Below are 105,760 nucleotides of genomic sequence, written 5' to 3'. Positions count from 1 at the left end.
CAGACTGGGATGAAAATATGATTTGAATATTTTATTCCATGTCCAAAATGGTTCACACCGATAACCCAATATTCTACCATAAAGTCTTAATATGTACTGCATACACCCCTCTTTACATGTTCATGCTTGTAAAATATATTTGAAGAGTGAAATTATACGACTCCTACTCAATCAACAAACATTTCAATGTTTTCAGAGGATATCTGATTCTGTGGGAAATGGCCAACATGGGAAATTCCATTTCAGGGCAGCAACTGACCCATACATGCAACCAAAAGTGAAAGTTCCCACAAGGTAAACGAATGAACTATTTTGTAACAATATCAGTGTGAGAACTTTACCTGTACCATGTTATCAACTTACTGCTATTCGCAGGGATATTTGTATGTTATTATATTTGTGCAGTGTTTTTCTGTTCATTCATTGCGTAACCTGGAGAGAATAGGAGGACTTATCAACCAAAACATTAGACACTTAATTCACACTCACCATCTGAGGTGGGGAGGTGACACCCTCTCAAGTTCTCTCTCTCTTTTATGTTCCTTTTTTCCACCTTCCCTCTTGCAGGGGAGTTCTTCGTTCCTTCATTTACTCCTGTTCTTCCTTCCTTCCTTTACTCAATGCACATTAATAAAATAAACTTGCCTACAGACAGGCTTTTTGTTTCTACCATCTTGTTGCTATAGCGATAGCTTCCTGGCATATATATGTTGTCTCTTTATGAGCCTGGTTACTGTTTAACATCTCCACCCACATTTTTCTCAGATTAGAAAAATCAATAAGATAACAGCTGGAAGTACCTACCTAATGCTGGGGCCTTACCTTGCACCAACACCACCTTCCTCATTATAACGCAGCCAGTGGCTAGCTTCCATATTTTAAACCCTAGAACTTTGGGAATACAGAAGAAAATGAAAACACATAAGAAAGAAACAGGGAGAGAGATGGTTAATAATGTAAACTCACAAGTCAGTACAAGCATGGAGTTTCCATTCGCTGGTGGTGAGTACACAGTTTCTGTCTTTTATCATCTCACGGTTTCGGTGCATTATGGTGGAGCTCACACCAACTGTTGACTTTGTTTAAACTGTAGTATGCAATACACACTGCAGAGGGTTTCTCTTATGGCAGGCCCATTCAATGTAGAAAATATCATCGGCATTTTTTTTGACACGACTGCAATCTAGGAGGTGTGGCGACGATATGAAGGTTGTTAAAAAGGGCCCCATAATAAGCTGAGACTGACGGATGAGACTGATGTCAGCCTGGCATGGCAAAGCTTCGGACTGTAGCATAACATGATGAATGAAGGACCGCTAAAGGCTGAATGTAATCATAACAACACATTTCAGGAGGAGTCCTGTTAGAGGGTCAAGCACTGTAAAACACTTTGTCAGAGTGAATCTGGGTGGAATTGTGGCCAGGATAGTGGAAAGGTGTGGAGAGAAGCCTCAGACTCTGTCAGAGGACAACACTGGACTTTCACCTGAAAAACAGATGGGAACCACCTGGGAAAAACTAGGAAAACACCTGACAGCATCTGTAAACTGAGTGTGACTCAGTTACACTGCAAAGTGTCAGAACATGCCTTTTCAGAAGTGTACTGTGGCCTATGCATGAATGGCTTGGGGATTTATTGTCATGTTTGTCATTTATTATCATGTCTTGTCCCTGTGCTCCCCATGCTATTCGTTTCCCTCTGCTGGTCTTATTTGGTTCTTTCCCTCCTTCTATCCCTCTCTCTCCCCCTCCCTCTCTCACTCTCTCGCTCTCTCTTCTCTCTATCGTTCCGTTCCTGCTCCCAGCTGTTCCTATTCCCCTAATCATCATTTAGTCTTCCCACACCTGTTCCCGATCCTTTCCCCTGATTAGAGTCCCTATTTATTCCTTTGTGATCCGTTCCTGTCCCGTCGGTTCCTTGTTTTGTATTCACCATGCTGTGATTGTGTTTCGCCCTGTCCTGTCGTGTTTTTTGCCTTCATCAGATGCTGCGTGTGAGCAGGTGGCTCTATCAACTACGGCCTGCGCCTACCCGAAGCGACCTGCAGTCTGTGGCCGCTTCTCTAGTTATTCCCCTCTACAGACTAGAGGATTTTTGTTATTCCCTGTTTGGATTTAAATAAACTCTGTTTCTGTTAAGTCGCTTTTGGGTCCTCTTTCACCTGCATGACAGAAGGAACCGACCAAGGAATGGACCCAGCGACTTCAGACGCTCGTTACACTGCCGTCGAGATCCAAGGAGCCATGCTCGGCAGACACGAGCAGGAATTGTCTGCTGCTCGCCATGCCGTGGAGAACCTGGCCGCTCAGGTTTCCGACCTCTCTGGACAGTTCCAGAGTCTACGTCTCGTGCCACCTGTTACTTCCTGGCCTGCCGAGCCTCCAGAACCTAGGGTTAATAACCCACCTTGCTACTCCGGGCAGCCCACTGAGTGCCGCTCCTTTCTCACGCAGTGTGAGATTGTGTTCTCTCTCCAACCCAACACATACTCTAGAGAGAGAGCTCGGGTTGCTTACGTCATTTCACTCCTTACTGGCCGGGCTCGAGAATGGGGCACAGCTATCTGGGAGGCAAGGGCTGATTGCTCTAACAAATTCCAGAACTTTAAAGAGGAGATGATTCGGGTTTTTGACCGTTCAGTTTTTGGTGGGGAGGCTTCTAGGGCCCTGGCTTCCTTATGCCAAGGTGAACGGTCCATAACGGATTATTCCATTGAGTTTCGCACTCTTGCTGCCTCTAGTGAGTGGAACGAGCCGGCGCTGCTCGCTCGTTTTCTGGAGGGACTCCACGCAGTGGTTAAGGATGAGATTCTCTCCCGGGAGGTTCCTTCAGATGTGGACTCTTTGATTGCTCTCGCCATCCGCATAGAACGACGGGTAGATCTTCGTCACCGGGCTCGTGGAAGAGAGCTCGCATCAACGGTGTTTCCCTGCTCCGCATCGCAACCATCTCCCTCCTCTGGCTTTGAGACTGAGCCCATGCAGCTGGGAGGGATTCGCATCTCGAATAAGGAGAGGGAACGGAGGATCACCAACCGCCTGTGCCTCTATTGCGGAGTTGCTGGACATTTTGTTAATTCATGTCCAGTAAAAGCCAGAGCTCATCTGTAAGCGGAGGGCTACAGGTGAGCGCAACTACTCAAGTCTCTCCATCAAGGTCCTGTACTACTTTGTCGGTCCACCTACGCTGGACCGGTTCGGGTGCTACATGTAGTGCCTTGATAGACTCTGGGGCTGAGGGTTGTTTCATGGACGAAGCATGGGTTCGGAAACATGACATTCCTTTCAGAGAGTTAGATAAGCCTACGCCCATGTTCGCCTTAGATGGTAGTCATCTTCCCAGTATCAGATTTGAGACACTACCTTTAACCCTCACAGTATCTGGTAACCACAGTGAGACTATTTCTTTTTTGATTTTCCGTTCACCGTTTACACCTGTTGTTTTGGGTCATCCCTGGCTAGTATGTCATAATCCTTCTATTAATTGGTCTAGTAATTCTATCCTATCCTGGAACGTTTCTTGTCATGTGAAGTGTTTAATGTCTGCCATCCCTCCCGTTTCTTCTGTCCCTACTTCTCAGGAGGAACCTGGCGATTTGACAGGAGTGCCGGAGGAATATCATGATCTGCGCACGGTCTTCAGTCGGTCCCGAGCCAACTCCCTTCCTCCTCACCGGTCGTATGATTGTAGTATTGATCTCCTTCCGGGGACCACTCCTCCTCGAGGTAGACTATACTCTCTGTCGGCTCCCGAACGTAAGGCTCTCGAGGATTATTTGTCTGTGTCTCTTGACGCCGGTACCATAGTGCCTTCTTCTTCTCCGGCCGGGGCGGGGTTCTTTTTGTTAAGAAGAAGGACGGTACTCTGCGCCCCTGCGTGGATTATCGAGGGCTGAATGACATAACGGTTAAGAATCGTTATCCGCTTCCCCTTATGTCATCAGCCTTCGAGATTCTGCAGGGAGCCAGGTGCTTTACTAAGTTGGACCTTCGTAACGCTTACCATCTCGTGCGCATCAGAGAGGGGGACGAGTGGAAAACGGCGTTTAACACTCCGTTAGGGCATTTTGAGTACCGGGTTCTGCCGTTCGGTCTCGCCAATGCGCCAGCTGTTTTTCAGGCATTAGTTAATGATGTTCTGAGAGACATGCTGAACATTTTTGTTTTTGTCTATCTTGACGATATCCTGATTTTTTCTCCGTCACTCGAGATTCATGTTCAGCACGTTCGACGTGTTCTACAGCGCCTTTTAGAGAATTGTCTCTACGTAAAGGCTGAGAAGTGCTCTTTTCATGTCTCCTCCGTTACTTTTCTCGGTTCCGTTATTTCCGCTGAAGGCATTCAGATGGATTCCGCTAAGGTCCAAGCTGTCAGTGATTGGCCCGTTCCAAGGTCACGTGTCGAGTTGCAGCGCTTTTTAGGTTTCGCTAATTTCTATCGGCGTTTCATTCGTAATTTCGGTCAAGTTGCTGCCCCTCTCACAGCTCTTACTTCTGTCAAGACGTGTTTTAAGTGGTCCGGTTCCGCCCAGGGAGCTTTTGATCTTCTAAAAGAACGTTTTACGTCCGCTCCTATCCTCGTTACTCCTGACGTCACTAGACAATTCATTGTCGAGGTTGACGCTCAGAGGTAGGCGTGGGAGCCATTCTATCCCAGCGCTTCCAGTCTGACGATAAGGTTCATCCTTGCGCTTATTTTTCTCATCGCCTGTCGCCATCTGAGCGCAACTATGATGTGGGTAACCGTGAACTGCTCGCCATCCGCTTAGCCCTAGGCGAATGGCGACAGTGGTTGGAGGGGGCGACCGTTCCTTTTGTCGTTTGGACAGACCATAAGAACCTTGAGTACATCCGTTCTGCCAAACGACTTAATGCCCGTCAAGCTCGTTGGGCGTTGTTTTTCGCTCGTTTCGAGTTTGTGATTTCTTACCGTCCGGGTAGCAAGAACACCAAGCCTGATGCCTTATCCCGTCTGTTTAGTTCTTCTGTGGCTTCTACTGATCCCGAGGGGATTCTTCCTTATGGGCGTGTTGTCGGGTTAACAGTCTGGGGAATTGAAAGACAGGTTAAGCAAGCACTCACGCACACTGCGCCGCGCGCGCTTGTCCTAGTAACCTCCTTTTCGTTCCTGTTTCCACTCGTCTGGCTGTTCTTCAGTGGGCTCACTCTGCCAAGTTAGCTGGTCATCCCGGTGTTCGAGGCACTCTTGCGTCTATTCGCCAGCGCTTTTGGTGGCCGACTCAGGAGCGTGACACGCGCCGTTTCGTGGCTGCTTGTTCGGACTGCGCGCAGACTAAGTCGGGTAACTCTCCTCCTGCCGGTCGTCTCAGACCGCTCCCCATTCCTTCTCGACCATGGTCTCACATTGCCTTAGACTTCATTACCGGTCTGCCTTTGTCTGCGGGGAAGACTGTGATTCTGACGGTTGTCGATAGGTTCTCTAAGGCGGCACATTTCATTCCCTCGCTAAACTTCCTTCCGCTAAGGAGACGGCACAAATCATTATTGAGAATGTATTCAGAATTCATGGCCTCCCGTTAGACGCCGTTTCAGACAGAGGCCCGCAATTCACGTCACAGTTTTGGAGGGAGTTCTGTCGTTTGATTGGTGCGTCCGTCAGTCTCTCTTCCGGGTTTCATCCCCAGTCTAACGGTCAAGCAGAGAGGGCCAATCAGACGATTGGTCGCATACTACGCAGCCTTTCTTTCAGAAACCCTGCGTCTTGGGCAGAACAGCTCCCCTGGGCAGAATACGCTCACAATTCGCTTCCTTCGTCTGCTACCGGGTTATCTCCGTTTCAGAGTAGTCTGGGTTACCAGCCTCCTCTGTTCTCATCCCAGCTTGCCGAGTCCAGCGTTCCCTCCGCTCAAGCGTTTGTCCAACGTTGTGAGCGCACCTGGAGGAGGGTGAGGTCTGCACTTTGCCGTTACAGGGCACAGACGGTGAGAGCCGCCAATAAACGCAGGATTAAGAGTCCAAGGTATTGTTGCGGCCAGAGAGTGTGGCTTTCCACTCGCAACCTTCCTCTTACGACAGCTTCTCGTAAGTTGACTCCGCGGTTCATTGGTCCGTTCCGTGTCTCCCAGGTCGTCAATCCTGTCGCTGTGCGACTGCTTCTTCCGCGACATCTTCGTCGCGTCCATCCTGTCTTCCATGTCTCCTGTGTTAAGCCCTTTCTTCGCACCCCCGTTCGTCTTCCCTCCCCCCTCCCGTCCTTGTCGAGAGCGCACCTATTTACAAGGTACATAAGATCATGGACATGCGTTCTCGGGGACGGGGTCACCAATACCTAGTGGATTGGGAGGGTTACGGTCCTGAGGAGAGGAGTTGGGTTCCGTCTCGGGACGTGCTGGACCGTTCACTCATCGATGATTTCCTCCGTTGCCGCCAGGATTCCTCCTCGAGTGCGCCAGGAGGCGCTCGGTGAGTGGGGGGTACTGTCATGTTTGTCATTTATTATCATGTCTTGTCCCTGTGCTCCCCATGCTATTCGTTTCCCTCTGCTGGTCTTATTTGGTTCTTTCCCTCCTTCTATCCCTCTCTCTCCCCCTCCCTCTCTCACTCTCTCGCTCTCTCTTCTCTCTATCGTTCCGTTCCTGCTCCCAGCTGTTCCTATTCCCCTAATCATCATTTAGTCTTCCCACACCTGTTCCCGATCCTTTCCCCTGATTAGAGTCCCTATTTATTCCTTTGTGATCCGTTCCTGTCCCGTCGGTTCCTTGTTTTGTATTCACCATGCTGTGATTGTGTTTCGCCCTGTCCTGTCGTGTTTTTTGCCTTCATCAGATGCTGCGTGTGAGCAGGTGGCTCTATCAACTACGGCCTGCGCCTACCCGAAGCGACCTGCAGTCTGTGGCCGCTTCTCTAGTTATTCCCCTCTACAGACTAGAGGATTTTTGTTATTCCCTGTTTGGATTTAAATAAACTCTGTTTCTGTTAAGTCGCTTTTGGGTCCTCTTTCACCTGCATGACATTTATTGTCATTATGTCATTGATCACACATGGTATAATTTACATATAAGTCAAGGAGATGCAAAACACTTTTGACCAACCAAACTGATGATATTAGTTGCCCCTTCCTGGTTTTATTGTACTGTACCATCTTTCCTTTATCATACAGTCAAATGTTCAAAGCACTTTCTCAGGTTTCAGTGAATAAAACCTAGCGGTCAAGCAGGGAACTGGTTTTTCCACCATTCATTTTTCACATAGGAGATTTTAGAAACACTTCAAATAAGGGCTGTGATTCTTGTAGACTTACCCTGGCGTGACATTTTGATAACTGTGTATATCTCTTTAGGGCAAGGTGACTTTTATCATAAAGACCTACAAATGCCATGATGATCTGGACGAGACTGCCGAATCAAAGCAAAGGTGCGAATCTCTGAATGAACTATCTAATGCTAGCTAAATATGGTAATGAATAAATTGGCTACATTTATTTAAATGGGCAATTCTGTCTTGTGCAAGTTTTAAATGGACACAGTACCTGTCAGGAAAGGTGTCAGCTAGAGCTTGTAGGGATATGTAGTTTTGCATGATATATACTTTGATGCTAAATAGCATTTTCGAATCTGAGAGTAAATAGAGCCGAATATATTGATAAAATCCACCTTGTACGAGAGAGATTTACATGGTTATCAAAACGACATGCCAGTGTAAGACTACACCAAACACAGCACTTATTTGAAGTGGTTCTATAATCTTATATGGGAAAAATGGATGGTGGAACAACTATTGGAACCATTTCCCTGTTTGACCACTAGGTTTTATGGGTATTATGACACCTCCACTGTGGTGCTCTATATGGTGGAACACACCAGCTGTTGCTTTACTTTGTGCTGGCTCATACTGTGGAGAGCCGACTAGTCGTAAGAAGTGTATAACTGCCTCCCGAGTGGCACAGTGGTCTAAGGCACTGCATCGGGTGGCACACAATTGTCCCAGCGTCATTCGGGTTAGGGGAGGGTTTGGCCGGCAGGGATGTCCTTCTTCCATCGCGCACTAGCGACTCCTGTGGCGTAGTGTACGGCTCTCGACCTTCGCCTCTCCCGAGTCCGTACGGGAGTTGCAGCGATGAGACAAGAATGTAACTACCAATTGGATACCACGAAATTGGGGAGAAAAGGGGATAAATACAAAATATATAAATAAATAACACTGAGTACAATACCTGCATTTTTTCTCAAGGAATGTGTTACCTCTGAGTGCTTAAAAGAGCTTCACAAACCAGGAAATTTACTGTATGTTGCAAATACATTTCCTTGGCAACTACCCTGTTTAAGCTTATTTCTGGCCTAGATCTTGGGTTATATGTTTCTTTGTGCAGACACAAGAATGCTGCAAATCACTGTTGATAAGGTCTCTTCTAATTCATAATAGTGCTTACACAATGTCTCTCATGCATCAGGAGACTTACAAATACTGACGTTAATGTTTCACAGGCATGACCTGCAGTTATGAGTTCTTGTCCCTGGTGGACATGACCTGGGCTGCGTCTGAAATGGTATACAGTAGTTATGAGTTCTTGTCCCTAGTGGAAATTACCTGCAGTTCTGGTCCCTGGTGGACATTACCTGCAGTTCTGGTCCCTGGTGGACATTACCTGCAGTTCTGGTCCCTGGTGGACATTACCTGCAGTTCTGGTCCCTGGTGGACATTACCTGCAGTTCTGGTCCCTGTTGGACATTACCTGCAGTTCTGGTCCCTGGTGGACATTACCTGCAGTTCTGGTCCCTGGTGGACATTACCTGCAGTTCTTGTCCCTGGTGGACATTACCTGCAGTTCTGGTCCCCGGTGGACATTACCTGCAGTTCTGGTCCCCGGTGGACATTACCTGCAGTTCTTGTCCCTGGTGGACATTACCTGCAGTTCTGGTCCCTGGTGGACATTACCTGCAGTTCTGGTCCCCGGTGGACATTACCTGCAGTTCTGGTCCCTGGTGGACATTACCTGCAGTTCTGGTCCCTGGTGTACATTACCTGCAGTTCTGGTCCCTGGTGGACATTACCTGCAGTTCTGGTCCCTGGTGGACATTACCTGCAGTTCTGGTCCCTGGTATATATTACCTGCAGTTCTGGTCCCTGGTGGACATTACCTGCAGTTCTGGTCCCTGGTATATATTACCTGCAGTTCTGGTCCCTGGTGGACATTACCTGCAGTTCTGGTCCCTGGTGGACATTACCTGCAGTTCTAGTCCCTGGTGGACATTACCTGCAGTTCTGGTCCCTGGTATATATTACCTGCAGTTCTGGTCCCTGGTGGACATTACCTGCAGTTCTGGTCCCTGGTATATATTACCTGCAGTTCTGGTCCCTGGTGGACATTACCTGCAGTTCTGGTCCCTGGTGGACATTACCTGCAGTTCTGGTCCCTGGTGGACATTACCTGGGCTGCGTCTGAAATGGCACTCTATTGCCTGCAGTATATAGAGCACTACTTGACCAGAGTTAGTGCACTATATAGGGAACAGGGTGGGCATTCAGAAGCATTTGACGTCTGACCTCTGGCATTAACTCATAACATTTTCCTGGACTGGGATTGGACAGGAGTGATCTGCCATTTGAGATGAAGATTAAGTGTGAATTTAGGAGATGCCGTATATGACTCATATATAGTGACAGTGTTGGCATAAAGGGCATTGGAAAGCATTTGCCTTTTCAAATAACATGATAAATACCTTACTAATGTGGAGAAAGTGTTCTGATCTGGTGCAGTAGACTTATGCTTTAGAGCACAGACAGACACATCCTGTATCTCTCCATTCATAATCTCTAAACCATCTCATGTGTCATTCTTTGGCTATTCATTCTTTGGCGATAACTGCTCTCTATGCTTGGATAGGCTACATGCTGAAACTTTTTCTCCTCATATTTTTAAACTATAAAAGTCATATTGAGTTTGGGATTTCTTTTTCAATGAAGAGCTGGACTCAACTGCTATAATGAGTTAACACGGTCTAGATGTGTTTTAGTATTAAACCCAGCAGAGATCCCCATTAGCAGTGTGCGTGGATGGGGGCATTACACACTCGGTACACTTGACACTATGAAGCCCAGTGTTCAAGACTCCAATCAAATCTCATTGTGACAGGCATTATAGGATTATCCCTGCTGCCACTTCATGGTCACGTGGCTGCAGCCTCTGGCTCGCACACACACACATACACACACGCATTTTACCTCAGGCCTCTGTGAATGGCTTATGGCCCTACATCCCCACCGGCTACAGCCCCCTTGTTCTCCCTCCCTCAGACACACACTCCTTCACCCTCACTCTGCTCAGGCCGGGCCTGGGTGAGTACTGCAGCGTGCTCCCAGTGAGAGGGGAGAGAGAGGCTGATGGGCATACAGTCTGGTCCCTGGGCCTGGTCACTGTCCGGGGTTAGCTATCCACAGTCAGGAGGATGTATGGAGGGGAACATGGAACACTGCATGGTCATCTCACCACTCCAGGTACAGATGTAGGATTTTCATTTAAGCCAGTTTGCTGCATCAGGAAAATAATCCTGCAGCAACAGGAAATGTGAATTATTATGTGGATTAATAGACATTTTTGTAGGGGTTGATAGATCGTTAATAAGGGAAAACCAAGTTTATAATTGGAAGACTGAAAGTGGAAATTACTAACTTCAGAATTGTTTTTAAACTTTGAATACATTACAATTAAAAACATTCCTGCATTGCAGTACAGTTCTCTTGCAAGAGGATGGTCAAATTAAGATCATACATATGTACAGTCAGTCAGAAACACATGTCACGGGGGAAGTATTCTGTAATTCTATGACTGTTGTACTATAACTGTAGTACTATAACTCTCAGAATACAACCGTACAATAGATTTTGACCACTACCCTGTTACACATACTTTTACACAGCTGGTGGAAAGAGAGAGGGATTTCATGCAGTAGATTATTCCACCAAACAACAAGCTACCCTGTTGTCTGTTTACTTTTTAAACCATCCCACTGGACCCCCCCCCCCCCCCCCCCAATTAATGTGGAAAACTGATTTGCAAAAAGTAATGAGCATAAAGGTGACATTTTTTGTTGATTTCATGTTGAATTCACATTAGTTGACAACGCAGCCAAATGTAAATCAAAACTAGACGTTGAACTGACGTTAGTGCACAGTGGGATGGGACTGTATAAAGCTGCAGACGGACTGCTCACAGAACAAAGCTTTATGTTGTTTGTTAGTTAAATGAATGCTTTCTGACTTAAAAATATGATACATTTAGCTGTGTCTGAAAATAGACACACTATTATAGATACATATTGATGTGGTAGCCCACATGAAAAAAATACTACAGTTTACAATAGATTACAACAGTACTTACTATAGAATTCTGTAGTTAACTGTAGAATACTATACTACACACTGTAGTATCCATCGATCATGTGTATTACTTACTATATAATGTTGTAGTATACTGTAGAATACTATAGTAAATACTACAGTATTATTGGGAGAGAGAAAAAACAATGTAGTAAATACTAGAGTAAAGTCTACAGAAACACTAAACTTTTTTAAAAGTATAGTTAATACTGCAGTATTTTATTTGCATATACCCTGCCCATTCCCTGCCCCATATCCCAATTTGTGCCACCCATAAGTATATTGTGTACAGGTTAAAGAAAAGAGCAGAATCTCTGAATTAGCCATTCAGACCCCAGTCCTACATACATACCTATCGACAGGTTATGGACAATTAGCTCTTTTAGTATTTCCACAGTAGGTTTCCTCAAGGAGAAAGCCTCCACAAAAACACTACAGTAAATACTATAGTGTATAAATATAGTAATGCTACAGTATTTAAACCATAGTATAATATAGTATTTTTTTTTATATGAAGACCATATTGGTAATGTAAAAGGCCAAATGAAACCATGTATTAACGTTAATGTGTATCAATTTATATTTTATCTTGAGTGTATTCATACAAAATTGGGAAAACTGCAGATTGATTAATTTGCTCTAAGTTTACTTTGTCACAGACCAGTCTTCTTTTTGAGGAACTCTATTACAAGCAAAAACCATAGGATACTGCCTCCATTGTCCACAAGGTGGTGTTGCTACCAAGTGATTCCAATCCCCCTTATACAGGTCAGCCTGTGAAATCTACCTCCTCATTAATCTTAATGCTTAATACTTAGATCACTATCTGAACACCCTCTTTCAACTCTCCATTGGGTTGAACTGTTCAAACAGAGTGATGACTGTAGCAGAGAGGTTGCCAGTCATTAAGCTCAGTCAGTAGACTGTAGAAGGGTGATGAACCCTCATAATGGGGCCACTGAGTTTAAAAAAAAATGTTGAAACTGTCCTCTAAGAAGGTTCTATACACATGTAGGATATTAATTTGAGCCAGTTTAACACATTGGGAAAATAATCCTGCAGAAGCAGGACATTTTAATTATTAGGTGGATTATAATTGATGGACATTTTTGTAAGAGTTGGTCCATTTTTCATAAGGGAAAATCAAGTCTGAAATTTCTAAGTGGAAATGACTATTTTCGGAAGCTTTTTTAAACCTCAAATACACTACAAGTTTTAAATGTCCTGCATTGCATGAAAGTTATCCTGCAACAGGGTGAGGAAATTAAGATCCTACATCTGCAGAAGGCAAATAGCAGAGTTAATGAAAGAGGCAACAATGTCAGTTGCCGTCCAGCTTCTGCTGCTACTTAGCTATTACATTTTATTTTACTGTGATGATTTAGGATGAGGTTGAATTCCTTGGCTTATAGTGTCTTGTGATTCCTTCTTGATATTGATTGGTTGATCATGGGAGAGCCTATAGCAGCAGAGAGAGTGATAACCAGACATGCGGTCTGCTGAGAGATAGGATTTGTGCTAGCAGGCCAAATTAATTCTCAGCAAAAACAGCAGTTAATGATTAAAGTGCTTTATCAAGACACTGTGATTGATTTACGAGGAGCATTGGGTTAAATGTTTATTGATGCAATTGTTGACTTATTTAGTGTACAGACATGGGGCTACTTGAGTTTTCCTCCTGCATGGTGGAAAAAACAACTAGGGGTGGATGTGTAAGAAAATGTCCCAATGGTAGTCTAAGTTTTAGTTTAGGAAGTTTTGCATGTAGATGGTAGTCTAAGTTTTAGTTTAGGAAGTTTTGCATGTAGATGGTAGTCTAAGTTTTAGTTTAGGAAGTTTTGCATGTAGATGGTAGTCTAAGTTTTAGTTTAGGAAGTTTTGCATGTAGATGGTAGTCTAAGTTTTAGTTTAGGAAGTTTTGCATGTAGATGGTAGTCTAAGTTTTAGTTTAGGAAGTTTTGCATGTAGATGGTAGTCTAAGTTTTAGTTTAGGAAGTTTTGCATGTAGATGGTAGTCTACGTTTTAGTTTAGGAAGTTTTGCATGTAGATGGTAGTCTAAGTTTTAGTTTAGGAATGTCATGCAGGTGAAAGAGGACCCAAAAGCGACTTGGCGAAAACAGAGTCTTTAATCCAGTAAAGTGAATACAAACAAAAAAACACAACTTTCACTCGAAATGACGAGGACAAACTGGAGACTCGATCTTGAACAGCAGGTGAACAGCAGGTTGCCTCGGGAAGACACTCGAACCAGACAGACTCAGACACCTGCTCACCACGCAGCATCTGAGGAAAACACGACACGACAGGGCGATACACAATCACAGCACGGTGAATTCTAAACAAGGAACCGACAGGACAGGAACGGAACACAAAGGAAGAAATAGGGACTCTAATCAGGGGAAAGGATCGGGAACAGGTGTGGGAAGACTAAATGATTGATTAGGGGAATAGGAACAGCTGGGAGCAGGAACGGAACGATAGAGAGAAGAGAGAGCGAGAGAGTGAGAGAGGGAGGGGGAGAGAGAGGGATAGAAAGAGGGAAAGAACCTAATAAGACCAGCAGAGGGAAACGAATAGAATGGGGAGCACAGGGACAAGACATGATAATAAATGACAAACATGACAGTACCCCCCACTCACCGAGCGCCTCCTGGCGCACTCGAGGAGGAATCCTGGCGGCAACGGAGGAAATCATCAATGAGTGAACGGTCCAGCACGTCCCGAGACGGAACCCAACTCCTCTCCTCAGGACCGTAACCCTCCCAATCCACTAAGTATTGGTGACCCCGTCCCCGAGAACGCATGTCCATGATCTTATGTACCTTGTAAATAGGTGCGCTCTCGACAAGGACGGGAGGGGGGAGGGAAGACGAACGGGGTGCGAAGAAAGGGCTTAACACAGGAGACATGGAAGACAGGATGGACGCGACGAAGATGTCGCGGAAGAAGCAGTCGCACAGCGACAGGATTGACGACCTGGGAAACACGGAACGGACCAATGAACCGCGGAGTCAACTTACGAGAAGCTGTCGTAAGAGGAAGGTTGCGAGTGGAAAGCCACACTCTCTGGCCGCAACAATACCTTGGACTCTTAATCCTGCGTTTATTGGCGGCTCTCACAGTCTGTGCCCTGTAACGGCAAAGTGCAGACCTCACCCTCCTCCAGGTGCGCTCACAACGTTGGACAAACGCTTGAGCGGAGGGAACGCTGGACTCGGCAAGCTGGGATGAGAACAGAGGAGGCTGGTAACCCAGACTACTCTGAAACGGAGATAACCCGGTAGCAGACGAAGGAAGCGAATTGTGAGCGTATTCTGCCCAGGGAGCTGTTCTGCCCAAGACGCAGGGTTTCTGAAAGAAAGGCTGCGTAGTATGCGACCAATCGTCTGATTGGCCCTCTCTGCTTGACCGTTAGACTGGGGATGAAACCCGGAAGAGAGACTGACGGACGCACCAATCAAACGACAGAACTCCCTCCAAAACTGTGACGTGAATTGCGGGCCTCTGTCTGAAACGGCGTCTAACGGGAGGCCATGAATTCTGAATACATTCTCGATAATGATTTGTGCCGTCTCCTTAGCGGAAGGAAGTTTAGCGAGGGGAATGAAATGTGCCGCCTTAGAGAACCTATCGACAACCGTAAGAATCACAGTCTTCCCCGCAGACAAAGGCAGACCGGTAATGAAGTCTAGGGCGATGTGAGACCATGGTCGAGAAGGAATGGGGAGCGGTCTGAGACGACCGGCAGGAGGAGAGTTACCCGACTTAGTCTGCGCGCAGTCCGAACAAGCAGCCACGAAACGGCGCGTGTCACGCTCCTGAGTCGGCCACCAAAAGCGCTGGCGAATAGACGCAAGAGTGCCTCGAACACCGGGATGACCAGCTAACTTGGCAGAGTGAGCCCACTGAAGAACAGCCAGACGAGTGGAAACAGGAACGAAAAGGAGGTTACTAGGACAAGCGCGCGGCGACGCAGTGTGCGTGAGTGCTTGCTTAACCTGTCTCTCAATTCCCCAGACTGTTAACCCGACAACACGCCCATAAGGAAGAATCCCCTCGGGATCAGTAGAAGCCACAGAAGAACTAAACAGACGGGATAAGGCATCAGGCTTGGTGTTCTTGCTACCCGGACGGTAAGAAATCACAAACTCGAAACGAGCTAAAAACAACGCCCAACGAGCTTGACGGGCATTAAGTCGTTTGGCAGAACGGATGTACTCAAGGTTCTTATGGTCTGTCCAAACGACAAAAGGAACGGTCGCCCCCTCCAACCACTGTCGCCATTCGCCTAGGGCTAAGCGGATGGCGAGCAGTTCACGGTTACCCACATCATAGTTGCGCTCAGATGGCGACAGGCGATGAGAAAAATAAGCGCAAGGATGAACCTTATCGTCAGACTGGAAGCGCTGGGATAGAATGGCTCCCACGCCTACCTCTGAAGCGTCAACCTCGACAATGAATTGTCTAGTGACGTCAGGAGTAACGAGGATAGGAGCGGACGTAAAACGTTCTTTTAGAAGATCAAAAGCTCCCTGGGCGGAACCGGACCACTTAAAACACGTCTTGACAGAAGTAAGAACTGTGAGAGGGGCAGCAACTTGACCGAAATTACGAATGAAACGCCGATAGAAATTAGCGAAACCTAAAAAGCGCTGCAACTCGACACGTGACCTTGGAACGGGCCAATCACTGACAGCTTGGACCTTAGCGGAATCCATCTGAATGCCTTCAGCGGAAATAACGGAACCGAGAAAAGTAACGGAGGAGACATGAAAAGAGCACTTCTCAGCCTTTACGTAGAGACAATTCTCTAAAAGGCGCTGTAGAACACGTCGAACGTGCTGAACATGAATCTCGAGTAACGGAGAAAAAATCAGGATATCGTCAAGATAGACAAAAACAAAGATGTTCAGCATGTCTCTCAGAACATCATTAACTAATGCCTGAAAAACAGCTGGCGCATTGGCGAGACCGAACGGCAGAACCCGGTACTCAAAATGCCCTAACGGAGTGTTAAACGCCGTTTTCCACTCGTCCCCCTCTCTGATGCGCACGAGATGGTAAGCGTTACGAAGGTCCAACTTAGTAAAGCACCTGGCTCCCTGCAGAATCTCGAAGGCTGATGACATAAGGGGAAGCGGATAACGATTCTTAACCGTTATGTCATTCAGCCCTCGATAATCCACGCAGGGGCGCAGAGTACCGTCCTTCTTCTTAACAAAAAAGAACCCCGCCCCGGCCGGAGAAGAAGAAGGCACTATGGTACCGGCGTCAAGAGACACAGACAAATAATCCTCGAGAGCCTTACGTTCGGGAGCCGACAGAGAGTATAGTCTACCCCGAGAAGGAGTGGTCCCCGGAAGGAGATCAATACTACAATCATACGACCGGTGAGGAGGAAGGGAGTTGGCTCGGGACCGACTGAAGACCGTGCGCAGATCATGATATTCCTCCGGCACTCCTGTCAAATCGCCAGGTTCCTCCTGAGAAGTAGGGACAGAAGAAACGGGAGGGATGGCAGACATTAAACACTTCACATGACAAGAAACGTTCCAGGATAGGATAGAATTACTAGACCAATTAATAGAAGGATTATGACATACTAGCCAGGGATGACCCAAAACAACAGGTGTAAACGGTGAACGGAAAATCAAAAAAGAAATAGTCTCACTGTGGTTACCAGATACTGTGAGGGTTAAAGGTAGTGTCTCAAATCTGATACTGGGAAGATGACTACCATCTAAGGCGAACATGGGCGTAGGCTTCTCTAACTCTCTGAAAGGAATGTCATGTTTCGAACCCATGCTTCGTCCATGAAACAACCCTCAGCCCCAGAGTCTATCAAGGCACTACATGTAGCACCCGAACCGGTCCAGCGTAGATGGACCGACAAAGTAGTACAGGATTTTGATGGAGAGACTTGAGTAGTTGCGCTCACCTGTAGCCCTCCGCTTACAGATGAGCTCTGGCTTTTACTGGACATGAATTAACAAAATGTCCAGCAACTCCGCAATAGAGGCACAGGCGGTTGGTGATCCTCCGTTCCCTCTCCTTAGTCGAGATGCGAATCCCTCCCAGCTGCATGGGCTCAGTCTCTGAGCCAGAGGAGGGAGATGGTTGCGATGCGGAGCAGGGAAACACCGTTGATGCGAGCTCTCTTCCACGAGCCCGGTGACGAAGATCTACCCGTCGTTCTATGCGGATGGCGAGAGCAATCAAAGAGTCCACATCTGAAGGAACCTCCCGGGAGAGAATCTCATCCTTAACCATTGCGTGGAGTCCCTCCAGAAAACGAGCGAGCAGCGCCGGCTCGTTCCACTCACTAGAGGCAGCAAGAGTGCGAAACTCAATAGAATAATCCGTTATGGACCGTTCACCTTGGCATAAGGAAGCCAGGGCCCTAGAAGCCTCCCTACCAAAAACTGAACGGTCAAAAACCCGAATCATCTCCTCTTTAAAGTTCTGGAACTTGTTAGAGCAATCAGCCCTTGCCTCCCAGATAGCTGTGCCCCATTCTCGAGCCCGGCCAGTAAGGAGTGAAATGACGTAAGCAACCCGAGCTCTCTCTCTAGAGTATGTGTTGGGTTGGAGAGAGAACACAATCTCACACTGCGTGAGAAAGGAGCGGCACTCAGTGGGCTGCCCGGAGTAGCAAGGTGGGTTATTAACCCTAGGTTCTGGAGGCTCGGCAGGCCAGGAAGTAACAGGTGGCACGAGACGTAGACTCTGGAACTGTCCAGAGAGGTCGGAAACCTGAGCGGCCAGGTTCTCCACGGCATGGCGAGCAGCAGACAATTCCTGCTCGTGTCTGCCGAGCATGGCTCCTTGGATCTCGACGGCAGTGTAACGAGCGTCTGAAGTCGCTGGGTCCATTCCTTGGTCGGTTCCTTCTGTCATGCAGGTGAAAGAGGACCCAAAAGCGACTTGGCGAAAACAGAGTCTTTAATCCAGTAAAGTGAATACAAACAAAAAAACACAACTTTCACTCGAAATGACGAGGACAAACTGGAGACTCGATCTTGAACAGCAGGTGAACAGCAGGTTGCCTCGGGAAGACACTCGAACCAGACAGACTCAGACACCTGCTCACCACGCAGCATCTGAGGAAAACACGACACGACAGGGCGATACACAATCACAGCACGGTGAATTCTAAACAAGGAACCGACAGGACAGGAACGGAACACAAAGGAAGAAATAGGGACTCTAATCAGGGGAAAGGATCGGGAACAGGTGTGGGAAGACTAAATGATTGATTAGGGGAATAGGAACAGCTGGGAGCAGGAACGGAACGATAGAGAGAAGAGAGAGCGAGAGAGTGAGAGAGGGAGGGGGAGAGAGAGGGATAGAAAGAGGGAAAGAACCTAATAAGACCAGCAGAGGGAAACGAATAGAATGGGGAGCACAGGGACAAGACATGATAATAAATGACAAACATGACAAGGAAGTTTTGCATGTAGATGGTAGTCTAAGTTTTAGTTTAGGAAGTTTTGCATGTAGATGGTAGTCTAAGTTTTAGTTTAGGAAGTTTTGCATGTAGATGGTAGTCTAAGTTTTAGTTTAGGAAGTTTTGCATGTAGATGGTAGTCTAAGTTTTAGTTTAGGAAGTTTTGCATGTAGATGGTAGTCTTAGTTTTAAATGTCAAATCCTTGATTGTTGAAAGTTATCTACAAACAAAGTATAGCATATTCCCTCACAACTTTTCAACGGAAACTTAAAATATCTTTATCTTCTTTATTGCCCAATAATTTTGGAGTTATGGAGGGTGAGCAAATTTAGGCCCTAGAAGTTTATCATTGCTCTTAGACCAAACAGCCATGGGTCAGGACTATGAGAATATTTCAGTTGTTTCAGAGAACTATTTTAACAATCCGAGATGTTTTTCATATGAAGATTTTTGCTCATTCCTTCTGTAAATCCACAAGGAGGAGTTGAGTCCTGGATTTGTGAATAGTTAAAACTGGTAAAACTGCATGTTTTTGTATGGCACCCTAAACCTTCATTTGCTGAGAAATTGAGAGTAATTGAAAGGTCAATCCCATGGACAGTAGTACACAGCAGTCTTTTGCTTTTGGTTTCCTCCTCTATACTTGAATCAAAGATTTTATTTTATTTCACCAAGTTAGTGCCATTGAGAGAGACCTATTTTTCAAAAGCCCTGAATGCTGATTGGCTGAAAGCTCTGGTAAATGATACCCTATACCACGGTTATGACAAAACATTTATTTTTACTGTTCTTATTATGTTTGTAACCAGTATTATAATAGCAATATGGCACCTCAGGGGTTTGTGGTATATGGCCAATATACCACCACTAAGGACTGTATCTAGGCCCTCCTCGTTAAGTCGTGCATAAGAACAGACCTTAGTTGTGGTATATTGGCCATATACCACACCCCCGCAGGCATTATTGCTCAATTAGAATCTGATATTTTTCCTGCAGCCAAAAAGCACATGGAATCGGATATTTCATATCAAATTTCAAACCACCTTCCTAGGTGGTTTAAAATCAGATACAAATCTGATTCCTGGCCATGTGACTTGTGTCTGAACGGTCAAATCGGATTTATTGGACCTCAAGTGTTTTTAGACTTTTGTTAGGCATGTCTTGTCGATTGTTAGTTACTCTGTTGACAATTTGGGGTTCAAATCCCCGAGCGGACAAGTTACAAATCTGTCGTTCTGACCCTGAACAGGCAGTTAACCCACTGTTCCTAGGCCGTCCTAGGCCGTCATTGAAAATAAGAATTTGTTCTTAACTGACTTGCCTAGTTAAATAAAGGTAAAATAAAAAATTATAGCTTGTTAATTGTTTACATACAAATGAGTGAATGTGCTAGAAAACTAAACAGCTAACTAGTTGACTGCTGTGTCTAGCCAAAAATGACTCATTCTGAATGTTGGATCATCTTCCACTTTGAGGCTATAAAAGTGTTCTTACACTATGATTTCCAACATTCTAAGCAACTAGGAAACTTCCATGGCAGGCATTATTGCCACCTTAGCTTTCTGCACAACATCTTCTGAGTGAGATGAAATAAGAGCACCATCACCAATCAGCCAACACCACCACACACACACACTATGACAACTAGCGTAGCCATCAGCAAATGTCTGAACCACACACAAATCTGATTTGTTCACTTGTAACTTGCTGTTTGGACAGTCAGTATTCCAAAACGGATTTGAAAAACAAAGCATTAGGGCCTACAGTCTGAACAAGGCTTGAGAGTCTACTACTACTACAAGTTTAAGATTCAATGTTGTTCCAGACATTTGCACAAAATGGTTGTGAGTCAAAGCATTGATTTCACCTCAGCTTATTTTTTTACTGACAGCTGTTTTACCAAACAATCTACAAGAGGTGTCGGTCAATGCTAGCTAAAACAGGGGGAAAGGGTATCAAGTCAACATAATTACCTTCACTAGTAAACATAATGTTTCAATTGCATTACCAAAACCAAAGCAACGACAAAAACAGCAAATAAGAATAGTTTCAACAAATGTCAACATTAATATATTAAGTCAACAATTTGGAACGGCACAGACACATATTACCACTGGTCAGCCAAAGGGCTTGGAGTTGCACAAGCTGTGTGATTTGTAGATAGTTATCATCTGTTGACAAGGTCTTCGCCTGCCATGACACTACTGCTACTCACATGGTATCTCCTACATCTAACACACACAGACAGACAGAGCAGTGCAGGCTCAGCACTGGCCTCAAGTATGCTACAACAAACACATTGTTAATGTCTCCGTCCTTCTTTCATTCATTCCTATCAACATCTACAACAGTGTAGAATACACACATCATAAACACTCACATTTGCCCTGTGCTGGAGCTCTCCTTTTCCCATACAGTATATTCCAAATATTATTGACTCTTGGTTTTTCTCCAGTTGTTGTCTCCACTTATTCTCTTTTAGCTTCAGACGATCAGACGTGTGGAATGAAAAAGAGTCATTCAGTGGAAGGTACAAATAGGCAGTGGTTAACAAATGGAGTTTGGTCAGTGGTCGGACTATTCAGATTCCTATTCAGAAGACAGACAGGACTTTGTTCACAAACTGGAGTTTGAAGTTAGTTTCAAAGGGGAGCATTACACTGGTTACATCAGGTCTCATCAGAAGTCAGTCTTTTGACTTTTAACCCCGGGCTGCTTGTGTGACTCATTATAATACTGACAGGACAGAACTTACATAAAGACGTCATACACACATCAACATGGCTGCTTCAGGTGTGTATGACGAGGATTGACTGTGTCAAACGGGAGCATGAGGGAACATGTTATGTCACGTTAACCCTTCATAAAAAAAATAGGAATCATCTTGTTGAGTACACAGAAATAAACTCTTTGTCTAGAAGACGTTTCACTTTTGGAGTTTTATGGACTGCATGTTACTGCTATGGTCTAGTCTTCTGGTGGCTGTGTTAGGGTCTAGCCTAGTGTTAAAAAAGACTAAAGTGAACTAGTTAAATCAGGAGGCTTCTCTGGTTACTCTATGATAAGATACTCTGGAAGCTGGTGGAAATGTGTGTGCTATGTGAGTGTGCCTATCAAACAGGGAATAATGTTAATTATAAACAGGGTGGTTTGAGCCCTGAATGCTGATCGGCTGACAGCCGTGGTATATCAGACCGTATAATACAAAACATTTATTTTTACTGCTCTAATTATGTTGGTAACCAGTTTATACTAGCAGTGAGGCATTAGGGGGTTTGTGGTATATGACCAATATACCACGGCTAAGGGCTGTGTCCAGGCAATCCGCGTTGCATTGTGCATAAAAACAGCCCTTAGTTGTGGTACATTGGCTATATACCACACCTCCTCGTGCCTTATTGCTTAAACATACAACCTGATATGATAGAACTCTCCATATTTGCAAAAGCATGACAGATGAAATAGTTACTAAGATTATATATTATAATTCAAGATTACATTTTGAGTACTATGACATGGAATGCTGTTATCATTATGTAAATGACATGTAAATCGTGAAAAAAAATCAATATCAGTTACTAAAACGTAGACAAGTTATGTGAGTTTAAGGTGATGATCCAAAATGTTGCTATCAGTATCTTTCTAAACCTGAACAGTCTGTCACTGCCTGAGTGTGATTAAGAAAGTCTTAACCTTGCAGATTACACTTTATGGAGCAGTATATGATTGCCCTTGGAGGAGTTCACAGAAAATGAAGACGTGAGCTGGCGATAATAAAGACGTTTAATGGCTAAGGAGATAAGATTTGTTCTAAGTGACTGGTTGTCTTTATTCCGTCACACAGATTTCCCTCTAGCTTCACCATCATTACTGCCGTGGTGAATGAGCAAATATGGGCCCTTGAAGTGCACTCCAACAGAGTCTATGTTTGTGTCCCAAATGTCACCATATTCCCTAGTGCACTACTTTTGACCAGGGCCCATAAGGCACTATATAGGGAATAGAGTGATCATTACTGCCTTGGTGCTCAAGCAAACATGAGCAAATGTGGGCACTTGAGAGGCGTTACTCTAGAGTCTATGTCTACCTAAGATGTGGAGAAGTAAGCAATGTAATGACCTCTGTTCAGACTTATGACACACGGACACCCAGAAGCTCAGGCGAGGCCCTAGATTAGTTGCATGTTCTATTTGACCACCTCTTGTCATCCATTGATAAAAAACGTTATTGGTTACAAATATTCCTCTCTAAAGTTTAAAGAAGACAAGGTTCTTTGGTGCCGTTTTGTTTGTTATGCTAAACTTGTTTTCATCCATCTAACTGGTTATCCTGGACAATGTCAATTTACCAAACATGAATCAAGATGGTGTCTCCCATATTGGCTTCTGATATGATTTGGATCCATTTTAGTCAATATTTGCTCTTCTCTACACTCTCAGGCGGATCACAGTGACCGACTTAACCACAGGAATGCTACGATGGTAAACTCGGAAGAAGAGATTTTATTTTATGAATCCTATATGCTTTGGGTGGGTGGTTCTTGAGTTCACCAGTCTGCGTTTAACTGCTTTGAGGTCTCGGTGAACCCTAGATCATTGACCTGTGGCTTGTAGTGTACTGGCATGTTCCCTTCTTCAATTACAACACTACTGTTTACCATGGCACATTTACTCATGCTGTGGGGCCACCTTATTTGCGTATTCTGCAACATTTATTCTTCTAAAATCAGTTGCTTTACAGGTTGGGGGAAACAAATGTTTACTGTATTCGAGTTAATACTCAACTGTATTCAATGTTTAATGTCATTTTAAGACCATATAATTGTAAACTTTAGAGTATTATAATACTTTTCTGACAGCGCATTCTGTTCTCAAATTCTTGGTAAGCCACTTTACATTGTTAATCCTGCTGGAAGCTTTCTAATACGTTACTTGAACGTATCCCAATGCAGTCCTACAAACATAGACTCCTACCATCACAAACCAATGACATTTGTGACCAAAAAGTGCTCTAAAAGCCTTGAATTTGACGCTAAGGAGCAAGTTTCTGGAGAGTTGGGTCACACTGCTTTGGTATGTAACGTGTGTACAGCATTTTGTGAAACAGTGAACTCCTTTACAAAAAGGCAACAAGTTATTTTCAGCAATAGTTATTTACCTCGTTTATTACGAAATAATTAACTGAGATTTACCAGAGACATATTACATTTGGAAGTACAGTACCATTCAAAAGTTTAGACACAACAAGGGTTTATCTTTATTTTTCTTTTACAATTTCTACCATTGTAGAATAATATCAAAACTATGAAATAACACATATGGATCCATGTAGTAACCAAACAATTGTTAAACAAGGCAAAGGCCACCCTTTGCCTTTGACTCTCAACCAGCTTCACCTGGAATGCTTTTCCAACAGTCTTGAAGGAGTTCCCACATATGCTGAGCACTTGTAGGCTGCTTTTCCTTCACTCTGCGGTCCAACTCATCCCAAACCGTCTCGTCTCAATTGGGTTGAGGTCGGATGATTGTGGAGGCCAGGTCATCTGATGCAGCACTCCATCACTCTCCTTCTTGGTCAAATAGCTCTTACACAGCCTGGAGGTGTGTTGGGTCATTGTCCTGTTGAAAAACAAATGACAGTCCAACTAAGAGCAAACCAGATCTGATGGCATTTCACTGCAGAATGCTGTGGTAGCCATGCTGGTTAGGTGCGCCTAGAATTCTAAATAAATTACTGACAGTGTCACCAGCAAAGCACCCCCACACCATCACACCACCATCCAAGCTTCACGGTGGGAACCACACATGCAGAGATCACCCGTTCACCTACTCTGCGTCTCACAAAGACACTGCGTTTGGAACCAAAAATCTCAAATTTGGACGATTTCCAACGATTAATGTCCATTGCTCGTGTTTCTTGGCCCAAGCAAGTCTCTTCTTATTATTGGTGTCCTTTAGTAGGGGTTTCTTTGCAGCAATTTGACCATGAAGGCCGGATTCACGCAGTCTCTTCTGAACAGTTGATGTTGAGATGTGTCTGTTTACTTGAACTCTGTGAAGCATTTATTTGGGCTGCAATTGCTGGCTTGTAACTCTAATATGGCTCCAGCTCATCTACAAGTCCATGCTAGGTAAAGCTCTGCCTTATCTCAGTTCATTGGTCACGATGGCAACACCCACCCGTACCACGCGCTCCAGCAGGTGTATCTCACTGATCATCCCTAAAGCCAACACCTCGTTTGGCCGCCTTTCCTTCCAGTTCACTGCTGCCTGTGACTGGAACGAATTGCAAAAATAGTTGAAGTTGGAGACTTTTATCTCCCTCACCAACTTTAAACATCTGCTATCTGAGCAGCTAACTGATCACTGCAGCTGTACATAGTCCATTGGTAAATAGCCCACCCAATTTACCTACCTCATCCCCATACTGTTTTTAGGTACTTTTCTGCTCTTTTGCACACCAGTATCTCTACCTATCTGATCATTTATCACTCCAGTGTTAATCTGCTAAATTGTAATTATTCGCCTACCTCCTCATGCCTTTTGCACACAATGTATATAGACTTAAAAAAAGAAAAATTATACTGTGTTATTGACTTGTTTATTGTTTACTCCATGTGTAACCCTGTGTTGTTGTCTGTTCACACTGCTATAATTTATATTGGCCAGGTCGCAGTTGTAAATGAGAACTTGTTCTCAACTAGCCTACCTGGTTAAGTAAAGGTTAAATAGAAAAATAAAATAAAAATATATACTTATCCTCTGCACCAGAGGTAATTATGGGTCTTCCTTTCCTGTGGCAGTCCTCATGAGAGACAGTTTCATCATAGCGCTTGATGATTTTTGCGACTGCACTTGAAGAAACGTTCAAAGTTCTTGAAATTTTCCATATTGACTGACCTTCATGTCTTAAAGTAATGATGGACTGTTGTTTCCCCTTGCTTATTTGAGCTGTTCTTGCCATAATATGGACTTCTGCATACCACCCCTACCTTGTCACAGCACAACTGATTGGCTCAAGCGCATTACGAAGAAAATAAATTCCATGTTCATTGAAATGCATTCCAGGTGACTACCTCATGAAGCTGGTTGAGAGAATGCCAAGAGTGTTCAAAGCTGTCATCAAGGCAAATGGTGGCTACTTTGAAGAATATCAACTATAAAATATATTTTGATTTGTTTAACACTTTTTTGGTTACTATATGATTCCATATGTGTTATTTTATAGTTTTGATGTCTTCACAATTATTCTACAGTGTAAAAAATAGCAAAAATAAATAAAAACCCTTGAATGAGTAGGTGTGTCCAAACTTTCGACTGGTACTGTAGATCTGAATCCAGACTGTTGGCAGGCCCCCTCATTATGCATTACTGCCTGTTGAGCTGCACCTCTCTTCACGTTGAGTATACATTTGATTAAGACATTTAGCTAAAAGGCTAAAATAATCGGTGTGATATCAGATTGCAATAAGAATCCATATGATAAGATGCTTCTTTTGGTGCTGAAGGCGTGGGGTAAGAGTGTCTTGGCATTCTTTGAAAGGCCTACAGGGGGAGCTTCCAATTTTTGGTCAAAGACATTCAGTTATCTGATGGACAACTGGTTTAAACTGGCAGGAAACAACAAGAGGTAATGTCAAGCAAGTAAAGCACAACGATTTGGCTCAGATTCAACATTTTATGTCTCTCATAGTATAATCGTTGATCTATTACTGACAGCACGGTGGACAGAGAAAGAAGGAAGAGAGAGAGAGAGAGAGAGAGAGAGAGAAGGGAAAAGATTGAAAGTTCCAAGTTATGTTATCTTTGAGAGAAAAACAACTGTGATACACCAATAGAGGAATATAGTTAAATATCAACTTGACATTCACCCCAGCCCTCCTCTGTTTAGCAGCCTAACTGGGAGGAGGCTCCTCCTGTCAGTCACAACCAGGCTCCTCATGGCCTCCTCCTCCGGAGCTCTGGAGGAGAGACTGTCCCCATCGAATACTCAGAGGTATCTCTATCTACTTTTATGAGGAGGAGCTTGGCCAAATATGGGAGAAGGGGGAGGAGGGGTGCAGGGGGGGGGCACTTAGCCTCTTGGACAAATCTTTTTCCCCACTGTCAGGTAGCTGAGAGGGAATTTGTTTGTCCAAAGAACTAGTAGACATGGATATGGCAGACTATAGCGATGCCCTGGACCCAGCCTATACCACCCTGGAGTTTGAAAACATGCAAGTTCTCTCCATGGGCTCAGGTGAGTCAGAGTTACACATTACCTGGTTGAACTTTGAGACTTTTAGCTATTAAACTGGTCTTCTGTAGCTCAGTTGGTAGAGGATGGCGTTCAACACCAGGATAGTGGGTTTGATTCCCAGGACCACCCATAAGTTAAACTTTTGGACAGGTCAGTTGTGGACGGAGGGTTTTAGTTGCTGTTATCAAGAGCAGCTCTCCGTTGTCCATCTTGTATTGGATGCTAATGGATGATAATGTGCTTCTTTCATGATAATATTATCCCCTCTTCTTGCAGTTGTAAAACATTCAGGGGTTTTGCACAATACATACAATGCATCTGGATAATTTGGTGGTGAAACAACCATTTGGTAGAGAATTACCTTCTCCTGTTGTAACATGTAGATTGTTATGGTATAGTGGTCATATTTCACTTTAGATATAATTACAACGAATAGATATTCATACTATGCGATAGTGATTTAAGAGACATGGACATATCTCTCGTGACCTACATCTATGTTCGGCATTTTGAGGTCCATAAAATGTTGTGTGACAGCATGATATATGCTTTTTGAAGGTGAGAAAGTGTCCTTTCTACTCTCCCATGACATTTGGCTGTGAACCTGATTCTAAAATGAAACAACTTCCTTGCAGGATGAAAAAGCAATGACCCTTGAAAAACACTTACATTGCATGGCCAATATCTTTGATATGCCTTAATTATTGTACTGTTTAAGGCTCACAAAATTCAATTGTTTTATGATACATAAACAGCATACAGTACTGTGTGTCGTTTATTTCTACTTTAGATGTTACTAGTTTAATTACAGCTTTACTGCACAGGTATTAATAAGAGTAACTTAATGTGACGTATAAGCAGTATAAGAGTAACCAGCTATGCCACTGACTTTAATGTAATCACCTGATGCAGTCAACCAATTAATGTCGCTCTCACCTTTTGAAATGAATCAAAATATCTGTTTTCTTTGAAAGTATGTTGGTTAGTTAGTTAGGTCATTCACTATTGTCCCTCTAAGTTATATTCAGTCAATATATTGATTATATTAGTCAATAAATGAGGACTGAGAGACCTAAGAGTTAAAAAAGATTACATTTTTCACATTTTGTAGTAACAAATGATTTAAATGAATGACCTTTCCTCTAGTTCTCTCAAACTGTTGACCACTAGTTATTCCATAACATCCATCCCTACACTCACTCAGGTTATCTTCCACCAACATAGCAGTTCATTATTTAATTACTTTATATAGCCCTCATAAATATCTTTTAGTTTTCATTTTGGATCACATAACTGCACATATCCTCTATCTCATCTCCAACATTGATGGCCCAAAGAGCCCCTGACTTGATAAGGAATATCTCTCTCTATCTCTCACTCCATACTCTTAAGCATAGCGTGATACACACATCTAAAATATACTGTATAAAATATGTCTTTGTCCATTGTTGCTTCAGACTCCTCGCCGGCTGAGAGTGCCAACATGAATGCAGCCAACCACCTCGGAGCGGGCACCCTGTGTGCCATCTGTGGGGACAGGGCCACGGGCAAACACTATGGGGCCTCCAGCTGTGACGGCTGCAAAGGCTTCTTCCGTCGGAGCGTTCGCAAAAACCACATGTATTCATGCAGGTGAGGTTTTGGCCAATATTACACACAAGAGCAAAGACAGTGACCATCGTATCCTTGGGCATTTACAATAAAATACTATTACATTTGACAAGTACATAGATGGGGGTGTTCATTGACAGTTGCAATATCAAACTGATGTAGCTGAGCCTTGAGAGAAACCAATAGACTTCAACATTCTAAAGTAGGTTGCAATAGCACTGGCATATTCAACAAGAGTCTTCTAACTGCAATCTACTCAATAGGCCCTTAATAATCAAGCCCTCTTCAAACTCACTTCCCAGGTTCAGCAGACAGTGCATTGTGGACAAAGACAAGAGGAATCAATGCAGATACTGTCGATTGAAGAAATGCTTTCGAGCTGGCATGAAAAAAGAAGGTATACAATTCATTCAACTTCATTCAAATGGTAATTAGAATGAAAGAATGACAACATTGAGAGTGGCCTATCTAGCCATATTGTGTTATTACGTATTATACTCAGTCTCTACACAATGTGATGACACTAGCAGTTATGATTGAATCATCTCTGGTAAGGTATATCCTAGAACTAGAACGTTCCATTTGATTCAGCCAGTCCCTGTCGTAGAATTGTAGAGAGGAGCAGAGCCATTGGGACTGCTCATGGCTCAGAGTAGGGTATGTTGCAAGAGCCACGAGAGCAGCACTTTGTTAATGTTCACTCCATGATTCACTGAATTCTATGACCAGCTTAAGCTTAGGAACTATGAATGTCTGTCAGATAATCTATGCACTGTTTATTACATGTGTTTTTTTTACTGCACATGGAATGGAATATTTGAGTTGAATGACTTTGTAGGTTTGTGTCTGAGAAAATGGGGAGTGCTTTGACTAAACCATTTCTAGTGAACAATAGAGTATTTATTCTATTCTGATAGCCGCGGTTTATGTTTCTATTGTTTCTCAGCTGTACAAAACGAGAGGGACAGAATCAGCACTAGGAGATCTAGCTATGAAGACAGCAGTTTACCATCTATCAATGCACTTATCCAGGCAGATGTACTCTCAAGACAGGTAAGGCCCATGGATATGGCTTTTTCGATCGAAATCATGTAAGCGTTTAAAACTCATTTTTATTTGCCCCAGTTGTACTGAATAGAATGGAATGGAGTTTAATTATTTTTAAAAAAATTAATTCTGTTCATAATTTGGCTACGAATACATAGGAGACTCATTCATTTTGAATTCTGTATGTGTAGATATCCTCACCTGGACCTGTACTGAATGGTGACATCAGAACAAAAAAGGTAGCGACCATCACAGATGTGTGTGAATCAATGAAACAGCAGCTGCTGGTGTTGGTGGAATGGGCCAAGTACATCCCTGCCTTCTGTGACCTGCCCCTGGATGACCAGGTAAGGTTGCATTCGATTTAACAGTGACAGACTAGGTTAGACTAAACCATACTACTCTCATTCAGGGGTACTGCATTTTAAGTGGCTGTTTTGTCCTGGACTAAAAAGCATGCAATATAAGGCCAGAAACCGGTCTGATAATGACATTATTGTGATTCTTAAAAATAACAACTTGAAGCTGTGTCCAGGGAATATAAAGCTCTTCGATCAGCATTTTGAGTATGGTCTTTTAAGACCTCCGAATCCAGTTAGAATATGATGAGCTAGTTTGATAGTTGTATCTCTGATCAGAACGATTCCAGAATCATTAACACCGTGACAACCAGGGCTTTGGTAACTGATTTGCTGATGTTGAATTAGTGAGGGATCCATCAGGTGTATCTTCACACATTGACTTGACTCTCTTTCTGTGAGAATCTCTGGTTAGCTCTTCAGTGACCTTAAGGGTGGTATGAAAGGTTACTTGTTTAATGGTTAGGTATGATTGGTAGAAGTGATGTAATATTTTTCATGTCTTATCAAATTGGGGCTGCCAAGTGGCGCAGCGGTCTAAGGCACTGCATCTCAGTGCTTGAGGTGTCACTACAGACACCCTGGTTTGAATCAAGGCTGTATAACAACCAGCCGTGATTGGGAGTCCCGTAGGGTGGCGCACAATTGTCCCAGCGTCGTCCAGATTGGGCCGGTGTTTGCCATCATCGTAAATAAGAATTTGTTTTTAACTGACTTGCCTAATTAAATAAAGTTTAAAAAAAAAAGGTTAATAAAAAATAAAATGCATTGTTTCATAGAGAAGTTCAGAGGTGGTGTTTTTTAAAGTTTTTTTTTTACCCCGTTTTCTCTTCATGGTATCCAATTGTTTAGTAGCTACTATCTTGTCTCATCGCTACAACTCCCATATGGGCTCGGGAGAGACAAAGGTTGAAAGTCATGTGTCCTCCGATACACAACCCAACCAAGCCGCACAGCTTCTTAACACAGCGCACATCCAACCCAGAAGCCAGCCGCACCAATGTGTCGGGGGAAACACCGTTCACCTGGCAACCTTGGTTGATTCAACCAGTTTTTGCCCAGTGATTAATAATGAAAGGCTTTCCTTTATTTCAGGTGGCATTGCTGCGAGCCCATGCAGGAGAGAATCTTCTGATTGGAGCTGCAAAGAGGTCTATGTTGTACAAGGACCTCCTGTTACTAGGTAAACTCAAGATAAGATATTAGCTACTGTACACCATCTAATTGCTCCAGGGTCATCATTAATAATGGTAGACCCTGGCAGTGACCCCATTCTCCGAGGGAGTCTCAGGTGGATTTAGTATATGCAAAAATCAAATTTCCAATTAACGCATGCATATGATAACTGATACACGCTTGTAAAAATATAAGCACACACCAAAGTAATATTATTATTATAATTACACCATGTCAAATAATAGTTATGTAATATAATAGACTACTTATATAAGAGGTATGCTAGCAATATGATATTTGTTTGGGAGGGGGCTGAAATCATTAAAAAATCACAGAGTGATTCGGTATACATGGCATTTATTGGTTTCTGTTCCTTATAGGAAATGACCACATTATTCCCCGGAACTGCCCGGAGATGGAAGTGTGCCGGGTAGCAGTGAGGATTCTGGACGAGCTAGTGCTGTCCTTCCAGGAACTCCAGATAGACGACAATGAATATGCTTGTTTGAAAGCAATTGTTTTCTTCGATCCAGGTATTACATGGAACACAACGTCACTTTTAAAATGAACAGCCTATCATCTGATTCAAACAGTGAGACATCATATGAAGCATTCTAGGGCAGTAACATTTATGTTGCAAAACAAAAAACAATGTAACCAGTGAGCAACTAAACTAGTGACTAAGAATGCCTGTTATATGAGCAACGTGTCTGTGCAGCGAGTGACCAAGATGTTAACCAAATGCCTACTCTCTCCTGCTCCAGATGCCAAAGGTCTGAGTGACCCAGGTAAGATCAAGCGGATGCGTTACCAGATTCAGGTCAGCCTAGAAGACTACATCAACGACCGGCAGTATGACTCCCGGGGACGCTTCGGAGAGCTGCTCCTGCTGCTGCCCACACTACAGAGCATCACCTGGCAGATGATCGAACAGATACAGTTTGTCAAACTCTTTGGCATGGCCAAGATTGACAACCTGCTCCAAGAGATGCTCTTAGGAGGTTAGACATCTTGATATTGTTACAAAGAAAGTAAAAGGGCTCAATCTAATGGCAAAATAATTTAATACAAACAACTTTCCGTGAGTTCTATTGGTTTGAGAAGTTTACACTCATCAATATGATAGAATGCTAGTTGAATATCATACTCTATTACCGAAGGACAGTGAAGGAGAAAATTAACTGTTTGGGGGGTTGGTGTATGTTGTGTTGTTTTCCTCAGGTTCTGCTACTGAGGCACCTCACACACCTCACTCTCTGCATCCACATCTGGTTCAGGAACACCTCAGCAACAATGCCATCGTTTCAAGCAACATGGCTACTTCCATCCACAATGGCCAAATCTGTGAGTATCAATAACTACATGCCAGACCCCAAATGTCCAACTCCAAGTGTTGGTTCCCCAGAGACAGATTAAGCCTAGTCCTGGATTAAAAAGCACTGAAAGCTGTGTCCCGGAAACTGACCCCAAAATTAGACAAAAAATCCTTGAGATTCACAACCAACAGTGAGCTCAGTGGCATCAATCCACTGCCATGTGTAACAGAGTCAGGTAGTTGGAAGGACACACAAGCTTGGCAGAATAATCCACTAAGAAGTTATTCAGAGAGACTTATCAGGTTTGCTTTGTCAAAGTAAATGTATGTTATTTTTTATTAACATTTTTAATAACCTCAGAAAATTTCACAAATGTACTTATTCCTTGTCTGAATATATTAATATTTTTTCAAGTAATGTCATGCCACAAGGTATATATGTTGATTTGTTTGTTAACCCGACTTTTGTTGATTCCTCCACTAATTGATCATTTCTGGTTTGTTGCAGCCACTCCTGGAACCCCAATCCCCTCTCCTCCCACAGTCTCCAGTTCAGAACACTATAAAATGGCTCAAGGGGTTATAGCCACTGTACCCAAGCATCCTATCTCCATCCCTCAGCTCACCATCACCAAGCAAGAAGCCATCTAACACAGAACTGGACCCCACAAACCCATCCAACAAAGCATTTACAATTTTACCATCTTTGCTAGCATATGTTTCTCTGTAAACATGCTCAGTAGAAAGGTGCAACAACAATTCTCATTAGTGAGAAATACATCTTTTCCAAAAATCTCAGGGAGTGTACTGTACAGTTGGGATACATTAGTAAACTAATCCCCAGCTGAGGTACAGTACCTACGGTAGGCCTACTCATGTTATTGCATGTAGTATCAAGCTGAAATTGCAAACGGCTAGAACAACCTCATTCATGGGAAATTTGATACAGTATGCTCTTTGACATACAGCACCAGTCAAAGGTTTGGACACACCTACTCATACAAGGGTTTTTCTTTTATTTATACTATTTTCTACATTGTAGAATATTAGTGAAGATATCAAAACTATGACATAACACATATGGAATCATGTAGTAACCAAAATAGTTGATGACAGCTTTGCACACTATTGGCATTTGCTCAACCAGCTTCACCTGGAATGCTTTTCCAACCATCTTGAAGGAGTTCCCACATATGCTGAGCACTTGTTGGCTGCTTTTTCTTCACTCTGTGGTTCAACTCATCCCATACCATCTCAATTGGGTTGAGGTCGGGTGATTGTGGAGGCCAGGTCATCGGATGCAGGACTCCGTCACTCTCCTTCTTGGTCAAATAGCCCTTACACAGCCTGGAGGTGTATTTTGTGTCCTGTTGAAAAACAAATGACAGTACCACTAAGCGCCGAACAGATCTGATGGCGTATCACTGCTGTCCTTTAGTAGTGGTTTCTTTGCAGCAATTTGACGATGAAGGCCTGATTCGCGCAGTCTCCTCTGAACAGCTGATGTTGAGATGTGTGTTTCTTGAACTCTGTGAAGCATTTATTTGGGCTGCAATCTGAGGTGCAGTTATTCTAATTAATTTATCTTCTGCAGCAGAGGTAACTCTGGGTCTTCCTTTCCTGTGGCGGTCCTCATGAGAGCCAGTTTAATCATAGTGCTTGATGGTTTTTGCGACTGCACTTGAAATGTTCTGTATTGCCTGACCTTCATGTCTTAAAGTAGTGATGTATTGTCGTTTCTCTTTGCTTATTTGAGCTGTTCTTGACATAATATGGACTTGGTTTTTCACCAAATAGGGCTATCTTCTGTATACCCACCCTACCTGGTCACAACACAACTGATTGGCTCAAAGGCATTAAGAAGGAAAGAAATTCCACAAATTAACTTTTAACAAGGCACACCTGTTAATTGAAATGCATTCCAGGTGACTACCTCATGAAGCTGGTTGAGAGAATGCCAAGAGTGTGCAAAGCTGTCATCAAGGAAAAGGGTGGCTACTTTGAAGAATCCCAAATATAAAATATATTTTAATTTGTTTAACACTTTTTTGGTTACTACATGATTCCACATGTATTATTTAATAGTTTTGATGTCTTCACTATTGTCCTACAATGTAGAAAATTGTAAAATTAAAGAAAAACCCTTGAATGAGTAGATGTGTCCAAACTTTTGACTGGTACTGTAGCTGTCTGTACAGGTTATCTATGTCTTTATACACAGAGTTCAAATTATGAATTGGTAAATAAAATATGACTGTATACATGTTAGATAGGTTTTCTTAATCACATTTCAATTGTATAAATGTTACAAACAGGCCTCATATCTGTGATGAGGCAGATCATGATGTTGTTGTTACACAGTATTTTAAAGATGGTTGTCAATGGTAATACAAGTTTTGTTGACTGATATAGTCACTTACAACTTGTACCCAGAAAAAAGAATACAATGATATTATCATGTTTTTAAATAATGTAATTATGTGACAGATGGAGATATACAGGTATGATAGGCAGTCAATTGGTTCTGAAAGGACATATTTAGCTTTTTAAAGTTATCGTGTACTTGCCGTATGACAGTTGTGGTGCATTGAAATCCAGGTTTAAGATATCCCTGTCTATATGCACTGGAATTCACTAGTTGTGTAGTAAAAAGCTTAAATGTTTGAATTAAAACAGCTCAGTTAATTTAATACCAGAGTTGGGGAGTAACGGATTACATGTAAGGGATTACAAAAAACTATAACCCGTTACGTTACAAGCAAAAATATTGCAATCAGATGAGATACTTTTGGAAAAACTAGATGATTACTTCAAACAGGATGATTGCGAAAAAAATATTTGACACTTCTCTGTTTTCTCAATGACATTCACATCATCATTGAAAAAAAGGCGCACATTTAAATTTGTTCCACCTGAGCGAGTCTGACCACAAATCAGAGTCCACTATGATGACACACCAAACGTGTTTGATGGATCTCAGGAAAAGAGCAGGAATGGGCTTTTGTAGGCTACAGTCCAAGCTATGTCTTCCAATGGTGCAACTGCTGTCGGTATCCATAAATGATTACATTTGAATAAACGCTTGGAGGTAAGGATGACAGCCGTGGTGTAGTCTATGGCGATACGGATATAATTTACTATTGATATCTGCATAGCGCATTGATGTGAATCACACTGCTGCTTTGTCATTTAGCTATTTGCGCCTTACGGATTGTGGTTGTTGTTGGATGGCTGTTCACAAATTTAATGTATATTTGAACACAATAGTGGTTGAATTCAACAAGTTTAAGCTGCCTATCAATCATTGCTTTTGAAACCAGTGGATCGCCAGTGAAAAATGCGCTCTTGCAACAGCTGCATAGTGCTGATCCCAGCATATGGAATAAAAGTGGGGCTTTTATTAATCAAATTCATGCTGATAAAAAAAATACATCCATAGTCCTAATGGACACATGCTCGAACTGGCACACTTTTGATAGACTTAAATGGGGCAATCTGTAGTTAATACATCCATTTTGGGATTTATATACTAGATCTATTAATGTAAAGATATAATTTAATCATATTATTATATGTTGTACAAAGCAATGGGTTAGAAGAAGCCTTCAGAACCAACCCATAAAGTAAAATGTTAAATCCATGTATGGCCAGTTATGTAGACTTTAACATGGATTTATCCTGCAACAGGCATTCACAGGTTGATGAATTCATAATGTTTTACCCATTCCATTTTTATCTTCAGTTCAACTGTAAAGACCTTGTAGTGTTTTTTATTATTTTTTACCATAGAATGTTATTTTGTGACGGTATTATAACTATATGACAAAATACATGATGCCTTTTCATCTGTACCGCCTTGTACTGCAAAGATGGCTAATGTGTTTCACCTTACAATGTGAAGATGAATAAAATGTCAAGGTTTCTTTTTTACATTGCATTGTACTGTGCTTTATTTCAATAAGAGCAGACGTTAACGTACAAAAGGACATGCAACCTTAAACTGTAGGAGATTAACTGTAAATGTGGCAGGATGGCTTCTGGTAAACCCTTATGTCAGGAGGAAAAATATAACATTTTGTTAACATTATTTCAGAGGTCTTCCCCTGTCACACTCTGACACTTTGCTGGCTAAGTCAATATTGTACAAGTTAAGTGAATGAGCAAACGAGATGGTTTGTTATCTTCATTTTACTGTCCTGAGTTATAACTAAGCTGTGATTATGAAGATGAAGCCTACAATCAAGATGAGTATTTCTCAATAATTATGCTATTGTAACATGGATGATAACCAATGGCCATAATGGTATCCAATGTTTCTTTATCAAGGACAGGTTAACCCTGGCTAAAGATTTGGAGTGACATCTCAAAACCAGTTTAAACTGCTTGTTGGCTGTTTTTTAGTGTCTGACCACTGGGCATAGACGTCAATTCAATGTCTATTCCAGGTTGATTAAACTTAATTTTATTGAAAGGATGTGGAAATGTTTTTGGTTCAACCAGTGTGTGGCCAGTGGGTGACGAATGATACAAGCTGTTGCCTACGTGGCAGTGCATCGTCAGGATAATTAGTAGGTGTGTTTCTTCAGGCTGATAAAAGGTCATAAAGTAATTGCAGATAGAGGTGAAAGGAAGCAGGCGCCTCACTTCAAAGCTTTTCCAATATTTCCTCTTGAGTAAAGAAGAAATGTCAGTGATATCTTCCCCACTATTAATGCCTTTTATGATGGGTTACGGACTAGGCATTTCATCATAGGTGGACTCAAACAACTCTTTTTTCCAGCATGTTGTACGTAGCCTATCGCTGCCCCTTCCTCATTTCCCTCCATTTCTCACAATAGGCCTACTATGAGTTTGTTATTGTGGTCCAATATTTGGAGTAGTGTTATCTTACAGGCATGTTCAGGAGCATGGAACAGCGACAATTCAATATAGGCTATGGTCTATAGTTGAAGTCGGAAGTTTACATACCTTCAAACTCTTTGCTTGACATCATGGGAAAATGTAAAGAAATCAGCCAAGAACTCAGAAAAACAATTGTAGACCTCCACAAGTTTGGTTCATCCTTGGGAGCATTTTTCAAACACCTGAAGGTACTACGTTCATCTGTACAAACAATAGTACGCAAGTATAAACACCATGGGACCGCGCAGCCGTCATACCGCTCAGGAAGGAGAAGCGGTCTGTCTCCTAGAGATGAACGTACTTTGGTGCCAAGTGCAAATCAATCCCAGAACAACAGCAAAGGACCTTGTGAAGATGCTGGAAGAAACAGGTACAAAAGTATCTATATCCACAGTCAAATTAGTCCTATATCAACAACCTGAAAGGCCGCTCAGCAAGGAAGAAGACACTGCTCCAAAACTGCCATTAAAAAAGCCAGACTACGGTTTGCAACTGCACATGGGAACAAAGATCGTACTTTTGGGAAAATGTCCTCTGGTCTGATGAAACAAAAATAAAATTCTTTGGCCATAATGACCATCGTTATGTTTGGAGGAAGAAGTGGGAGGCTTGCAAGCCAAAGAACAACATCCCAACCGTGAAGCACAGGGGTGGCAGCATCATGTCGTGGGGGTGCTTTGCTGCAGGAGGGACTGGTGCACTTCACAAAATAGATGGCGTCATGAGAAAGAAACATTAATCTTGGTCGCAAATGGGTCTTCCAAGTGAACAATGACCCCAAGCATACTTCCAAAGTTGTGGCAAAATGGCTTAAGGACAACAAAGTCAAGGTATTGGAGTGACCATCACAAGGTCCTGGCCTCAATCCTATAGAATATTTGTTGGCAGAACTGAAAAAGTGTGTGCGAGCAAGGAGGCCTACATCCTGACTCAGTTACACCAGCTCTGTCAGAAGGAATGAGTCAAAATTCACCCAACTTATTGTGGGAAGCTTGTAGAAGGGTTCCCAAAACGTTTGACCCAAGTTAAACAATTTAAAGACAATGCTACCAAATACTATTTGAGTGTATGTAAACTTCTGTCCGACTGGTAATGTGATGAAAGAAATAAAAACTAAAATAAATCATTCTCTCTACTATTATTCTGACATTTCACATTCTTAATGATAAAGTGGTGATCCTAACTGACCTTAGACAGGAAATTCTTACTAGGATTAAATGTCAGGAATAGTTAAAAACTGAGTTTAAATGTATTTGGCTAAGGTGTATGTAAACCTCTGACTTCAACTGTATCTATTTATCATTTTTCTGACAAGTCCCTTGAAGCCTTAAGAAGATCACTTGTAAAGCAAGCGTTCAATTCAATGGGCTCAATCTGTGTAGTGTAGGAGTCAGCAAGGCGGCCCGCAGGCCAAAACCGGCTTGCGAGTTATTTTATTTGGGCCCCAAAATATTTGAGTAAAAAAAATGTTTTACTGAGTTAGAGTTCATAGAATGAAATCAGTCAAATCAGGCCAATGCATACATTTCACATGACTGGGCAGGGGTGCAGCCAAAAGCCTGGGAGGCTTTAGGCTCACCCACTTGGGAGTTAGGCCAACTCACTGGGGAGCCAGGACCAGCCAATCAGAATGAGTTTTTCCCCATAAAAGGGCTTTATTACAGACAGAAATACTCCTCAGGATCATCATCTGTTCGGGTGGCGCAGGTAAAGAAGCCGGATGTGAAGGTCCTGGGTTGACGTGGTTACACGTGGTCTGCGGGTGTGATGCCGGTTGGCATACTGACAAATTCTCTAAAACGACATTGGAGGTGGCTTATGGTAGAGCAATTAACATTCAATTCTCTGGCAACAGCTCTGTTCAACATTCCTGCAGTTAGCATGCCAATTGTACGCACCCTCAAAACTTGAGACATCTGTGGCATCGTGTTTTGTGACAAAACTGCACATTTTAGAGTGGCCTTTTATTGTCACAGAACAAGGTGCACCTGTGTAATGATCATTCTGTTTAATCAGCTTCTTGATATGCCACACCTGTCAGGTGGATGTATTATCTTGCCAAAAGAGAAATGCTCACTAATAGGGATGTAAACAAATTTGTGCAGATAATTGAAGAGAAATAAGCATTTTGTGTTTATGGATAATGTCTAGGATCTTTTTATTTCAGCTCATGAAACATGGAACATTCCACTAGATGTTGGAACATTTCTGCATTGATTAGCTTCCATTCAGCCACAAGAGCAATAGTGAGGTCAGACACTGATGTTGGGTGATTAGGCCTGGCTAGCAGTCGGCGTTCCAATTCATCCCAAAGGTGTTTGATGGGGTTGAGGTGAGGGCTCTGTGCAAGCCAGTCAAGTTCTTCCACACCAATCTTGACAATTACTTCTGTATGGACCTCGCTTTGTGCACGGTGGTATTGTCATGCTGAAACAGTTCAGCACTTTCCCCAAACTGTTGTCACAAAGTTGAAAGTACAGAATTGTCTACAATGTCATTGTACACTGTAGTGTTAAGATTTCCCTTTACTGGAACTATTGGGCCTAGCCCGAACCATGAACAACAGCCCCAGACCCTTATTCCTCCTCCACCAAACTTTACAGTTGGCACTATGTATCATGGCAGGTAGCGTTCTCCTGGCATCCGCCAAACTCAGATTCATCAGTCGGATTGCCAGATGGAGAAGCATGCTTCATCACTCATGAGAACAGGTTTCTGCTGCTCCAGAGTCCAATGGCAGTGAGATTTACACCACTCCAGCCAACGTATGGCATTGCGCATGGTGATCTTAGGATTGTGTGCGACTGCTCTGTAATGGAAACCTATTTCATGAAGCTCCAGACGAACAGTTATTGTTCTAACATTGCTTCCACAGAGAGTTTGGAACTCAGTAGTAAGTGTTGCAACCGAGGACAGACGATTTTTACACGCTACGCGCTTTAGCACTCGGTGATCCTGTTCTGTTAGCTTATGTGGCCTACCACTTCGCGGCTGAGCCGTTGTTGCTCTTAGCCATTTCCACTTCACAATAACATCCCTTACAGTTGACCGTGACAGACCTAGCAGGGCAGAAATTTGACAAACTAACTTGTTAGAAAGGTTGCATCCTGTGATGGTGCTACATTGAAAGTCACTAAGCTCTTCAGTATGGGCCATTCAACTGCCAATGTTTGTCTATGGAGATTGCATGGCTGTGTGCTCAATTGTATACATCTGTCAGCAACGGGGACCAATCCACTCCGATGAAAAGTGAATGATAGGCCTAAAACCTACACTAGGGGTGTAGGCCAAGTTGCCTATCCCTGGTGTCGGGTGTAAACCTATCATCTGAAGTCTGTGGTGCAATTGCACCATCTATTGGATAAAATGTGCGTATAAAACCTGGATTTAACGTTACATTATAGTAGGCCGAGGTTAACAGTTTTAGGCTGACAGGCTGACAGGCTGACAAGGATGAAATATCAAGTGTATCATAAATTATATTTTTTATTTAATACACATAAATGCATGAATGCTAATTGAAAATAAATCAAACTAAACCCAACACAATTCCTAATAGCATATTTAGCTGTGGGTATATCACACAAAAGACAAACCAAGAGATTCATTACAGTAGTAGGCTACCAAAATCACCATCTAAATACAATGAAGTGAGTTTTGATGATGATTTGTTGTTACAATGTAGCAAGTCCTGCAGCCTAGTCTCCCCTTCAGCCCGTGTAAGGATCAGATGTGTTCATTTATTTTAACATTACGTTGTTTGATTTGGTTAAATAAAAATGTGGTCATTTGGTCGTTATTAAAAAATATTTGGGGGAGTCCGTTTTAGGGGGAGTCTTGTTTCCATTCTGAACAGTAGAATGCGGGATGCACATTCAATTCTGCAATCGCCAATATACTTCTCCAACGAGAGAAGAAATGTCGCACCACCCGGAACTGTCCGCGAATTGCTCCAGGCAGGTTGGTTTGTTGTTTACAGGTTCTGTTATTATTTAGCAAGCATTTGTCTTGATAAAACGTTCAGAAAATCGACATGGAATTAGGATATATTACCAAAAAAAATCGACCCTGGAAATACTAATTCCATTGGCTGTGATTCTGAAGCCGCAGTGGCGTGCAGCTAGCCTCAGCTTCACGAGTGCAGCGCTGTCAAAATCAGCAATTATGAGAAATGTATACATGTTTACAAGGCAATGTTTTCAAGATATGTATTTTGTTTAGGTCACTGCTGTTGCTGTCTGCTAGACTAGAGAATACAGTCAATTGTGTGGCTACAGTGTATGACTAATTGCCGATGACCTCAGCGATGTCTAGTGGTAATTGTGGTATTTCGCACGTCCTTCTACGGTCTTGTGATGCTCTCCAATCCATTTTTTTTGGACCACGAATATTTCTGCTGTGTTGTTTAATCCCGACATTTATGTGGTATTCATACAAATTTTAGTGGCCAAAATGATGTCTGAAGAAAGTGAGCCCATGAGGCACATTGCTCTTGGGTCTCCTTCTCTGGAACAACCAGCGGCTGGTCACTGGTTCCCTGGCCCTCCCCCGCCCGTCTACTCCTGCACTCTGACTCCTGAGCTGGTGGCCAAGGCCCGGGAGGAGCTACAGGAGAAGCCAGAGTGGAGGCTGAGAGACGCACAGGCCCTGAGGGACATGGTGCTGAAGGAGCAGCCTAACCTCCGGACCAGGCTGGACGATGCCTTTCTCCTGCGCTTCCTACGGGCCAGGTAAAGCATGATGCACTACAGTAACTACCCATAATGCTCTCTGTACAATGATCCAGGAAACTGGCCTTAAGCGTCTCACAGTAGGTCGGATCTAGGATCAGGTCCCCCTGTCCATAAAATCATATTATTGTGATTTGAATGGCAACGCTGAACCTATATCAGCACTTATACTCTAAGGCACTTTATGAATAAGGGCCCTGGTGTCATCTTATTGAAGATGTTCTATCTTGAAGCTTACATAATGATGACCTGTCCCGTCTCCTTGTCCATCCAACAGGAAGTTTGACTATGACCGTGCCATGCAGCTGCTCCTCAACTACCACACCAGCCGGCGGGCCTGGCCCGAGGTCTTCCAGGACCTGAAGCCCTCCACGGTCAAACATGTGTTAGACCTGGGCTTCCTGACTGTTCTGCCCCATCCGGACCTTAATGGATGCTACATCCTCTGTCTTAGACCTGGTCAGTGTGTTAGCTCACACTATCTACTGTTATTTTATGTCCTAGAAGGGTTTTATGTCCTAGAAGGGTTTTATGTCCTAGAAGCACTCTAACTCATTTTTTTATCTTTATTTGGAAATACTTTATATGAACACTGTCTTCATAGAAGAATAGAATAATACTTTATATGAACACCCTCTTCATATAATACTTTATTAATCCATACAAGACGGAAATTGGTTGTCTGCTTTACCTAAACCGGCATTATAAGTGCATTTACTTACTATCCCTTATGACCTATGTATAATGCACTATAATGCATGACATAGGCACTAATAGCTGCCCATAAACATCTATAATTTTTTAAATCTTGAAAACATGTCCGATAATAGCCTTGCTAAAATGGATTCAGATTGTCCTATGCTTGGCCTTTTTCAGAGTTACTAAATATACGTTATTTTACAACAGGAAAATGGAAAGCAAATGACTATCCATTTGAGGACAACATCCGGGCCGTTTACCTGACTCTGGAGAAGCTGATTCAGCCAGAGGAGACTCAGGTGAATGGGATCGTCATCTTAGCAGACTACACTGGGGTGGGCTTGTCCCAGGCATCCAATCCGGGCCCGTTCCTGGCCAAGAAGGTTGTCAGCATCCTTCAGGTAAGCCATCAAAGACCCTGTTATTGTTCTGTTATTTAAATTTTGAGATCGTCACCCATGACAGCATGATCAAAATACACTGAGGTCTATTTAGAATATGTATCTTATCAAATATGTTTTGTTGAAAACATAACACCCTCGAGATATGGCTTGTGTCTTCTGTCAATAACAGACATTTTAATGTTGGATTTCAGGATAGCTTCCCAATAAGAATCAAGGCTGTTAACATCATAAATGAGCCCCGGATTTTCAAAGGGATCTTTGCAATAATTAAGCCTTTCCTGAAGGAGAAGATGGCAGAGAGGGTGAGTTTAATTTCTTTGTCTTTTACATAATATGGAGTCTTTCTACATATCCTCCTTTTTCTGTACATGGTAACCTGTTAATTTGATCACTGCATTCAGATTACATTTATCTCGTATAACAGTTGTGATATGATTTCAGTGATTTTCAAAGTGTTTTAAAGCCATTATGAATAAACCTAATCAAATGAACATGGGGCAGAAGCCCTCTTGAAGTACCGTAGGATCCTTTGTGATTGTGTGACATCAGCCTAACATAATTCCCTTATTTTTTCATACAGTATGTTCTCCACGGGTCAGACCTGCGCTCTCTGCACTGCAAAATTCCTCAATCCGTCCTGCCAGAGGAGTATGGTGGAGTGGCCAGACACCTTGACATGTCAGCCTGGTCAAAGACATTACTGGACTCTGAGGAGGAGTTTATAGTGGAGTTCTGCCAGCCAGATCCTCTAGAGGGCGTAGTCCTCCCAGATTCCATGCTGTTTGAAGGGGAGCAGCCTGGTGGTGGTGCCAGGGATGACGACACCTTCAGGGGGCTACGCTCTCAGCTCTACTACTGTTACTGATAATGACCACCACCACCTCTCGCTACTATGAGGACACTAGCCTGGTCCCAGATGTGTTTGTGCTGTCTTGCCAACTCCTATGGTCATTGATGTGACATTGACCATAGTTGGTAAAACAGAACTAGATCTGGGACCAGACTGAGGACACCACTGTTTATTTTTCCCACTAATTGTTATTTTGACCAATCACATCAGATATATTTTTAGATCTGATTGTTTTTCACTAATTGGTCTTTTGACCAATCAGAATAAGGCTGCCTGTATAAACGCAGCAAAAGTTATTTAGTAGAAATCACTACAGGAAGAGCTAAAGAGATGTCTGGGCCCATATTCAAAAAGCGTCTCAAGAGTAGGTGTGCTGATATAGGATCTGTTTTTACCTTTGAGATCAAAATGAATATGGGGCCTACTACACTCCACATTGGCCAAGCATAAGGCAACTTTAGGTTCTGGTAAGGAAGCTTTACAGGAGCTGCTAATGCATGTATACTTATTTAGTAGTTTGTGCCTCTGTTTTAAAATGGCTCTGATTTCCATTGTAAGATTTATTTCCCATAGAGGAAGACGTTTGACTGTGCCCATTTGAAATGCCACTCACTTCCACTTTCTCCTTAATTTCTCAGAATACATGTACTGAGTCTCATCATTGGCATGGTGATATTCAAACACCATGTAGTTACAGAATACAAGTACCGAGGCTCTTCATCTGCATGGTGATATTCAAGCACCATGTAGTTACAGAATACAAGTACCGTGGCTCTTCATCTGCATGGTGATATTCAAGCACCATGTAGTTACAGAATAGAAGTACTGAGGCTCTTCATCGGCATGGTGATATTCAAGCACCATGTAGTTACAGAATAGAAGTACCGAGGCTCTTCATCGGCATGGTGATATTCAAACACCATGTAGTTACAGGACACATACTTTGCCTTAATCTATTTTTGATAATTATAGATATGCAAGGGGTTATGATTGGGGTTTAATTTGTATGTAATCATACAAGTATGCCACTTTTATCCAAAGCAACGTACAGTGCAGTGAGTGGATAGCGTACAATTGTAGCATGTGTATGTAATTCCAGCAGGAATTGAAACCCATGAACTTGCCTTTGCTGGCGCCATGCTCTTCCTGAACCACTCAAGACCTGTAATGTCTGAGTTACTGAGCGCCAAAGCCTACAGTGTACCTTCATGGCAGTGTACCTACATTATCATTCAAAAGTTTGAGGTCACTTTGAAATGTCCTTGTTTTTGAAAGAAAAACACTTTGTCCATTAAAATAATATCAAATTGATCAGAAATACAGTGTAGACGTTAGTGTTGTAAATTACTATTGTAGCTGGAAACGGTTGATTTAAAAAAAAGAGGGGAGAAAAAAAAGGAATATCTACATAGGCGTACAGATGCCCATTATCAGCAACCATCCTTCCTGTGCATGTTGTGTTAGCTTATCCAAGTGTATAATTTTAAAAGGCTAATTGATCTTTAGAAACCCTTTTGCAATTATGTTAGCACAGCTGAAATCTGTTCTGATTAAGGAAGCAATAAAACTGGCCTTTAGACTGGTTGAGTATCTGGAGCATCAGCATTTGTGGGTTCAATTACAGGCTCAAAATGGCCAGTAACAAAGACTTTATTCTGAAACTTGTCAGTCTATTCTTGTTCTGAGAAATGAAGGCTATTCCATGCGAGAAATTGTCAAGAAACTGAAGATCTCGTACAACGCGGTATACTACTCACAGCACAGCGCAAACTGACTCTAACCAGAATAGAAAGAGTGGGAGGCCCCGGTGCACAACTGAGCAAGAGGACAAGTACATTAGTGTCTTAGTGTAAAAAAAATGTGCTTTTAAAAAACGAGGACATTTCTAAGTGACCCCAAACTTCTGAATGGTAGTGTACCTACATGACAGTGTGACACCAAAGCAATATTGATGCACATTTGTTCATATTAATACTAATTTAACTAGTCCTGATCAGTTGTCACTCATGCTGATTTGATTTCCACCACTAGCATTGTAAATTGTGGATAGTTGTATGATATAAAAGTACTAACTACAGTATTACATTAAAGTTAACATAGCTCAAATTAACATGAACATGTTTTACATTTAATAGCTAGTATGTAGATGAAATTGCCATGTTTATGCATTGTTCTAGACAAGTTTGAATCCACAGACTATTTTGATATGTAACGTTACAGATAGATACAGCTACTTTGTGTTTTCTTTGCATTAACAACACTTAGGGCAGGTTTCCTGGACACAGATTAACCCTAGTCCTAGACTAAAAAGCATGTTCAATGGAAATTCGCCATTGAAATGACCTATGCTGTGATCTGGAAACTGGTCCATAATGTTTTGTTTTACCAGTTACAATCTCAACCCAGGGTACAGAAGCCAGCTATGGGGATACCCACCCAGCAACACTGGAGCTATGTAATTGTGCCAAATATTTGATTATTACCATGGACCATTTTGAGGTTAGGTTATATTGTGCAGATGAACTCACTCAATAGACAAAGAGTATACCAAACATTAGGAACACCTTCCTAATATTGAGTTCCTTCTTTAACCTGTCTCCTTCCCTTCATCTACACTGATTGAAGTGGATTTAACAAGTGACATCAATAAGGGATCATAGCTTTCACCTGGTCATTCAAAGTCATGGAAACAGGTGTTCATAATGTGTTGTATACTCATGAGTTTATATTGTATTCATTATTTTATGAAAGGCCAAATTGTCTAAAAAATATATATCTTGTCGTTAAGTTACATTCCACAATATTATATTGTAATTAGCTAATCCATTTATTCTTCTAATATGTCTAAGCATGTCTGCAGTCTCTTCATATTTTTGAGTAGGCCTCCATTGATCAATAGATGAATAAACTCATTTCAAATTCAAATGTGTGATTTGCAAAACCCTAGGCCTACATGTCCAGTACAGAGGATGGTTTCATTGGGTAGAATAGAACACAACACTATCTATTTAAGTCAATTCCCAGATTGCCCAGTAGGCTGCCGTTTAGGCTTTATGCGACTTGAGAATTAGGCCTAGTCGAAAGCTTAATTTTGTCACATTCTATTCGTTTTCATATTTGAAGTTATGAAGAGTTTCACGTTTCAGCGTGAGTGAAATGTGAGCCTGGATCACAAGACGATGTCTGATTGGCTGTGGAATGGCTAACTCCATTTTGGAAACAGCTGTTTGAAGACCTAACCTTCCCTCATTGTTTCGGGAGGTTGCCAGAGAAACATTCCCCGCTTTATGAGACTTCATCGCTGTAAGATTTACATTACGTGTGGCAGAAGGGCCCGGAAACTGAATTGGTGTTTGTTCCGATTGTAATTAAGTGGATAATTAAGGCTACCGAATCAAGGTTAGTCATTTGTCTTTTTGTTACACTATAACAATGTTTATGTGAAAATGACTGTTGCCGCGCAACCTCGGCGGATGCACATTTGGTTACGAGGGATTTGTTCTGATTTTGATGCAGGTCGTGTGTTCGTCAAACTTGCCAACATTAGGCACTTGAGTGACGTTGTATTCTGTTATTTACTCAGTGGAATGCCTATCTATACTTGAACAATGTAGGTGGTCTCGTCTGGTGGAATATAGGCTACTGCCTATCTATTCTGGGCGATTTGAATGTGACATTGGGACAAATTGGACTACTCCAATATTTTAACACCATCTTCCACGTTTTATTCAACCTTTTCAGTTTTGCGTATCAACAGATAGCCCTAGACAAGTTCAGCTAATTATCTCACTTATCAGAACAAATAAACTGATCTTACCAAATACTCAAATTTGGAAAAAAAAGATCACATTTTCTTATGCCTTTTACAATGGTCTTGACAGAGGGATTTCAACAAATACCCTTTAACTTAATCGTTGAAGGTCAGTAAGGATAGCTGTAGTCTGTAGGATAGGTGTAGGCTAGGGGTGTAGGCTATAGGCTAGGTGTAGGCTATAGCAGTTGTTCCCCAACTTTTTATAGTCCTGTACCCCCTTCAAACATTCAACCTTCAGCTGCGTACCAACTCACCAGGGTCACCGCACTCTCAAATGTTGTTTATTGCCATCATTTTAAGCCTGCCACACACACACACACTATACATTTATTAAACATAGGAATGAGTGTGAGTTTGTGTCACAACCCGGCTCATGGGAAGTGACAAAGAGATCTTAGAGGACCAGGGCACAAATAATAATAATCCATTTTGCTCTTTATTTTACCATCTTACATGTAAAACCTGATTTGTTAATTGAAAATTGTGAATAACTCACCAGAGGTTAATGAGAATGGTGTGCTTGAAAGGATGCACATAACTCAGCAATGTTGGGCTGTATTGGAGAGAGTATTGACACGTTTTTGGGCATATCCACACATTCTGTGCCTGTATTTAGTTTTCATGCTAGTAAGGGCCGAGAAGCCACTCTCACACTGGTACGTGGTTGCAAAAGGCATCAGTGTCTTAACAGTGCAATTTGCCAATGCAGGATACTCTGAGCGCAGGCCAATCCAGAAATCTGGCAGTGGCTTCTGATTAAATACAATTTTCACAGAACCGCTTGTTGCAATTTAGATGAGGCTCTCTTGTTCAGATATCAGTGAGTGGACTGGAGGCGGGGCATGAAAGGGATAACGAATCCAGTTGTTTGTTCCGTCCGTTTTGGAAAAGTACCTGCGTAATTGTACACCCATCTCACTCCGGTGCTTCGCTCTATCACATTTGACATTGTCTGTAAGTTTGAGTTCATTTGCACACACAAAATCATAGAATGATGGAAAGACCTGTGTGTTGTCCTTGTTAATGCAAGGACATGGTTCGCGCCCGGGTATGGGCGAGGGGAAGGTTTAAAGTTATACTGTTACATTGATGCTGTTGAGCCGGATCACTGGTTGCTGCGTAAAAGGAGGAGGTCAAAAGAGGGGTGAGTGTAACCAATGTGAAACGGCTAGCTTAGTTAGCGGTGATGCGAGCTAAATAGCGTTTCAATCGGTGACGTCACTTGCTCTGAGACCTTGAAGTAGTAGTTCCCCTTGCTCTGCAAGGGCCGCGGCTTTTGTGGAGCGATGGGTAACGATGCTTCGTGGGTGACTGTTGATGTGTGCAGAGGGTCCCTGGTTTGAGCCCGGGTATGGGCGAGGGGACGGTTTAAAGTTATACTGTTACACATGCAAGTGGTCAGACAAGTGAAAATGATGGTCAGTAAAGAACTTTAGGCTCGTCTCTCAATTAAAAAAAAACATGTCAATACTTTTCCCCTTGATAAACAGCGTCACAGCGTTACATGGTCGCTGCCCATGTCATTGCATAATGCAGAAGTTACATGAGAGTTTAGGGGCCTTGCTTTAACAAAGTTAACCATTTTCCCTGTAATATCCAAAACATCTTTCAAGCTGTCAGGCATTCGCTTGGCAGCAAGAGCCTCTCAGTAGATGCTGCAGTGTACCCAAATGGCATCAGGAGCAACTGCTTGCAGGTGTATTATCACTCCACTATGTCTCCCTGCCATGGCTTTTGCGCCATCAGTTCAGATACCAACACATCTTAACCACCAAAGTCCTTTTGACATCACAAAGCTGTCCGTCCAGTACTTTATCCTCTCCTGTTGTCTTGGATTCCAGTGGTTTGCAGAAGAGGATGTCTTCCTCAATTGACCCCCCATAAACGTAACAGACATATGCCAGGCCCGCCACGTCTGTTGACTCATCCAGCTGTAATGCATAGACTTCACTGGCTTGTATGCGAAGCAGTAATTGTTTCAAAACATCTCCTGCCATGTCACTGATGCGTCGTGGGACAGTGTTGTTTGAGGAAGGCATTGTTTGTATAGTTTTTTGGGCCGTTTCCCCCAGCATGGTCCCAGCCATATCTGCTGCAGCAGGAAGAATTAAGTCCTCCACAATAGTATGGGGCTTGCCTGTCTAGCCACCGGGTAGCTCACCATATACGACACTTCTAGCCCCTTCTTATTAATGGTATCTGTTGCTTTTGAGAATAAAGTCGTCTTTATTCTCGTTCATAAAACTCCCGTGGCTTATCTTTCAAATTGTCATGTTTCGTTTCTAAATGTCTGTGCAAGAGTGAAGGTTTCCCGTGGAGAGTAATGGTTAATGTGATTGGATGTTACTTATTTGACTAGGCTACCTGTATTTGACGTTATTTCGCTGAACACTAGATTGCTTAATTACATTTTTGCCAGTGAAACGAGGCTACTCAGGGAGGGAAAAAAAACAACCAAATGTATAGCCCCATTGGAAAATATATATTTTTAAATATGAATCAAATTTTTATTTGGCGTACCCCCAACGACATTGCGCTTACCCTACTTGTACCTCAGTTTGGGAATACCTGCTTTAGTGCAAACTGTAACTTAACAGTAATTTGAGTTCAGGTAGTCCTCATCGGTTTGGTTTCTAGTGTATACACCCCTCAACATGTTTCTGATGGTCCTGTAGGGATACTATGTGTATTTTCAGGGTTTTGTTCAAGACCGGCAGCACAAACACCTGACAAACAATACCATTAGCTGAATCAGTTGATATGAGCTTGCACATAAGCCTGCACACACCTGTAGGACCAGGGTCGAAAAACACTTAATATTTTTTTTATCATACAGATAGTTATTTAAAGGTGCACTATGCAGAAATCACTCTGCCATTTCCTGGCTGCTAAAATTCTAATAGTGCACCTAATTTCAGTTTGACAAAACAAGCAAGTAAAGTAGAGAATCATTGTACCATCTAAACCGCTGTGAATTGTATTTTCAATAACCAAAAATATTGTATTTTCATCTGTTTGAAGCTGGTGTACAACACTGAAACTAAAAGATGGGGGGAAAAAATACCAAACAAGTTACATATTGCAGCTTCAAGGCTTCATGGATCAACAATAATGAGGTCATGTACTGTATATCTGCAGTGCAGCAGTGGCACTACCAGCATCACTCTCCTCTTCCTCCAACTTTCCCTTTAGCTAATGGATGTCTGCTGTTGTGTTGATAGTGGCCAATAACATTATTAGCAATGGAAAAATTAAGATTGAATACAGTACTCTGGACGAGTGTGAAATGTATGTTTTGTTGGGGATAAGGGTCAGTTGTGTATGGTTGTTTTATCATCTTGTAGTTATTACTTTCTTCCCTTAGGATGTACATTTTTTTTGTGTCTGGTCCCAGATCTGGTTGGGCTATCTTGCCAACTCCTACTGGTGTGTTGTGCCACTGACTCTACAGTTGTCATACTATTACATTTGTCTTTTAGTAGATGCGCTTATCCAGAGCAACTTACAGGAGCAGTTAGGGTTAAGTGCCTTGCTCAAGGGCACATCAACAGATTTCTTACCTAGTCTGCATGGGGATTCAAACCAGTGACCATTGGCCAGCTACCTGCCACCAATTAAGAGTATTCAGTAGGGATGCATGATATATCGGTGAGCATATCAGAGTCGGCCGATATTAGCTAAAAATGCCAACATCGGCATCGGCCTGATATCTAGCTTAACGCCGATATGCAAAACCCATGTCAAAGCTGACGTGCATACCTATATAACGTAGGTAGATGACGTAATGACGCCACGAAAACACAGCGCTACACAGAACAAAAACAGAAAAATACTAAGCGCACACTTCCAACAACTAGTTAAAGTCGAGCAGTCATTTGAAAGTAAGAACATTTCAGCGATACAACTCAAAGGCAAAACCCGTTAATGCCAAGATAATGGAATTTATTGCCCTTGACAATCAACTTAGATGATTGTCCTCTGTTGTGTATGACGTTGGCTTTCGCCGACTGGTCGAGCCCCAGTACACATTTTTCAGATGTTGCCCTACTGGAGTTACAGTATTGTTGAAACGTACATATATGAGCGTCACTGCTATTAGCTTCACTACTGACATTTGCGATGTCAGCCCCATGAGCATGCTGAGTCTGACCGCACAGTGGGTATATTTTTATTTGATTTATTTCAACTTTATTTAACCAGGTTGGCAAGTTGAGAACAAGTTTTCATTTACAATTGTGACCTGGCAATTGGGTTGATGAGGATTTCACATGGAGGAAAGCTGTATTGCATGCTCAAGAATGTGCTGGTTCTCATACCACTGCTGCACGTTTGAAACTTGGCAACATGAAAACACTCTTAGCGCCATTCAAATAACTTGCGAAATAAGCGTATCAACTGCGTCTGCAGCAGGCGTGATACCCTCTGTCATGGCATTGAAACGGCTGCTCAACAAAACTGCCAATACAGACTGTGGGGTTAAATTGACAAAAGTACTTGAGGCTGTGAACAAGCGATTTGTGGCATTCTCTCTGAGTCTCTTTACAGTGTCGCCACCATGCTCGGTGCAAGGACTGCTACTTTTACGCAGACAAGAAACAGGGTTTACATGAAATGTTACATACACAGCTGGACACGGCAGGGTAGCCTAGTGGTTAGAGCGTTGGACTAGTAACCGGAAGGCTGCAAGTTCAAAACCCGAGCTGACAAGGTACAAATCTGTCATTCTGCCCCTGAACAGGCAGTTAACCCACTGTTCCTAGGCCGTCCTAGGCCGTCATTGAAAATAAGAATTTGTTCTTAACTGACTTGCCTAATTAAAGGTCAAATAAAAACAATACACAGCTGGACAAGATGGAAACGGACACAGTGACAGTGCGCACCGAGGAAGAGAGGCCATGGACAGAGAGCTGAAACTTCACTGCTTGACATGTATAAGGACATCCTGGTTGAGAATTAAATGACTGAACAAATTAACAATGTAACGGCACAGCAATTAAGTGAAAAAGATTTTGATTATGTTTTACTGGTAATGGGGTCATGTAAATGCCATCAAAATAACGTGTGTGTGTGTGTGTGTGACTTATCTAGGCAAGTAATTTAAGAACAACTTCTTATTTACAATGACTGCCAGACCCAGACGGCGCTGGACCAATTGTGCACTGCCCTATGGGACTCCCAATCACGGCCGGATGTGAGAGAGCCTGGATTCAAACCAGGGACTGTAGTGACGCCTCTTTCACTGAGATGCAGTGCCTTAGACCGCTGTTTGTTAACTATTTAACTGTACTAGAATGCTTAAAAGGCCGCTAAAATTTTGAATATTGGATATCGGTATCGGCCAAAAATGTCATGTCAGTGCATCCCTAGTATTCAGGACTATCTTTCTTACACAATACAAAATATGTTACTGGACGGAGAGAAGTGATCTAGAACTATAAGCATAGTGCCCACAGACTTCAGTCTAAAATGTGTAAAGCATTTGGTTGCTCTATATCAAATCCAAATCAAATGTATTTATATAGCCCTTTGTACATCAGCTGATATATCAAAGTGCTGTACAGAAACCCAGCCTAAAACCCCAAACAGCAAGCAATGCAGGTGTAGAAGCACGGTGGCTAGGAAAAACTCCCTAGAAAAGCCAAAACCTAGGAAGAAGCCTGGTTCCTCTCTAGGTTATGTGGGGTGGCCAGTCCTCTTCTGGCTGTGCCGGGTGGAGATTATAACAGAACATGGCCAAGATGTTCAAATGTTCATAAATGACCAGCATGGCCAAATAATAATAATCATAGGCAGAACAGTTGAAACTGGAGCAGCAGCACGGCCAGGTGGACTGGGGACAGAAAGGAGTCATCATGTCAGATAGTCCTGAGGCATGGTCCTAGGGCTCAGGTCCTCCGAGAGAGCGAGAGTGAATTAGAGAGAGCATTCTTAAATTCACACAGGACACCGGATAGGACAGGAGAAGTACTCCAGATATAACAAACTGACCCTAGCCCCCCGACAAACTGCTGCAGCATAAATACTGGAGGCTGGAGGCAATCTCCAATCTATAGAAATATCCAGCATGTGTGTACATTCATAACTATTAATGGGCATTATATTTTAGTCTTCTACTCCCTCTCTAATTATGGGAGATGTGTTTACACATTTGCAGGCTGTGTTTTTGTCAGTAGTCACCTACTCAGTACTCCACTGACCTCTAACCATGTTCCATGCTCTGTAGTTAGATTAGGCTATAGGACATTTGATGTTTAGCTCCATCACTGGCTGGGAAAGAGGTAAGTACCACAACCACTCTTTCTTTCCTGTGACCAAGTGACTGTCAGGAAGAGAAGTAGTACTTATGCACGATTATATTATAGACACGCAGGCATACACACTCATCTATAGACCACAGATTTTTTTATTCTTTTTGATCCAAATTAACTCCTTGTCTTTCATTTGTCGTGCGCCATATGATTTTCATATTACCCTTCACTTTGGCTTTTTAGTAAGTCGAGATGTTTATTGGTTTAGCAAAATAACTGTGTGGGCTTAGTCATTAAGGACATGTAAAAGAATGAGGGATAAGTCGGTATGATTGAGTCCCTCTTAGAATAACGTTAATGATCAACGTTAATATCGCAATAACATGTGTGGGTAACCAACTAGCAACGCAGATTTAATTGCTCCATTTTAATTTACTACATTCAGGGTTGGGGAGTAACTGTCACGGTCGTTTGTAGAATTAACGGACCAAGGCGCAGCTGCGTACGTTGAGTTCCACACAATTTATTAAAGAAGTGAAACTTTAGCAAAGACAAAACAATAAACCAACAATGAACGAACCGTGACTACACCACTAACTCAAAACATAAACACTATCCCATAACCCACAGATGGAAAAATGCTACTTAAGTATGATCCCCAATTAGAGACAACGATAGCCAGCTGCCTCCTAATTGGGAATCATACCGAAACCAACATAGAAAAAACAACCTAGAACCCCGCATAGAAAATAGAAACTAGACTAACTTCCCCAGTCACGCCCTGACCTATTCCACCATAGAAAATAAAGGCTCTCTATGGTCAGGACGTGACAGTAACAAGTGCATGTAATCAGTTACATAAAATCCGATTACAAAAAACAAACTAATCAGTTACTTTTAGGTTTGGAAACCATCTGTTCAATTTCCGTACATTTTCCATGGGAAGTTAAGACCAGGTATTTTGGGAATATTGCTTAAATTCTTCAAAAAAGTTAGCGGTGCACCTTTGTGGGATACACAAGGCAATTCTAGGTCTTGTGGCATATTTTGGTTAAACTATCCCCAATTCAATGGAATTGTAACCCTCTGCATGCATAGTGCATTCTTCCATCACATGTACAGCTGATTCTCAAGATCTTGCACACTAATGAGATGCTGTTGATCCTACACAACTACACGGTCTGAGCCAAGGACTACATGCTTTCTGGTAAGTTTTGATGATAATACCGGGTGGCGTGAATACATTTTATATGGCATACATACAATTTATTTTTATAACTAGTAAATAGTAGCCTACAGAAAAGTGTTTTACATAATTTCTAACTTAACAATTTCTGCTAGTTAGTTTTTGCTACCATGAGGGTTTTAGCTTGCTTGTGCCTGCTAACTGAGTGTTAATTTACCTGTTTCCTAACATTCATTTTTAAAACATTTATTTTACAAAGGAGTTGTTTAATCTAAGTTCTTAACTATTTATCTGTACATGAAATTGTATTAGTTTTTTGAAATTCATTTTTTTCTAAACTTTACAGGAAAATGCCACGGGCACTATCTGATGTGTGGAGACATTTCATTGCAGCTAATGTAGAAAGAAAAGCTGTGTGCATTTGCAAATACTGTGTCAAAAAAAAGACGAATGATGAATTGGACACCTTATAGATAGCAACAGCTCATGGTCCTCCTGGAATCAGAAGTGTTTTTGACTCAATGAAGGAACGTAGTCCGAGAGATGCTGATGAATGTCTTGCTCGAGCTGTGTCTGCAACTGGTTCACCTCTCATGCTCACAGGCAATGTGTATTGGAAGACATTTCTAAATGTTCTTCGCCCAGCATACACCCCTCCAACCAGACATGCTTTATCTACTCATTTGCTGGATGCAGAGTTCAACAGAGTTCAAGTGAAGGTCAAGCAAATCATAGAGAAAGCAGACAGTATTGCAATAATCTCTGATGGGTGGTTGAATGTTTGTGGGAATGGAATAATTAACTAAATCTCCACCCCTCAACCATTATTCTACAAGAGCACAGACACAAAGGACAACAGACACACTGTTCTCTACATGGCAGATAAGCTGAAGGTGGCCGTTAAGGACCTTGGACCACAGAAGGTATTTGCACTGATGACAGACAATGCTGTGAACATGAAGGCTGCTTGGTCTAAAGTGGAGGAGTCCTACCCTCACATCACACCCATTGGCTGTGCTGCTCGTGCATTGAATCTGCTCCTCAAGGACATCATGGCACTGAAAACAATGGATACTCTACAAGAGAGCCAAGGAAATGGTTAGTTATGTTAGGTAAGGGTCATCAAGTTATAGCAGCAATCTACCTCACTGAGCAAAGTGAGAAGAATAAGATCACCACATTGAAGCTGCCCAGCAACACCCGTTGGGGTGGTGATGTCATCATGTTTGACAGTCTCCAAGAAATGGCCATATCACAGTCTGCTGATATGGACAGCCCCATCAAGAGTATCCTCCTGGGTGATGTATATTGGGAGAGAATGGTAAGCAGCCTGAAACTCCTGAAAGCTATAGCATTAGCCATTGCTCGGATTGAGGGAGACAATGCCATCCTGTCTGATGTTCAGACTCTGCTTGCAGATGTAAGAAATCTGTACTGCCCTGGCCTCTTCACTGTTGCTCCAAGCGGAGGAAACTGCCATTCTGAAATACATCAAAAAGCGTGAAGATTTCTGCCTGAAGCCCGTCCACGCTGCAGTGTACATGTTGGACCCCAAGTATGCTGGTAAGAGCATCCTGTCTGGTGCAGAGATCAACAAGTCCTATGGTGGCATCACTACTGTGTCTCGCCGCCTTGGCCTGGATGAGGGCAAGGTTCTTGGCAATCTGGTGAAGTACACTTCCAAGTAAGGGCTTTGGGATGGAGATGAAATATGGCAGTCATGGATATGAGGTTCTTTCCCTGTTGCCTCATCATCCTCCAAATCCCACCAACATCAGCCGCCTCGGAACGCAACTGGTCCGGGAACACACAACAAAGCACGCAATAGGCTGACCAATACAAGGGTTGAAAAATTGGTGGCCATCCGAGCAAATTTGAGTCTTTTTGAGCCTGACAATGAGCCATCCTCAAGGTTGGAAAGTGACAGTGAAGATGAGGCCTCAGTCTGATGTTCAAGAGGTGGACATTGAGAAGGTCCAGGGAGAAGAAATGGAAGCCTGAGAGAAAGCCAACCAAAGCTTTAGTTTCTAGACTTTAGTTTCTATCATTTTGCAAATGTATGTTGAAAATGTTTTTAGGAGATGCGATGGATATATTCCCTTTTTGTTGTTCAGTGAAATCATTCCATGTGACGAGTCGACTCATTTAATTAAAGTTCAATATGTAACTAAATTGTTTTTATTTCTATTGGAAGGATTTAATCATTTGTAATTGTCTACTTATGATAAGGTAAAAGGTTTATGTCTCTGTCTCCATTTAATATGGTAAATATATCCAATGCAAAAACATAAATGGTATTAATTGCATATATTCCCGTTAATTCCCACGGAAAGTTTCCACCTGAATATTCCCCAAAATGTGAAAACCTAGTTACCATAACAAATATTGTCAGATGCTTTTGAAAAACTAAACTATTTCTTAGATTACTTTTAAATTCAGAGAAGGTATTTGTGAAAAAATAGACACTTTTTGGTTTTCTCAATGACTTTTAAATTGGTTCCACCTGAGTGAGTCTGACCACAAGTCGTTGATGACACACCAAATGTGTTTGATGGATCCTTTTTTGTCTTCTTCTGGGTTATAATTTTCTTATTGTTGTTAAGACTCTCTTGTGAGGATCCAGAAGATCAGGTTATAGTGGATCAGCTCTACAGAGCTCTCTCTCCTGAAGAGGGATGGATGTGGGATGGATGTTATGACATCGCATGTCGATCATAAACCATAGGTAGCAGACGATTCCATTAGGGGCCTAGTTTGGGTGACTGGAATGTCTTTGTGTCTTGTGAAGTTTTCCGCCTTAAACTACATCATAAAACCATGGACACTGGGACAATATATTTCAACATTTGAATATTGGGAATGATGAGAGATGGAATGTGGAAAATATGTCTATTTTGTGATGTCATTAAAAGGTGCATGAAGATGTTATGAGAATTTTGCTTGAGTTTTCATACGGTGTATATCATGTTTATATACTTTACGTTGTGTGGAAAATATCCAGGATAAAGATAATGTTTTTGTGATGATACGATTGTGTTTTAGTTCACTAATGAGATCATAGTAAATTGATACCTTACTTCGTAACTAGCCACTCACCAGGTAACCCAGAGAGCTTGTCAGCCTGATGTAAACGCCCACTTTTTACCCAAGGGTATAAAGCATTTGAGTTGAGAATTAACATATCAGACTAAAATGGGCTGCAGCGTGGGCTAAGATAGATGTGACCCCCAAAACACAACACGAGGTTGAAGACAAGAACCTCTTAACAATCAATGCTACGGTTGAGTAGCAGTATCTAAGAAGGTGAATTTAAGTAGGACCATCCAGTTATTCTCCTCGAATCATCGTGTCCTACACTGCTTTCATCACCTCTCTGGGATCATCGACATGGCTGATTAGCTGTCCTCTGGAGACTCCTCTTCCAGAACGAGTGCCAGTACACAGACAACTAAGGACATTGTGCCCTCTTGTGGACAATCAGAGACTTACACCTGAGAATGAAAGACGAGGCCATCAGAGGGCCCAAAAGAGATACATCATTACATTACTTCTTACCCAAAGGAACGGCAGTTCGGGGCAAGGTATTAGTGCTAAACTAAGCGTAGTTTTTCTCTCTTGCTCTCTTTAAATCTCCATCTTGTGTAACATAAGGTGAATGCGGATGTCATAAGGTGAATGCACCAATTTGTAAGTCGCTCTGGATAAGAGCGTCTGCTAAATGTAAATGTAACAAGTGTCATTGTGTTTGTCCGCTAGGGATTTGTTGTTATTAAGTTAATTCTGGAGACGGTAACTCGTTAAATAAACCTTTCCCGTGGTGCCCTAAATTCCTAATAAGTTAATTGTTACATGACTAATTTAATAGCGTAATAATTAAACAGGTAATTATTCAATTAATAACAGTCATCACAATGATAGTCACGTCACGACTCTGTGATTGTTTTAAATTAAAATGGTCAAAAATAAACAGCTTCTTAGCAAAGCGCAATTTCTCAAACAAGAATTTTGCTATGGCTGTCTGGGATTGGTTTGAGTAAAACAATATAAAAAAGTGGCTGTTATTGGCAGAGGTTTGGAAATTCTTATTGGTCTATTAACCAATTCACCCGGCAGGCCAAGCTCCATTCCACCAAAACAGGCTGAAATTTCAGGCAGTGTTTTCCAACGGCTCTTATCGCATATCATCATTTTCACAATTTCACCATAGTATTCCTTCCTCAGTGTGTAAATATATACTTTATAAAACACAGGAAAAAAACATGTTTTGGACTGCACTGGGCCTTTAAGGGGAAGATAATCCAAAAGTTACGTTACTGATTATAATTTTGAACAGTAATCGTAACTGATTTAATTTAGTAAGTAATTTACCCAACCCTGAATTAGTGCAGAGCTGGTTTCATTATTTATACCATATTTGGAAACCACATGTTTGACTCGGTTCCATTAATTCCGTTCCAGCTATTTCAATTAGCCTGTTTTCCTATAGCTCCTCTCAAATCAAAACAAATGTATTTATATAGCCCTTCGTACATCAGCTGATATCTCAAAGTGCTGTACAGAAACCCAGCCTAAAACCCCAAACAGCAAGCAATGCAGGTGTAGAAGCACGGTGGCTAGGAAAAACTCCCTAGAAAGGCCGAAACCTAGAGAGGAACCAGGTTATGTGGGGTGGCCAGTCCTCTTCTGGCTGTGCCGAGTGGAGATTATAACAGAACATGGCCAAGATGTTCAAATGTTCATAAATGACCAGCATGGTCCAATAATAATAAGGCAGAACAGTTGAAACTGGAGCAGCAGCACAGCCAGGTGGACTGGGGGCAGCAAGGAGTCATCATGTCAGGTAGTCCTGGGGCATGGTCCTAGGGCTCAGGTCCTCCGAGAGAGAGAGAAAGAAGGAGAGAATTAGAGAACGCACACTTAGATTCACACAGGACACCGAATAGGACAGGAGAAGTACTCCAGATATAACAAACTGACCCCAGCCCCCTGACACAAACTACTGCAGCATAAATACTGGAGGCTGAGACAGGAGGGGTCAGGAGACACTGTGGCCCCATCCGAGGATACCCCCGGACAGGGCCAAACAGGAAGGATATAACCCCACCCACTTTGCCAAAGCACAGCCCCCACACCACTAGAGGGATATCTTCAACCACCAACTTACCATCCTGAGACAAGGCTGAGTATAGCCCACGAAGATCTCTGCCATGGCACAACCCAAGGGGGGGGGATGACCACATCAGTGAATCAACCCACTCAGGTGACGCACCCCCTCCAGGGACGGCATGAGAGAGCCCCAGTAAGCCAGTGACTCAGCCCCTGTAATAGGGTTAGAGGCAGAGAATCCCAGTGGAAAGAGGGGAACCGGCCAGGCAGAGACAGCAAGGGCGGTTCGTTGCTCCAGAGCCTTTCCGTTCACCTTCCCACTCCTGGGCTAGACTACACTCAATCATATGACCCACTGAAGAGATGAGTCTTCAGTAAAGACTTAAAGGTTGAGACTGAGTTTGCGTCTCTGACATGGGTAGGCAGACCATTCCATAAAAATGGAGCTCTATAGGAGAAAGCCCTACCTCCAGCTGTTTGCTTAGAAATTCTAGGGACAATTAGGAGGCCTGCATCTTGTGACCGTAGCGTACGTGTAGGTATGTAAGGCAGGACCAAATCAGAGAGATAGGTAGTAGCAAGCCCATGTAATGCTTTGTAGGTTAGCAGTAAAACCTTGAAATCAGCCCTTGCTTTGACAGGAGGCCAGTGTAGAGGCTAGCACTGGAGTAATATGATCAAATTGTTTAGTCAGGATTCTAGCAGCCGTATTTAGCACTTACTGAAGTTTATTTAGTGCTTTATCCGGGTAGCTGGAAAGTAGAGCATTGCAGTAGTCTAACCTAGAAGTGACAAAAGCATGGATTAATTTTTCTGCATCATTTTTGGACAGAAAGTTTCTGATTTTTGCAATGTTACGTAGATGGAAAAAAGCTGTCCTTGAAATGGTCTTGATATGTTCTTCAAAAGAGAGATCAGGGTCCAGAGTAACGCTGAGGTCCTTCAGTTTTATTTGAGACGACTGTACAACCATTACGATTAATTGTCAGATTCAACAGAAGATCTCTTTCTTTCTTGGTACCTAGAACAAGCATCTCTGTTTTGTCCGAGTTTAAAAGTAGAAAGTTTGCAGCCATCTACTTCCTTATGTCGTAAACACATGCTTCTAGCAAGGGCAATTTTGGGGCTTCACCATGTTTCATTGAAATGTACAGCTGTGTGTCATCCGCATAGCAGGGAAAGTTAACATTATATTTTCGAATAACATCCCCAAGAGGTAAAATATATAGTGAAAACAATAGTGGTCCTAAAATGGAACCTTGAGGAACACCGAAATTTACAGTTGATTTGTCAGATGACAAACCATTCACAGAGACAAACTGATATCTTTCCGACAGATAAGATCTAAACCAGGCCATAACTTGTCCGTGTAGACCAATTTGGGTTTCCAATCTCTCCAAGAGAATGTGGTGATCGATGGTATCAAAAGCAGCACTAAGGTCTAGGAGCACGAGGACAGATGCAGAGCCTCGGTCCGATGCCATTAAAATGTCATTTACCACCTTCAAGTGCCGTCTCAGTGCTATGATGGGGTCTAAAACCAGACTGAAGCATTTCGTATACGTTGTTTTGTCTTCAGGATGGCAGTGAGTTGCTGCGCAACAGCCTTCTCTAAAATTTTCGAGAGGAATGGAAGATTCGAGCCGATAGTTTTGTATATTTTCTGGGTCAAGGTTTGGCTTTTTCAAGAGAAGCTTTATTACTGCCACTTTTAGTGAGTTTGGTACACATCCGGTGGATAGAGAGCCGTTTATTGTGTTCAACATACAAGGGCCAAGCACAGGAAGCAGCTCTTTCAGTAGTTTAGTTGGAATAGGGTCCAGTATGCAGCTTGAAGGTTTAGAGGCCATGATTATTTTCATCATTGTGTCAAGAGATATAGTACTAAAACACTTGAGCGTTTCTCTTGATCCTAGGTCCTGGCAGAGTTGTGCAGACTCTGAGCTTTGAAGGAATACGCAGATTTAAAGAAGAGTCCGTAATTTGCTTTCTAATAATCATAATCTTTTCGTCAAAGAAGTTCATGAATTTATCACTGCTAAAGTGAAAGTCATCCTCTCTTGGGGAATGCTGCTTTTTAGTTAGCTTTTCGACAGTATCAAAAAGGAATTTCGGATTGTTCTTATTTTCCTCAATTAAGTTAGAAAAATAGGATGATTGAGCAGCAGTAAGAGCTCTTCGATACTGTCTTTCCAAGCTAGTCGGAAGACTTCCAGTTTGGTGTGGCGCCATTTCCGTTCCAATTTTCTGGAAGCTTGCTTCAGAGCTCGGGTATTTTCTGTGTACCAGGGAGCTAGTTTCTTATGAGAAATGTTTTTAGTTTTTAGGGGTGCAACTGCATCTAGGGTATTGCGCAAGGTTAAATTGAGTTCCTCAGTTAGGTGGTTAACTGATTTTTGTCCTCTGACGTCCTTGGGTAGACAGAGGAAGTCTGGAAGGACATCAAGGAATCTTTGTGTTGTCTGTGAATTTATAGCACGACTTTTGATGTTCCTTGGTTGGGGTCTGAGCAGATTATTTGTTGCAATTGCAAACGTAATAAAATGGTTGTCCAATAGTCCAGGATTAAGAGGAAAAACATTAAGATCCACAACATTTATTCCATGGGACAAAACTAGGTCCAGCGTATGACTGTGACAGTGAGTGGGTCCAGAGACATGTTGGACAAAACCCACTGAGTCGATGATGGCTCCGAAAGCCTTTTGGAGTGGGTCTGTGGACTTTTCCATGTGAATATTAAAGTCACCAAAGATTAGAATATTATCTGCTATGACTACAAGGTCCGATAGGAATTCAGGGAACTCAGTGAGAAACGCTGTATATGGCCCAGGAGGCCTGTAAACAGTAGCTATAAAAAGTGATTGAGTAGGCTGCATAGATTTCATGACTAGAAGCTCAAAACGTCTTTTTTTTTTGTAAATTGAAATTTGCTATCGTAAATGTTAGCAACACCTCCGCCTTTGCGGGATGCACGGGGGATATGGTCACTAGTTTAGCCTGGAGGTGAGGCCTCATTTAACACAGTAAATTGATCAGGCTTAAGCCATGTTTCAGTCAGGCCAATCACATCAAGATTATGATCAGTGATTTAGTTCATTGACTATAATTGCCTTTGAAATAAGGGATCTAACATTAAGTATCCCTATTTTGAGATGTGAGGTATCATGATCTCTTTCAATAATGACAGGAATGGAGGTGGTCTTTATCCTAGTGAGATTGCTAAGGCGAACACCGCCATGTTTAGTTTTGCCCAACCTAGGTCGAGGCACAGACACGGTCTCAATGGTGATAGCTGAGCTGACTACACTGACTGTGCTAGGGGCAGACTCCACTATGCTGGCAGGCTGGCTAACAGCCTGCTGCCTGACCTGCACCCTATTTCATTGTGGAGCTAGAGGAGTTAGAGCCCTGTCTATGTTGGTAGATAAGATGAGAGCACCCCTCCAGCTAGGATGGAGTACGTCACTCCTCAGCAGGTCAGGCTTGGAAAGAGGGCCAATTATCTACAAATTCTATCTTTTGGGAGGGGCAGAAAACAGTTTTCAACCAGCGATTGAGTTGTGAGACTCTGCTGTAGAGCTCATCACTCCCCCTAACTGGGAGGGGGCCTAACTGGGAGGGGTCCATATATAGCCTAGATATGGACCCCTAACTGGGAGGGGTCCATATATAGCCTAGATATCGATCTATGAAGATCAAGGAAAAAAATAGCGTTTTATAACGTAACGTCATTTTTTTTTATTTAAAAAGTCGATGATAAACTTTCACAAAACACTTCAAAATACTTTTGTAATGCAACTTTAGGTATTAGTAAACGTTAAGCGATCAAATTGATCACGAGGCGATGTATATTCTATAGCTGTACGTCTGGAAATAATGTCCGGGTAAATCTCAACCAAAATATACGGTCAGAGACCGGAAGAACTGCGCTGCCTCGTGTCTGTTTGACCAAGAAACGAATCGTAGGCAAATGACAAGACTGTTGACATCATGTGGAAGCTGTAGGTATTGCAACCTCGGCCCCATTTAATGTGGTTCACGTTTAACAATGGGTTGAAGTGGCGCATGGATATATTTTCCCATTTTCAGTGATCAGATTTTCCTGCGCTTTTCGATGAAACGCACGTTCTGTTATAGTCACAGCCGTGATTTAACCAGTTTTATAAACGTCTGAGTGTTTTCTCTCCACACATACTAATCATATGCATATACTATATTCCTGGCATGAGTAGCAGGGCGCTGAAATGTTGCGTGATTTTTAACAGAATGTTCGAAAAAGTAGGGGGCAGGAGTAACAGGTTAAGGACAACAAAGTCAAGGTATTGGAGTGGCCATCACAAAACCTTGACCTCAATCCTATAGAATATTTGTCGGCGGAACTGAAAAAGCGTATGCGAGCAAACCTGACTCAGTTACACCAGCTCTGTCAGGAGGAATGGGCCAAAATTCACCCAACTTATTGTGGGAAGCTTGTGGAAGGCTACACAAAACGTTTGACCCAAGTTAAACAATTTAAAGGCAATGCTACCAAATAGTAATTGAGTGTAATGTAAACTTCTGACCCACTGGGAATGTAATGAAAGAAATAAAAGCTGAAATAAATCTTTCACTCTACTATTATTCTGACAGTTTACATTCTTAAAGTAAAGTGATGATCCTAACTGACCTAAAACAGGGAATTTTTACTAGGATTAAATGTCATGAATTGTGAAACTGAGTTTAAATGTATTTGACTAAGGTGTATGTCAACTTCTGACTTCAACTGTACATAGCAGGGTGTTTTTAGTCATCTAAAGATGTAAAGGAAAAAACAAGACCCTGTTCCTGATTGCCTTATTTAGCCACAGTTAGGGCTTTTACGGTAACCGTATTACTGCCACACTGAATGTTTAGTCTCGGTAATTAGGCATCTCCAAGCTCTGATGCTGCTGATGGTCATTAGTATCCTACCAAACTTTCTAACTGTGGTACTCAGGACTGTGTTGTCCCTCTAGTCACTCTGACATCAATGTGTCAAATCTAATCAAACACTTAATGGGAGCACATGAGCTCATGTTGTGCAACATTTCTATAGGCTATGCAAAAGCATGAGAACAGAGTGATTGCCTCTTAAAAACGTTCTATAGGCTAGGCCTACTACATTTATTTCTCAACTTTCCTAATATAATGCACATTGCTTCTCTTTACAACAGGAGTATAGCCTACCTGGCTGTCATGAAAATGAACCATGGGAAAAGCGTATTCCATTCGCTATGTAAGTGCTTAGATGACATGTACAGTGGGGCAAAAAGTATTTAGTCTGCCACCAATTGTGCAAGTTCTCCCACTTAAAAATATGAGGCCTGTAATTTTCATCATAGGTACACTTCAACTATGACAGACCAAATGAGGCTCCTCTGTCCTCCACTCGTTACCTGTATTAATGGCACCTGTTTGAACTTGTTATCAGTATAAAAGACACCTGTCCACAACCTCAAACAGTCACTAGAAACAAAATTGTAGACCTGCACCAGGCTGGGAAGACTGAATCTGCAATAGGTAAGCAGCTTGGTTTGAAGAAATCAACTGTGGGAGCAATTATTAGGAAATGGAAGACATACAAGACCACTGATAATCTCCCTCGATCTGGGGCTCCACGCAAGATCTCACCCCGTGGGGTCAAAATGATCACAAGAATGGTGATCAAAAATCCCAGAACCACACGGGGGGAACTAGTGAATGACCTGCAGAGAGCTTGGACCAAAGTAACAAAGCCTACCATCAGTAACACACTACGCCGCCAGGGACTCAAATCCTGCAGTGCCAGACGTGTCCCCCTGCTTAAGCCAGTACATGTCCAGGCCTGTCTGAAGCTTGCTAGAGAGCATTTGAATGATCCAGAAGAAGATTGGGAGAAAAATAAAAAAATCAACTTGTTGTGTTTGGAGGACAAAGAATGCTGAGTTGCATCCAAACATCATGCTGGAAACATCATGCTTTGGGGCTGTTTTTCTGCAAAGGGACCAGGACGACTGATCCATGTAAAGGAAAGAATGAATGGGGCCATGTATTGTGAGATTTTGAGTGAAAACCTCCTTCCATCAGCAAGGACTGACATTGAAATGTAAAAAAATATGATAATTAGGAGTAAGAGCTGTTTGAGAATACCACCTGAAATTTCAGGCTGTTCTGGTGGGAGGGAATGTTGGCATGCCTGGTGACATCCCCGGCTGGTAAATATGTTAATAGGCCATTAAGAAAGAGTTCCAAACCTTTTTGACTTTTTATTTTATTAGTAAGGTACTTAATAGTTACCCAGAAATAATTTGATCTTGAGATAAAAAAAACGGCTTCATTGGACCTTTTTATAATAAAAAAAAATAGAGGAGCAGAAATAGACTTGATATTGACGAGGTCCTGTCACCATAACCACCATGACCCTTGTCTCCCTCTCTCCCCACGGTAGTGAACAGATATGAAGAGACCAGCATGGACCCTGCTCAGACAAAGCATTATCTCTATGATAAACCCATATTCATCTGCTTGACATATACCTATAACTTAGCCTTTTACTTTAAGTATACAAAAGAGGATATTAGTAAATGTTTTGAGTATTACATGTCATACTGAACATTAATCTTGAACATTTTCAACATGGTTAGGTAGGCCTTATAACATTCCATTGTGCTGATCAGTGTTTGTTTAGACGGCTAAGAAAGATGCATCACATCTTAAATAAATAAATAAAAACGGCACATTGTACCTTTCCCACAGTCTCTGGAAAATAACATACCATTTTTATCCTGATTGAACTTTGTCACAATAGTAAAACAATTATGATTTAGCAGCATGGGAAAAGGGCAAAATCCAAAATGTGTGTGTTTTATGAAGATGAGTGCTTTGGACTGTTTACAGCAGCAGTTGTCTTCTAAAGCTGTTAACACCCACTGCTGATGCCACCTCAGCTGTGATGTGTGCAGTCCTACACACACACTGGGGAATCTCCTTACTGTTGAGGCTGGGTTGGGCATGTTTCTACAGTACATTCATTGTCATGTGTCTGGCTGACAGGGTGGGGTCATCTACACACATCTCTAATGCATTCTGGACAAGAGAGTAGAAGGAATGATTCATTTTAGTTTATTTACAGCGCTACTTCCACCCATGGACTCCATCTGCTGCTTTGCCCTCAAGTGTGTGTGTGTGTGTGTGTGAGTGAGAGAGAGAGATGCTTTGCCTTAGTGTGAAGCCACTATACTCTATTGTGGCCATGTGGTGTGGTTCCATTGAAGTCACCGTGGACCATACATTGTCATTTAAACCTGGTCCACAGGGAGTTGATATTGACCCAGCTTTAGGCAGTCTGTAAGACACTGAACTATGCCAAGAAGAGAACAGACCGCCTACTGTACAGGATGTATTCTACCTGTATTGTGACATGATTTATTCTTGTTTATGATAACTTTGCCATCTGGTTTTGGGCGTCAAGTAGGGTTCTGCTTTGCCTTGACGAACCTGTGAAGCAAGATAAATATTGAACTGTCTGTTATTTCCACATTACGTTTCAGGTAAAAAAGAAAATGAACGTTGTGCTCCTTTAAATAAATAAAAAGATCCTTGGCCTATTTTAAAACAACATGAGTGGATGTGATGTCAGGGCTGAACTTGAAGTGTTACAGTAGCCTAGATTATGTAGGTTTTTATTCAGTGGGCCTGGGAGCAGCAAGTTATTCAGTGAAGCAGTGAGTTATTCAGGGAGCAGTAAGTTACTTGAATAGGCACCTTGAGAACACGTGGAAGTTATGAAGGACTTTCTGAGATGTGGTGAGTTGTCATGTGAGGGACGATGGGTGAAGCCTCTGATGTCATCCTCCAACCGAAGGTCCTAAAGCAGAAGGGTTGTGTTCAGTAGGATCATTTCCAACGGAACTTGTCAATGATGGGTGCAAAATGTTCTTGCTACAGCGTGCGCTACTAAACACTTTCACTGATACTCCATTACTGCTCTGCTCACGCCACCACTCACTTCCAACACACAATGATTCAGATTATCGTTCAAGAAATGCAAATTGAATATCGAGTTGTTTTTGACAGTTGTGAAGTGTTGGCTCTTCTTCCTGTCAAGATTATCCTGCATCTAAGGCTTGTTTTGATTTAACAGTAACCTTTTAAAGTAGCTTTACACATCAAGCTAGCTCGATTATCTATTGTTTTATTCATCAGTTCATTGTCACTTTTACGCTAATAGTTGCTTTTGTTATATGCAGGCTTTGGTCATACCTTTACCTATCCTTGAGCTGTTAGAAAGATACAACAACTGGATGGGATTAGTGATGGGGAACAAAACTCAGACACGCTTTCTTTTCTATTTATCTGCCTTTCAACATGTTTCAACAGCATCAAGAGGGGGAAAACGGATTGTATCAAATAGTGTATTATCCCTTACTGATGGTCTGTACTCTGTAGCTATGGGAACAATTTGGCTGAGATTTACATAGTGAGCAATGAGGGCAGCTGCAGTTGTAAAGTGCTGAAAAGCCCTAGTGACATGTTTAAATAAAACTTGGCAAAGATGTCAGAGCCTCAGCCTCCCTCAGTCAGTCAGGGGAATTCCTTACTTGACAAACGCAAACTGCTGGAAGTTCTCTCTCCAGGCTAGCTTTCTGTCTCATACCAGGCTAGCTTTCTGTCTCACAACTTGTACTACTCACTATCAGGGGAAATGAAGTCTTCACACCTAGGTCCAGCGGCCTCGTATGAATATTAAAGTCCATCAAATTTTATTTGCCACGTGCCGAATACAACTGGTGTCGACCTTACAGTGAAATGCTTACTTACAAGCCCTTAATCAACATTGCAGTTTTTTTTTTTTTATATTCTGTTTAGTGTTCATTCTATTACCGATTTGGTAACAGAATGAAGCGTTTTAATCACTTAAATCAAATTGTTATCAGTAAAAACACTAATTGATTGGTCTGCCTTGTTACTTCTGTGAACTTTGATTATCCTTTGTCTTTAGGAGATTATTTTAGAATATGTGGGTTTTTGGTAACCGAATGACAAGACACTAGGCAATATTTCTTAAACTCTTTAAAAAAATTCCAAGACCCCTTTTCCATCTGTTTGACCAGAAATCAAAGCCTTTGCTTATTCCACATTTTTGGGATGGAAAATGGTTGAAAAATGTATGTGCCTTAATTTCTCAAAAATATACTCTAGACTTAGCATCCATGAACTTGCTCATGGGGAGTTTTACATGGAAAGGCCCATATACTGAGCTGGGGCACATACTCACCACCAGTATTCAATAGACAAGGTTTTATTTATGTATGAAATAAACGGAAGAACCGTGTAGGACAACACTACTAATCTGGCTGTCTGGAGGAAATACAACTCCCCAGTGTTGTGGAGTGGGCTGGTAGTCAATGCAGGCAGCAGCTGCTGAAGGCATGAGAACGGACAGCACCCAGACACTCCCAGTGATTCATTGACACTCGGTTAGAAGAGGGAAGGAGTGGAGGGAGGCACTGTGCCATGGCTGAGACACACTTGGCTTTCTTTCCCAGAGAGAGCCTCAATGGACGGCTGCCTGCTTTACACAGTCTTCTGGGTTCTGTAAAACTGGAGTTTGTGTAGCTACACTCTTCACTGCTGATTTATTTTGGTAAGCTGGAGAACTACCATATTTCTTTCTGAATATTCTGACTTGAATGTGCCATATGGTTTGATTATACATATATTTTTAGAAAGGCTGTTTGGCTGGACAGGAATGTTAGGACAGTTGAGTGTCCCATTTCTACTCCGCTGGTTGCTCATGGTTTCCTGTTTTATTTTGCATCCCTATTTCAGAAAATACATTTTATTCTGCTATTAATATTATCCTTCCAAAATGGGCTGCTGTTTTGATCATTCTTATTGTCTCACTAACATGGTTAGCCTATAATAATGACATCTTAATGCCTTTTACTATAGCTTAAATATATCGAACAGATCCCCAAAGCAACCAGGCAGGAGATAATCTTGCGTGACTATTCTTGTTACTATGAGAGACAGTTGGATTCAGTCATGTGTAGCCTAGCTTTCCCCTCTGTCAATAAATGCAGTGAAATTAGTTGACAGTTTCCAAATTGGCCAGGATACAGCCTTAATGGGTTTAGAAGACAGTGAGGCGGGGTTTCTTTGTGCAGGTTATGCCAGATAATGTGAGGTTATTACAGAGTGATTTAAAAGACTGGTGGAATTGGACCAGCCTCTCTCCCTAATGGATCAGTGAAAGCATTGCTGAGTCATATTCATTCTATTCACGGGCTGATCACAGGCTTTTGTTGATGATGATGTTGGTGTGTGTGTTGCGGTCCTATTACATTATTTTCTATAAACTCAGCAAAAAAAGACAGGACCTCTCACTGTCAACTGCTTTTATTTTCAGCAAACTTGTGTAGATATTTGTATGAACATAACAAGATTCAACGACTGAGACATAAACTGAACAAGTTCCACAGACATGTGACTAACAGAAATGGAAGAATGTGTCCCTGAACAAAGGGGGGGTCAAAATCAAAAGTAACTGGTGTGGCCACCAGCTGCATTAAGTACTGCAGTGCATCTCCTCCTCATGAACTGCACCAGATTTGCCAGTTCTTGCTGTGAGATGTTACTCCACTCTTCCACCAAGGCACCTGCAAGTTTCCGGACATTTCTGGGGGGAATGGCCCTCGCCCTCCGATCCAACAGGTCCCAGACGTGCTCAATGGGAATGAGATCTGGGCTCTTCACTGGCCATGGCAGAACACTGACATTCCTGTCTTGCAGGAAATCACGCACAGAACGAGCAGTATGGCTGGTGGCCTTGTCATGCTGGAGGGTCATGTCACGATGAGCCTGCAGGAAGGGTACCACATGAGGGAGGAGAATGTCTTCCCAATAATTGCTTGCAATGACAACAAGCTCAGTCTGATGATGCTGTGACACACCGCCCCAGAACATGACGGACCCTCCACCTTCAAATCAATCCTGCTCCAGAGTACAGGCCTCGGTGTAACGCTCATTCCTTTGACGATAAACGCAAATCTGACCTTCACCCCTGGTGAGACAAAACCGTGACTCGTCAGTGAAGAGCACCTTTTGCCAGCCCTGTCTGGTCCAGCGACGCTGGGTTTGTGCCCATAGGCGACGTTGATGTCGGTGATGTCTGGTGAGGATCTGCCTTACAACAGGCTTACAAGCCCTAAGTCCAACCTCTCTCAGCCTATTGCTGGCAGTCTGAACACTGATGGAAGGATTGTGCGTTCCTGGTGTAACTCTGGCAGTTGTTTTTGCCTTCCTGTACCTGTCCCGCAGGTGTGATGTTCGGATGTACCGATCTTGTGCAGTTGTTGTTACACGTGGTCTGCCACTGCGAGGACGATCAGCTGTCCGTCCTGTCTCCCTGTAGCGCCGTCTCAGGCGTCTTACAGTTCTGACATTGCAATTTATTGCCCTGGCCACATCTGCAGTCCTCATGCCTCCTTGCAGCATGTCTAAGGCAAGTTCACGCAGATGAGCAGGGACCCTGGGTGTTTTTCAGTCAGTAGAAAGGCCTCCTTTTAGTGTTAAGTTTTCATAACTGTGACCTTAATTGCCGACAGTCTGTAAGCTGTTAGTGTCTTAACGACCGTTCCACAGGTGCATGCTCATTAATTGTTTATGGTTCATTGAACAAACATGGGAAACAGTGTTTAAACCCTTTACAATGAAGATCTGTGAAGTTAATTTGTAAAAATCCAAATATCTTTGAAAGACAGGGTCCTGAAAAAGGGCTATTTTCTTTTTTTGCTGAGTTGAGATGTTTTGTCACATACACCTTATAAGTGCAGTGAAATGTGTGGTTTTACAGGGTCAGCCATAGTAGTATGATAGGTGTTGTTTTACAGGGTCAGCCATAGTAGTATGATAGGTGTTGTTTTACAGGGTCAGCCATAGTAGTATGATAGGTGTTGTTTTACAGGGTCAGCCATAGTAGTATGATAGGTGTTGTTTTACAGGGTCAGCCATAGTAGTATGATAGGTGTTGTTTTACAGGGTCAGCCATAGTAGTATGATAGGTGTTGTTTTACAGGGTCAGCCATAGTAGTATGATAGGTGTTGTTTTACAGGGTCAGCCATAGTAGTATGATAGGTGTTGTTTTACAGGGTCAGCCATAGTAGTATGATAGGTGTTGTTTTACAGGGTCAGCCATAGTAGTATGATAGGTGTTGTTTTACAGGGTCAGCCATAGTTGTACAGCACCCCTGGAGCAAATTAGGGTTAAGTGCCTTGCTCATGGGGCACATAGGGGGGAAAAATGACCTTGTCGGTTCGGCTGTTCGAAACTGCAGCCGTTCAGTTACTGGCCCAACGCTCTAACCGCTAGGCTACCGATGTTCATATACTGTAAACAAATCCCTTTATCCAATCTGTGAGCCCCCCCACACTATCACACTTTACAATAGTGATATATTCTTTATGGAGCCAATGAAAGCCCACCCTCTTTCTGAGAATCACCGCTTGTTCAGAGATTCATAGGACATTGTAAATGCACATTAGTGTCACTTATTGTAGTGTAGCGATTTCCTGTAGAGGATTAAGGAGGAGTTTGTCTGGGCTGAAAGAATACCTGTGACATTACTTTGGTAGTGTTTAGAAGCTGCAGCTGAGTCCAGTTTCCTCTCCTGCTCTGCCCTTTTCAGGACCTTTCAGGAGCCTCCTTTATGAAGCGGTCTGTTGGCTAATATATTGAGTTACCATTGATTTTTAAACTGTAATTTATGGGTAAACAAACTTCAACCATAGACCATAGGCAAGTGGTAAACTGAGGGTAAACCTGGTTGCAGTTAGGGCTGAGTGATACGGCCTAAAAGTCATATCTAAAAGTCTAATTTGTTTTTTCCCCCTCTAAATAAGCTTTGTTGTACAATTGTAAAGGTCAAGTACACTGCCCACGTGCTTGTGCAAGTAGCCAACTAATATTTATATTTCAAGTTGTGCCAACTTGGATCTTTGTATAATTTCACAAGCTCTGAATTCAACTAACAAGTCATAACAGTTGAGTTATGAACACAACATTCTGTTCGTCTCAACTGTTTGAAAAGCATGCTAGCCTATCCACTTTGTTCAGATGTTGAAAACAAGTGGCATACCTTTTTTGTCAGAATGGCAACGAGTTGCCATTTCCTTAGTTGTTGTATGCTTACTGCACATTTATAAAACAGACTAAATGTAACGAATGTGAAACGGCTAGCTTAGTTAGCGGTGTGCGCTAAATAGCGTTTCAATCGGTTACGTCACTTGCTCTGAGACCTTGAAGTAGTAGTTCCCCTTGCTCTGCAAGGGCCGCGGCTTTTGTGGAGCGATGGGTAACGATGCTTCGAGGGTGACTGTTGTCGATGTGTGCAGAGGGTCCCTGGTTCGTGCCCGGGTATGGGCGAGGGTGACTGTTGTCGATGTGTGCAGAGGGTCCCTGGTTCGCGCCCGGGTATGGGCGAGAGGGTCCCTGGTTCGCGCCCAGGTATGGGCGAGAGGGTCCCTGGTTCGCGCCCAGGTATGGGCGAGAGGGTCCCTGGTTCGCGCCCGGGTATGGGCGAGAGGGTCCCTGGTTCGCGCCCAGGTATGGGCGAGAGGGTCCCTGGTTCGCGCCCAGGTATGGGCGAGGGGTCCCTGGTTCACGCCCAGTTATGGGCGAGAGGGTCCCTGGTTCGCGCCCAGGTATGGGCGAGGGGACGGACGTAAAGTTGTTCTGTTACATAAACAGCTAGCCATTTGACTGGTACACCTCATTGACTTGAATGGGAATGGCCATTCTAGTAATTCTATTGGACTATCTGCACATTCCTGCTCATTGCTCATTCTAAAGCAGCCCTGGTTAGGCACAGCTGCCCTGCTTTACTCTGACCCTGGGTACTTCTCATTTGGCACGGTAGAAAATATTCTGTACAGAGGAAGCCATTCCTCTGAGTGATACTGAAGGAATGTGATGTGAGTGAAAGTATTTGGGAAACACCCAACCCTGGGTTATTGTGTCAATGCATGGGAGAGAAGGCCTAGCTTTGGCTGCCAACTTTCTTTCTCCATTCTTTGTGGTTCAGTGCTTTGTCCAAGTGGCTTATCTGTGGGGACATGTGACCTTGACTATCAGATTATGTAGCACAAGCACTTCGCTACACCTGCAATAACATCTGCTAAGTATGTTTACTGTATGTGACAAATACAATTTGATTTGGTTATGCTCCTAGTTGATGTTCAGATGTTTAATCAAGTCTTTGTAATGCTGTTGGCCATGCCACGTTGAGGCTTTGGGGCCAGCTATGCCCGATTCTTAATGACGGTTGGAGGGGGAGGGAAGTGTTTGATTGTTGGAGTAGGATATGTCCACTTGTCCAGCTGCCTATAATCGTCTGACAGATTCGTAGCCTGGTATACAAATGATTTTGCTACGTGTCACTGTTTCAAACAATAGTTGAGTTCCGTGTTTGGCCTGGTTTAAACTGCTACCAGATAGTCTTCCTCATCTCTTTTCCAGAGGAAGGCCCTACTTCTAAATGGAACAGATTGTCTCTTATTTTTGGAGCAGATTTTTTTCCTCCACCCACCTGTTCTCCTGAAACCACGAGCTAGCTGTATAGTATTGTAGTCCCTGGCAAGATCCATGACCCAATTTACTGTGGGCTGAGAAGAGGAAGACTGAGCAGGGAGGAATGAGTAGCTAATGTGAGCTGAGAAGAGGAAGACCGAGCAGGGAGGAATGAGTAGCTAATGTGAGCTGAGAAGAGGAAGACCGAGCAGGGAGGAATGAGTAGCTAATGTGAGCTGAGAAGAGGAAGACCGAGCAGGGAGGAATGAGTAGCTAATGTGAGCTGAGAAGAGGAAGACCGAGCAGGGAGGAATGAGTAGCTAATGTGAGCTGAGAAGAGGAAGACCGAGCAGGGAGGAATGAGTAGCTAATGTAAGCTGAGAAGAGGGAGACCCAGCAGGGAGGATTTATTTATTTATTTTACCTTTATTTAACCAGGTAGGCTAGTTGAGAGCAGGTTCTCATTTGCAACTGCGACCTGGCCAAGATAAAGCATAGCAGTGTGAACAGACAACACAGAGTTACACATGGAGTAAACAATTAACAAGTCAATAACACAGAGAAAAAAAGGGGAGTCTATATACAATGTGTGCAAAAGGCATGAGGAGGTAGGCGAATAATTACAATATTGCAGATTAACACTGGAGTGATAAATGATCAGATGATCATGTACAGGTAGAGATATTGGTGTGCAAAAGAGCAGAAAAGTAAATAAAATCTGTGGGGATGAGGTAGGTGAAAATGGGTGTGCTATTTACCAATAGATTATGTACAGCTGCAGCGATCGGTTAGCTGCTCAGCTAGCTGATGTTTGAAGTTGGTGAGGGAGATAAAAGTCTCCAACTTCAGCGATTTTTGCAATTCGTTCCAGTCACAGGCAGCAGAGTACTGGAACGAAAGGCGGCCGAATGAGGTGTTGGCTTTAGGGATGATCAATGAGATACACCTGCTGGAGCGCGTGCTACGGATGGGTGTTGCCATCGTGACCAGTGAGCTGAGATAAGGCGGAGCTTTGCCTAGCATGGCCTTGTAGATGACCTGAAGCCAGTGGGTCTGGCGGCGAATATGTAGCGAGGGCCAGCCGACTAGAGCATACAAGTCGCAGTGGTGGGTAGTATAAGGTGCTTTAGTGACAAAACGGATGGCAATGTGATAAACTGCATCCAGTTTGCTGAGTAGAGTGTTGGAAGCAATTTTGTAGATGACGTCGCCGAAGTCGAGGATCGGTAGGATAGTCAGTTTTACTAGGGTAAGCTTGGCAGCGTGAGTGAAGGAGGCTTTGTTGCGGAATAGAAAGCCGATTCTTGATTTGATTTTCGATTGGAGATGTTTGATATGAGTAGCTAATGTCTGCTGAGCAGAGGAAGACCGTGCAGGGAGGAATGAGCAGTGGTGGAAAAAGTACTCAAATGTCATACTTGAGTAAAAGATAACTTTTTTAAATGACTCAAGTAAAAGTGAGTCACCCAGTAAAATACTACTTGAGTAAAAGTCTAAAAGTATTTTGTTTTAAATATAGTTAACTTCTACAGGATCGTGATTAGCATGAGATTGTAAGTAATGCACATTTCCCAGGACACATCTGATAAGGGCAGAAAGCTTAAATTCTTGTGAATCCAATTGCACTGTCAAATTACAGTAGCTATTACAGTGAAATATTACTATGCTATTAGGAGAGTGCATAGTTATGAACTTAAATGTATTAATAAACCAATTAGGCACATTTGGGCAGTCTTGATACAACATTTTGAACAGAAATCCAATGTTTCATTGAATCAGTCTAAAACTTTGCACATACACTGCTGCCATCTAGTGGCCAAAATCTAAATTGCGCCGAGATTCCTGTGTCATATCTTGGCATTTCTCTTGCATATTTCAAAGATGGAACAAAAACAAAGCAAAAAAAACAATTTCTTTGTATTATCTTTTACTAGATCTAATGTGTTATATTCTCCTACATTAATTTAACATTTCCACAAACTTCAAAGTGTTTCCTTTCAAACGGTATCAAGAATATGCATATCCTTGCTTCAGGCGTTGAGCTACAGGCAGTTCCTTTTGGGTATGTTATTTTAGGCGAAAATTGAAAAAAAGGCTCCGATCCTTTAAGTATCAAAAGTAAAAGTATTAATTTCAAATGAGTGAGTCCGCCAGATCAGAGGCTGTAGGGATGACAAGGGAAGTTCACTTGATAAGTGTGTGAATTGGACCATTGTCCTGTCAAAGTAACAAGTATTTTTGGGTGTCAAGGAAAATGTATTTTCTTTAGGAATGTAGTGAAGTAAAAGTTGTCAGAAATATAAATAGTAAAGTACAGATACCCCAACAAACTACTTAAGTAAAAATACTTTGAAGTACTACTTAAGTACTTTACACCAGTGGGAATGAGATGCTAATGTGTGCTGAGAAGAGGAAGACCCAGCAGGGAGGAATGAGTAGCTAATGTCTGCTGAGAAGTGTAAGACCGAGCAGGGAGGAATGAGATGCTAATGTCTGCTGAGAAGAGGAAGACCCAGCAGGGAGGAATGAGATGCTAATGTCTGCTGAGAAGAGGAAGACCCAGCAGGGAGGAATGAGATGCTAATGTCTGCTGAGAAGAGGAAGACCCAGCAGGGGGGAATGAGATGCTAATGTCTGCTGAGAAGAGGAAGACCGAGCAGGGAGGAATGAGTAGCTAATGTCTGCTGAGAAGAGGAAGACCGAGCAGGGAGGAATGAGTAGCTAATGTCTTCTGAGAAGAGGAAGACGCAGCAGGGAGGAATGAGTAGCTAATGTCTGCTGAGAAGAGGAAGACCCAGCAGGGAGGAATGAGTAGCTAATGTCTGCTGAGAAGAGGAAGACCCAGCAGGGAGGAATGAGTAGCTAATGTCTTCTGAGAAGAGGAAGACCCAGCAGGGAGGAATGAGATGCTAATGTCTGCTGAGAAGAGGAAGACCCAGCAGGGAGGAATGAGTAGCTAATGTCTTCTGAGAAGAGGAAGACTCAGCAGGGAGGAATGAGTAGCTAATGTCTTCTGAGAAGAGGAAGACCCAGCAGGGAGGAATGAGTAGCTAATGTCTGCTGAGAAGAGGAAGACCCAGCAGGGAGGAATGAGATGCTAATGTCTGCTGAGAAGAGGAAGACCCAGCAGGGAGGAATGAGTAGCTAATGTCTGCTGAGAAGAGGAAGACCCAGCAGGGAGGAATGAGTAGCTAATGTCTTCTGAGAAGAGGAAGACCCAGCATGGAGGAATGAGTAGCTAATGTCTGCTGAGAAGAGGAAGACCCAGCAGGGAGGAATGAGTAGCTAATGTCTGCTGAGAAGAGGAAGACCCAGCAGGGAGGAATGAGTAGCTAATGTCTGCTGAGAAGAGGAAGACCCAGCAGGGAGGAATGAGTAGCTAATATCTGCTGAGAAGAGGAAGACCGAGCAGGGAGGAATGAGTAGCTAATGTCTTCTGAGAAGAGGAAGACCCAGCAGGGAGGAATGAGTAGCTAATGTCTGCTGAGAAGAGGAAGACCGAGCAGGGAGGAATGAGATGCTAATGTCTGCTGAGAAGAGGAAGACCCAGCAGGGAGGAATGAGTAGCTAATGTCTGCTGAGAAGTGTAAGACCGTGCAGGGAGGAATGAGATGCTAATGTCTGCTGAGAAGAGGAAGACCCAGCAGGGAGGAATGAGATGCTAATGTCTGCTGAGAAGAGGAAGACCCAGCAGGGAGGAATGAGATGCTAATGTCTGCTGAGAAGAGGAAGACCCAGCAGGGGGGAATGAGATGCTAATGTCTGCTGAGAAGAGGAAGACCCAGCAGGGAGGAATGAGTAGCTAATGTCTGCTGAGAAGTGTAAGACCGTGCAGGGAGGAATGAGATGCTAATGTCTGCTGAGAAGAGGAAGACCCAGCAGGGAGGAATGAGTAGCTAATGTCTGCTGAGAAGAGGAAGACCCAGCAGGGAGGAATGAGTAGCTAATGTCTTCTGAGAAGAGGAAGACCCAGCATGGAGGAATGAGTAGCTAATGTCTGCTGAGAAGAGGAAGACCCAGCAGGGAGGAATGAGTAGCTAATGTCTGCTGAGAAGAGGAAGACCCAGCAGGGAGGAATGAGTAGCTAATGTCTGCTGAGAAGAGGAAGACCCAGCAGGGAGGAATGAGTAGCTAATATCTGCTGAGAAGAGGAAGACCGAGCAGGGAGGAATGAGTAGCTAAGCTGTCTTCTGAGAAGAGGAAGACCCAGCAGGGAGGAATGAGTAGCTAATGTCTGCTGAGAAGAGGAAGACCGAGCAGGGAGGAATGAGATGCTAATGTCTGCTGAGAAGAGGAAGACCCAGCAGGGAGGAATGAGTAGCTAATGTCTGCTGAGAAGTGTAAGACCGTGCAGGGAGGAATGAGATGCTAATGTCTGCTGAGAAGAGGAAGACCCAGCAGGGAGGAATGAGATGCTAATGTCTGCTGAGAAGAGGAAGACCCAGCAGGGAGGAATGAGATGCTAATGTCTGCTGAGAAGAGGAAGACCCAGCAGGGGGGAATGAGATGCTAATGTCTGCTGAGAAGAGGAAGACCCAGCAGGGAGGAATGAGTAGCTAATGTCTGCTGAGAAGAGGAAGACCGAGCAGGGAGGAATGAGTAGCTAATGTCTTCTGAGAAGAGGAAGACGCAGCAGGGAGGAATGAGTAGCTAATGTCTGCTGAGAAGAGGAAGACCCAGCAGGGAGGAATGAGTAGCTAATGTCTGCTGAGAAGAGGAAGACCCAGCAGGGAGGAATGAGTAGCTAATGTCTTCTGAGAAGAGGAAGACCCAGCAGGGAGGAATGAGATGCTAATGTCTGCTGAGAAGAGGAAGACCCAGCAGGGAGGAATGAGTAGCTAATGTCTTCTGAGAAGAGGAAGACCCAGCAGGGAGGAATGAGTAGCTAATGTCTTCTGAGAAGAGGAAGACCCAGCAGGGAGGAATGAGTAGCTAATGTCTGCTGAGAAGAGGAAGACCCAGCAGGGAGGAATGAGATGCTAATGTCTGCTGAGAAGAGGAAGACCCAGCAGGGAGGAATGAGTAGCTAATGTCTGCTGAGAAGAGGAAGACCCAGCAGGGAGGAATGAGTAGCTAATGTCTTCTGAGAAGAGGAACACCCAGCAGGGAGGAATGAGTAGCTAATGTCTGCTGAGAAGAGGAAGACCCAGCAGGGAGGAATGAGTAGCTAATGTCTGCTGAGAAGAGGAAGACCCAGCAGGGAGGAATGAGTAGCTAATGTCTGCTGAGAAGAGGAAGACCCAGCAGGGAGGAATGAGTAGCTAATGTCTGCTGAGAAGAGGAAGACCGAGCAGGGAGGAATGAGATGCTAATGTCTGCTGAGAAGAGGAAGACGGAGCAGGGAGGAATGAGTAGCTAATGTAAGCTGAGAAGAGGAAGACGGAGCAGGGAGGAATGAGTAGCTAATGTCTGCTGAGAAGAGGAAGACCGAGCAGGGAGGAATGAGTAGCTAATGTAAGCTGAGAAGAAGAAGACGGAGCAGGGAGGAATGAGTAGCTAATGTAAGCTGAGAAGAGGAAGACGGAGCAGGGAGGAATGAGTAGCTAATGTAAGCTGAGAAGAGGAAGACCGAGCAGGGAGGAATGAGTAGCTAATGTCTGCTGAGAAGAGGAAGACCGAGCAGGGAGGAATGAGTAGCTAATGTCTGCTGAGATGAGGAAGACCGAGCAGGGAGGAATGAGTAGCTAATGTAAGCTGAGCTCAATAGGCTCTCTTCTTTTCTCTCTCCCCCGGTCAGCCTCTGCACTTTTGAAAGGCTTAATATGTATAAAGAACATATTGTAAGTTTGCACCACTACTCATGTGAGTAGTTTTTAGACAGTCAAAGTTAAGTGAGTGATTGGCTTGAGGGTTTGAGTCCCTGACCAACGCTCTGTTTTTAATTTTATTTTAATAACTTGTAATTAGGTTGGCAAATTAGCTCTGACGCTAGCGCCATTAGCCCACTGTGCAGAAATAGAAAGGACAATATTTCACTGTCAACTCTGAGCTCTGGATATGGTACAGACTATTTGTATGGCTCAACATTGAGATAGTCATACCCCTCACACTGTCGTGTCAACTTGAACATAATTGTGGTGGTTCAAATGTTTATTTTTTATATTTCCTTTTTTTCCACAGTTCCAGCCTGGTTTAGCTCAGCTTTGTTTTGTTGGCCTCAGTAAGGCTGTCCCTCTCCCTCCCCCTCTCCATCAGACAAGAGCAGGAAATTATTTCAGTTCAGGTCCCTCCTCCCTTCAGACAGACGCTGTAGGGTCCCTCCTTCCCTCAGACAGACGCTGTAAGGTCCCCACATGTAAGTTGAACAGGTATAAACACACATTTATTCCCATGTCCATCTAATACCTAACCAGCAATAAGTAAAGCTGAACTGTGTTAGTACGCCACTGACAGAATAAGGGAACATGGAAAGTATTATGTATGTGACGTGTATCATGATGTGTGTAATGTACAGTGTCTATTTTGTATACATCAGTACCGGGTGTCTGAGACAATTTTCCCCTTGGGACATTAAAATGAATCCTATCCCTCTCTGCAGGTGTTATGAGGTGTCTGATCATGGACAGATAATGGATGTGGAGACAACAACACCGTACTCTGACTTCATCAACTGTGATCGTACAGGCCGCAGGAACGCAGTACCTGACATACAGGGACAGGGGGCAGCAGCCAGCACCAGTGAATTAACCAAAGACATGGAAGGGCTGGACCTGAAGGTGGCGGGTGAGTGTGTGTGTGTGTGTGTGTGTGTGTGTGTGTGTGTGTGTGTGTGTGTGTGTGTGTGTGTGTGTGTGTGTGTGTGTGTGTGTGTGTGTGTGTGTGTGTGTGTGTGTGTGTGTGTGTGTGTGTGTGTGTGTGTGTGTGTGTGTGTGTGTGTGTGTGTGTGCGTGTGTGCGCGTGTGTGTGTGTATAGATAGATAGATAGATATAGCCAGGTGTTTGTGTTCTACATCTTCATTCACTTCGTCAGCATTACCTCCTGCCTTCTCTCCCAAGCCATCTCCAATCTATTGACACTTGTGGGCACTTTCTTGGTTTTTAATGGACCATGTTTCCCGTGTCTTTCAGAAGGAGACTCTGGTGCATCACCAGCCCCTGAGGGTGAAGGGTTGACCAGCCAAGAGGCCCAGGGAGGCGAGGGCCCATCCTAATCCACCTCACAGGAGTGGAGAGCGGGACACGGAGAAGAAGGGACAGAATAAGACAGAGAGAGGATCTCCTGAATGTCCTGCCTGACTCGACCCTACCCCTCTCCTAACTCAACAGTGATGACATCTCTTACTGTGTAGCTTTGATGGAGCTTTGCTGGTCCAGCTGCATGATCCTTCTCCTTTATCAATTGGCATTGTGGGAAATGTAGTTGACAGAACAGTTGTTGACAAGTAGGACTACGTCTGTTCTTGGCCTAGAGGTGCTGCTGGGCTACAGTGGTAAAGGAAAAGTTCTCACATCACTATGAGAATGTACCAAACTTTGGATCTATGTCTCTCCAGATGTACTGAACACTATCCTTTCTTAGAATGAAATGTTGTTGTTCCAAACCTAACATGGAACTATCATCAAAAACGAGCTACGCAGAATCTATAATCATGTTTGCCATTTCTTTTGTGTTTATTATTTTACCTTTTGTTTTACAATAATAATTGTAGTATCATATTTATTTCAAATGGTTCTCTGATACCTTTTGTAATAGTAATTTCTTTTCTGTAATAAAAGGTTTATCTTCTGTTACGGTATGTACATACTTTTGCTGTTGGCACAACTGTAATCTTATCTTCAGAATACCATTGCTGCCTGAGACACTCCCGGAGTCTTTCATTTTCTTCAGTGAAGCTTCTTTCTGTGGTCAGAACTTGTACTTTCAGTGGTCAGAACTTGTACTTTCAGTGGTCAGAACTTGTACTTTCAGTGGTCAGAATTTGTACTTTCAGTGGTCAGAATTTGTACTTTCAGTGGTCAGAATTTGTACTTTCAGTGGTCAGAATTTGTACTTTCAGTGGTCAGAACTTGTACTTTAAGTGGTCAGAATTTGTACTTTCAGTGGTCAGAACTTGTACTTTCAGTGGTCAGAATACTGCTAGTGGGATTTATTTAGTTCTCAAGTAGAGGTGCAGTTTTCTATAGATTTTTTGAAACACTGACGTTAGCCAAGATGTGCCCGTTCAAAGACACCCATCGCTGATGGAAGTTGAATATTTGAGATTATCATCAATATTTCCTAATGCAGTTTAGTGTACATTGGAGTGGTCACAGGAAGCGAATTTACAGCATATAGGACAGTGCCCTAGCACCTCCATGTTGTATTTTTTTTTGATAAAGGAGAAGAAGTGTTTGAGTGAAGTGGTACTCATGAGCAAGCTCTATGTTCCTGGGTCCAGCCTGTGCTTTTCCAGTAAGATATGCTGCTGCTCTGTAAGAGCTGCCACTCAAGTGGTTTACATTTGAACTAAACTGTCCATAGTGAGGTAAGGTCCATATTACAGTTGATTCTGATACTCCTTCAATAATGACAATTTTAAGATGCAAAAGCGTTTTTATTGTAGATTTTGCTCGTATTTTAACGTCATTGTCCTCAATGGAAGAAATGTATTAAATGGAACTGATTTTCAATTAGTAAAATGCAAAAATTACAAAATGTTTCACTAAATCTACCTCTGAGAAAAACCTCTTACAGAAGTTACTCTAAAAAGGGTAAGACCACTTCAGAAGGCTTTACTCTCCACCAAGTGAGAACAGTACAGCAGTAGATAGAGTACACCACCTAGTTCTCACAACTAGGACAACATTACATTTTTGATCATTTTTGGTATAGAGCTGGTTTACCTGAAGCATTCCCAATTTATTTTAAAATGTGGGGTAAGAACTCTATTTCCACCAAAGGAAATGTAAGTTGTTGGCATGACGATTCAAATAGTCTATACGACCTATCTTACTTGGCAAAGTGGTTGGTGCCTGGGTTGTTGTTGCAGCTCTGATCAGTACTTAATTTAAAAGCCAGTGTTCTCCACCATTCCATAGGCTTCGTACAACTTGTTAATAAGATCCTTCTTCTCCTTCTCAGGCAAGAAGCTGGAGTTAGCGGAGTTTATGTTCTGAAAAACGAGGTGAATGAGAGACTTATTAAACCATAAGGGGAGAGTATACTGTAGTATTTAATGGTATTATCAACAGTCGCATAGTATTTCAAAGCCTGGTCCTGGATCTGTTTGTGCGGTCTTCCCAACTCCTTTGGTCATTAATTGTCATGTTAACAACCATAGGATTTAGCTATACAGCATAAACAGATCTGGAACCAGGCTAAATATTTAATGGTATTGAGCTGCCAAGCCAAATAGGAAGAGATAAAATGTGTTTTCTTACCAGTCTCTTGAATTCCTCCTCGGTGAAGCCCATGTAGTTCTGGGCAGTGCTGTAGTCTAAGTGCAGGGTGGAGTTGAAAATCAAAGGGTCGTCTGTGTTCAGGGAGTAGTTGGCCTTATCCTTTCTGAAGCTACACACACAACATTCAGAGGGGATAAGTAAACCCAGACAAAAATGAAACGGTTAAAAAAAGGTATTGTTTCCAAACGCCTGTTACAATCTTTATGGTATTGGGTTGTTGAAACTTTATCAGAAGTATCATTCATAGAATATGATGAGTAGTGAAAGATGGCTTACGTGATGACAGGATGCTTGGTGAAGTCTGGATCACAGGCTCCAGTCAGTTTGCTGGATATGGGACACACCTGTAAATCACACGGCATTCCTTCCTTACAGAACAGTAGCCTTTTCTGCCAGGATTCTAGGCTGTAGTTGGACACATGGCTGGTGAAGGAGACTAGTTCTTGGTTGCCTCCCAATAAACTCTCCTTCCTCCTGAAGTGTGCACATGTTCACTACTCCCCACAAGTTTAAAATAATTGTGTTGGCTATGGGGATTTTCCATATACAGTGCATTCGGAAAAGTATTCAGACTCCATGTGACTTTTTCCACATTTTGTTACGTTACAGCCTTATTCTAAAATAGATCAAATGAATTTGTTCCTCAATCTACACACAATACTCTATAATGACAAACTGGAAATACCTTGGAAAGGCACACACCTGTCAGAGCAAAAACCAAGCCATGAGGTGGAAGGAATTGTCCATAGAGCTCCGAGACAGGATTGTGTCAAGGCACAGATTTGGGGATGGGTACCAAAACAATTCTGCAGCATTGAAGGTCCCCAAGAACACAGTGGCCTCCGTCATTCTTAAATGGAAGAAGTTTGGAACCACCAACACTCTTCCTAGAGGTGACCAAGAACACGATGGTCACTCTGACAGAGTTCCTCTGTGGAGATGGAAGAACCTTCGGGAAGGACAACCATCTCTGCAGCACTCCACGAATCAGGCCTTTATGGCAGAGTGGCCAGACGGAAGCCACTCCTCAGTATAAGACAGCCCGCTTGGAGTTTGCCAAAAGGCACCTAAAGGACTCTCAGACCATGAGAAACAAGATTCTCTGTTCTGATGAAACCAAAATTGAACTCTTTGGCCTGAATGCCAAGCGTCACGTCTGGAGGAAACCTGGCACCATCCCTACGGTGAAGCATGGTGGTGGCAACATCATGCTGTTGGGATGTTTTTCAGCAGCAGGGACTGGAAGCCTAGTCCGGATCGGGGGAAAGATGAACGGAGTAAAGTACAGAGAGATCCTTGATGAAAACCTGCTCAGGACCTCAGACTGGGGCGAAGGTTCACCTTCCAACAGGACAATGACCCTAAGCACACAGTTAAGACAACACAGGAGTGGCTTCGGGACAAGTCTCTGAATGTCCTTGAGTTGCCCAGCCAGAGCCCGGACTTGAACCCGATCGAACATCTCTGGAGCGACATGAAAATAGCTGTGCAGCGACGTTCCTCATCCAACCTGATCGCTTGAGAGGATCTGCAGAGAAAAATGGGATTAACTCCCCAAATACAAGTTTGCCACGCTTGTAGCGTCATACCCAAGAAGGTGTAATCGCTGCCAAAAGTGCTTCAACAAAGTACTGAGTAAAGGGGGTCCGAATGCTTTTGTAAATAAGTATTCGTTTTTTAAAGTATATATATAAATTTGCAACAATTTCTAAAAACCTGTTTAATCTATTTTAGAATAAGGCTGTAACGTTATAGAAAGTGGAAAAAGAGGTCTGAATACTTTTCGAATGCACTGCACCAGCAATTTTACTTTCAAATCCATGTAGGAAAGTAGACCCTTTGGGAGAAAGGAGCTATTAATTGGGACACAACACATGTGTAATGTCTCTTCATGACCACCAGAGGTCATTGCACTAGCCGCCTTCATGGTAGGAAAAGGCTATAAGTCCACAACCTGATGCCCAAACCAATATTTTATTTCATAAAATTAGGTTAACGTTAGGGTCGGGGTTATGGATTTGGTTAGGGTTAATGTAAAGGTCACTTTTTAGGTTTTTGCTAGTCGGTTTAAGTGTCAGCTGTGTAGCCTCTCCATTCATGGTAGGATGTATTTATCTTGTTTTAGGAGGTATGCTCATACATCATGTAATATTCTGTGTGTACGAAGTCTAATGTTACTTTACATTACAGGTGAAATATAAATGTGTACGTTCTTACCTCAAAATGCATATTCTGCTCCAGGAGTTGTTTGTACAGCACTTGGTCCTCCAGTATGTTGTAGCCATGTCCTATTCTCTCTGCTTTCAGGACCTCCACAGCCTGAAGAAGTCATGCACTATGTGTCATCAATCAGTTTTGTCAAAATCCTCTCACGAACAGAACTACTGGCTATTCCTGGCAACATGCTGTCTTTGGTTGCATAGTTGCCTGACATTTTAGAAATATGGCTTTCATAGAAAGTAATTCACATAGGCTAGTGAAGAATTCCAGGGTGACGTGATATTGGCTAGTGATGAACAGACTAGTGCGCTCTGTGTACTCAGTAGTTTTACTTGTTTCTATCTGACAAACAAACTGTATTTACGTTCTTATAAAAGAGGAGATATGTTTTCACAATGCAGTGTCACTTATAACATGATAACAGTTCAGTGAGAGACGTTATGACGTACACTACCAGGCAACATTTTGGACACACCTACTCATTCAAGTGTTCCTTTATTTATACTATTTTCACCATTTGTAGAATAATAGTGAAGACATCAATACTATGGAATCATGTGGTAACTGAAAGTGTACAACAACAAAAAAATGTTTTAGATTCTTCAAAGTATCCACCCTTTGCCTTGATGACCGCTTTGCATACTCTTGGCATTCGCTCAACCAGCTTCACCTGGAATGCTTTCCCAACAGTCTTGAAGGAGTTCCCACATATGCTGAGCACTTGTTGGCTGCTTTTCCTTCACTCTGCGGTCCAACTTATCCCAAACCACCTCAATTGGGTTGAGGTTGGGTTATTGTGGAGGCCTGGTCATCTGATGCAGCACTTATCACTCTCTTTCTTGGTCAGATAGCCGTTATATTGGAAGTGTGTTTTTGGTCTTTGTCCTGATGAACAACAAAGGATAGTCCCACTCAGCACACCCCAGATGGGATGGCTTATTGCTTGTTAGCATGCTGGTTAAGTGTACCTTCAATTCTAAGTAAACCAGTGTCACTAGCAAAGCACCATCACACTTCCTCTTCCATGCTTCATGGTGGGAACAACACATGCAGAGATTATCTGTTCACCTCCTCTGCGTCTTACAAAGACACGGTGGTTGGAACCAAAAATCTCACATTTGGACTCATCAGACCAAAAGACAGTTCTCCACCGGTCTAATGTCCGTTGCTTGTGTTTCTTGGCCCAAGCAAGTCTCTTCTTATTGGTGTCCTTTAGTAGTGGTTTCTTTGCAGCAATTCAATCATGAAGTCACGCAGTCACGATGTTGAGATGTCTGTTACTTGAATTCTGTGAAGCATTTATTTGGGCTGCAATCTGGGGTGCAGTCAATTGCTGATTTCTGAGGCTGGTAACTCTAATGAATGTATGCTCTGCAGCAGAATAACTCTGGGTCTTCCTTTCCTGTAGCGGTCATCATGAGTGCCATTTTCATCATAGTGCCCCTACTTTGTCACAACACAACTGATTGGCTCAAACGCATTAAGAAGGAAAGAAATGACCACAAATTAACTTTTAACAAGGCACACGTGTTAATTTAAATGCATTCCAGGTGACTACCTCATGAAGCTGGTTGAGAGAATGCCAAGTGTGTGCAAAGCTGTCATCAAGTTAAAGGGTGGCTACGTTGAAGAATCTCAAATGTAAAATATATTTTGATTTGTTTTAACACGTTTTTTGTTTACATGAGTCTGTGTTATTTCATAGCTTTGATGTCTTCACTGTAGAATAATAATGTAGAAAATAGTACAAATAGAGTAGATGTGTCCAAACGTTTGACTGGTACTGTAGGTGTTGCTGTTGTGTGTTGAGAAGTAGAGAAAGTCTTCGATCAAGTTGAACTGTCAAATATTTAATGGTCCCCAAAGGCTGTACAGGAAAGGGAAGCTCACCTCTTTCACCACAGAGGCAGGGCCTACCTCTCCAGCATGGACTGTTCTGTGGACCCCACATCTCTCAGCTTCCTGTCAACAAGGTCACTCACATCAACACCAAGTTAACTTGAGAAACATCTGGCTTTGACAGTTAGTCCTGACTGAAATACCTTCCATTGTCTTGAAACTGTCATTATACATGGATGAACATAGTCATAACATGATTCCAAGAGCCCATGCTTCGGTAAAGAGAATGCATTATTTTTTGCCAAAGGCTAGATTGGTAAGATTTGCATCTCACCAACATTTGAGAAATGTCAGATCTGCTTTTGACAAAACCCAGCTTAGAATTTAAGACCTCTGAATTTAGAGCTTGTACAGTTATAACTGTCTGTATTAGTATCAGCGTGGCACTCTACTAAGAGCATGTTAATTCTCCGACTCCTAGTGTTTGGAAATGGACTTCTTCACACTAATGATTTAAACAGATGTCAACATGTCCACATTTATCACTTCAGCCGCTGGTTGACCTTACCACAGTGTTCCCAGATGTTATCCTGGGGGGAATGATTGAATGGCTGTGTGTTTAATTCAGGAACCACCAGAGATAGAACAAACTACGCAGTTGAAACACTTAAGTGGCATACTTTGGACAAATTGCCTAAATTTGGTCATCATCAACATGGTGAATAGTTTCACTGATTCAGTTATTGCTCTTGAGAGAGTTTTCTGTTGCAAGAAATTGCAGACCGCCAACTCTGTCTAAAGCGACCTTGAGGTCTCCATTTATGGGTAAATGTATAGAGAGTTGATGAGTTATAATGATAAGGTGTAAATTATTGGCTAGTTATAAAACAAATCAACCAATTGTAGGCCTTTTAAGGTCTGAAGTTCTGCAATAGCCCCAATAAAGATCGGTTGTACTGTAACTCTACTATCTGACAACGGGTAGCCAACAGTGTCAAATGGGATTTCTTTTTCTTTCATAGTGTCACAAATTTTAAATTCTTGTGCAAGTTGGAGGGTGATCTGCCACCTTTTTAAGCAATAAAAATGAGCATGGTATGCTGCATGACAGCGTTCAGTAGGAAAGTGGTTAGCGTCATATCCTGCTGAGGCTAGCTATTGTCTTGTATCGTGGCCATGAACCATGCATGCATGGAACAGTTACCTACAGCACATACAGAATGAATCAGCCACAAGGGTTCAAAGTTGGGCAGTGGTAAGTTACCTCATAGGCCATCCTGTGTCCTGGGTAGGCCTCACAGTTGAGTGACTCGTCTCCTGCCAGATCAATAGCCACCACTCCATCCTTCTTGTACTTCTTACACAACTCCACCACGTCCTTGGACCAGCCTGCGCAACGCCACAACCCAAGACCCAGAGACAGGTCGTTTTCAAATGCAGGATGTTTGATTTGTGTGAATGTTGGTGAAATGTTTTCATGCTAGATCTATGACCTAAAGGTTATCTGAATATCTGCTGCTACGAATGAGAGACATTGTGAATCATGTCAAGCATCTCCGTGAAAGCTAGTGTAAAGCAATGGTTGTAAAGGTCAAATTGTTCAGTTCCAAACTTAATGTTAACAAAAGCAGAACAAAATACAAAAACCAAAATACTGACAACAGAAAACTGTTCACTGGAATGTTTGCCTAAAATAGTCACTTGTATTTTGTTGCATGTAATAACAAAAACAGATACTACGCTCTGTGAAGTCAGAAAGTTACATATAACCAACTTCCTATACTATTCTGGACTGTAACATAGGAGATTTGGCTTGCAATTTTTAATTCAGTGATGAGCCCCTTTTTACTGTCTGCATTATAGGGTCAGCAAATGGTGACATTAGCTAAGGAGAAAAGTCAATAAGCACAGCATCACACCTCCTCACATATAGATCAACATCATTGAGTGGGGTTGAAATGAAACAAGACATAGTCAGACGATGCCCAAAACAGGAGCGAATATTTTTGACTGGGAGATGTTTGGCCTGCAACTTAGTGTGATGAGGATCACAGACAGAGGACTGCGGACAGGAAAACAGACAGAGGCAGACAATACGGAGGGGCTGTGTTGGGCCAGACAGACAGGACAGGACCGCGAGGGCATTACTTGGCATGTGGCGCATGCAGCACAGAATGGACCTGGCTATGATGTTGAATGCCTTCTCTCCCTCGGCCAGACCCTGGTTCACCAAGCAAACAACCTCATCTGGGCTCAAGTCACCTCTGGGGAAGAGAGTAAAATCAACACACAGAGAACTCTTCAATGCATTGCAATGTCACATGTTTTTATCTCTAAGAACAGATACCTACATGAACAATACAAGACTGCAATCGGAGAGCACAAGTAACTCAAAGAACTGTATTGCGCATGTCCATATAGTAATTAGACATCAATCACACATACAGTATGTTTCAAAGGCGCGCTTTTCTGTCATCTACTTTACCGGATCAGAAACATATAGTATCATCCACGTACTCTTTTTGGTTCCATGGAATGGGTTCTACGTCAGTGTTAGCCAGAAAGTGTGGGCTGTATCTGACTTCAACGTAGATCACCCCCTCTTTGGCTTTGTCCTCCACAAACTCATAGGCTATCCTCTTGATCGCCTCTCTGTCACCACTGGAAAGTTCACAGAAAATCAGAGGAAGCCCAAGAGAAACAACATAAATATTTACTAAACTATGGCAGATAATGAATAGTCACCAGCAAAGGCCCTACATTTGCTTTAGATTCCATCACATCATGTTCATCCAGTTACAAATGAAGATGTTGGAAGAAGCTATATTTCAATGTACGACACGTAAAATACAGGAGACGTTCTAGGAACAGTCCATTGTTCTTTACGTCTCTTCCCTCTTGGCCTGCAGGTTTAGTACTGGGTATTACAGGTTTAGTAACAGGGTATTACAGGTTTAGTAACAGGGTATTACAGGTTTAGTAACAGGGTATTACAGGTTTAGTAACAGGGTATTACAGGTTTAGTAACAGGGTATTACAGGTTTAGTAACAGGGTATTACAGGTTTAGTACTGGGTATTACAGGTTTAGTAACAGGGTATTACAGGGTTAGTACTGGGTATTACAGGTTTAGTAACAGGGTATTACAGGTTTAGTAACAGGCTATTACAGGTTTAGTAACAGGGTATTACAGGTTTAGTAACAGGGTATTACAGGGTTAGTACTGGGTATTACAGGTTTAGTAACAGGGTATTACAGGGTTAGTAACAGGGTATTACAGGGTTAGTAACAGGGTATTACAGGGTTAGTAACAGGGTTTTACAGGGTTAGTACTGGGTATTACAGGTTTAGTAACAGGGTATTACAGGTTTAGTAACAGGGTATTACAGGTTTAGTACTGGGTATTACAGGTTTAGTAACAGGGTATTACAGGGTTAGTAACAGGGTATTACAGGTTTAGTAACGGGGTATTACAGGTTTAGTAACAGGGTTAGTACTGGGTATTACAGGTTTAGTAACAGGGTATTACAGGTTTAGTAACAGGGTATTACAGGGTTAGTACTGGGTATTACAGGTTTAGTAACAAGGTATTACAGGGTTAGTAACAGGGTATTACAGGTTTAGTAACAGGGTATTACAGGTTTAGTAACAGGGTATTACAGGTTTTTTAACAGGGTATTACAGGTTTAGTAACAGGGTATTACAGGTTTAGTAACAGGATATTACAGGGTTAGTACTGGGTATTACAGGTTTAGTAACAGGGTATTACAGGTTTAGTAACAGGGTATTACAGGTTTAGTAACAGGGTATTACAGGTTTAGTAACAGGGTATTACAGGTTTAGTAACAGGGTATTACATGGTTAGTAACAGGGTATTACAGGGTTAGTACTGGGTATTACAGGTTTAGTAACAGGGTATTACAGGGTTAGTACTGACTATTACAGGTTTAGTAACAGGGTATTACAGGGTTAGTACTGGGTATTACAGGTTTAGTAACAGGGTATTACAGGTTTAGTAACAGGGTATTACAGGTTTAGTAACAGGGTATTGCAGGGTTAGTAACAGGGTATTACAGGGTTAGTACTGGGTATTACAGGGTTAGTAACAGGGTATTACAGGGTTAGTAACAGGGTATTACAGGGTTAGTACTGGGTATTACAGGGTTAGTACTGGGTATTACAGGGTTAGTAACAGGGTATTACAGGGTTAGTACTGGGTATTACAGGGTTAGTAACAGGGTATTACAGGGTTAGTAACAGGGTATTACAGGGTTAGTACTGGGTATTACAGGGTTAGTAACAGGGTATTACAGGGTTAGTAACAGGGTATTACAGGGTTAGTACTGGGTATTACAGGGTTAGTACTGGGTATTGCAGGGTTAGTAACAGGGTATTACAGGGTTAGTACTGGGTATTACAGGGTTAGTAACAGGGTATTACAGGGTTAGTACTGGGTATTACAGGGTTAGTAACAGGGTATTACAGGTTTAGTAACAGGGTATTACAGGGTTAGTACTGGGTATTACAGGGTTAGTAACAGGGTATTACAGGGTTAGTACTGGGTATTACAGGGTTAGTAACAGGGTATTGCAGGGTTAGTAACAGGGTATTACAGGTTTAGTAACAGGGTATTACAGGTTTAGTAACAGGGTATTACAGGTTTAGTAACAGGGTATTGCAGGGTTAGTAACAGGGTATTACAGGGTTAGTACTGGGTATTACAGGGTTAGTAACAGGGTATTACAGGGTTAGTAACAGGGTATTACAGGGTTAGTACTGGGTATTACAGGGTTAGTACTGGGTATTACATGGTATTACATGGTTGAAGTGTTTCTCTAAATGACAGGAGGGTAATCTGATGGTAAATCCTCAGCACGCCACGCCAGGAGGACTATTACTGTCACAGAGAGAGCCAAGTGGCTAAACCAATGCTCCCTGTGACCCCTGACCTGAACTTGACTGGCACTGCTACTGCTAATATGACTAACTGTCAGCAGGAGTATATGATAATAAGTATCCCTGTATGATAATGAAGGTAAAGGACATAAGATCAGCCTGTGTAGCTCAGTTGGTAGAGCATGGCGCTTGTAATGCCAGGGTAGTGGGTTCGATCCCCGGGACCACCCATATGTAGAATGTATGCAAACATGACTGTAAGTCGCTTTGGATAAAAGCGTCTGCTAAATGGCATATATTATTATTATTATTATTTGAGGGATGACATAGGGTAGGGACCAATTACATTAAGCCGCGGGCCAATTCTTTTTTGAGTGGATGGTCCTGGGGCCGGAACATAATTCTAAATAATTTGTAGACCTACACGGCAAATTGACTGCAAGAAGCCCAAACATATATAGTGTTTGACATATTTCCTAAATTAAAATAACTTTGAGCTGATTTCCTGGGGATTTTACAGCCATTTATGTTCAACAACAAAAATCATTATATATATATATATGTTTTACTAATTTGGCTTGAGTTCCACCTATTTGGAACCCTGACATAGGGAATGATAGAATATTATAGTCATTTGTCATTTTCATTTGATTTTGAGTGCATATCATTCTGTTTTATAGTAGACATTTCTGTAAAAGTCCCCGTGGAGCAATGGGTATTCTGGTTGGAGGGGTGGGAAATGTCTGCAAACTCAGTGGGACAGATATATCCAGCATCAATTCCCTTTGTTGATTTTTTACTTAAAAGTTTCTGTTTCACATCACGATTGGAAAACAGACCAGCATTTACACTAGACGTGAATGCCTGTTTCTAACATGCCTGGTCTGAATGCTTGTTGTCTCTCCCTCCGACCCCGTGACCCCCCTCTGTGCCGGTCTATCCGCCAACACACACAACAATTCTGCATGAGCCAAACACAGCTAGCAAGTTCCCCATGTTGTTGTCGTGTAGGGGGGAAGCACCAGATGCAACAACACAGCTTTTCAAGGGAAGGCCTTGCTAAAAAATGCTTCATTCAGCATAACTGACAGCTAGCAGCTTCCCTGGCTGCTATTACAAACCAGCATTGGGTCTTTTCATACTTGTTGTGGGCAGTGGTGTAAAGTACTTAATTAAAAATACTTTAAAGTATTGTAGTAAGTTGTTTTTTGGGTATCTGTACATTACTTACTATTTATATTTTTGCTCCCCAACATTCCTAATGAAAATAATGTGCTTTTTACTTCATACATTTTCCCTGACACCCATAAATACTTGTTACATTTCGAATGCTTAGCAGGATAGGAAAATGGTCCAATTCACGTACTTATTAAGAGAACATCTCTGTCATCCCTACTGCTTCTGATCTGGCGGACTCACTCGAGCGTGCCTCTGGCTATCCGTAAATGAAAATAAGAAAATTGTGCAGTCTGGTTTGCTTAATATAAGGAATGTGAAATTATTTATACTTTTTGCTTTTGATTCTTAAGTATATTTTGGCGATTACATTTACTTTTGATACTTAAGTATATTTAAAACGACATACTTTTAGACTTTTAGTCAAGTAGTATTTTACTTGGTGACTTTTTCCACCACTGGTTGTGGGAAGTTACTGGTTAGTCTGGTATGGAACTGAACCATCACAGAAAATGTTGTCTTTTAATACATTGTTTAGTTTCAGCAGTGGGTGAGATTTGAGTTGAAGATTTTACTATGATTGTTTTTTTTTTCAAAAGTACCATCTTGGGGTAAAAATGTGAAATATGTTGATAGCTTTAGGGTTAAATATAAGCTAGTATTGTAATGGGAACGATATCTATAACGACCAATTAGACACTGTAAATTCAGTTGGTTGCCACAGACATACCTGCCTGCATCATGACCTGCTCCTGCATTACATCCACTCAGTAACCAGGAAGAAGACCAATCAAGGTGTTCTTTAAGTGTTCTTTAAAAGCTTGTTGATTGCATTGTTGGCAACAACACCAATTAATCGCGGTCATATAGAGTACATAGACTCTCAACTTCCAACACCATGTAACTGTTGGTAACAGAAATGTTTGTGTTTGCCACTTTTAACCGCACACTTGTTGTTTGTGTACATGGATTTCAGAATGTCGTATGTTTCCCCCCCCAACACCACTTTACATCAATTTGTATTGCAGACCCTCTTGCCAAATTGAGTCAAAAGATTTTTTAAATCAAGAAAGCATGAGAAGACTTTGCCTTTGTTTTGGTTTGTTTGTCAATTAAGGTGAATACGTGGTCTGTCATACGGTAATTTGGTAAAAAGCCAATATGACATTTGCTCAGTACACTGTTTTCACTGAGGAAATGTATGAGTCTGCTGTTAATGATGAGGCAGAGGATGTTCCCAAGGTTGCTGTTGACGCATATCCCACAGTAGTTTTTGGGGTTAAATATGTCTACACTTTTGTTGATTGGGGAAGATGCTAGAGCTAAGGATGATGTTAAAGAGTTTAAGTATAGCCAATTGGAATTTGTGGTCTGTATATTTTATAATTTAATTGAGGATACCACCAACACCACAGGCCTTTTCGGGTTGGAGGGTTTGTATTTTGTCCTGTAGTTCATTCAATGTAACTGGAGAATCCAGTGGGTTATGGTAGTCTTTAAAACGTGAAAGCACCACAAACGATTATGTTAGGTCAGAGCCAAGTCACAGAAAAACTTATGGGATTTTTATCAATAATGACTAAATGAGGTATACTGCACTATAACTGGAAATAATTCTACCCTGTCTTTCTTGTAGTATTAAATAATGTTTGTCCATTAGGAAGGAGTTATATGGCATGTACCTAGGAAGAAAGGAATGTATGTGGAGATAAGAGAGGACAGGGAGGGCTCCTCCAGAGTTATGGTGTCTGGGGGAGCCTGGAACGGTCAGTTGAGGGGTTATAAACTGTGGTTAGACTCATGAGAAAATCCATCTTTGTGTGTATGTGTGTGCGTAGTTTAGGATGATATAAGAAGGAATGGATTTGTGAAAACTTTGGAGCTCTCGCAAATAAATTGGAACCTGATCAATTGTGAGCTGGGAATTCTGTCTGTTTTATTTAAGACCAGAACTTTACAAACTCTGGGTATCAGACAGATAAATATAATTGGAATTTATGAACACTGATTAAACAATTACTTGACAAAAACACAGACATTTGTCCAGCCAAAGAGAGGAGTCACAAAAATCTGAAAGAGATAAAATGAACCGAGAGACTGAAAAACAGCTTCTATCTCAAGGCCATCAGACTGTTAAACAGCCACCACTAACACTGAGTGGCTGCTGCCAACACACTGTCATTGACACTGACCCAACTCCAGCCATTTTAATAATGATGGAAATGATGTAAATATATCACTAGCCACTTTAAACAATGCTACCTTATATAATGTTACTTACCCTACATTATTAATCTCATATGCATATGTATATACTGTACTCTACATCATCGACTGCATCCTTATGTAACACATGTATCACTAGCCACTTTAACTATGCCACTTTGTTTACTTTGTCTACACACTCATCTCATATGTATATACTGTACTCGATACCATCTACTGTATGCTGCTCTGTACCATCACTCATTCATATATCCTTATGTACATGTTCCTTATCCCCTTACACTGTGTATAAGACAGTAGTTTTGGAATTGTTAGTTAGATTACTTGTTGGTTATCACTGCATTGTCGGAACTAGAAGCACAAGCATTTCGCTACACTCGCATTAACATCTGCTAACCATGTGTATGTGACAAATAAAATTTGATTTGATTTTGATTTGAATCACTAACCTTTGATGATCTTCATCAGATGACACTCATAGGATTTCATGTTACATAATACATGTATGTTTTGTTCGATAAAGTTAATATTTATATAAAAAAATCTCAGTATACATTGACGCGTTATGTTCAGTAGTTCCAAAAGCATCCGGTGATTCTGCAGAGAGCCACATCAATTTACAGAAATACTCATAATAAATGTTGATGTAAATACAAGTGGTATGCATGGAACTTTAGATACACTTATCCTTATGCAACCACTGAGTTGAATTTCAAAAAAGCTTTGGGAAAAAAGCAAACCATGCAATAATCTGAGTACGGCGCTCAGAGACCAAACAAGCCAAAAAGATATCCGCCATATTGTGCAGTCAACAGAAGTCAGAAATGTAAGTCGCTCTGGATAAGAGCGTCTGCTAAATGACTTAAATGTAAATGTAAATATTCACTTACCTTTGATGATCTTCATCAGAATGCACTCCCAGGAATCCCAGTTCCACAATAAATGTTTGTTTTGTTCGATAATGTCAATAATTTATGTCCAAATAGCTACTTTTTTAGTGCATTAGGTAAACAAATCCAAACTCACAAAGCGTGTTCACTAGGAGCAGACGAAATGTCAAAAAGTTCCGTTACAGTCCGTAGAAACATGTCAAACGATGTATAGAATCAATCTTCAGGATGTTTTTAACATAAATCTTCAATAATGTTTCAACCGGAGAATTCCTTTGTCTTCAGAAATGCAATGGAGCGCGAGCTAGCGTCACGAGCTTGTGGCACTCTGCCAGACCACCGTCTCAAAGAGCCCTTATGAGCCCCTACTTTACAGTAGAAGCATCAAACAAGGTTCTGAAGACTGTTGACATTTAGTGGAAGCCTTAGGAAGTGCAACATGACCAATATCCCACTGTATCTTCAATAGGGAATGAGTTGAAAAAAGGACCAACCTCAGATTTCCCACTTCCTGGTTGGATTTTTTCTTAGGTTTTTGCCTGCCATATGAGTTCTGTTATATCTCACAGACATCATTCAAACAGTTTTAGAAACTTCAGAGTGTTTTCTATCCACATGTACTAATGATATGCATATATTAGCAACTGGTGGGACTGGGTTGCAGGCAGTTTACTCTGGGCACCTTATTCATCCAAGCTACTCAATACTGCCCCCAGCCATGAGAAGTTAATTCTAAGATTTGTATTTGGTCATGTATATGTTTTTGCTGTTTGTTCTTTGTTATAGGGCCAAAAAGATTGGAGAAGTGGTTTACCCATTCATCTCCGTTTTGGATAGATAACTCTTTGTGTTTGTGTCTCTCTCTACTCTGTGTGTGTCTCTCCCTCTCACTTGAGACCCTCCAATCCTGTAACACTACCAGTATGAAGGAAACTAACCATGACCCTCATTTATTAAGATATTTGTCAAACTCTCACTCTTGAGTTTGACGTCCCTAGCTTGTTCCCAGATCTGTTTTTGCTGTCTTACCAATTCCTATGGTCATTGTTATACTATTGGCACAAATAGATCTAGGTCCATGAAAACCCCTCTCTGTGATAATGATAAGATAACCTCTCTGTGATAATGATAAGATAACCTCTCTGTGATAATGATAAGATAACCCCTCTGTGATAATGATAAGAAAACCCCTTCCATCATCGGGAAACACCCTTCCTGCACCGCTACCTGATGTGGGCTAGTTGATCTGGACATTTCTGACAAGTTATAAATATCTCTCTAAGGTATGCAATGACTAACATATCCAGAGGAACTGGTGATGCACTACCCAATTTCAAAATTGCACCTTGTAAATTCTACTATTACAACTTTCAAGAGTGAGTTGAAAGCCGGACAAAGTTCCTTAAAAAAAGGTGGTTCAGTTTGGGAATGTAAATGAAACCAAAAGCTCAGGTGGTTAGTACAGTAGTCAGCATCTAATTATCTCATATCTATCTTTATGTTCAGGGTACTTACGCAATGACGTGCATGTACTCTGCGAACTTGCCAAGGAACTCTGTGAGCGTGGCAGGCTGGTGCACCACACATATGTGTGTCATCTCCTTCACTGTGCCTGCAGGCAGGGTAATCCCACGTCGCCTGAGACAGACAGAGGACTTTAAAAGTACAATCAGCAATATTTAGCTACAACCTGTTCAATGTTCATTTCTCTAGGCTGAAAATGAAAGGAGACCAGGCATTTGCCATTAGGGCCCCTAGACTTTGAAATGGTCTGCCAGATTTAGTGCCTCTTTTTAAATCTCTGTTGAAGACAACCTTTTATGAAGATGCTTTTAATATATGATTCAATGTATTATTTTAATGAAATTTATTTTTTTACTATCTTTGTTTGTTTCTTAGTACTTTTAATTGATTATTTTATGTGAATCACTTTGTTATTTGTATTGAAAAGCACAAATAAAATTATTATTATTATTATTATTATTTCAATTAATTATATTAAGGACATTAAAGATATTTGCTAGTTCAAAAAGAGCACCATAACTAGACCTACATGTTCCAAACACAAAGACTGAAAGAACATCGTATGTCAATTGAACCTAACAGCCTTTTTGTGAAGGGTAATAGGCAATTCATGATTCAAGAGAACTAGCAAAACCAATTTTAACACATTATTTAACTAAAAGAAAAATGCTAAGAACTCAACAGGTTTATGAACTTACCTGGCAACGTCTAGGATCGTCTCCACTCGGATAGCGCCATCAAGATGCACATGCAGCTCAATCTGAAGATAAAAATATGACAAAAATAAAATACAGTGTAGATATTATTAATGTTGTAAATGACTATTGTAGCTGGAAACAGCTGATGTTTTATGCATATCCATTATCAGCAACCATCACTACTGTGTTCCAATGGCACGTTGTGTTAGCTAATCCAAGTTTACCATTTTAAAAGGCTAATTGATCAATGGAAAACCCTTTTGCAATTATGTTAGCACAGCTGAAAACTATTGTTCTGATTAAAGAAGCAATAAAAGTGGACGTCTTTAGACTAGTTGAGTATCTGGAGCATCAGCATTTGTGGGTTCGATTACTGGCTCAAAATGGCCAGAAACAAATAACTTTCTTCTGAAACGCGTCAGTCTATTCTTGTTCTGAGAAATGAAGGTTATTCCATGCAAGAAATTTCCAAGAAACTGAAGATCTCATACATTGCTGTGTACAACTCCCTTCAAAGAACAGAGTAAACTGGCTCTAACCAGAATAGAAAGAGTGGGAGACCCCGGTGCACAATTGAGCAAGAGGACAAGTACATTTGAGTGTCTAGTTTGAGAAACAGACACCTCACCTGCCTCTTTGCTTGACATCATGGGACAATGAAAAGAAATCAGCCAAGACCTCAGAAAACAATTATAGACCTCCACAAGTCTAGTTCATCCTTGTGAGCAATTTCCAAACACCTAGAGGTACCACGTTCATCTATATAAATAATAGTACGCAAGTATAAACACGGGACCACGCAGCCATCATACCGCACAGGAAGGAGATGCGTTCTGTCTCCTAGAGATGAATGTACTTTGGTGCGAAAAGTGCAAAACAATCCCAGAACAACAGCAAAGGACCCTGTGAAGATGCTGGAGGACACAGGTACTAAAGTATATTTTTTCACAGTAAAACGAGTCCTCTATCGACATAACCTGAAAGGCCGCTCAGCAAGGAAGAAGCCACTGCTCCAAAACGGCCATTAAAAAAAACAGGCTACGGTTTGCAACTGCACATGGGGACAAATATCGTACATTTTGGAGAAAGGTCCACTGGTATGATGAAACAAAAATAGAACTGTCTGGCCATAATGACCATCGTTATGTTTGGGGGGATGCTTGCAAGCTGAAGAACACCATCCCAACCGTGAAGCACAGGGGTATCAGCATCATGTTGTGGGGGTGCTTTGCTGCAGGAGGGACTGGTGCACTTCACAAAATAGATGGCATCATGAGAAAGAAAGATTATGTGGATACATTGAAGCAACATCTCAAGACATCAGTCAGGACGTTAAAAGCTTGGTCGCAAATGGGTCTTTCAAATGGACAATAACCCCAAGCATACTTCCAAAGTTGTGGAAAATGGCTTAAGGACAAAAAAAGCCCTGACCTCAATCCTATAGAAAATTTGTTAGCAGACTGAAAAAGTGTGCGCGAGAAAGAAGGCCTACAACCTGACTCAATTACACCAGCTCTGTCAGGAGGAATGGGCCAAGATTCACCCAACTTATTGTGGGAAGCTTGTGGAAGGCTACCTGAAACATTTGACCCAAGTTAAACAATTTAAAGACAATGCTACCAAATACTAATTAAGTGTATGTAAACTTTTACAAACTTTTTACTAGGATTAAATGTCAGGAATTGTGACAAACTGAGCTTAAATGTATTTAGCCAGCAGCATACCACACTGCTGGCCTGCTTCTGAAGCTAAGCAGGGTTGTTCCTGGTCAGTCCCTGGATGGGAGACCAGATTCTGCTGGAAGTGGTGTTGGGGGGCCAGTACGAAGCACTCTTTCCTCTGGTCTAAAAAATATCCCAATACCCCAGGTCAGTGATTGGGGACACTGCCCTGTGTAGGGTGCTATCTTTCGGATGGGATGTTAAACGGGTGTCCTGACTCTCCGCGGTCATTAAAGATCGCATGGAAGAGTAGGGGTGTTAACCCCGGTGTCCTGGCTAAATTCCCAATCTGGCCATCAAACCATCATGGTCACCTAATAATCCCCAGTTTACAATTGGCTCATTCATCCCCATCCTCTCCCCTGTAACTATTCCCCAGGTCGTTGCTGCAAATGAGAATGTTCTCAGTCAACTTACCTGGTAAAATAACGGATAAATAAAAATAAATACATTTGGCTAAGGTGGATGTAGACTTCTGACTTCAACTGTATGTGTGTGCCTCCCTGCGTGTGTGTAGAGTCTTGAATTGGACAGTGTTTAAATACATACACAGATCAGGTCTATGACAGCTGTTTCAGTCATTTACAGATTAAGTCATTTTCTGGCTTTGTAGTAACAACTCATTTCCTCATGGGCTATTCTTCTGTGGTTTCCTACTTTACTAACCATGACCAATACAAAGCATATAACCTGTTTTATCTATCAACAGGTATAAATGTAATGGAAGAAACTGTTATTAATCATCTGTGTTCAAGTTGTTATAAATGTGTGTCTATAACAGCACGGCAACCTTATTTTGTTTGTGTCACAGCCATCATTACACAACTTTATGTAACAGCCATGAGGCCAACAGCACGTTTTCACAAAATTCATGCATCATTTTATAGACAATTAATACTCAAACAATGTGACATGTTGTGTAATGTATAGTCATTACATAACTTCATATAGTTCTGTTTCTGTTGCATGGATAATTGAGGTCAGGCTCATCACGCCCCATACACTCAGTTATTGGTTGATAATCAAGATGTTATCAATGACAAAGTCACTCTTCAAGGTTGTCCATCCCTGTTTACTGTATTACTGCACACACACATTACGCTTCTTGTTATCAGCTATCAGCTCCTCGCCCTGTGCATGTTCTGCTGACGCAGGACCATAACTCCAAAGGGCACTATTGTTTGTGTGCTGGTGCTAATGGGTGGTATATGTTCAAGAAGACTTAGGATCAGTATTTACTGAAGTGTCTTTCTTACCCCTGGACTAGTATCTTGTGTATAGGACTAGGAGTGCTGATCTAGGATCAGGTCCCTCCTGCACATGTTATACATAATTATCCAAAAAGGTCTTTATTACCCCTCGCCTCCTGAACTAATGTCCGAGCAGCGCACACACACACACACACACACATATATATCGTATATATGTGGTAGTAGAGTAGTGGCCTGAGGAAATCCACTTGATATGTTGTGAAATGTAAATGTAATGTTTTTAATTGTTTAACTGGCCTTAATTTTGATGTACCCCAGGAAGAGTAGCTGCTGCCTTGGCAGGAACTAATGGGGATCCATAATACATACAAATCAATCGAGCCCTTGATCAAGGCAACTTAACCCCTAACCTGCTCCAGGGTCACTACTCTGTGGCTGACCCTGTGCTGCTCCCAGCCTGTTGTGTGTTGTTGTCTGTACGTTGTGTGTTGTCTGTATGTTGTCTGTACGTTGTGTGTTGGGGCTGGGGACTCTGACAGCAAAAACAACCACATTACCATTATCTCTGAATAATGGAACAATAAAATATTGTATTGTTTTTTGTGTTGCCGCTCTATAGGAGACACAGTGGTGCAGTACAAGCTACAGTGTGTGAATTGAATTACACTGTCCGGGTATCAGGAAGAGCAGCTTGCTTAACCTTAATCTCTCGTGGGCAGATTCTAAATGAGACATTACTTTTGGGTAACCAAGATTAATTTACCCTCTACATCAGTTTAAAAAGGCAACACTGAAACAAGTAGAGTAGCCTAGTGCTTATAATCAACAGCCAAACTATCTTATTACTGGTGTTTTTGGTGCATTTGTCCACCATTAATATTTAAACAATGGTATATATGTGTTATATAGGCCTACAGTGTCACCCCTAGTCTTTTGATACTCTAAACACAGCCAGTAGTCTTCATGGGCTTGACACATCAAGATATCTGGCTCCACCAGTAAATGCACCTGCCAATCCCACCACCCTGAGCCACCTCTAGCCCTTCGGGGACGCTAGGCGAGATTTGGTCGGGAGACTGTGTTGCAGTTTTAAAGCAATCTGCAATTATTAATATTTTTGCCATGGGGCGGAGAACATTTAGCAGTTTTAAAGCACATTTCCTGCCGTTCTACACATTGTGTCATGTTCACATGATATATGTGTGAGAGTGACTAAGTAAATCAACATGCCCTGCGTGCCTGGTTGGTAATTTGGTGATGATTAGGCCTCATACAAGGGTTAGATAGCTGGCTAGACTACCTCACCTAGCAATCTAAAAGCTTTGAGTGACTGACATAAGTGGAAATATACTGATGCTCTAACGTGGTGCCCTACGCCGAGCGCGCTTAGTCTGCCTATAGAAAGAGGCTGCACCACCAATGCTCATCCATAATTACAGTGAAATATTATCTAATGCTCAACGTATTACATGCTATGTAAAACCGAAGTGAGTGTGAAAGTACCACACAACACTTTAGAAAATGTATCAATGGAAAATGCATCTAGTTAGGATCTTCTTAAAACGTTTAGCTAGGTATTGATGCAAATGAATAGGCTACAGGAACGGCCCACAGATGGCACAACAGTTCATCAATAGTAGCCTACGCTCCCTTTCTACTTTTCGTTTCTTCTAACCACGCGCTTCCTTGATTTTAGAATTTAGAAACAAATGAAAGAGCCACGTCAAACCCTATCATTACCGAACGAAGTACAGCCTACACGGTGACAAGTTTGAGAAGGAATAATAGGGTAATGAATAAATGGTTACAAAGTGGTTGAGAAGGAGAGTAAACAGGATCATTAATACTATAATGCAACTGTCATTCTGCCTGATACATTAGTCGTCAAATACAACTTACCTTTGGTTTGTTAAATACTATTTGTTCAGTGAAGTGTTCTGCCATTGTGAAGGCTCTCCTGTGTGTGCCGGTGAATGTGAAAGTGCTGATAGCACAGGATGAGAGGCGCAACTTCAAGCTTGTCACGCCCAGGACTCGAATAGCGTTCATTACTACCATTATATACATGTCTAGCTCGCATGGGACATGGGACACGCCTTGATCCTACCCCCAACAACAGCATGCAATTAGGCCCATTGTCATAAACGTGCAAGCAAATCGAGTTTATCTACCGTTATACTATATGAAGGTATTGTAACCAGATAATTAGGTCTACAGATACATTTTCACGCTAACAATGTTTCCACGGTGTAACCAGTAGACTAGTTGTGGTGTAGGATTAGCAGCATACAGTAGGTTAATCGTTGGCCAAATGCTTAGAGGTTTACCAATGATCTGATTATGGCCTGTCCAGAGCTACTGTAGCCAGACCAAGTCCTACACATCTAGGGAAAGGAGGAAGTGATACATGTAATCAGTTACATGTAATCTGATTACACAAAACAAAAATGTACCTGAATGTACAGCAAAAATATTGTGATCAGATTACAGATACATTTGAAAACTAGGATTACTAGGTGATCTACTTTTCAAATAAAAAAGGATGTTTGCAAAAAAATACATTACAATACAAAATACAAATAAAAACATATTAAAACTTTGTTTTCTAAGTAACATTGAATTCAGCATTGAAAAAAGTGCATGTTTACTTAAGTTTATTCCTTTGAGACCACAAGACAGAGACCACTATGATGACACACCAAATATGTTTCATGGATCCTTTTTGTCTTCTTCTAATGCCTTTTAAAGGTCCAATGCAGATTTTTTAAAATCTCAATATCATATCATTTTTGGGTAACAATTAAATACCTTACTGTGACTGTATCAATTAAAATGGTCAAAAAGAAACAAAAATAGTTTTTTAGCAAATAACAATTTCTCAAGCAAGAACTTTGCCAGGACTGTCTGGGAGTATTCTGAGTGGGGAGGGGGAAACTGAAAGC

At 42.2% G+C, this 105,760-nt stretch overlaps 4 protein-coding genes across 7 annotated transcripts; 3 read left to right on the top strand and 1 right to left on the bottom strand.

The window, feature by feature from the left end:
* The first annotated feature begins 26,865 nt into the window (after positions 1-26,865).
* Positions 26,866-33,194, top strand: LOC124023011 (hepatocyte nuclear factor 4-alpha-like). 2 transcript variants are annotated; one of them, XM_046337604.1, is made up of 10 exons: positions 26,866-27,023; positions 28,481-28,655; positions 28,937-29,031; positions 29,581-29,687; positions 29,873-30,028; positions 31,136-31,223; positions 31,597-31,749; positions 31,981-32,217; positions 32,438-32,560; positions 33,040-33,194. In XM_046337604.1, the coding sequence occupies exons 1-10, from the start codon at positions 26,936-26,938 to the stop codon at positions 33,180-33,182; spliced, it is 1,365 nt and encodes a 454-aa protein (XP_046193560.1). In that variant the 5' UTR covers positions 26,866-26,935; the 3' UTR covers positions 33,183-33,194. The 2 variants fall into 2 exon arrangements, with proteins under 2 accessions (XP_046193560.1, XP_046193559.1); XM_046337603.1 differs by having other exon boundaries at positions 28,937-29,061.
* Positions 33,195-41,249: 8,055 nt separating this feature from the next.
* LOC124022995 (alpha-tocopherol transfer protein-like) lies at positions 41,250-45,460 on the top strand. Its single transcript, XM_046337602.1, has 6 exons — positions 41,250-41,393; positions 41,878-42,163; positions 42,441-42,622; positions 43,070-43,263; positions 43,458-43,568; positions 43,847-45,460. Exons 1-6 carry the CDS (start codon positions 41,294-41,296, stop codon positions 44,129-44,131), a joined length of 1,158 nt encoding a protein of 385 aa, XP_046193558.1. The 5' UTR covers positions 41,250-41,293; the 3' UTR covers positions 44,132-45,460.
* A 1,757-nt stretch (positions 45,461-47,217) lies between these two features.
* Positions 47,218-82,768, top strand: LOC124032216 (cAMP-dependent protein kinase inhibitor gamma-like). Of its 3 annotated transcripts, none has more exons than XM_046344460.1 (3): positions 47,218-47,515; positions 81,576-81,760; positions 82,106-82,768. In XM_046344460.1, exons 2-3 carry the CDS (start codon positions 81,607-81,609, stop codon positions 82,186-82,188), a joined length of 237 nt encoding a protein of 78 aa, XP_046200416.1. In that variant the 5' UTR covers positions 47,218-47,515; positions 81,576-81,606; the 3' UTR covers positions 82,189-82,768. The 3 variants fall into 3 exon arrangements, with proteins under 3 accessions (XP_046200416.1, XP_046200417.1, XP_046200415.1); XM_046344461.1 differs by lacking the exon at positions 47,218-47,515 and adding an exon at positions 69,949-70,113; XM_046344459.1 differs by lacking the exon at positions 47,218-47,515 and adding an exon at positions 81,158-81,332.
* A 782-nt stretch (positions 82,769-83,550) lies between these two features.
* On the bottom strand, positions 83,551-104,871 carry LOC124032215 (adenosine deaminase-like). The gene is made up of 11 exons (XM_046344458.1): positions 104,718-104,871; positions 99,887-99,948; positions 99,180-99,302; positions 90,995-91,138; positions 90,626-90,741; positions 89,742-89,866; positions 88,529-88,600; positions 86,636-86,737; positions 84,695-84,762; positions 84,398-84,527; positions 83,551-84,129 (listed from the first exon to the last, which is right to left on the bottom strand). The coding sequence occupies exons 1-11, from the start codon at positions 104,865-104,867 to the stop codon at positions 84,025-84,027; spliced, it is 1,197 nt and encodes a 398-aa protein (XP_046200414.1). The 5' UTR covers positions 104,868-104,871; the 3' UTR covers positions 83,551-84,024.
* Positions 104,872-105,760: the final 889 nt, after the last annotated feature.

Source organism: Oncorhynchus gorbuscha, linkage group LG03, assembly GCF_021184085.1.
Source record: "Oncorhynchus gorbuscha isolate QuinsamMale2020 ecotype Even-year linkage group LG03, OgorEven_v1.0, whole genome shotgun sequence".
NCBI classification, from domain to species: Eukaryota; Metazoa; Chordata; class Actinopteri; order Salmoniformes; family Salmonidae; genus Oncorhynchus; species Oncorhynchus gorbuscha.
Note: the sequence above shows the minus strand (reverse complement) of the source record. Positions and strands in the feature narration are given on the sequence as shown.

What these genes read in the sequence shown, in the direction of transcription:
- LOC124023011 (XM_046337603.1), top strand. Translation starts at nt 26,936, where the DNA reads ATGGATATGGCAGACTATAGCGATGCCCTGGACCCAGCCTATACCACC. An exon ending in CCAAGAGATGCTCTTAGGAG is followed by an intron (nt 32,218 to 32,437) that starts GTTAGACATCTT and finishes TGTTTTCCTCAG; the next exon opens with GTTCTGCTACTGAGGCACCT. An exon ending in CATCCACAATGGCCAAATCT is followed by an intron (nt 32,561 to 33,039) that starts GTGAGTATCAAT and finishes GGTTTGTTGCAG; the next exon opens with CCACTCCTGGAACCCCAATC.
- LOC124022995 (XM_046337602.1), top strand. Translation starts at nt 41,294, where the DNA reads ATGCGGGATGCACATTCAATTCTGCAATCGCCAATATACTTCTCCAAC. An exon ending in CTGCGCTTCCTACGGGCCAG is followed by an intron (nt 42,164 to 42,440) that starts GTAAAGCATGAT and finishes TCCATCCAACAG; the next exon opens with GAAGTTTGACTATGACCGTG. An exon ending in AGGAGAAGATGGCAGAGAGG is followed by an intron (nt 43,569 to 43,846) that starts GTGAGTTTAATT and finishes TTTTTCATACAG; the next exon opens with TATGTTCTCCACGGGTCAGA.
- LOC124032216 (XM_046344459.1), top strand. An exon ending in GCTGGACCTGAAGGTGGCGG is followed by an intron (nt 81,761 to 82,105) that starts GTGAGTGTGTGT and finishes CGTGTCTTTCAG; the next exon opens with AAGGAGACTCTGGTGCATCA.
- LOC124032215 (XM_046344458.1), bottom strand. Translation starts at nt 104,867, where the DNA reads ATGAACGCTATTCGAGTCCTGGGCGTGACAAGCTTGAAGTTGCGCCTC. An exon ending in TAGTATTTAACAAACCAAAG is followed by an intron (nt 99,949 to 104,717) that starts GTAAGTTGTATT and finishes TTTTATCTTCAG; the next exon opens with ATTGAGCTGCATGTGCATCT. An exon ending in CTGCCTCTGTGGTGAAAGAG is followed by an intron (nt 86,738 to 88,528) that starts GTGAGCTTCCCT and finishes TGACTTCTTCAG; the next exon opens with GCTGTGGAGGTCCTGAAAGC.